Below are 144,179 nucleotides of genomic sequence, written 5' to 3' on the forward strand. Positions count from 1 at the left end.
TGACAGTTTTATGTCTTTAGAAATGTTTTGCCTTTCTAAAGCCTTGTGCTAAAGGCATTTAACGTTGGTGCCTGTCTACCTAAGGGGAGATTCTAGTCTCAACTTAAAAGTTGTCTGAACTACCCCCACCCCCCAGTTTTTTGGTTTTGGGTGACCCTTGAGTGTGTGTGTTAGTCTCAGAACTGTGGAGTAATGTGTCAGCAGTCCAGATTGGTAAGGACATTAATGGCCTCACTTGAATTTAAACCAGCTCTAGATAGGAAAAAAAATCTTAAGTTCTCATTTGCTTTTTCAATGGGGTAGCACATCCCATGTTTTAGAACAAGTAGGGGTGCCTTGCTTAAATAAAAATAGCATTTAATGTATCATTGTGTGTGAGGGGGTTTTTGGTTAAAGCTGTACTTCTGTCACGTTGTGGCAGTACCTTTCTGCTTTAATATTAAACAGCTTGTTATTTAAATATCGGACAAACTGGCTGGCTTCAAAATGTAGTCATTAATAAACTGACTTTATGTGAACCTGCATAGGAGAATCCAAGTCCTGTATACATTCTTTGCCTTGTTCCTGTCTCAAGGTGACGACCGCCACCAGGAGATGTGTTTCTTGTTCTTAAAATTAAGTGTGCCCAGATTGCTGAAAGGTGACCTCTGGAAGGCAGAAGACAGACTGTGTCTTCTCTGATGTGATGCGTAACCACCTTTAGCTACCAGCTGAGAGACAGAATCACTGTACTGTAAGTAGCCAATAAATGAAGATTACCCAAGAGTATTTATTATTGGAGTGTGCGAGTCAACTGAATATATTTTCTTTCTATCAGTCCTGCTATATTAATACAAGAAAAAGTGATTCCTTTTAAGTTGTTGTGTGTTTTTTTCAAATTGTCCTATAGGAACATGACATAGTCAACTAACTTGACATTTTCAGCCATAATACTCAGATGGAAACAGGTTTTGATAGCTGGTTGAGTGCACCAAGGTAGGAGAACTGGTGTCTGGTTGTACCCTGTGAAAGTGCCATTTTTTCCCCCTTTCTCTTCACAGTTGGTATCTAATTTGCTTTAGAAAACATCTGAAGGGGCTACTGGGATTAAGGTGGTTAAGGAATTAATTTGTTTGTAGTCATTTTAAGCTAATGAGTTGCATTTGCAAATCTGGGAAAAGAATGAGACAAAAAGCATTGGAATGCTGTGTGAAGGCTAAGCGGGAAGGTGGCCTTTCTTGGGAGCCCTCCTAGGAGCTGGAGTACTGCCTTTAGTTTTTCCTAACAGGCGAGGCAGTCAGTGACATGCAGATAAGGCAGATGTCCTCCCTGGGAGAAGGAAACACATAATGGAATAAAAGCAGCCTTTTGTTTCTTTGCAGTCAGCAGACACATTTCTGTCTCTTAAATTTTGGTTATCACTGAGTTGTGCATTACCATTTGCTATTGAAGGAAGTGGTGATGGTGAATTTCCTTTTTTTTTAAATTAAAAAAATTTTTTTTATTATTTATTTGAAAGGGAGAGTTACAGAAAGAGAGAGCCTCCATCCACTGGTTCACTTTCCAAATGGCTACAACATCCAGCACTGGGCCAGTCTGAAGCCAACGAACCTGGAATTCCATCCAGGTCTCCCACAAAGGTGGCAGGGGCCCAGGTACTTGGGCCATTTTCTGCTTGCCCAGGTGCATTAGCAGGGAGCTGGATTGGCAGTGGAGTAGCTAGGGCTTCACCTGGTGCTCATATGGGTTGCTGGCAGCACAGGTGGTGGCTTAGCCTTCTGTCACTACATAAGCCCTGAGTTTCCCTGCTAATTGGGTTCCCTATGCTGTCATAATCTTCATGATAAAGCAGTTGAAAAGCATTATGGAATTGGAGTATATGGCCATGGTGTTCATATCTTGTTCTTGTTTTGACCTAGCTGCTTCTCAAGGAATTGCAAAGGAGGCTATAGATACCAAGGAGAAATTGTTGAAGATTGTGATCTGATCTTGTAGCACTCAAAGTTACCAGCGAGTGAAGCAGACACAGAGTTTGTTTCTCTTTTTTTTTCCCCCAAAGATTTGTTTTATTTACTTGGAAGAGTTACAGAGAGGTAGAGAAAGAGAGGTCTTCCATTCGCTGGTTTACTCCCCAGATGGCCGCAACAGCCGGAGCTGCACTGATCCGAAGCCAGGAGCTTCCTCCAGGTCTCCCACGTGGTTGCAAGGGCCCAAGCACTTGGGCCATCTTCTACTGCCTTCCTAGGCCATAGCAGAGAACTGGATCAGAAGAGGAGCAGCCAGGACTAGAACCCGCGCCCATATGGCATGCCGGCGATTCAGGACAGGGTTTTAACCTGCTGTGCCCGAGTTTGTCCCTTTATTACTGGGTGACTGAAGCTTCTGTCCTGTAGGAGACTGAGGCTGCTCTGGGGTCTCAGTCCTCACCACTTCTGCACTGAAGAAGCTTTAGATTAAAGCCACTCTGTGTGTGCTGACCTGGCTGATCAGTGAGCATGCCTTATTAGCATCCTCTGCTCCAGCGTCCTCATTAGTCATCGGGAGATACAAAATTCTCTGGTTTCATCCTGTTCGTTTTATAATTGAAAGCACCCCATTGTTCTGAGAAGTCCCCTGACTCAGGTCAAGGAATTCACATTGAGTTGGTAGGTGCTATACTCTAAAGCAGAATGGTGCATCTCAGTGGTAATGTGGAGGCGGGACTTTGACACAATCAGTTCTAATATGGTAGAAATAGACCCTCTCTCTTCAACCCCAGTTTAGCAGTTGAGAAAATAATCTCTGAAGTTTGTACGAAGGGAATAAAGATGAAGCTTTTGGAACCTTTCTGTGCGAGTGCCTGTGTGCAGTTATCGATGTCTTTGCGTAAATCTCAAGGAACATGTCTGCTGGGTTCTATGGGAACAGCCGATGGATGTAGAATGTGGCTGTACCAGGTTACATTCTCAACCAGCAGTGAGTGAGATTGCTGGAGCTCATCCTCACCAGTATTTGGTAGTATCAGTTTTGTTTTTTTAGCCATTCTGTTTAGTGTATAGTGACAATGCTGTTTCATCTATTTTAAACTTTTTACTTACTTGAGAGAGCACTTCTATCCATTGGTTCATTCCCCAAACTGGAACTCAGCTAACTCCTAGAGTGTGCATTAGCAGGAAGCTGGGATTTACAGAGCCAGGCCTTGAGCCTAGGTAACTCCAATGAGAGGCAGGCATACAGCAAAGAAGCATCTTTGACTGCTAGGTGAACTACCAGCCCCAGATACCTCATTGTTTAATTTTCAATTCCATAATTGTTAAGCATCTTCCTGTCCTTACCACCTGTGTATCATCTTCAGTGAGGTGGCTGCTCAGATCTTTTGCCTCGTTTTGTTTAGGTGGTTTTCTTACTGAGTTTTAGAAAGGGTTTTGGAAGACTGAGTATGTCTTAATCCTTGATGATATGAAAATAAAGAATGGATTCAATTTAAAATTGTATGCATTTTGTTTCTGAAGCACACTTTGAGAGCTGGAAGGGGTGTATGGTGGACAGTGTCCCAGTGATCTTCACATCAGCCACTTGTCCTCTCTCAGGCAGCCCAGCCATCAGTTTCTGACATGAGTTTCTAATGGTTTTTAATATATATAAACACACACATAAAAGCAGATATTAATACATTTTTTTAGATATATAGTGTACTATGCATACAATTCTGTATTTTTTCCACTTAAAAATCCAAAAGATCATTTTATATCAGTATATATTTATTTATAAAATCTTTTCTCATTCTTTTTAATGATTGTATAATGTAGATCTATGCAATTTAGCCTGTCACTTTACTGATGAACATGTTGTTTCCAAACTTTTACTACTATGATGCAGAAATGATTGCCTTATATAAACTTGTCATTTTGTAGATCCATAAATTTTTCTGTAGGATAAATGGTTAAGATTATGTGCACTTATAATTGATAATATAAAATTAAATCTATATCTGAAGTTACTTTATAGCACCAGCAATGCAAGTGCAGAGCCTCACTGACACAGTAGCGTATTAGCCAATCTGTTTTTTCCAGGTGAAGAAAAATTTAAAAAAGTACTTTCTTAACTAGGTAGTTTCTTTGTTTTAGAGCATTTGAGTTCTTTTTCTGTGAGTTGTATTCATATCTTACCAGTTTTTTTTATATTTATTTTTTATTTATGTGAAAGGCAGAGTTAACAGAGATGGTGAGACAGATGTTCCATCTACTGGTACACTCCCAAAATGGCTGCAATGGCCAGGGCTGGGCCAGGCCGAAGCTGAGCCAGGAGCTTCTTTCAGGTCTCCCACTTGGGTGCAAGGGCTCAAACACTTGGGTCATCTGCTGCTGCCTTCCCAGGCACACTAGCAGGGAGTTGGGTTGGAAGTGGAGCAGCCGGGCCAGGAACCAGAGCCAAAATGGTATGCCAGTGTCACAGGTAGAGGCTTGACTTGCTATGCCATGACACTAGGTCCCTTTTTTCTTTTATAAAAGCCCTTATTTTGGGAAATTTCAAATGTAACAAAAATAGAAGAGTATAGTAAACTGTCACTCGTAATTATCAGTTATGGTCAGTCTTGTTTCATCTAAAGTCTCCATTTATTTAACTATCATTAATTTAAAACCAGGTCCTAAAGAGCATTAAGTTATCTAAATATTTCAGTATGTCTCTAAAAAGGGATTTTAAAAAATCATCCCTAAAATATTAATAATTTCTTGTTAAAATAATTGATTTCCTGAACTGTCACTTCAAAAAATTGCTCTGAATCAGGATCCAAACAGTCCCCAGACTACAGCTGGGTTCCATGCCTATTTTGCCTTGTAACATCCTAGTGATAGCAGGTCCCAAGCATACAAGCAGAATGCCTTTACTCAGTCAACATTTTGCATTCTTTCTCACATACCTTTGGGCAGTCTCTTTCTATATTCCTATCAAAGTGAATTGGAGACATCTGTACTTGATTCTTAAGCTTGTCAGCACACAAAGGGACTCAAACTGTGTGTGAGGAAAAGGGAATTAAAAGGGAAGTTTATTTTGATGGCAAAAATACAGAAATTGGTTCATATGTTTCCATAAACTTTTTGAAGACCCTTGTGTGTGTGTTTTCTAAAAGATAAGCATACAGTCACACGAACCAATGTTAAGTCTGACATTTGATAAATCTTGATGTTTATATCACCCAAATCCCTAGCAAGCTGGAGGATGTTTCTATCATACCAGATTTCTTCCCTTCCTTTGCAGGGATCTGCTGATAAGATTGTGTTCATCATAGTTTAGTTTCACCTGCTCTAGAATTTGATCTAAACAGATTCATATAGTGTGTAACCTTGTGTACGTTTCTTTGACAGCATATTTTAGATTCACCCATGTTGCAGCTCTTTGTTCCCTACTGAGTAGTATTCCATTGTATGAATATGCCACAGTTTAACCCATGACCTGTTAGGTGAACAACTGATGGACAATGGGCTGTTTCCAGGTTTTGCACTCATAAATAAAGCTTATGTGCTGTGAACATCTTGTGCAAGCCTTTTTGTGAACCTATGTTTATTTTCCTCTGGGTAGGTACTTGAGAGTGGAATATCCGGAGTTTTAAGATTGATATATTTTAAATTTTACTAGAAGTTGACGTACTTTTCCCAGAGTGGTCATCCTGTTTTATGCTCCCAGAGCCCAAGTCGTCCATATCCTTACCAGTGGTGCTCTGTCTGTAAGTTAGCCACAGTGTGTATAGTGGTACCTCATGTGTTTAATTTGCTTTTTCTGACAATTGATGTTCACAGGCCATTCAATTATCTTTAGTGAAATGAAGTTTCTGTTTCTTGTTTTTCTTCATTGGTAGATTTTCCCATCCATTTATTTTTCACTGACTTTAAGAAAGAAGCTATACATTCCCTCCCATGACCTGCATTTTGCTATATTGGGTTTTGTCTTGGAACTTAAGTCACCGAAGCCCTTTATGCTGCAATGAGCTCTAAATGCTTCCCCCTCACTTGTTCAGAGATTATTTTTTTTAAAGATTTATTTATTTGAAAGAGTTACACAGAGAGAGGAGAAAGAGGGCTTCCATCCGCTGGTTCACTCCCCAACTGGCCACAACAACTGGAGCTGAGCCCATCTGAAGTCAGGAGCTTCTTCTGGGTCTTCCTCGTGGGTGCAGGGGCCCAGGGACTTGGACCATTTTCTTCTGCTTTCCCAGGTCATGGCAGAGAGGTGGACTGGAAGTGGAACAGCTGGGACTGGAACTGGGTCCATATGGGATGCCGGCACTGTAGGCAGCTGCTTTACCTGCTATGCCTCTGCGCCGGCCCCCAGAAATTTTTAAGTGGTTCAGTTCTTAAATATCCCCTTTTATGGTTTCAGGGATTTGTGTCAGCTATAGGACATCTCGGGGAAATGATTCTTGGGAAGTTATGTGGTGATGAGGTATGAAGGTGTTATAAACAAGGCAGACTCTAGAATGTGGATGGGTTCAGGGAAGGTCACAGAAATTGCCAAAGTGCACTTAAAAAGCCCACAAACAACTTCACAAGAATATATATATAAAAAAAAACCTTGTGATCCCAAAACATACCTGCTTCCAACAAATAAAGCTCTCAACCTTCTGCCACTTCATAGAAAGTAGCCAGCATTTGGGAATAAGGACCCAGAACCAGGGAGACTAAGTCCCAGTTTCTGATAGGCTGGATGTAATTCCGCTGTCCCTGGCTCTGTAGGAAGACAAATTGGGGAGTACAAGTAGTGGTATTCTTTCTAACCTGCTCTAACATAAGAGGTTTTGAGACAGGCCTTGTAGTTGAGTCTGAGTGGTACCTGTGTGTCAGTAGCACTTCCTGGAGACTCGCACAGGTGGTTCCTTCTGCCTGCCCACTGGAGGTCTGAGGTGCTTATTAGCGCAGCAGTGCTTGCTGGTTCTACTTTTAAACAAATTTCACACTGTCTGAAGGACGTTTGTTCTCTTATCCTAGGTGTAGAAGCTGTGCTGATCAGATACTTGGTTTCTGACTTCTTATAATGAATGCCATGCGTACACAAATCTTTACCCAAAAGTAGTGTGTTCACATCAGCCTGGCCTCGGGAATGTTGAGAACAGGACTCTAGGATGTTTATGAAGAAACTGCATGGATTTCAAAATGTTCTGCACCAAAATAAACCACTTTAAAATTTTTCCATTTTATTTTATTTTATAAATGTGAGAAGAAAACAGAGAGGGCTCTCATCTACTGGTTCACTCCCCTACTATCCACAATGGCTGGGAGCTGGGAACTCAATCCAGGTCTCTCAGGTGGGCAGCAGGAGCCTACCTGAGCCATCATTGCTGTCTCCCAGGGTCTGCACTGGCAGGTAGCTGGGTCAGGAGCAGAGCTTGGTTTTGAAACCAAGTACTCCAGGATAAGATGCAGGCATTTTAACTGCTAGGCTAAATGCCCACTCCCATGAACTAAGTACATTCATAAAATAGGGGACCTCAACAGTTGACAACTCTAAGCCAGCAAATGTCTAAGAATCATTACAATTTGACCTGAGAAACTTAAATTAGGCTAAGTTATTTGAAGGAAAACTTACTATAAACCACATAAGTTCACTTGCTTTCTGAAGTATAATTTTTTAAAAAAAGAGGGCCTGTGGCCGGCGCCACGGCTCAATAGGCTACTCCTCTGCCTTGCGGTGCCGGCACACCGGGTTCTAGTCCCAGTCGGGGCGCCGGTTCTGTCCCGGTTGTCCCTCTTCCAGGCCAGCTCTCTGCTGTAGCCAGGGAGTGCAGTGGAGGATGGCCCAAATACTTGGGCCCTGCACCCCATGGGAGATCAGGATAAGTACCTGGCTCCTGCCATCGGATCAGCGTGGTGCGCCGGCCACAGCTCGCTGGCAGCGGCGGCCACTGGAGGGTGAACCAACGGCAAAAGGAAGATCTTTCTCTCTGTCTCTCTCTCCTGTCCACTCTGCCTGTCAAAAAAAAAAAAAAAAAAGAAAAGAAAAGAAAAGAGGGCCTGTGGTTGAAATGAGGCTGCAGTGGACGCTGGTCCTGAGAGCAGCTTCAGAATCAGGAGGCCAACCTAGAGTCCTTTCATGAAATAGTTAAACCCTTTTAAGAGCTCCACCATACTTTTTATGTAAGATTTACTTGGAAGAGTTAGAAGTAGAGAGAGAGGTCTTCCATTCCCTGGTTCACTCTTCAGATGGCCGCAACAAGCTGAGTCCATCTGAAGCCAGGAGCCAGGAGTTTCTTCAGGGTCCTGAAGATGGCACTTGGGAAAAAAAAAATCAGTGGCAAAGGAGTTGTGGCACAGGTTGGGGATGGCTTCATTCCATATAAGAGTGCGTGGGATCAAGTTCTGCTTTTGCTTCTGATCCAGCTTCCTGCTAATATGCACTATAGAAGCAGAAGATAATGGCTCTAGGAATTGGGTCCCTGATACCCACGTGGAAGACCCAGATGGAGTTCCTGGTTCCTGGCTTCAGCCTGGTCCAGTTCTGGCTATTGTGGGCATTTGTGGAGTAAGCCAGTAAAGAAGATTTCTTTCTGTCTCTGTCACTTTTTTTTTTTTTTATTTAATCTGTCTCTGTCACTTTGCCTTTCAAATAGAAATAATTAATAAACTAAAAAACAAAACAAAAAAAACTCAGCTAGAATCATTAGATTTTATTTTCCTTAGTATTCAAACTCCAGCTTGGCCAAGTAACAGGCAAGACTTCTAGAATAATAACCCTTTCCCAGGCTGTAACCCATGCTAGCAGACAGAATTTATCAAATAACACAGTGCCAGGATGTTTCCACCCAGAATTCTAAACCAGCCACGGAATCATTTCTTCTCAGGTACTAATTAGAATCAAACAATCTAGACACATGCAACATAATCAAAACAGTGTATACCATGTCTTTCCTTCCCTTGTTTATGCGCTTCCCTCTCTCTCCCCTCAAAGGGTTTAAGAGATGTTTGAGAATTGTCCTTTCTCAGAAGCCCATCTACCAGCTCTGGAATAGCATAAGGAATTCCTTATTTAAAAGAAACAATTTAATAAATATTGAGCTAAATGTTGTCAGCAACCAATTAAATTAGTTTGTTTTACTTTTCAATGACTTAGCTTTTATTTAATCAATACTTCGTATGTGCAAAAGGTAAACCCTACCTATAACACTCCTTAAAGTTTCCACCATGACTTGGAGAGAAGGGAGGGTTGGGGAACAGAGCCGGCTTGTTTTGTGGTAGAAAGAGTCTGAAAAGGACATGTTATTTTGAAGTCAGTAAGTGGAAAAATCAGCAGTGTTCATTCTTGCTGTGATGATGAGACACTTGAAGGCCAAGACCAGGAAATGCTGGCCCTCAAATTCTAATATATTAGATTGTTTCCATTACATTGAAAATTTATATTACGCTTTAATTTCTTTTCCCTGAGTCTGGGTTCACAGTCTGGAAGAGATACTTTAAAGAGGTAGTTAGGGGGGTGAAGAGGAAAGCAATGTTTATGTCTAGTAGCACCTGGGAAAGTAGGTAACATCTGTCATTTGGATCTCAATTAACATTAACCTTTCCCTCTGCAAGTATAATAGAGGGAGATGATAATTTTCCTTTTTATTGTAATCTGTTTGGACTTTCCTATTACACCCCCTCCCGATAATATTATCACTATTGAAAATAAATAGCCCTCCCCAAATGTGCTATCAAATAAACCCTTCAAAGTGGGTTTGTTTAGATTTAGAAGAGAAAGGCTCAACGGAGTCACTTTTATTTATACAGCTCTTACAGGAAATTTCTAGCACCTCCAGTGCTGCTGCCTTTTCTCCCTAGACCTGTTTACTTACATCATTCCTATCAACTCTAGTTGATCCTTAGGACTGAGCTGGAGGAGAGCCTGACACCTAACACAGGCAGAGAATGGCCCTGAGTGGACATTTTGGTCCAGGTTGTGGCCTCCAGTCTTACGATGGGCTGGCAGAATATTGCTGCATCAGCAGCTTGTGACAGGGATTGCAAACTCGCTCAGGCTTGATACTGGATGGCAGAGGCAGTTCCTTTGTTGAACAGGCATTGCAGAAGGTTCCTTTGCAGTTCTTGCACACATTCTGTAAGAGGAGGAGGAGGAGGAGGAGGTTAGGTGGGAAGTACAAGAGCAGCAAGGCAGGATGTGTGGGCTATAAAGGCCAACCCTGGTAGATGCTCAATGCCTACTTAAGCACTGACCGAATGTCTGCTGTGTACCTGACCACACAGACCCGGTCTACAGGCTCAGTCTAATTCTTAGGTTGAAATGAACAGAGGGAGCAGTGCCAACAAAATCGAAAGAACAGGTACTACACAAATTAGTCACCTTTGAAATACATTTCATACTTTTGCTTCTGTTCACTCTCAGATGGGTTAATTTTTTTTTAAAGATTTATTTTATTTATTTGAAAGGCAGAGTTACAGAAAGACAAGAGATGGAGATCTTCCATCTGCTGGTTCACTCCCCAGAGGGCCTCAATGGCTGGGGCTGGGCCAAGCCAGAGCCAGGAGGCTCTTCCAGGTCTCATACATGGGTGCAGGGGCCCAAGTACGTGGTGGGCCATCCTCTGCTGCTTTCCTCGTTGCATTAGTAGGGAGCTGGAATGGAGGTGGAGCAGTCAGGACTTGAACCAGAACCAGGCAGATGGTCTAATTCTAAAATGAGTTTGCAAGTATCTAATCATACTCCAAATGACACAATGACCTTGCAATGGATTGGGTGGACAGGCTGGGATGAAAAGATCTGCTATGAACTGAAACTATAAATTTTTTTTAAATTTTTTTTTTTTTTTACAGGCAGAGTGGACAGTGAGAGAGACAGAGAGAAAGGTCTTCCTTTTACCGTTGGTTCACCCTCCAATGGCCGCCGTGGCTGGCGCGCTGCGTCCGGCGCACTGCACTGATCCGAAGGCAGGAGCCAGGTGCTTCTCCTGGTCTCCCATGGGGTGCAGGGCCCAAGCACTTGGGCCATCCTCCACTGCACTCCCGGGCCACAGCAGAGAGCTGGCCTGGAAGAGGGGCAACCGGGACAGAATCCGGCGCCCCGACCGGGACTAGAACCCAGTGTGCCGGCGCCGCAAGGCGGAGGAGTAGCCTAGTGATCCGCGGCGCTGGCTTGAAACTGTAATTCTTAATATACTGTCCTTTCCTATGATGCTCTGTAAGCATATCTTTTGGGATATCAGTGAAGTTGGAACATGGCTTCTTGCATCCTTTTAAGGAAAGTGGGTGGGTCACTGGGTTGTGTGACTGGTAAAGTTCTTTGGTGCCTGCAGAGCCCCATGGTCTTAAATGCTTCCAATCTAGCTCCCTGCTAGGAAAGCAGCAGCAGATGGCCCAAATGCTTGGACCCTTGCCACCCAAGTGTGAGACCTGGATGGAGATCCGAGCTCCCGGTTTCAGCCTGGCCTAGCCCTGGCCATTGCACAGAAGTGTGCTCTCTCTCTCTCTGTGTCTCTACCTTTCACATATATTACATAAATCTTAAAAAAAAAAAAAAAATGCTGTGAGTAATTTCCCCTGTGAAATGCTACTGTCATTGCAAACAATGCCTCTTCCTGAGGGCACAGTGGATCACTTACCTGAGAGCCTGAGAAGAATTTCGATCCGACATGCTCAAGTTACTTTGTATGGCTTCGCAGCCAGAAGTCAGACTTTGGTTAGCAGTTTCTTCTATTTTGAACCATATTTCTACAACTGCAACTTCCAGTTCTATAAAGGTGGTTCCTCTGCCATCTGACTGTGTGACTCTAAGATGAAGTCATGTCCTAGTTTTGTTCATTAAAATGCAGCATGATCACAAATGGTAGTGTGCGGGTTGTAATCCTGCCCTGGGTGTGTCTCCTGTATCTCGTCAAGCACTTGCTTCCTAAATTCACTGTAAGAACACTTCTAGAGTGTCTACCACGAGTGCACGCTGCACCAGGTGCTGGGGGAGACACTGTGAGGAGCCACAGTTCCAGCAGGACACGGAAGGACACTCGTGCTCTCTCAATACTTCTTTCACTTGGCCCGCTCTAGGGAGACAAACTAGGGAGGTGCTGAGGCAGAGATCCTGGTGCACCCATGGAGGGGGGACAGTGAGGAGACAGTCGGGGCGGGGGGCGGGGAGAGCTCCTTTCCCCAGTTCCGAGCAGGATGAGTACTGGAGGCAGATTGCACTTCCGAGCCAAAGTCGGGCTGAAATCCAGACTTCACCACTTAACGACGTGAGTAGCTGGGAAATGCGCTTAACGTCTCTGAGCCCAAGGCTCTTCATCTTTAAAAGATGGCACACAGGACACAGGATATCCAAGACCAGGACACGGTCTATTTTTTCTTTTCTCCTCTTTCCCCAGCACATTCTACACAGTGGGCATCCACAGATATCTTATTTACTCATAAATTTCTATTTGCTTATTTGTTCTAAATTATGTATACAGTTTTTGAGACTAATTTTAATGGGAATTTACTGACATGACTTGCCAGGACTAAGAAAGAACAGGTACTCCACAACATCCCCTTTGCTTCCCCATCCTTGGCTCTGGGAGAGGGCACTCTGCACTGCACACGTCGCGGTCCCTGGTACACGGTCCCTAGTGGGCCTGGGAAGGGGCAGGCAGTACATGGCGTGCCCAGTGAGGAACCCGTTACCTTTGTGAGGCTGCCGCCTTCCTGGCACAGCTGACACACCCAGGGCTTCTCTGAGAGCAGCAGCAGATCCTAAACCAGAGAGTGAAGCAGTCAGTTTATTTCAGTGTCAAAAACATGAATGCTTTCAGAGTATGCAGTTTTTGGCCATAAAATTTATATAACCACACTACAGACTACCTGGAAATGACACTCCCATATGCTTAAACTTTCTGTGATAGGATCATCAGAGATGTGTCAAGGTGGGCGGTCTGTATCTGATTCTTATTTAGTGGTCCCATTCCTGTTATCTCACTCTACCATGAAGAATTGAGAGAAGGCATCATTTTATTTCCCAACAGGTCTGTGACTCAGACACAGTAGCATATATAGTCTTTCTCTGGGACTGTCACATGCTATTACATTCACAAAATATTTTACAGCCATTTTTGTTAGTTTATTTCTGTGATCAGGAAGTGTATTTGTCTCCATTTTATGTAAAAGACTAAAGGACAGGGAAGTAAACTGAGCTTTCCTGGCGTCCAGAGGTTATTTCAAGTCAGAAGTAAGAACTGCTGTGTACTTAGCAAATGGCTTAAAGCCGAGCTGCTGCCTGTGAGAGCTTCCGGCAGTCCCCTGTTAGGGCCATGCAGTTAAAAGGATGGGACGCAGAGGCCTGGCCTCATTACCTTCCTCCCATGCTACCTTGTTCACTGGCTAGACGTGGTACAATCAACTTCATAACTTCTACAAAGTATTTTAAAACATGAGGCTCAGTTACCTGTTCACTGGTAGGGTGGGACTGCAGCCTAGAACGGATGGAGAATACAAAGAGTTAAGGAACAGCAATTTACTGTATTTCCACTGATACCACCTCAAAAGCTCAGAAGACAGTCTGTCAAGCAACGCTGTAGTTCCTTTACACAGCTGTAGCTGGGAACCACATAAATATTAACTGTAACCTCTTAAGGTTTTAGAAATTTTGGTTACATCTATTACTAGTTTCTGACCTTTCACCTATATTATGGTTACATTTAAAAACTAGATTTGGAGTTATAGTTTATGCTTCTTTATTAAAAGCAACAGCATTCATGGCCAGTACATAAAACTTCAAAGCCCACTGCCATGTATTTTAGTAGTTTTGTTTTCCCATCAGATATTGTATTAGTTTCTTCACTCAAATGAGATGGTCACATGAACAGCCATTCAGACTATTTCTTTATGAGATTAAACTGAGCGAACTCCAGTTATCCCAACTTGGACTGGAAGCCACACAAGCAGAGAAGCCAAGTCTCTGGGTTCTGGGGGAAATGCACCCAAGACTACCCTGGTGCCTGTTCTCTCAGCTGAGTGGCAGTGTGACCCCCAGACACATGCCGGTGTTCCTTGGACCACAAGCCTAGCAAGCTTGGTGTGTCTGACGATGGTAGTTTTGGCTGCGCTGGGTCCTTAAAGTTGCTACCAAGGAGTGCAGAGACAAAGGACTTAAACCAGAGCACCTAAGCGGTGTGTCCTCTTGCCTTTCTCTGCCCATTTTCTCATCTGTAAAGTAGGAATTATACTCAAGTAAGAAGAATTAAATGTATTAAGGAGAAAATAAATGTAAAACCTACATTCCAACCTCAGAGCACATCATGGATACCAGGAACTCTTAAATTCCTAGGGTCTCAATCAGAACTTCACATTTAAGAGACATTCCTATTGCTCAGGTCAAGATTTGATTTTAGTGTGGAACGAGGCTGGCCCTGAAAGACACCTGGAATCCCAGTTAATTTTACAGTCCTATTTTGTTTATTTATTTCAAGGAAATTTTACAGTCTTTCTAGTTCCCTTTCCTGCGTCCACGCCGATCTCTGATGGACTCGTGCTGGATTAAACCACGCTCTCTGAGAGAAAATGAAAGACTCTGGCGTCATGCTGGCTGGCTGGGCAGCGAGGAAGGTATTTTAAGGCAGAGCCCCTACACGAGCTGCTACACGGCTATGCTGTGTCACTTCTCTTCTCCAGCAGCTCCTTTAGCTGCAGGTGACATACTACCTCACTTTTTTTTTTTTTTTTTTTAAGTTTTCACTCATTTGAGAGGCATACATGCACAGAGACAGACAGGCAGGCAGGCAGAGAAAACTCCAATCCACTGGTTCACTCTCCCAAACACAAATGCCCGCAATGCTGCAGCTGGGTCAAGGTGGAAGCACCAGGAGCTGGGAAAGCAGTGCAAGTCTCCCCGAGAGGTGGCAGGAACCCAATTACTTGACCCATCAACTGCTGCCTCCTATGGCCTGCATTAGCAAGAAGCTGGGAGTCAGGAGCGAGAGCTGGCCATTAAATCCTGCACTCTGATCTGGCACACAGCTTCTCAGCTGCTAGACCAAAGGACACCCCTACTTCATTCTCCAGGCATCAAAGCCTAGAGACAGTGACTCAACAAGGACAGGGTATGGTTCTCTCAAAACACCTCCATGGTATCTTTCCTTATCACTAAACTCTCCTTCCTTTGAAAATACATTTTAATAGCAGTTTTATGTTCACAGCAACACTGAGTAGAAAGTGCAGAGATCCCCCTCTCCTCCTGCCTCTGCAGGTTCTCCCATTATCAACACCCTGCACCACAGCGGGTGTGCTACAACTGATGAGAACACACTGATAGGGCGCATCACCTGGAGTCCATCGTTTACATCAGGAGTCACTCTTGCTGCTGGGTGGGTTTGGGCAAGTGTGTGGATGACTTGGCTCTGCCGCCATTACAGTTTGACATAGGACAGCTCCACTGTCCTAAAACCCTTTGAGGGGGCCGGCGCTGTGGCACAGCAGGTTAACGCCCTGGCCTGAAGCGCCAGCATTCCAAATGGGTGCCGGTTCAAGACCGGGCTGCTCTACTCTGGTCCTGGGAAAGCAGTAGAAGATGGCCCAACCCCTTGGGCCCCTGCACCCGCATGGGAGACCTGGAAGAAGCTCCTGGCTCCTGGCTTTGGATTGGCACAGCTCTGGCCATTGCAGCCAATTGGGGAGTGAACCAGCAGATGGAAGACTTCTTTCTCTCTCTGCCTCTCCTCTCTCTGTGTAACTCTGACTTTCAAATAAATAAATAAATCTTAAAAAAAAAAAAAACAAAAAACCCTTTGAGTTCTGCCTTCTTATCCCTCCCCCTAACCCCTATCAACCACTGATTTTTTTTTTTTTATTCTCTCCATGGGTTTTGCCTTTTCTAGAATATCATATAGCTGGATAGCCTTCATTTGTTTCTTTTCACATACTTGAAAAGTAAAGTGACACAGAGAGACAAAGAAAGACACCTTCCATCTGTTGGTTCACACCCTCATAACATGGGCTGGGACAAGCTGAAGCCAGGAACCTAGAACTCCACCTAGGTCTCCCCTGTGGGTGGCAAGGGCCCAAGCACCTGAGCCATCATCTGCTGCATCCCAGAATGCATTATCAGGAAACTGCATCGGCACTGGCACTCTGACAGAAGATGCGGGTGTCCTACTGTGTCACAATGGCCTCCACAGATATCCTTAATGTTTTAATGCAGTGGCATTATGGAGTACTTTTATTTCTAACCTTCAAAGATAGTGTTTCAAAGAAGTCAGCTTCCTTGAAACAATCATATGTTCTTCATAGTGAGCCAGTTAGACGAAGAATTATGAAAAAGTAATGAAGTTATTTAGTTTGAGCCCTTACAGGGGAGGGGAACTTCTGGCCATGAGCTGTACAAAACCTGAAATCATTTGGCGCGGTCCTGCCAAGCCAACCACAGGCAGACCCAAAAATCAACATAGCTACAGCAGGCTCATTTTTAAGTTAATCATTTTGTATGGCCTGTGAAAGACGTAAGTAAATATCTAGCTGGCCCCTGGCAGAAACAAGGTTCCCTACCCCTGACAGGGAAATGAGGATCCTGGGAACCTGGCACACGGGTGGAAACAGTCACAGTCACAGCCATTCACGGGCCTGAGAAAAGCCATGACTCATAAAGATGAGGAAGACTGCTCTAACTGGTAATTTGAGTTTGGGGATTAATCAGGCAAGAATTCAGAGAGCAGCTGGATTATTCTGCTTTCTTCTGAAGTGGCCTAATGGGTCTGATTTAATAGTATGTGATCACTGGTTATTTACTTCCTCTTCAAAATGTCTTTCTGGCATAGGACTATTACAAGTCAGTGCCTGGTCTTTGTCGATGCCAACGTATATCAAGAGCGTCCTCATTCCCACTTCCCCCAAATAACTTCATGTATCTCAGTTAATAGTAATACTCGATTAACAAACACCTGCAGTTTTCTTCCAGGGGCTTTTTTGGTTTAACATTTTCCTCTTGATTTTGGTGCTTCCCATCCTGCCAAAAAAAAAAAAGACACACACACACACACACACACACAAAAACAAAAATAAAAACTCAGTTTATTAAGTATTCAGATGCCAAATGATGATATTGCAATTTTGTTCTGCAACCCACAAATTCAGTAAAGCTAAGTAGCTTTTTAATTGGGAGAGGGATCTGACTTTCAAGCACATTTTCTCCTTCTCTTCTCCAAAAAGCTTCTTAATTTTTGGATAGTGTTTGCAACAAATGACATTATTTTTTAATTCCTGAGATTCAAATAAAATCCAGAATGTATTCTATTTACTTATAAGTAGGCTCAAGATTTCAGTTACTTCTTAGGAGAAATATAATTTTATTCTTCCTGACTTAGCTCTGAAAAAACCAAGTGGTCATCTCCAGCAGACGGTGTGATCCTCTGGACACTCAATCGAGCAGGAGCCTGGCTACCAAGACAACTTCCACAACTGCCACCACTCAAAGTGTCTACTCTCAAGTTCCAAACTGTATTTTGCCCAATGCTCTGAAGCCCTGCCTGGACAGTTTTTAGAAACAAATTTTTTTTTTTTTTTTTTTTTGACAGGCAGAGTGGACAGTGAGAGAGAGCGAGAGAGAGAGAGAGAGACAGAGAGAAAGGTCTTCCTTCCGTTGGTTCATGCCCCAAATGGCCGCCATGGCTGGTGCACTGTGCCAATCCGAAGCCAGGAGCCAGGTGCTTCCTCCTGGTCTCCCATGCAGGTGCAGGGCCCAAGCACTTGGGCCATCCTCCACTGCACTCCCGGGCCACAGCAGAGAGCTGGCGTGGAAGAGGGGCAACCGGGACAGAATCCAGCGCCCCGACCGGGACTAGAACCTGGTGTGCCGGCGCCGCAAGGTGGAGGATTAGCCTATTGAGCAGCAGCGCCGGCAAAACAAATTCTTTTTAAAAACAGATTTATTTACTGATTTATTTGAAAGGCAGAGTCACAGAGAGAGAGAAAGGAAGAGACACAGAGATAACTTCCATCAGCTGGTTCACTCCCCAAATGGCTGCAACATCCAGGGCTGAGCCACGCAGAAGCCAGGAACAAATCAACTCCATTCTGGTTTCCATGTGAATGGCAGGAGCCTACACACTTGGGCCACTGTCTGCTGCTTTCCCAGGTGCATCAGCAGGGAGTTAGATTGGAAACAGAGCAGCCAGGTCTTGGACCCAGGTTCATATGGGATGCCACTGTTGCAGATGGCAGTTTAACCCTTTGTACCACAATGCTGGCCCTGGGATAGATTTGTGCACACTCTCCTTGCCTGCCTTGAACCACCGCTATCTGCTTCCAAATGTAGAAACTCGAGTTTCTAGGAAGGGAGGTCACTGTAATTTACCCTCCTGGAAATCCCACTGCAAGGCAATTGAGAATTGAGAAACCTAATGTTCATTGGGAGAAGAGTAACAAAGGCTATGATTTTAAAGAAACCTTTGTATACCCTTTAGATTTTATACTCACTATGCACAAATAATAAAGAAAGCATGTGACACAGAGTGGTTCTTTGCACATTTTGTTAGTAACAGATACTGCATTTTCGCATTCTTTTCTACTTTCTAGCTCAAAAAGCAGCAGCAGCTCACTCTATAAATTCTAAATAGGAAGCATGTAAATTTGTCTTGCTTTGATACAGTATGTACATAAGGGAGGCAATTTTTTCTCTGCAGTTTGTCTTTGATGGCAAAAGTATATCACACTTTTCTGGTTTCATTATTTGAAGAGGTTGGCTCCTGGTGATGATCAGACCTGATTTGAGCTCTCTCATCGCCGCAGGTGCTTTGCCTTCCAAAGCCATTCTGCAGAAATTTCCACTTGTGCACTTCAAATCACTCTACATTAATTATTCTCCCTTTCCCAGGACTAAGTTCCCTCTCTTCCTATCCATTCCCAAGAGGAGATTCTGAGTATACTCAGACTGAAATCCTCATGATTTTGAAGACAGTATATACAGAAACAAACCCACATTTAAGACATTGTGTTAAAGTGGAATTCAGGGCTGGGGAGGGGTTATTATACCATATTATTGAAAATATTAGCAGATAACCAAGAAAACACATATTTTTGTTAAGAGAGCACAATAATCTTTGTTTTAAAACTTAAAAGGAAAAGAGAGTCACTGAAAGTGATGACTGTTAAAATCCACCTTTCCAAATGAAGTCAAGTTGGAGAATGTGCTAAAGGCAGACCCAGAATCAAGCTTTCCTCTGCTCACTCCATCCTTAAGTTTGCTGTGCACATCCTCCAGGCCACAGCTTGATTCAGGAAGTGAATCCCCAAAGAAACCCCACAGGCCCATCAAGGTAGCCTTCAACACTACCCTAAACGTCAGTAAACAAAGGAGTAACAGATATTACCATCTTGGGTTCTGGCTTTTGGGAAGCCCTTCCCGGGATGCTCCTGTTGTTCTGTAACCGTCTTTCTCTTTCCAGTTTTAGTTCCAACTCCAGCTGGTTCCTTGGACGGGTGGGAGAGGAAAGGAATGAAAAACTTGGATTTCTACATTCACATTGTCTAAAGAACGCTGAACTCCGGTCTTAAATTTAAAATTTTCAGTACATACAGTAGTGAAGTTTCAATACAGTTCCATTTCATATTACTTAGCTGGTCTCTTTATAGCTATCTATCCAATCCTCACTCACATCCTCATAACCACTAGTGTTCCTTCTAGTTCTCTTCTTTATATCCAACAAAGCACTACTTATGTTTGAAGTCAGTGGCTTCAGCATAGAAGTGAGTCTCATTTGAGAGAGAATACAGACTAGTTAAGGGCTTATATCAGAGAGACAGGTTTTAAAATGATCATGTTGCCATTTACTACCTGTGTGAATGGGATACACTTAACCCCTCCAAGGTTTAATTTCACCTGAAAGCAAAGCAATAATATTGCCTGCTAAGAGGGGTGGATGTGCAAGGAGAGATTGCATGTGAGGTGTCTGTAAAGTGTCTGGCACATAGAATTCAGTAAATACTAACTTTTATTATTAGGATTATGTTGGCCATTAATTACTATTAATCTAGGACCATGGACTCTAATCTCCTAAAGGATGTTGACAGGATTTGGGGAATACCAAAGCTTCCTGAATTCCAACTCCAGAGGAAGGACATTGAAAAGCCAGAGCTGAGATGTCTGAAGGCCATGAGCGCCCCTTCCTTCTCCTCCTGTCTGGCCCTGAATTACCCATGACCACCCTGCCAGTTCAAGCTGCCCTCTCTTCACCGCTGCCTGGTGAGCTCCTCCACTTCCAGCTGCAGACTGTTGATCTTGTCTCCAAAGTCCTGTTTGAAGAGCCGGTTGTCCAACTCAGCAGACTGGCGGCCTCGCTCAGCCTGGCGCAATCTGGATGTGAGCCACATGAACTTGTGATAAAAAACAAAACCATGGTGGGGAGGAAGACCAAGTTCACAACACAAAATAAAATAACCCAACGAAGACGGCATGGACAGAGAGGAAAAAAACTGCGAAGACACAGGGGAAGAAATTAAGGGGGCAGAAAAGATGGTAAAGGAACAAATTCTAAAGAAACACAAGATGATGGTGAACCAGGCAGAGGAAAAGCTGATTTTGCACTTTTTTTATTCTAATACTACAGTTTACAGCCATTAGATGATAAACATTAAAACAACACTTTTTAGAAAATTCATATCCAAAGCCAACCTCAAATACACAGCAATTTAGTTAAATCCACTTGCTTGTTTGTTCTTATTTCCTAATAGATCTGGTACTTTATATTTCTGTTTTACACACATAACTGGAACTTGCAAATGGGCAACTACCTTATATGTGGAACTGTAACATTAATTTTTCTGGTCCTTTCCCCAGACCATGTACATTATTAGCTCATGGGACATTCTACATCAACCCTTCTCCAGGCTCCGGGTTACTGTATAGTAAAAGCCTTTGTCAAGAATTTGGTTCCCTCTCCTATTTCATTCCTGCCTAGTGGTGTGTGACTAACGGCCTCGGCACTGGGCCTGAGTAAGACTCATGACCATGTTCTTGAGAAGATTCTGACGGACATTTTCTCCTAAGAATCTTTATAAATTTGCACCTATGAAGAATTATGTTTTACAAGGTAAAAAATTGGGGGCTTTATATAATAGTATTTAGAAGCATGCTATGTGCAGTCTTTAAGTAGCTTTATTTTGGAGTTTGATCATTCCTTCCAAATGCTTATTAAAAAGGCTATCACAAAAGGTTGCTGAAGATGAGAACAAAGTGGGAGCTGCATTTATAAAGGTGCAAAATTATAAGAACTAAAATAAGTTCAAGAGCACAGGATCTTCCAGGAAGCTGATCTAAACATATGTTCTTTGACTTGATTTTGATTCAAATCTGTGCAAGAACCTACAAATGCACCCAGGGAATCTACCGCACTCCTTTAATCATGGTTTTGCCAAGAAGAAGCTAAGGAATTTGAAAAGCTGGAAACAAAGGGGTTGTCTTTGTCTTCACCTAAGCAGCTGAAATGCCGCAAAGTGTATCAGAATAGGGAACAAAAGGGAAAAAAGAACCCAGAATACTATGCCAAGATCTTTTGAAGGAATGAAGGCTTATGTGAAGCCTGTACTCCAAATCAAAAGCCATTAGAAGAAAAAAAAAAATCAAAGTACTTATAGGGTTATTTACAACGTAAGAGCTAAAAGGGTTAGATCTGTGATCACTTAGAAAAAAAGCCCTGCTAATATTGCTTGTGGATATCTACTGGGAATATTTATTTGTTACTAACAAAGAATATAAGTTTATCATTTATCTATTTCCTTTTCTGAAATATTTTTAATAATTAAATTATTAGTTTCCCAGAACCTTTAACAAATCCCCATCTGCACAAAAACTCGTAAGTAAAACATTGCTGGGAAAGGAATGGCAGGAAGAAAATAATCACTTATGCCTACGTCTTTTCACTCTAGTAAGAAAAGCAGGACAGTTTTGAAAAATGTGTAGTGCTTACAATTTTTTTACAGGAGAGAACATTTTCATTAACATTTTTCTCTCTGAGTTATCTAAATAGAAAGTGGAATTGCAACAAAATGGCAGAGGTAGAAGATGGCAAATATTAGGAGGGTTTTCCCAAGCTTCCACGTTATGTTATCATAAGTTACCTAATTCCTAACTGTATCTCTATGTACTTTAAAGAAATCTAAGGATGCTTTTTTTTTCTTTTTTCTTTTTTTCACCCAAAGTCACTAAGGCAAAAAAACTGCAAGCAATCTTGGTTATTGAGAGTAGAACTGTAGGGAAATACTTTAGTTCTTATCCCTGGGCCTGGGGACGAAATCTATACAACAAAATTGAAAAGGGGCCATGGCGTAACAGACACAGAACTACTTTGGAAGAGTCCAGGTTCACACGCTAGTCACCTCTAGTTCATTACACGGCAATGGCAGAACAGGCTTGCGGACACACACACGAACAATGCACCAAGAATCTGACATTATCAAGGACTGGGCTGTAAAGGCATCCTTAATATATGCACAGCACTCCAATTCCCTAGGCTTCTGTTTTAATGGTGTTTTATTTATTGGTCAACTCGTAATTAATTTCTCAAAGTTTTATTTGGCATTTAATTAGGAACCTATACCAAATTTTCTAACTCTGGGCAGAAAATAAAAAAAAAATTCAACCTATATGTCCAATTATTTTTTTAAAGTCCAACAAATTCAAAGTCAACTTTTGGTGATATTTTCTATAGGGTCAGAATTTAAACATAATAACTTTCTGATTTCTTCCTTTTACAACTGTTGTGATAACAGACTTCTGAGGTGACCAACTGCAAAACGCCTAATGATGTTTTGGAATCAGTTTATTTGCTGCACTATTTAAGGTCTTTGCCTGTTTCACCAAATCCTTTTCACTAAATAAAATAAAAATGAAAAACGGAGTGAAAGGGGAATGAGAAAACGGATAAATAGGAAACACAAAAATAGCAAGAGAGTAAGTCAGCTTAATATTCAAAGAGATGTCATCATTTTAGTTCTATCTGTTTTAAATGACAAGTCTAAAAAACACTGAAAAGTAATTTATACATTTCAAAAGCACAACTAATGAACATGAAAATGAATTTATTAAATAATAAATGTGTAACTGCTTATGAGAAATTACTTAAATAACTTTCTTTCAGAAGTGAACCAATAGTGTTTATTTATCAGCCATACCAGAGGCTTGAAGCTCATTTATTAATTTGCAATTTACTTTTGAGTGAACGTTAACATGTAATGCTGTACAGGACTCTCCCTGGTTAAGAATCACCTAAATAAAAGAAGTCATCCATTCATTTATCTGCTGAATCAATGTCCTGTATATTCAAGGCGCTGTGACAGATCCAGTGGGAAGGAGCTTAACAGATCAGTTAACTAATCTAAAGGAACTTATACTCTCATTGGAGGGTAAGATACAGGTTGAAAAGGACTACAAGATAAAGCAGACAGTAGGAAGAGTTATAAGTGGTGTGGATCGTAAGGATATACGCCATGGAAATTCCAAGAGAACAAATGGCTTCTAGTTGGGAAGAGCCATCAGGGGAAGCTCTGGAGTGAGGCACTTCAGTCTAGTTGTAACAAATACACCTGAAGAACAAAGGAGGGAGTAGAGGACAGGCAGTTCTAACGGACAGAACTTTTAGGAATGGAATAGGCAAGGAAAACGGCATGTAAGTCCAAGGGCCAGGACTTTATTTTGATCACATACAGGAAGGATGATGAGTGAGGTTAAAAGCAGAAATAGCGAATGACCATGAGGAGTGCCATGCTACACTCAAGCAGCCATTTCTCTTAGTGCTGAGTCACCAGGAAGAAAACAATGGTCTTAGAAAAAAGAAACAAGAGAGTGGCACGGGGGAAAAGATGCGCCTCAGGCAGATGGACTGTAGGCACTGATAGGAGACAGCTGGTCAGCTGGTCACTTAGAAGTGGTCTCCAGATGGAGGTCAGAGTTGGAGATTCATGCTGGGTAAGACATTGTAGGCTACAGGACTGTGCAGGATAAAGTAGAAAGAAGAGGGAGATGTGAAAGAGGAGAAAAAGGTTCAAGTTAAAGAAGGGAAAGATCAGAATACATCCCTGGAGGACACCTATGTCTCAGTACCCCAACATCACCTAGCCTCAAAGTATTCAAAGACTTTAGTGATGAATAATAAAATTACAAACACATATTTAAAAGTGCTTTCATCTGAGGATCTTTTCTCTCACATCAACAATGAAATGCATTAAGAGTTCCAACAATCAGAACAATCAAGAAAGGTTAATGTTACTTTAAAATGCTGTCAGTGACATCTTAGAAAACAAAATCTGTCAAATTGGAAGAACTTCATATACTTCTCTTTGCCAAATGCAAAGCACTTCACTTCACTTCCAGCACTGACAGCCCAAAATGTTTCATGAAGGAAAAAGCACTTTTACCTTTGCTCAAGTTGTTTAATGGTAGCAGCCATCTGATTAGTCTTCTCTTCTAAGCGACTGTTTAGTTCACTTTTCTGTTTTACCCCTAAGTCTGAACTCTGTTACAGAAAAGAATAAGAAATAATTTATGTAACATTTTAAAAAGATTTATTTATGTATCAGAAATATAGAATTAGAGAGAGAGAGAGAGAGGGAGAGACATTCTATCTACTGGTTGACTCCCCAAATGACCGTACTGGCCAGGTCAAACTCAGAACTCCATCTAGGTCTCCCATGTGGGTGGCAAGGGCCCAAGTACTTGGGTCATCTTCCACTGCTTTCCCAGGCACATCAGCAGGGAGCTGGATTGGAAGTGGAGCAGCCAGGACTTGAACCAGTGCTCATGTGGAATGCTGACATTATATGTAGAGGCTTAACCTGCTGTACCACTATGCTATTCCCAACATATAATCTTTTTTATTGCTTTAATCTTTATATTTAAGGTAAACAAATATCCAGTATATACAGATTTAGGAACATAGTGATATTTCCCACCCTTCGTCCTCCTTCCTCTCTTATTCCCTCTCAATTTTTATAATTATCTACTTTGTTTACTTTATACTTATAAAATTAATCCTACACTAAAGAGTTCCACAAATAGTAAAAAGAAAAAAACACTGCTCCTCAGCAGTAGAAACAACAGCTGTAAACAATCATTCAATCTCAAAATGTCAATTTCTCTTACACATTACATTTTTGGTACTCTGTTAATTACCACAGATCAGGGAAAACATGGTATTTGTCTTTATGGGATTGGCTTATTTCACTAAGTATAATGGTTTCTAGTTGCATCCATTTTATTGCAAAAGACAGGATTTCATTCTTTTTTTACCACTGAGTAGTATTCCATACTATATATACCACAATTTCTTTATCCATTCATCAGTTGATGGCTATCTGGGTTGATTCCATATCTTAGCTAATATGAATTGAACTGCAATAAACATGGGGGTACAGGGAAGTCTTACAATGCTGATTTCTTTTTCTTTCTTTTTTTTTTTTTTAATTTTTTGACAGGCAGAATGGACAGTGAGAGAGAGAGAGAGAGAGAAAGGTCTTCCTTTGCCGTTGGTTCACCCTCTAATGGCCGCTGCGGGCACAGCACCGGCTGGTGCAACGCGCTGATCCAAAGGCAGGAGCCAGGTGCTTCTCCTGGTCTCCCATGGGGTGCAGGGCCCAAGCACTTGGGCCATCCTCCACTGTACTCCCTGGCCACAGCAGAGAGCAGGCCTGGAAGGTGAGCAACCAGGACAGAATCTGGCACCCCGCCCGGGACTAGAACCCGGTGTGCCGGCACCCCAGGCGGAGGATTAGCCTAGTGAGCTGCGGTGCCGGCTTCAATGTTGATTTCATTTCCTTTGGGTAAATTCCCAGGAGTGGGATTGCTGGGTCATATTGTTTATCCATTTTCATCTTTCTGAGGTATCTCCATACAGTCTTCCACAATAGCTGTACTAGTTCACATTCCCACCAAAAGTGGATTAGGGTACCTTTTCCCCCACATCTTCACCAGCATTTATTGTTTGTTAATTTATGTATGACAGCCATTTTAACTGGGGTGAGGTGAAACCTCATTCTAGTTTTGATTTGCATTTCCCTGACAGCTAGTGATCCTGAGCAGTTTTTCATGTGTCTATCGGCCATTTGAATTTCCTCTTTTGAAAAATGCCTGTTTAAGTCCTTTGCCCATTTCTTAACTGGATTGTTTGTTTTGTTGTTGTTGAGTTGCTTGAGCTCTTTATAGATTCTGGACATTAATCCTCTATCAGCTGCACAGTTTGCAAATATTTTCTCCCATTCTGTCAGTTGCCTCTTTTTTGCAATGCAGCACAAAGCTTCTCAACTGGATATAATCCCATTTGTCTATTTTGGCTTTGACTGCCTGTGCTTCTGGGATCTTTTCCAAGAAGTCTTGGCCTATGCCAATGTCTTGCAGAGTTGCCCTAGTGTTCTCCTCTAGTAATCTGATGGTATCAGGTCACAGATTTAGCTCCTTGATCCATTTAGAGTTTGATTTTTGTTTAAGGTGTAAGGTAGGGGTCTTGTTTCATACTCTGCACATAGAGATCCAATTTTTCCAGCACCATTTGTTGAAAAGACTGTCCTTTCTCCAGGGATTGATTTTAGCTCCTTTGTCAAAGATTAGTTGGCTGTAGATGTGTGGATTGGTTTCTGGAGTTTCTATAATTTTCCATTGGTCTACATGTCTATTTTTGTGCCAGTACCAGGATATTAGATTTTTTTTTTTTTTTTTTTTTTTTTTTTACAGGCAGAGTGGACAGTGAGAGAGAGACAGAGAGAAAGGTCTTCCTTTGCCATTGGTTCACCCTTCAAGGGCCGGTGCGGCCAGTGTGCTGAGGCCGGCGCACCTCGCTGATCCGAAGGCAGGAGCCAGGTGCTTCCTCCTGGTCTCCCATGGGGTGCAGGGCCCAAGCACTTGGGCCATCCTCCACTGCACTCCCGGGCCACAGCAGAGAGCTGGCCTGGAAGAGGGGCAACCGGGAAAGAATCCGGCGCCCCGACCGGGACTAGAACCCGGTGTGCCGGCACCACAAGGCGGGGGATTAGCCTACTGAGCCACGGCGCCGGCCGGGATATTGGATTTTAACTGCCCTGTAATATGTCTTAAAATCTGATATGGTGCTGTCTCAGGCTTTTTGTTATTTTAGATTGCTTTAGCTATTCGGGGTCTCTTGTGTTTCCATATGAATTTTAGCACCATTTTTTTTTAAATCTGAGAAGAATGTCATTGTATTTGGATTGGGATAGCATTGACTCTGTAAATTGGTTTAGGTAGTATGGACTTTTTTGATGATATTAATTCTTCCAATTCATGAGCATGAAAGCTTTTTCCATTTTTTGGTGTCTTCCATTTTTTTCTTCAAAAATTTTTTAAAATTTTTAAATTTATTAAATTTTTTAAATTAAAAATTTTTTTTCAACTCCTTGGTTAAATTTATCCCAGCTATTTACTTCTTTTTGTAGCTATTGTGAATGGGATTGATCTTATAAGTTCTTTCTCAGCCATGGCATTGTCTGTATATACAAAGGCTACTGAGTTTTTTGTATTAATTTTATATCCTGCAACTTTAACAAACTCTTTTATGAGTCCAATAGTCTCTCAGTAAGTCTTTTGCTTCTCCTAAAAATAGAATCATGTCATCTGCAAATGGATAATTTGACTTCCTCTTTTCCAATTTGTATCCCTTTGATTTCTTTTTATTGCCTAATGGCTCTGGCTAAAACTTACAGGACTATATTGAATAGCAATAGTGATTGTCTGGTTCCAGACCTTAGTGGGAAGACTTCCAGCTTTTCCCCATTCAATAAGATGCTGGCTGTGGGTTTGTCATGAATAGCCTTGATTGTGCTTAGTTTTCCTTCTATACGCAATTTGCTTAAGGTTTTTATCAGGAAAAGATGTTGTATTTTATCAAATGCTTTGTCTGCATCTATTGAGATAATCATATAGTTTTTATACTTAAATTTACTAATGTGATGTATCGTATTTATTGATTTGCCTAAGTTGAACCATCCCTCCATATCAAGGATAAATCCTACTTGGTCCGGGTGAATAATCTTGCTGATGTGCTGTTGGATTTGATTAGCTAATATTTCGTTGGGGACTTTTGCATCTATGTTCATCAGGATATTGGTCTATAGTTCCCTTTCTTTGTTGTATCTTTTTCTGGTTTAGGACTTAAATTGATGCTGGTCTCACAGAAGGAGTTGGGAGGATTCCATCCCTTTTAATTGTTTTTGAATAGCTTGAGAAGAATTGGAATTAGTTCTTCTTTTAAAGTCTGGTAGAATTCAGCAGTGAAGCCATATTGATCCTGGACTTTTCTTTGGGTCTTCATTACTGATTGTCTCCATTTTGGTTATTGATCTGTTTACATTTTCTATGTCTTCAGGACTCAGTGTTGGTAGACTGTATGTGTCCAGGAATCTATCCATTTCTTCTAGATTTTCCAATTTGTTGGTATATAGTGTTTGAATTACTTCTTAATGATTCTTTTTGTTTCTGTAGTATCCACTGTTATATCTCCTTTTAAATCTCTGAATTCATTAATTTAAGTCTTTTTTTTTTTTTTTGGTTAATTGAGCCAATGGTATTCTCAATTTTGTTTATTTTTATAAAAAACTGGCTCTTGTGGCTGGCTTAGTGGGCTAAGCTTCTGCCTGTGGTGCCAGAATCCCACAGGGTGCCAGTTCAAGTCCTGGCTGCTCCACTTCTGATCTAGCTCTCTAGTATGGCCTGGGAAGGCAGTGGAAGATGGCCCAAGTGCTTGGGCCCCTGCACTTACGTAGGAGACCCAGGAGATGCTCCTGGCTCCTGTCTTCAGATTGACTCAACTCCAGTTATTGCAGCCTTTTGTCAAGTGAACCAGAGGATGTAAGACCTTTCTCTCTGTCTCTCCCTCTCTCTGTAACTCAACCACTCAATTTATTTATTGACAGGCCGAGTGGACAGTGAGAGAGAGAGACAGAGAGAAAGGTCTTCCTTTTGCTGTTGGTTCACCCTCCAATGGCCGCCGCGCTGCGGCCGGCGCACCGCGCTGATCCAATGGCAGGAGCCAGGTACTTCTCCTGGTCTCCCATGCGGTACACTCTAGGGCCCAAGTACCCAGGCCATCCTCCACTGCACTCCCTGGCCACAGCAGAGAGCTGGCCTGGAAGAGGGGCAACCAGGAAAGAATCTGGCTCCCCGACCGGGACTAGAACCTGGTGTGCCGGCACCGCAAGGCGGAGGATTAGCCTAGTGAGCCGCAGTGCCGGCTATAAAATCTTAAAAAAAAAAAAAACAACAACTAGCTCTTCATTTCAATGATCTTTTGTAACTTTTTTCATTTCAATTTTGTTTATTTCTTCTCTAATTTTAATAATTTCTGTCCTCCTACTATTTGGGGTTTGGTTTGTTGTCTTTCTTGGTCCTTGAGATTCAATGATAGCTCATTTATTTGGTATCTTTCCAATTTCTTGATGCAGGCACCAACTTCTATAAACTTTTTTTTTTTTTTTTTTATTTATTCACTTGAGAGGCAGAGTTACAGAGAGATAGAGAAAGAGAGAGAGAGGGAGGGAGGGAGCGAGGGAGGGAAGGACTCTAACCCCCGGTTCACTCCCCAAATGGCCATTAACTGCTGGAGCTGGGCCTATCTGAAGCCAGGAGCCAGGAGCCTCTTCCAGGTCACCCAATGGGTGCAGGCATCCAAGTGCTTGGGCCATCTTCTACTGCTTTCCCAGGCCATCAGCAGGGAGCCGGATCAGAAGCGGAGTAGCTTGGACTTGAACTGGTGCCTATATGGGATGCCAGCACTGCAGGCGGATGCTTAACCTAGTACACCACAGGGTTGGCCCCTAAACTTCCCTCTTAACATTGTTTTTCCCATAAGTTAACATTGCTGTATCCCATAAGTTTTGATATGCTCTAATGTCATCTTCATTCATTTCCAGAAATTTTTTCATTTCTCTTTTGATTTCTTTCTTTTATGAACTATTATTCATTCAGGAGCACGCTGTTCAGTCTCCATGTGTTGGCATATTTTCTAGAGATTCAATTGTTAATTTCCAGCTTCATTCCATTGTGGTCAGAAAAGATGCATGGTATGATTTCATTTTTTTTTTTTTTTTTTGACAGGCAAAGTTAGACAGTAAGAAACAGACAGAGAGAAAGGTCTTCCTTTTTCCATTGGTTTACCCCCCAAATGGCCGCTATGGCCAGCACGTTGTGGCCAGTGTGCTGTGCCGATCCGAAGCCGGGGCCCAGGTCTTCCTCCTGGTCTCCCATGCGGATGCATGGCCTAAGGACCTGGGCCATCTTCCACTGCACTCCCGGGCCACAGCAGAGAACTGGACTGGAAGAGGAGCAACCGGGACAGAATCTGGCGCCCTGCTCGCGACTAGAACCTGGGGTGCCGGCGCTGCAGGCGGAGGATTAGCCTAGTGAGCCATGGCGCCGGCCTTTTTTTTTTTTTAATTTGGTAAGACTTGCTTTGTGGCCTAGCATATGGTCTATACTAGAGAAAGTTCCATGTACTGGTGAAAACAATGTGTATTCTGCAACTGTGGGATGAAAGGTTCTATAGATATCAGTTATGTCCATTTGTCCATAGTGTAGATTAGCTCTGTTTGTTGATTTTCCATTGATGAAATGGAAATATGCCCATTGACGAAAGCGGGGTGTTGAAGTCCCCCATTACTCTTGTATTGGATCCTATCTCTCCCTTTAGATCCATTAGTATTTGTTTTAAATAGCCAGGTGTCCTGGCATTGGGTGCATACGCATTTATTACAGTCACATCTTCCTGTTGAACTGATCCCTTAATCATTACTTAATGTTCTTCTTTGTCTCTTTTAACAGTTTTTCTGCTAAAGTCTATTTGTTTGATATTAGGATGGCTACACCTGTTCATTTTTACTTTCTGTTAGCATGGACTATCTTTTCCCATCCTTTCTTCTATCCTTTCATTTTCAGTCTATGTGTATTTTCCCAACATTTAATCTAGAAATATAACTATATCTGCCTTTTGACTCTAAAGGTAAATAAACAGAAATGGTCATATGTTTATCAATTAATTCCCAAATGGAAAACAAGAAGCAAAAGGTATTTATTTAAAATTAGTTTTGTTATATGCAGCTCTCAGACAGTATCAGAAGGTACACCAATTTATCTAATACGTTAGAGTGGTGTACAGAAGTTATCTCATAGGAAAGTAAAGACCCAGATCTCCACTGCCACGTGAACAGTGGCCCTGTTTTCCAGAACAGCAACAGCAGCTCCTTGCACAGTTTAATTCTTAAAGTGGTTTACTGGCAGCTAGCTTCAAATGTGATGTATTTGAAGTGAGATTCTAGAGGACAAGAAGGGCAAGGGCAGTGTCAAGAAGTCAGAGAGCCAGCAAGTCCATGCCTCTTCCTTCCCTTACCTGCAGCTTGAAGGCAAGTTCATGCTTGAGAGCCCTGAGGTCATCCAGCTGCTGCCGCAGAGACACCAGAGCATCCTGCTTCTCACAGACATCCTTCTCCAGCATCTTCATAGCTAATTCCATCTCCTGTCTCATGCTGATTTGCAGCTCCAGTTCCTTTTCAACATCCTGACCCCAAAGGTAAATACATTGCTTACTCATAATAGTTCACAGGAAAGGTGAGACCAAAACTGAATAGTTGGGCAAAATAGCTATAAGCTGCCATTCATTTACAGAGACTGTAACAACGAGGATCACAGTTAGGACAATTATAGTAACATTTGCTCAATATTGTATAAATCTGAAACACTTGCTAGGCCAAAGACAGTGTACTTAGTGTCTAAAATATTCATGTAATTGAGGTACTTTGTTACAAATTAAGACAATGGATGCCACATCCTCTTATAGAACTATGCATGAAATGCTACAGTACTCAGCACAAAATGAGGCAGCTGCAATTTTGCTGAATTTGAATATTACTGATATAGTCATGAGCCCATGGAAACCAGAAGGCACTCTAGGTCCCTAGGGTACATGGTCTACACAGCTAACTGAATTTTAGGTTCACTTAATAAGAAACCTCCTTTTGTATGGACCATGATTAACACAGTATTATGCAGAAGACAGATACAAAGTCCTGAAGTTCTTCTACACCCACACTGTACACAGGACCTTGCCTAATATTTTAGTTTCTTACCTTAACAAACATTTATTGTAATAAAAGGATATGGAAAACTTTCAGATTTTCATCAGGGGCTGTTTAACTGAGATTCCTGTCTTTACATGATTAGCAAAAATTAATCATTGTTTCTGAAAATGCAGAGATAGATTATCACTAGGAACAACCCAAAGGGAAGCACTTTTGAGATTTAATTCATAAACACATAAAAAGCAAATACTAATTATCTCAAGGATGTTAAAATAACATTGCTTTATTTTCAGAGAACCCAAAACACTGATGGACACTGTAAAGGTGTGGTAAGTTTGGAGTACAAATGAACCCACCCCTCATTTTCAAGCTTTCCTCAATTCCTTGAGAAACTAGAGGCATTCTTGTTTGTCACCCTACCTGAACTTCTGGAGGAGTTAACACAATGATACTCACACTTGGATAAAATTGATCAGAACAGTATCATTCCTTACGATGAGTTCTTTTTTTTTTTTTTTTTTTTTAATTTGACAGGCAGAGTTAGACAGTGTGAGAGACAGAGAGAAAGGTCTTCCCTCCATTGGTTCATTCCCCAAATGGCTGCCACAGTTGGCACAATCTGAAGCCAGGAGCCAGGTGCCTCCTCCTGGTTTCCCATGCAGGTGCAGGGGCCCAAGCATCTGTGCCATCCTCCACTGCCCTCTCGGGCCACAGAAGAGAGCTGGACTGGAAAAGGAGCGACCAGGACTAGAACCCGGTGCCCATATGGGATGCCGGTGCCGCAGGCAGAGGATTAACCAAGTGAGCCACGGCGCTGGCCCCACGATGAGTTCGTATGGGTATAATTTTTATTTAAAAAAAAATTCTCAATTCTAATGCCAAATCACAACTTTTACCATTTATCTCTAGGAGCAAGAATAATTTACAAATAACAGCAAAAAAGAAGAAGAGTAATTCTCTGTCAGGGATTCTTGATGAGGAACAGAGGAGTTACCCCTCCCAGAACACTTAACACTGCTGCTGGAGGACTGCATGAGATGAGAAAGCAGATTTTGTATACTTAATGTTCTTGGAACACAAAGTATAAGAGGAAAAACTATTAAGATTAGCTAAATCTCATTGCTGCTGAGAATACTCAGAAAATGGACTGAGAGGGTGCACTGTAGCAAAGTGGGCTAAGCCTCAGCCTGCAGCACTAGCGTGGGCACCAATTCATGTTCTGGCTGCTCCTCTTCCAATCCAGCTCTCTGCTGTGGCCTAGGAAAGTAGTGGAAGATGGCCCAAGTCCTTGCGTCCCTGCACCCAAGTGAGAGACTCAGAGAAGCTCCTGGCTCCTATCTTCAGATTGGTTCAGCTTTGGCCGTTGCGGCCATCTGGGGAGTGAACCAGTGGATGGAGGACCTCTCTCTCCATCTCTCCCTCCCTCTGTCTGTAACTCTGCCTCTCAAATATATAAATCTTAAAAAAAAATAGATTAAGATTTATAGGGAATGTGGTTTAAAATGAATGAGAAACAATTTTATAGGATCCATAAAACATCTTTTTCAACCTTAAGAGGTTTTTATTTACTAATTATCATAATCTTACATATTTATGGGGCACAGTGTGATAATTTCACTTATATATCTAATGGTGCTGATAAAATCATTCTAGTTAGCATTTCCACGTCCTTAGATAATTGAAACAGACTGGCTGCTTAACACCTGATAACTGTGTGTACCTACAAGTTATAATGTGTTCCACCACATGTATACAATGCACACACGCAAATTTTACAACACCATTTATACCTCTGATCTTGGTCTTCTCCTGTAAAACCTTTTAATGTGTTTTTGATCTAGTAGCATCTTCTTAAAACAAATTTTCTAAGTTTTTAAAATATTTAATTTATTTATTTTAAAGACAGAATTACATAGAGAAAGGGGGAGAGAGAGAGAGAGAGAGAATCTTACATCTGCTGGATCACTCCCCAAATGGCTGCAACAGCCAGGGCTGGGCCAGGTTGAAGACAGGAGCCTGGAAATTCATGTGGGTCTACCACATGCGTGCAGGAGCCCAAGCGCTTGCACCAGCCTCTGGTGCTTCCCAGGCACCTTAGCAGGGTCAGAAATGGAGCAGCTGGGACATGAACTGGCACCTTAATGGGTTGCTGGCATTGCAGGCAATGGCTTAACTTGCTGTGCCACAATACTGGACCCTGAACTATTAGAATCTAAGCAAAGCTTACCAGTCGTAATTGTGTCTCCTCCTTCAAATGTTTTCTGGCTTCACTTAGTGCTTGCCCTTCTGAAGTTCTGTCTTGCTTAGGACCCTTAAAGAGGTATATATTACATATTTGAGCATATAAATAATCCACACCATACCTAAGCAGGTCTAACAACACAGAAAGAGAATAAGGTAACTGAAAAGGTCTAGTAAATTTCAAAAGACCTGAACTATGAAGTTTCCCGTTACTTTATCTAAAATCGTAAGATAGGTTATCAAACTAGGTGGTAACATTTTAGCCTTAAAAAAAAATCCAGTATTCGCTGCAAATTATGAGTTGTGCCAAAAGTTTAAATGGGAAATATCAATTCTCCAGAAATCTTGTGTCTACTGTTTTCAACTATAGAAGGATTTTACAGCTAGAAATAAATAGGTATCAAAAATCTCTTCCGTGCATTCACACTGGTTTTCATTAAGTCCATTCAGTAAAATCAAACTCTATTCTTAGAAATAATTGCTAAAGAGCGTACTCAGAGCCTAACTGCTTTTTAGGAACAATTTTAGTAACTATAGACATGTGCATTCCTAGGTTACAACAGATTAGAAATCTAGGTGCTTGAAGCTCTATCAATCTTAGCAGTTTCCTATCACAGCATCTTTATAATTTAGTATAGAACTACCTAGATTGATAATTATGATCTTCCGTCAGCACACATGCCTAAATGCGTCGTTAAGTCCTGCAACTAAGGAGATTTAGAATTGTGCAATATAGAAAAAGTCTGCAAAAATTTGATGAAACACACAAAAAAGTTTGCTCTTGAAGAGATTAACTCTTTCCCAGTGATATCACATAAATGAGGTGTCAGTCACTTCTTATAAAGCACTTACATGTTATAAAGATAATGGTATATTCAATATAACAAGTATAATAGTTAAATACAATACAATACAAATCAGTACATAAAAGCAAGAAACTGAGTTCAACTTTCTGGCAGTTTCTAAACAGATGTAGGAGGCAGGGAAGCCAAGGAGCATCTGTGAGAAGGGGTGTAACCCAGCCATAACGTTTGCTGTGTACTCAATTAAGCACAAGACTGAAGTAAAAACAGTATGCTTGAGACGTGCAAGTACCCGCTGCTTAAAACAGCCCTCCTGCTGCTAACACATCGATGCGCTCCCTGTGAATACTTTATAAGTCCAGTTAGACTAACCTTCCGATTGGACTCCAATATGTAGGAGCTTTCCTCTTTGACTCGTTCCATTTCTTCTTGCAAGGTAATAATCCTGTTGTTTGCAACTGCGAGCTGTTGATGAAATTTAAAGAGAATCTTTTATCATTTGTTAATATAGTACAACTCATGATGTGCTAGGACATATTTTTTAGGTTTGGATATTCTTGGGAATGAACAAAGCCATCTATAACCCAATAAAAATGTGCTGGAGTAGGCATTTGGCGTAGTGGTTAATATGCCTGCTGGGACACTCACATTCCACATGGGAGTGCCTGGCTCATGTTCTATTTGCTCCTGATTCCAGATCCCTGTTAATATGGATCCTGGAAGCAGCAGGAGATGGCTGTATTACATGGGTCCCTGCCACTCATGTGGGAGCCCTGGCTCCCAGGTTCAGCCTCAGTCCAGGTCCAGCTGTTGTGTGATGCATTTTGGGGAGTAAAACAGATCAGAGCTCTCCTTCTGTCTGCCTGCCTTTCAAATAAATACATAAATAAAAATTTTTAAAAAAGTTATTGCTGGGACTAGTGCTGTGACGTAGCAGGTAAAGCTGCAGCCTGCAGTGCCGGTATCCCATATGGGTACCAGTTCAAGTTCCGGCTACTCCACTTCTGATCAAGCTCTCTGCTATGGTCTGGGAAAGCAGTAGAGGATGGCCCAAGTCCTTGGGTCCCTGCACCCAAGTGGGAGATCCGGGAAGAAGCTCCTGGCTCCTGGCTTCCGACCGGCACAGCTCTGGCCATTGCGGCCAACTGGGGGAGTGAACCAGCAGATGGAAGACCTCTCCCTCTGCCTCTCCTTCTCTCTCTGTGTAACTCTTTCAAGTAAATAAATACATTAAAAAAAAAAAAAGTAATTGAAGGAACTTAGAAGAAATACTTTTAGAGCAGGCTAAAAAAAATTAAGCAGCATCTCTTCATCACTGCTTTTTACAAGAATTTTTACCTCCAGGATGTCCTCCTGGGTATCTTGTACTTATAATAAGCAAGAATATCTATTTCTGAAAATTTTTAGTAAAAGAGGTTACCTCATACATGGAACCACATCTTGGAATACACATTATGAATGCTCCATAACTGTTTGTTTGTTTATTTATTTTTGACAGGCAGAGTGGACAGTGAGAGAGAGACAGAGAAAGGTCTTCCTTTCCCCTTGGCTCACCCTCTAATGGCTGCTGCGGCTGGCACGCTGCGGCCAGCGCACCGCACTGATCCGAAGGCAGGAGCCAGGTGCTTCTCCTGGTTTCCCATGGGGTGCAGGTCCCAAGGACTTGGGCCATCCTCCACTGCACTCCTGGGCCACAGCAGAGAGCTGGCCTGGAAAAGGAGCAACCGGGACAGAATCTGGCACCCCGACTGGGACTAGAACCTGGTGTGCTGGCGCTGCAGGCGGAGGATTAGCCTAGTGAGCCACGGAGCGGGCCTGTTAATTTGTTTTTTAACTGATCTTCTTAAAACCAAAAACAGAAAGGAGAAAAGGCAGACCTGATTAGCTTTTTCTGTTCTCTATAAAATATACACAGTGCTTACCTATCTCTTAAGGTTCAAAGTTTCAAGAAAATAAATGTTATTGGTAAAATAAATCAGAAAATAAATAAATAAATAAATAAATAAATAAATATTGTTGATATAATACATCTAGTCAGGAGGACAATTCTGGTGACTGAAGGAATAAAATTTCTTTTTTTTTTTTTGACAGGCATGGATAGTGAGAGAGCGAAAGGTCTTCCTTTTGCTGTCGGTTCACCCTCCAACGGCCGCCGCGGCCGGCGCACCGCGCTGATCCGAAGGCAGGAGCCAGGTGCTTCTCCTGGTCTCTCATGGGGTGTAGGGCCCAAGCACTTGGGCCATCCTCCACTGCCTTCCCGGGCCACAGCAGAGAGCTGGCTTGGAAGAGGGGCAACCGGGACAGAATCCGGTGCCCCCGACCGGGACTAGAACCCGGTGTGCCGATGCCGCAAGGCGGAGGATTAGCCTATTGAGCCGCGGCACTGGCCCGGAAGGAACAAAATTAACAACTGTATTAAGTGCTCATGATGTGTGAAGCACTGTCCCAAGACTTGACTGAGTAGTAAATCATGTAATTTGCAAAACAATGTCAGTAGTAGAAGTTTAAGAGATCAGCCCAGGATCAGAAAATTAGCAAGGGCCAGAGCTGGGATATGAACTCAAGTAGTCTAATTAGAGACCAGGCTTAAGAGCTCTGCTAGTTGGGCCAGCGCCGCGGCTCAATAGGCTAATCCTCCACCTAGCGGTGCCAGCACACGGGGTTCTAGTCCCGGTCGGGGCGCCGGATTCTGTCCCGGTTGCCCCTCTTCCAGGCCAGCTCTCTGCTGTGGCCTGGGAAGGCAGTGGAGGATGGCCCAAGTGCTTGGGCCCTACACCCCATGGGAGACCAGGAGAAGCACCTGGCTCCTGCCTTCAGATCAGCGCGGTGTGCTGGCCGCAGTGCGCCAGCCATGTTGGCCATTGGAGGGTGAACCAACTTCAAAAGGAAGACCTTTCTCTCTGTCTCTCTCTCTCTCTCACTGTCCACTCTGCCTGTAAAACACACACACACACACACACACACACACACAAAGAAAAAGAGCTCTGCTAGAATTTGCTTCAACACAGGACAGCAGAATCACAGTGGACAGTTCCTGTGTTCAAAATTCCAAAAGCCTTGTGAGATACAGTTCTAAGGGTCATACCCATGAATTAAACATATTTAAATATATATTACATACATATGTAAAATTTAAGTCTTCATCCAAAAATGAAGCCGACAAAGGGAGGAATTTCAAAATTACAATGAAAATTTTTATTCGGAAGAAAAACGTATTAAACATCAAACAACAGCTCCCTGACTAGTGCTTTAATTTGATCTTATATTCGCCAAATTTATCTCACTGTATGTAACAGGATCACTATAATTAGAAATAGAGAAGAGAAATTCTCTGTCACCTGGGTAATTTTAAGATCTTTCATAGAAATGTCTAATGAAAAAAATCTCTAGTTTAGCCTTTGGCAAGTTGTGAGTGTGTGAGGGGGAGATCTTTATTAATCAGAAGTAAAACATGAAAATTCTTTTTATTTGATTATTTTCCTGTTTTTATTTTGGGGACTTTTATCATATGTATTCTGATCTGTTCTGAGTAACTGTGAGGTTGAAAGGGGAAGTAAGCACACCCTCACTTGGCTGTGGAGGAACTGGGCCTCTTAGAGGTCAAGTGACTGACTTGGGAACACATGACATGTAAGCAGAATTACTGGTCTCTCACCAGAGCTCTTCACCACATTTATCCCCTCCCTCAAGGAAAAAAGGATGTGTGGAGTGAGCAGCTTGCCAATCTGAACACAAAAATCCACGCTTGGCGCATATAAACCTTTGTCTAGCTCTAGCAAATAAACAGTGCCCAATATGTTAACTGATTGATAAATGATGAATATTTTGCTATATGCTAGACATTTACTCTAGGTTAGCCCAGACAAAACACACAAAAGAAATCGAGACACTTCATAGGCCAAGTTACACTGCCTACACAAACCAACTGGGTAAAACAGACCTCTGTGAGAAGTTAATTAGCTGTTCTGGTCAGAATAAGGGTCTATACATACTATAGTAGATATTATCTAAAAAATCAAGTCCTTCATTTCTAAAGTTACACAAAGATTATTGGCTCCACAAATGCATACTATTAAATTCTACAGGTCAAACAAAACTTTCCAAAACACTTACCTCCTCTGTCAGTTTGGTGTTGGATTTTTCTAATGCATCTACTTTTGCCTGAAGGTTGTTTACAGTAGCACTATCAAGAGAAGAAAAAACATAATGGCATCTTTTGAAAAGCGGAACAATACCTTGTACTTTACTTTCCAAATACTCACCACACTTACCTTTCACTGTCTAATGTCTATAGTTCCTGGTTGACTCCCAGGCTGTACACAGCTTGCAAAGGGCAGTGTTTGCCTTCACTGCTATTTTGGCATTGTAGTTTGTATTCAGTATTTGCTCAGTGAAATAAAAAAGCTAATTTCCTATACACTAAATTTTAAGATGACTATATATGACAATAACAGGCTACAGTAATTGTTTATACACACCAAGAACTTTTCAAATAATTTTACTTGCATTTTTTCACTTACTCCTTTCAATAACCCTATCTGTTAGGTATGCGTAGTCACAGATTAAAAAACTAAGGCACAGAAAGAGTAAATAATCTGCTGTAACACTTCCATAACTCATTACAGTCTTTATTAGTTCCTGGTCCCCAAAGAAAATTCACTTAAATTAGTTTTGAATTTGCTAGCTGGAACCAAGACTACCCCAAATTTATACTGATGCTAGATAATCATATTAAGGTCTTACTTAAATGAAAAATGGCTATCTTTCATAAGAGAACTATAAATAAGGTAGGCAGGAGTTCAGTATAGACTTGGAGAGTATGGTGTGTTCACAAGTTTCACATGTCCCTTTCCCCTCCAACAAATCCCCAGTAAAGTTAAGATTATTCATCCATTACTTTAAATGTCTGTTGAGTTCTTCTACATAGTTCTTCTGGTCCAGAATTGCAGTAATCTGACCATCTCTAGAGGGGAAAAACAGAGGAAATCCAATAAAATAAATAACTTTAGAAATAACTAAATAAATCTAAATAACTTTAGATTCTGCTCCCCAACCCCTGTGTTTTTTCATAATACAGGAGAAAAATTGTGGCACAGATACAGTGAACCAGAAGACAGAAGTGATGAGCCCTCTCAACAATAAGAAACACTCAGAAGTTTAAACATAAAAAAAACCCTACATTAATAAAATCCTTGTTATAACTTACAAACCTAAAGACCTTAAGTAGTGTTACACTACTTTTAAAGGATAAAGGAGGCTTTTAAAGGATAAGCATTTTCTTGTGAGTAGTGGGTTTTTTTTTCAACTTCACTAGTATTACCTACCAATAATTTTCCTTTTGTCATAGGCACTGAACTAAGCTCATTGCAGTGTTACATGGTTGTTCTCAAAGGCTTTGTACAGTATTTGCCTTTAAGTGCTATTTACATTCAAACCGAACGGTTTAAGTTGAGTAATCCCTATCTGAAATGCTTGGCACCAGGAGTGTTCAAATTTTGCAATATTTACATGGACTTTACCAGCTGAGCATCCCTCTTCTGGAAATCTGGAATCCAAAATCTAAAAGTTTTTGAGCAACATTGTCAGCACTGAAACAGTCAGATTTTAAAGCATTTCAGACTTTAGATTTTTGGATTAGGGATGCTCAACCTTTATAAAAAACTTTCATGAAGATCAAGAATCTAATGTTACATGAAAAATAAACTAGGGAAAAGGTTCACTTCTACAACCAGCTAAACTGATAATAGGCCAAAACTGAACAGCCTGCCTTTTCAGCTGAAAGATATGAAAGGTCATGTATCTGGACAACTACCAGAAGAACAAGTGATATAATCTTAACTCAATAGCCAAGGTTAACAACACTAGACTAATTATGCTTTAAACTGCTAAATTTATAAAAGATATAAGGTATGCTTTTGACCTCTAATTACTAAGTAACATAATGAATATATTTTAAATTTTTGAAATAATTTTAGATTTACAAGAATTATAAAGACAGTATAGATTTCCATATACTTGTTCTTTTTTCTTCTTCTTCTTTTTCTTTTTTTTTTTTTTTTTACAGGCAGAGTTAGACAGTGAGAGAGAGAGAGACAGAGAAAGGTCTTCCCTCCTTGGTTCAACCCCCAAATGGCCGCTATGGCCAGTGGTGCACTGTGCTGATCTGAAGCCAGGAGCCAGGTGCTTCCTCTTGGTCTCCCATGCAGGTGCAGGGCCCAAGGACCTGGGCCATCCTCCACTGCCTTCCGGGGCCACAGCAAAGAGCTGGACTGGAAGAGGAGCAACTAGGACAGAATCCGGCACCCCAACCGGGACTAGAACCTGGGGTGCTGGCTACTAGGCTAATCCTCTGCCTTGCGGCACCGGCACACCGGGTTCTAGTCCTGATCGGGGCGCCGGATTCTGTCCCGGTTGTCCCTCTTCCAGGACAGCTCTTTGCTGTGGCTCGGGAGTGCAGCGGAGGATGGCCCGAGTACTTGGGCCCTGCACCCCATGGGAGACCAGGATAAGTACCTGGCACCTGCCACTGGATCAGTGCAGCGCGCCGGCCACGGCAGCCATTGGAGGGTGAACCAACGGCAAAGGAAGACCTTTCTCTCTGTCTCTCTCTCTCACTGTCCACTCTGCCTGTCAATAAAAAAACAAAAAACAAAAAACAAAAAACAAAAAAACACATAATGCCATGTACACCTTTCACATTTCAAATGTTAAGCAAAATGAAATTGCAGTTCCTCTGGTCAAGACCATCACATTTTCAAATACACCTTTAAGAGATGGAGAGCTGGATTCCTCTAGTAAGTTTCTATTTTGTTTGTCCTCAAAGCAGACAGCAGGAAAATCACTCAACAAAGAACCCTTTTGGTTTAGCAGTAGGCAGAATAGTTAGGTATTTTTACCTATCATCAGAACTTTTTATAGCAAGTCTGCTTAAAGTATTACTCTAAGTATTAAATATGAACAAAGCAAAATATTACTGTATCAGAGAAAAAAAGAAACCTATTTTTCTTTGTACATACCCTTCACTACCTTTACTGCTGTTCCCATCCTTGAGATACATTGAAAAATCTATAACTCCAACCTACAGACAGAATTTTCAGAATATAAAATTAGATACTTTTAGAAGAGCATAGATAAATTTCTCAAAGTACTCAAAACAGTAATATACTCATGACAATTATCAGAAATTTGTGATAGAAATTACTGCCTTAGTACAATAAAAAATTGATAAGGTTGGAAATAATAATCCAGATTAAGTCAATAGGACTGGAAGGCCATCTTGTAACAATCAATGGAATCCTTAATACAAACAAGGCCTAAAGTTTCTTTCCCTTTTGTTTACTTCAGGTATTTTGCTACTGAATCGACATTAGGAATAACTTTAAAAAAATTTTAATTACAAAAACAATGCACATTCCCCTGCAGAAGTTTTAGAGAATACAGTTAAAAAGAAAGTCTTATGACAGTCATAACCTCAACCACCCTAAACTGAACTCTGTTAACACTTTTATGTCTATTCTCTCAAACTTCATTGACACAGATGCTTAATCTTTCAGGTTTGCCATTCAACTATTCAGTTTATGTATTTTTTAAAATCCACATCAAAATATCATACTTCCTTTTCCATTTTTCCCAGTAAAATATAACAGAAACTTGTTCCTGTGGGAAACAGTCATAGTGAAAGTAGCATTATTTATTTTGCAATTAATTATGTGCTAGGTCCTGTTCTAAGTCCATTACACATATCAACTCCTATCGTTCCCCCTCACAATAGCTCAAGTAAATAACCTTTTTTGAATTAATTAATTTGAGAGGCAGAAAGAGAGAGAGAGAGAGAGAGAGCGCGCTCCCATGTGGGTGGCAGGAATCCAATTATTTGAGTTATTACTGTTGCCTCTCAGGGTCTGCATTAGCAGGAAGCTCAAGCCAGGAGCTGAGATTTGAGCTCAAGTACTCCAAAGTGAGATGCAGGTGTCATAATCACTAAGCTAAATGTGCGTCCCAGGGATTTTTTTTTTGTCTCTGTATTACATCAAGGAATCTGAATTATCAAGAAACTAACTACAAAATATATTCACCTAAAAAATGAGGAAGTCAGAATTTAAAACTAATTAGTTTAGCTTCAGAGCCTTTACTGGTAACTATCATGCTAAGCAGACTTTTCATAAATGGTGTGTAACTGTGTGTCTAGGTATAAATATATATATATAGTGTATATATATATATATAAGGATACTTCATAATGATTATAGAAATGGATGCTCATTTGTTGTAAAAAATTTTGAAAGCTTTACTTGATTTTTCCTAATGTATATTTTTATATGAATGGATTTCAAAATTGTTTTTGAACTTGCCATTTAATTCCACTTTTCAACAACATTTTGAAGTACCCTCATACATGTTTAATAGGGAACATGGCTAAGGCAAGAATTTGAAAAATTCATAATACATAAATGAGCCAACTTGGAAGGAAACAGGCTACTTTCATTATTCACATCAAAACTGAAGCAAATACTATTTGAGACTCACAGAATTTCTAATTTGGTCAGCATAAAAATCTAATCAATAAAAATTCTGAAGTAATGGGACTTGGACGGACACACCTGAGAGTCTAGATCTTCTCCTTTCATACAGAAGTTGGCATCGATGACATTCAGACCCACCAACAAACCAGCAATTATGGCTCCTTCTTCTTCCATCATGAGGGCATTGGGTTCATAGAATTCACTGTAAGAGAAATCCACAGAATTCTCCATTATAATAAAGCTGCAAAAATTAAATTCTTCATGGTTGAAACATGGTCATCTATGGTAACAATGAAAAAGTTAAAAAAAAAATTCATTAAATACTTTATGTAATAGGTGCATAAATAGATAATGGATGGTCTAGCTTACTTTATGACATTGAACCTACTAAGGAGAGAGAAAGTTGAAGATGGTAGTAATACCTGAGAAGTTCCTTCTTATTGATCAAAGCTTTCATATATTCTGAGAGTTTCTTTTGCATTAATGCCAAACGAAGCCAGGCTCTTCCTCTACCTACTGGTGTCCTACAAAAACACAAACCAAACAAAAACATAACAGAGACAGGGGTCATGGAGGAACAGACTCACTTGCTAAGGGTCTCCCAGTGTAACAAGCACACTGGGTACTCCCCACAACCTCTCCCACCTCATTGCTATCCAAGGAATTTTGTGTGGGCTACTGGGACCCAGGGGTGCATTTGAGATGATAGCTCTCTCAAAGAACTAATGAGTGAATGTGCCTGCAATCTGAAAATGTTCCATTAGATATGTATGAGTAAATCCTAGTAAATTCAGTGCAGATTGTATGTACAAGCAGCCAAACACTATTGTGGACACAGGCAATTTAGGTTTCTATCTGGTTAAAATTAAAGCAATCTCATTTGGGAAGTGATCACCACTCTCCTTCAAGTTCTAAGGCAGGCTGCAGGAGTGAGTTTCTGATGTTCACGTGACAGTTGTTTCAGTCTTTGCTCTCAAACTCCATCAAATACAGTCTTTTTCCTACATTGCCACCTCCCAAGATTGCTATTTCTTGAGACTCATCAACTGATTCTCACAAGTTCTATAAAAAGTAAGATAATGTTTGGTATTCCACCAAGGAAACAACTTCTCTTAGATGAATAATTAACCCTCAAGGGCACATTTTCCTTACTATGCTACATACCAGTTCTCTCATAACAGTGCCTATTCATAACAATGGTATATATTTTGGATTGTTATGAAATAAACTGTGGTGGACATCTTTATCTTCTTAAGGGAACAGTTGATAAAGATGCTCCTAACGAGCAGAATCCAACCCTAGACTTACTTAAGTCCTGGAAGATCTTTAACACTTGCTGTTATCTCTGCAGCTTCTGGAACAAGTTTTTCTACTAATTCCAGAGGTCCCCAGAAGGATTTATTTTGTCCAAGAAAAGTTTTTTTAGCTAAGGAAATAAAAACAAAGCAATATTTTAAATATTCTTTACAACATAAGCACATCCTCAAAACACATACACACATCTACTCAATGTTTTTTTCAGGTAGCCAATCCTAGATTATTAGTTTTAAAATTATGCAAGCTTTAATAATAGATAAGATTTTATGAAAATAAAATCTGCATCCCAACACTCAATGCTTCTTAAGGAAGGCTTTGTGGCCTTAGCCCTAAGAAACAGAATCAAGGTGAACCAGACCAAGTGCTGCTCTCAAAAGCTCATAGTTCAGTGGGAGGAGCAATGAGGAATACATCATGAGGCCTGAGATCTGGAACCCTCTCTGCTCCAACCCACTGTGCAAGTCCGTCTAGGCAAGCCTGTTTCTGCCTGTCAAATGGACTACACTCTTGCACTTGATTACTTATAATAACCCTTACAACAGGAACATAAAAGCATCTTTTCTTCAGCCCAACAAATCCCCAATTTAATAACAACCCTGCCCCCATTGAAACAGCATTCCAATGCATTATTATTATTATTATTAATTCACACCTCTTACTCTTTGGTTCCACAAACAATGCTCTTTTCTTGAGTGTATATTGCTGGGAACCAATATATATGCACCAGTGTGTGTGTATGTGTGCATATATATATATATATATAGAGAGAGAGAGAGAGAGAGACCAGTATATATGCACGCCCATTTGTATTGTGAGGCCACAGCCTACCTTTCAAACCATGTTTCAGACAGTGCTCCATCACCACAAAGAACTGCTGAAGGGGTGCATAGTCAGAATCCAGAGTCCTCCCCAGGTTCAGAGCTGACTCAATCAAGCCCTTGATGCTCAGCTTGGCCATGTTCATCAGGTTCATGCGTTCGTTAGCCATGAGATAATTAGGATCTGCAGCAAAAGGGGGAGGGGGGATGAAGCCTGGTTAATGGAAATGACAACTTTTAAAATTCAATATAATTTTACTGTGTTCCCAATTTCACAGATGTATAAAGGCAGTAGTGGGTAAGAGTGCTGGTGCCAAGTCAGGAAGCAAGGAAGTGGCACCACACTGTTCTATTAGTTGTATTCATCTTTGCCATGTATTGCTGTTTTTTAAAAAAAAAAAAAAGATGCCAGTTTCTCTTAAGATTCTTCTTGATGAAGCAGTAAAAAGTATTTTAATCAAATCAAAAGACCTACATAGTTTTTTTTTCTTTATTTTTTGACAGGCAGAGTTAGTGAGAGAGAGACAGAGAGAGAGAGACAGAGAGAAAGGTCTTCTTTCCGTTGGTTCACCCCCTAATGGCCAATATGGCCGGCGTTGCGCCAATCCGAAGCTAGGAGCCGGGTGCTTCCTCCTGGTCTCCCATGCGGCTGCAGGGCCCAAGCACTTGGGCCATCCTCCACTGCCTTCCCGGGCCACAGCAGAGAGCTGGACTGGAAGAGGAGCAACCGGGACTAGTACCCGGTGCCCCAACTAGGACTAGAACCCGGGGTGCCGGCGCTGCAGGCGGAGGATTAGCCAAGTGAGCCACGGCGCCAGCCCATACAGTCTTTTAATATCCTCCCCTCACCTCTGCCACCAGCCCCACCTGAGCACCCATCACTACAGCAGCACCTGCACTCTGGTCTGCACTGCCACTCTCTTCCATTCTCTACAGTTCCTAAAGTGCTCAAAGAAAAAAAGGAACGTGGCAAAAAAAGATAGAGTGCTTGAACAAACTTTGCTCCAAGTGTTTACTATTTGAATTATTAGTATTTATACTAATTTAGCACTATTATTATTTAAACTAAGCATTAGCTAAGTATAATGCAATACTAGAACTGAATCAACTCCCCGGGATTTAAGACTTGGGATCTGGTGTGTGGCTCTCATCAATCCCACTGATAAATGATTTGATGAAAAGGACTAAAAACCACATTTTATCTGATAGTACTCAGAAAAACCTAAGCACTCACCATCTCATTTATTGGGCTTATCCTGTGCTATACTCTGCGGGCTCCTTCTTACAATTATGAACCCAACTACTTCTTACAACATGTTTTGAAACAGTCACCAATGCCATGATTTTACAGAAAAAGAAAACGAGAGAGACTTAGAGAGTAAAGGGTCAACTGCTCTGCTAATTCACCATGTAACCCTGGGCAGATCACAGCCTAGTCTAGCTGTAGCTGGCCCACTGGCACAGCTGGTAATCAGTGCCAGAGCCACAGCCGAAACCCCACTTGTCTGATCCAAATCCTGGGCTCTTAACAATTATAACCTCTTTACAAATGAATGGATGACTCTGATTAATGTTGATTCCATCCTCCTCCTATTTAATTACTATGTTATTACAACCATTGAAGTATTCTCCCTTCTTTTCCTGTTCCAAAGCAGACCATAACAGTTTAGCAGCTCAAGGCCAAACAGTTCCTAAATAGTATAATTTGGACCTGGATCTGACACAAAAGCTCATGTAGTTTCCACTACACTGTGTATATCTTCCCAAGTATCAAATCTATATTAAAGGGGCTGGCACTGTGGCATAGCAGGTTAAGCTGCTGTCTGCAGAGCTGGCATCCCATATGGGCACTGGTTTGAGTCCCAGATACTCCATTTCCTTTTTTTTTTTTTTTTTTTTTTTTTGACAGGCAGTGTTAGTGAGAGACAGAGACAGAGAGAAAGGTCTTCCTTTTTCCTTTGGTTCACCCCCTAAATGGCTGCTACAGCCGGCGCGCTGCACTGATCTGAAGCCAGGAGCCAGGTGCTTCCTCCTGGTTTCCCATGTGGGTGCAGGGCCCAAGGACCTGGGCCATCCTCCACTGCCCTCCCGGGCCACAGCAGAGAGCTGGACTGGAAGAGGAGCAACCAGGACAGAATCTGGTGCCCCAACCGGGACTAGAACCCGGGGTGCCGGTGCCACAGGCAGAGGATCAGCCTAGTGAGCTGTGGCGCCAGCCACTCCACTTCCAATCCAGCTCCCTGCTAATGCACCTGGGAAAGCAGCAGAGGATAGGCAAATCCTTGGGCCTCTGTACCCATGTGGGAGACTGGGAAGAAGCTCCTGGCTCCTTGGCTTCAGATTGACCCAGCTCTGGCCACTGTGGCTATTTGGGGAGTGAACCAGCAGACGCAAGATCTGTCTCTCTCTCTCTGTAACTCTGCCTTTCAAATAAATAATAATAATAATAATAATAATAAAAATACCTATAAGATGTGTTTTGAAAAATCTTTGTTAAAAAGTAAAAGGCATACAACTCTATGAAATATTTTACTTTTTCTTAGAAAAACTAAAAGTACTAATAAAATTATTAATGAAACTATACTTCCATAATACAGATAAGCCACTTAATACAAAACAGAGATGATTGTATGCCAATTATCCCAAGTAGTTGTCTTCATAAGTGTTTTACTTATATCTATTACCACAGTTAAATGAGAAGAGTCAAATGGGCAAATTCTAAACTAATCTTCTCCATAAGTTTAAGGATTTACAGTTTACATAGATTTTAGTTCCAAATGTACAAATTTTGGTTTATTGTAGTGCTTTCTGAGGCAGTACTTTTAGAGAAGTACTGTATATAAAAGTGAGAGTTGGTACAAATTACCATAAATTCTTTCTTGCAAACAAATATTTCAGGGCCATGTTGCAAATGGGCTGTCTTTGTTCATGGCAGATCAACTTGTTAAGCACAGAGCAAGTTCACAAGAGACAGTGAAATACACGAGAAAACTATGCCCTAAAAGACAACCACAAAAAACAACATCACCAGGTATTAATTTCTACTCATCACTAGCATTTACTTGTAGTTTAGTGTCTCTGACCTCTTATCACCACTGGACAAAAGCAACAGGGCATGGGTGCGGGCATGAATGTTAATGGAGAGCACCTGGACTCCTCATTTAGCACCTCTGAACAGACGGCAACAGACTGTGGTTGCAGTTGGGTAGTTATCTTCCCTAAGAAAACATTCGTTCTGAATCTGTAGGCTGTTAATTTAGGAGCTAAGAATTAGACTAAACACTGCTAGTAGTCAAAGTTTAGAAGCAGATTCCAACCTCTATGTGCAGAGAACTGGATTTGGAGTAGATAGAAAAAATCATGCTTTGAGACATTTTCCTGGATGTGGTGATAGATTTCTATCAACCATCTACAAAGCATAATCTTGCTCTTTGTGTAATCAGTAGCAGCTACATTTAGAACATCTAGCTGGGGTCAGGGATGCAAGTAAGATTACCTGTGCTTATGGTAATTATATTCCTGAACCCCATCACTCCATCACTCCATCTGAACTCCATCACTATGTTCCTATAACCTATTTACATTCACCTATATCAAACACAAACACTCCATCCATTCTTGAGAAAATACCACTCTCAATCTTGGCACTACTGACATTTTGAGCTAGATAGTTCTTTTTATGGGGGGAGGGGGCTGTTCTATGAATGAAGTTTAGCATATGAGGGTTCCAGGTGACGCATTCTGGACCAGGGGCAGATGGTCATAGGGCTGCTTGGCTGCTTGGCTGCAAGGAGGAGGAACTGGAAACTGGAAGGAGGCTGTAGAGAAGACTGAAACGTGCTGCCATGCAAGGGTTGCGGTTCAAGGTTGGAACGCAGCCAGGGAGTGTGTCTGATACACTGCAGGGGTCGTGATTGCTCAGGGACTGAGGTAGGATCTGGCTGGACACAACCAGGAAGGCTTGTCTTCATCAGGCCTAATTTATAGCTGCAGGGTAGGCCTTACCAGAGGCTCCCTTCTGTGTCGCCGCCCCGGTTGCTACTCCTATTCTCTGGCCAGGAGACGGCCTTCGCAAGCCCCACACCGGAGCCAAAGATGAGGCACCATTTTTGACCTTCCCTGTGTCTTCTGTGCCTGCATGAAGCCTGGACCCAAGGTAAACGCTTAGAGAAGCTCATGGAATTGAACTGAATTGGATCACAAGACGGTGTAAATAGAGAATAAGAGCAGGGCAATGAGGAGGAGTGGGATTATCTGGATCCAGCTCAGGGAAGTCTGTATAAGGATGTCATGATGGAGAGTTATGGAAACCTGGTCTCACTGGATTTTTTTTTTTTAATTTTTATTTCACAGGTAGAGTTACAGACAATGAGAGAGACGGAGAGAAAGGTCTTCCTTCCGTTGGTTCACCCCCTAATGGTCAATACGGCCGGCGCTGCGCCAATCCGAAGCCAGGAGCCGGGTGCTTCCTCCTGGTCTCCCATATGGCTGCAGGGACCCAAGCACTTGGGCCATCCTCCGCTGCCCTCCCGGGCCACAGCAGAGAGCTGGACTGGAAGAGGGGCAACCAGGACAGAATCTGGTGCCCCAACCGGGACCAGAACCCGGGGTGCCGGCGCTGCAGGCGGAGGATTAGCCAAGTGAGCCACGACGCCGGCCCTCACTGGATGTTTTGAACAGAGATGATGAGGAGCCAACTGTTAAACAAGAAACTGAGGAAAAAGTGGAACCACAGGATGTAATAGTTACAAGAATCAAAAGTGAAATTGACCAGAACCCCACAGGAAGAGAAACTTTTGAACTGTTGGTAGGTTAGATAAACAGAGAGGGATCTTCTTATGGGAAATACCAAGGGAATCTTTGACCCAGGAACAGAGAATGTTTAGGGGAAACACTAACATTATCTGTAAGACACCAAACTCAGAAGAGAAATGCCACAAATGTGAAGAATGTGGAAAGGGTTTTGTCCGCAAGGCCTATTTCATTCAATATCAATGGCTCCATCCATACTGGTGATGAACCTTTTCAATGCAATGAATGTGGGAAAAGTTAAAAAAAAAAAAAAAAAAAAGTTTAGCATCATCCCAAGTCTGTACCCATTAGATGTCAGCGTCACCCTCCAGTTATGACATACAAAAGTATCTTCAGATATTGCCATTCTCTGTGAAACAAAATCAGGCCCCTTCCCCACTGAGAACGCCTACCTTAAACAAACGAGAGTCAAACAAAAATCAGAGTAACTTGACTACTGAACATAGAACCTAAAAGTAAGAATTTACTGTTGTTAACTAATACAACAGTTAAAGGAGTATTATTTAATGCTTATTATTACACCAAATTAATAAAGGACAAACACCACATGCTCATCTCAACAGAAGCAAATCAAACATTTGACAAAATTCAACACCCTTTAACGGTACAAACACTCAACAAATTAGAAGAGAGGGGAAACTTTATCAACCTAATAAAAGGTAGCTACAGCCAGTGCCGCGGCTCACTAGGCTAATCCTCCGCCTAGCGGCGCTGGCACACCGGGTTCTAGTCCCGGTCGGGGCGCCGGATTCTGTCCCGGTTGCCCCTCTTCCAGGCCAGCTCTCTGCTGTGGCCAGGGAGCGCAGTGGAGGACGGCCCAGGTGCTTGGGCCCTGCACCCCATGGGAGACCAGGAAAAGCACCTGGCTCCTGGCTCCTGCCATCGGATCAGCGCGGTGTGCCGGCCGCAGCGCGCCGGCCGCAGCGCGCCGGCCGCAGCGGCCATTGGAGGGTGAACCAACGGCAAAGGAAGACCTTTCTCTCTGTCTCTCTCTCTCACTGTCCACTCTGCCTGTCAAATAAAAAAAAAAAGGTAGCTACAAAAACTTAAAGCTAACATCTTACTTGATGCTAAAAGACAGAAGGTTTTCAGAAATCAGGAACAAGACAAGGATGTCTACTCTTTTTTAAAAAAAAATTATAGAAGTAAATTGCATTTGCAAATGACATGGCTTTACATATAAAAAGCCCTCAACACACAGATATGACAATGTTTGAGATGGAAATACTAATCACCCTAATTTGCTCATTACACATTGTATCCATGAACCAATTTATCATACTGTACCCCATAAATGTGTACAAATATTAGATGTCAATTAAAAATTTGTAACCCACAAAGATCATGTCTTTAAGTATGCAGTTAAACACTGGTTAGTGTATTCACTAAGCTGTGCATCCATCACCACTATTTAATCCTAGATTTTCATCACTGTAAAAAAGAAACCCTGTAGTCAATTAGCAGTCATCCCTGTTTCTCCTTCCTCCCAGCTTCTGGCAACCATTAATGTATTTTCTTTCTTTTTTTTTTTTTTTTAAACTTTTATTTAATGCATATAAATTTCCAAAGTACGACTTATGGATTACAATGGCTTTCCCCCCATACCGTCCCTCCCACCCACAACCCTCCCCTTTCCCACTCCCTCTCCCCTTCCATTCACATCAAGATTCATTTTCGATTATCTTAATATACAGAAGATCAGCTTAGTATACATTAAGTATGGATTTCAACAGTTTGCTCCCACACAGAAACATAAAGTGAAAAATAATAGATGATTTTTTAAATGATGATGAAATCAGAGCAGACCTACTGTCATGTTTAATCCCAGAGAGGGAAGAGATGTATAATTTGGGACATGCTCAGGCTGACTTGCCCCAAGTGGTGGAGTTGGAAGCATACCAGGGGATTCCAATTCAATCCCATCGAGGTGGCATGTACCAATGCCATCTCACTGTTCCAGGTGATCAGTTTCAGTTCACAGTTGGTCATGGTGAAGGGACTGGGAGTCAAAGGGAGCACATAGACAAGTCTAGTACCTGCTAACATTAATGTATTTTCTGTCTCTGTAGATTTGCCTAAGAATACCCAGGCACAGACCTACACACATATATTAGCTAGTAAATGAGTTCAACAAGGTTACAGGGCACAGGATCATTACACATTGGGGCCGGCGCTGTGGTGCAGTAGGTTAATTCTCTGCCTGCGGCACTGGCATCCCATATGGGCACTTGGTCTAGTCCTGGCTGCTCCTCTTCTGATCAGGCTCTCTGCTATGACCAGGGAAAGCAGTAGAAGAAGACCCAAGTGCTTGGGCCCCTGTACCGCATGGGAGACCCGGAAGAAGTTCCTGTCTCCTGGCTTTGGATAGGTACAGCTTTGACAGCTGTGGCCATTTGGGGAGTGAACCAGTGGATGAATGACCTTCCTCTCTGTAACTCTCTCAAATAAATAAATCTTTTTTTTTTTTTTTTTTAATTTGACAGGTAGAGTTGTAGACAGAGAGAGAGAGGAAGAGAGAAAAGTCTTCCTTCTGTTGGTTCACTCCCTAAATGGCCACCACAGCTGGCACTGCGCCAATCCGAAGCCAGGAGTTTCTTCCTGGTCTCCCGTGCAAGTGCAGGGCCCAAGCACTTGGGCCATCCTCCACTGCCCTCCTGGGCCACAACAGAGAGCTGTACTGGAAGAGGCGCAACCAGGACTAGAACCCAGCGCCCATATAGGATGCCGGTGCCGCAGGCAGAGTTTTAACCAAGTGAGCCACAGCGCCAGCCCCAAATAAATAAAATCTTAAAAAAAGATCACTACATAAATTATACTATGTATTCGTAATAAATAATTCAAAAATGAAATGAAAAAAAAACATCATTTATAGTAGCATCAAAAGAGAATAAAATAAAAATAAATTTAACAAGAGAAATGCAAGACTTGTACACTGAAAACTACAAAACATCTTGACAAAAGAAATAGGCATCCAAAGTTCACAGATTAGGAGACTTAATTTTGCTAAAGTGGCGATATTCCTCAAGTTGATATACAGATTCCGAATAGTTCTTAATAATTTTCCCGCTTTTTGTAGAAATTGACAAATTCATCTTAAAATATATATGGAAATGTGAGACACACAAAACAGCCAAAACAATCCTAAAAAAAAAAAACCACTAAGGTGGGAGGATGCATATTTCTTGATTTCAAAACTTACTACAAGAGGCAGGTGCTGTGGTGCAGTAGGTTAAGCCTCCGTCCACAGCGTTGGAGTCATGGCTGCTCCACTTCCATTGCAGCTTTCTGCTAACAGTCTGGGAAAGCAGTGGAAGATGGCCTAAGTGCTAGGGCCCCTGCACCATCCGGGGAACCTGGAAGCTCCTGGCACCTGGCTCAGCTCTAGCGTTGAGGCCATTTGGAGATTGAACCAGTGGATGGAAGACCTTACTCTCTGTCTCTCCCTCTCTCTTTGTTACTCTGCCTTTCAAATAAATCTTAAAAAACAACAACAACTTACTATAAGCCAACAGTAGTCGAGACTGTGTGGTACTTTCACTAGGAGAGAATATAGATTAACAGAATAAAGTTGAGAGTCCAGAAATAATCTCATACACCTATGGTCAAAAGATTTTTGATGGGGCCGGCACTGTGGCGCACTGGGTTAAAAGCCCTGGCCTGAGGCGCCGGCATCCCATCTGGGCGCCGGTTCCAGTCCTGGCTGCTCCTCTTCCAATTCAGCTCTCTGCTATGGCCTGGGATAGCAGTGGAGGATGGCCCAAGTCCTTGGGCCTCTGCGCCCATGTGGGAGACCCAGAGGAACCTCCTGGCTCTTGGCTTTGGATCGGCACAGCTTCGGCCGTTGTGGCCATCTGGGGAGTGAACCAGCAGATGGAAGACCACTCTCTCTGTCACTCTGTCTTTCAAATAAATAAAATAAATCTTTAAAAAAATTTTTTTTGATAAAAGCATCAAGACTACTTGGAAGAAAGAGTTTTTGTTTAAAAAAAAATGGTGCTAGGACAATTAGTTATCCACATGGAAAAAAAAAAAGCCATGAAAACAGCACAAAATGAAACAGAGGCAAAAGTATAAAAGGTAACACTCAGGGATATAAAAGGTGCAGCAGCTTTATAAAAACAATCTTTCATTTCTCCAAAAAGTTAAACATGAGAGTTACCATCTGACCTTGCAAATCTGCTCTTAGGTATATCAGTAATGTGAAAACATATATCCACACTAAAACATCTACGTTACAGTTCATAGTAGCATTATTCAAAAATGAGCCCCAAAGGGGAAATAAGCAAATATCTAACAACTGATCATTGGACAGAAAAAATGTGGTATGTCCACACAACAGACTACTACTCAGCCATTAAAAGGAATGATATTCTAATACATGCTACAAGATGGATGGATTTTTCAAAGCATTATGTTAAGCCAAAGAACACACAAAGGTCACATATTTTATGATTTCATTTATATGAAATATTGAAAATAGGCAAATACACAGTGATGGAAAATACACTAGTGACTGCCAGGTGCTGGGGAGAATAGGGAGCAACTGCTAACTGGGTGTAGGGTTTCTTTTTGGTGATGAAAATCTAGAATTAGACAGTGGTGATGGATGTATAGCAGAAAAAAAAGACACCAGTGTTAACTTTGTTAGATGTAATCGGATGTTTACAGATGATCAGACCTAGGATATGAAGTTTGCCTTAAAATGCTCCATAAATAAAACTGTGGGGGTAATAGGTAAGATTGACAAATATTGCTAATTACTGAAGCTGAACAATGAAGATGTTAAGAGTTAAGTATGCTGTTCTTTCTATTCTAGGTGCTTAAAAGTAGAGAAGTTCTGCTTTATTTGCTTTAGGTCACATGCTATCTCCTAGCCTCCAGGAAGAATAAAAGTGCTCTTTCTTTCTACCTCTGAACATGACAGACACAAAAAGCCTTTTTGATTATCTTTAGCACTGAAATGAGTGAGCTTATTTGGAGATTTAACTTTCCCAAAGCATTCTTTATACCTTCTTATTCATTCTTGGTTAGGTATGCATTTCTCTAACCATTAATAGGTCATCTTTTATAATTCAAGCTTGCACCAGAGTTCCCTAACAAACCACTCATTTTTGGGGGGGCAGGGAGCTCTCATATCACAACATAATCAATTTTCATTTTGGAAATTTCCAAAGCTTCTCCAGGTATTCTTATCTAAACAATTCCAAGCCACAGAAGAACACCTAGGTTTCTGGAAATGTTCAGAAACTGGAACAATGGTCAGTCATCTTTGTTTTGATACAACATAGAAAATTTAGGTAATGCATACAATTTGAGAGTTTCTTGTTTATTCAATTTACTCCATGGATGTTAAAGGGCAACATGATGACTAGATTTGTGATCTAGAAGGGTTAGCTCTGTCTCACAATCTCTGAAGGATGATGGGGGAATTCCTCATCCTTTTACATGGGGGGAATAATACTTCTTGGACCTGCAGTGCTCCTGTGTGACTGAGTTGTATGAAGAATGAAAGCTCTTGCCCATTCAAACCTGGGTCATTTCTCTGGTTGTTTATATTATAGCTGATAATCATGAAGATAGGGCTTTCCTACTGGGTCCTATCAAAGCAATGGATTCCAGCCGGCGCCGTGGCTCAATAGGCTAATCCTCCACCTTGCGGCGCCGGCACACCGGGTTCTAGTCCCGGTTGGGGCGCCGGATTCTGTCCCGGTTGCCCCTCTTCCAGGCCAGCTCTCTGCTATGGCCAGGGAGTGCAGTGGAGGATGGCCCAGGTGCTTGGGCCCTGCACCCCATGGGAGACCAGGAAAAGCACCTGGCTCCTGGCTCCTGCCAGGATCAGCGCGGTGCGCCGGCTGCAGCGGCGGCCATTGGAGGGTGAACCAGCGGCAAAAGGAAGACCTTTCTCTCTCTGTCTCTCTCACTGTCCACTCTGCCTGTCAAAAAAAAAAAAAAAAAAAAAAGCAATGGATTCCCCAAACTCCATGATCCTCACATGCACAACAGGTGGCTAAGCCCGTGTCACCCTTTGGGACACAAGAGAAACTGGTACAAATCTGTTGATACTCAGGCTGCTTACAGTGTTACAAGTAATGAGGTCCTTTCTCTCCGACCTGGGAATCTTGTGTCTGTGCCAACACCCAAAAAACAGTAACAGGATAACTTATTAGCTTGTAAGGAGAGTGTCCCTTAGACCTGATAGAAAAACAAAAACAGCAACGCTTCTATCTTTAATTTAATTCTCTGGAATACTGTGCTCCAGCATGTTTGTGCTCCAAAATGAGAGAACACAAAAAGTAACACAGACAAAAGCATGATAAATCCCCATATCCTACAGGAATTGAGGCAGATCCATATGTTGAAAAATTAAGAAAACACACAGGGAAGTATTCCAAATGGTGGGAATTCTTGTGGTGAAGTGAGGTGGAGAAAATAAGAATTGAATGGGAGTATTTACTAGGGAGAGCTGAAAAACCTAGTAGGGTATTCTCAGACTTGACATATGCATCCTAATGAAGGGGCAATGGGAAAGGCTAGGTTCTGAGCAAAGGATCAGTATGATGACAATTCAGTTTGTTTAAAAAATGAATCTGGGAAAAGAATATAAAAACTGTTAACCATGAAGAATTGTAGTACTTCAAGTTTAGGCAGTCACTGAGGACAGAAGAGTTGAATTGAAAAGCAACTGTTAAGGAAATTGAGGTGTTACGAATGAGCAAAGTCGGGGCCGGCGCCGAGGCTCACTAGGCTAATAATCCTCTGCCTGCGGCGCTGGCATCCCATATGGGCACGGGGTTCTAGTCCTGGTTGCTCCTCTTCCAGTCCAGCTCTCTGCTGTGGCCCGGGAGGGCAGGGATGGCCCAAGTGCTTGGGCCCCTGCACCCGCATGGGAGACTGGAAGGAAGCACCTGGCTCCTGGCTTCGGATCGGCGCAGCGCCAGCCGTAGTGGCCATTAAGGGAGTGAACCAACAGAAGGAAGACCTTTCTCTCTGTCTGTCTCTCACTGTTTACGGCTCTACCTGTCAAAAAAAAAAAAAAAGATTTATTTTATTTTATTTAAGATTTATTTATTTATTTGAAAGGCAGAGTTACAGAGAGGTAGAGAGAGAGAGAGAGAGAGTGAGAGAGAGAAAGACTTTCATCTGCTGATTCACTCCCCAGATGGCTGCAATGGCTGGAGCTGGGCTGATCGGAAGCCAGGAGCCAGGAGTTTCTTCCGAGTCTCCCATGTGGTTGCAGAGGCCCAAGCACTTGGGCCATCCTCCACTGCTTTCCTAGTGCAAAGCCGAGAGCTGGATTGGAAGTGCAGCAGCCGGGACTCAACCTGGCACCAATTTGGGACATGGCCCTGCAAAGGGCAGTTTTACCCACTATGCTACAGCACCAGCCCCAAGATTTATTTATTTTATTTGAGAGGCAAAGTTACAGAGAGGCAGAGGCAGAGTCAGAGGCAGAGAGAGAAAGAGAGAGAGAAGTTTTCCATCTGCTGGTTCACTCCCCAACTGGCCGGAATGGCCAGAACTGGGCATATCGGAAGCCAGGAGCCAGGAGTTTCTTTCACCATGGAGGTGCAGGGGCCCAAGGACTTCTTCCACTGCTTTCCCAGGCCATAGCAGAGAGCTGGATCAGAAATGGAGCAGCTGGAACTTGAACTGGCACCCATACGGGATGATGGCACCATAGGCGGTAGCTTCACTCTATGCCATGGCGCGGCCCCCTCATTTTTATTTTCAATTAACTTTATACACATAGGATCAATTCTATACTAACAAGTTCAATAAATAGTCTATCAACATTTTTTATCATATAGTTGTAAATAGGAAAAAAGTTTGGAGTTGAACAGTCAACAGCATATTGGTAATAAAAGCTATGGTGAGGGCCCGGTGCTGTGGTGTAGTGGGTAAAGCTGCCACCTGTAGTGCCAGAATCTCATATAGGTGCCAGTTTGAGTCGCTGGTCCTCTTCTGATCCAGCTCTCTGCTGTGGCCTGGGAAACCAGCAGAAGATGGCCCAAATCCTTGGGCCCTTGCACCTAAGTGGGAGACCCAGAAAAGGCTCCTGGCTTCAGATGGACCCAGCTCCAGCCATTGCGGCCATTTGAGGAGTGAACCAGAGGATGGAAGACCTCTCTCTGCCACTGCCTCTCTGTAATTCTGCCTTATTAATAAATAAATTTTTTAAAAAGCAATGGTGAAGAAGGATGCTACATAAGTAATGTTCAATATCTTTTCATGATTACTGCTTATAGCCCTTGCCTATTTTCCTCTTGGGCTACCGTATTTTTACTCTATTTGTTGAACTCTTTATTCAGTAGAGCCATTAAGCCTTTGATTATATTGTAAATTAAAACGTTACCTCAAAAACTAAAGGATTAAGTTAAAAATGATGCCTTAACCAGATATGATTTAATGAAAACCAGAAGGATGCAATGTGACTGGCCCATGTGTGTCAACCATTATAGGCTGGAAACAGAGAGCCAAGACCGTGACTGCAGGAAAAGATTTTTTTTTTAAATACTTAGAGAATGGCTAGGGCTCAAGTGTATATAAGCTAGAGAGGCAGCACAGGATAATGCAGTCTTTTATGTGTTTTAATAAATCACCTAATTAATTTATTTGGGGGGAAGAGAAAGAACATGTTCTGTTTGCTGGTTCATTCCCCAAATACCCATGAAGACTTGGCTGGATCAGGCCAAAGTGGGGACCTAGGAACTCAATCCTGGCCTTGCAAGAAGTGGACTCAATCACTTGAGCCATCCCTGTTGCCTTCCATGAACAGGAAGCAGGAGTTAAGAGCCAGAGCCAGGAATCAAACCCATGTACTCTGATGTGGGACATGGGTGTCAGAACTGGCATTTTAACCACTAGGCTAAATGCCTGCCTCTGCAGTGTCTTCAACTGAATGTTAGGACCCCTTAAGTGGGTCATACAGTTGATTTGATGTGTTGTTCTACATGGTAAGGTTATGTATTGTTTCATACATAAAACATGTATTTTAGATATGAACAAATAAATGATGTGTGTTCTGAATTCTGATGAAAATACATTTTTACAGTGGTTCTTTGGTTACCTGGAATACTTTCCTCTGTTTTCTGAATTTTGCAACATATGGGGTTTGCCTCAAGTCCTGTAGGATGTGGGGATTTATCATGTTTTTGTCTGTATTTACTTTTGGTGTTCTCTCATTTGGAGCACAAACATGCTGGGGCACAATATTCCAGAGAGTTAAATTAAAGATAGAAGTGTTGCTGTTTTTTTTTTTTTTTTTTTTTTTAAATCAGGTCTGAGGTTTACCCTACTTACAAGCTAATAAGTTAGCCTGTCAAAGTTGGGTGAAAGTTTGAAGAATTTTGGTGTAACAGCTAAGAACAAGCTCTAAAGCTAGTCTGTGGGGGTCTGAACTCTACTCAAATTCTTCCATAGTCAGGTAGCCTTGGGAAAATTTATCTTATTTCACTTGTTGTATATGTATCTTGAGATAACTGAGAAATAATACAGATATATACCACATACATTTAACCTAGCTCCTCCATAGGAAGTACCTTTCACACTATATGTAGTATATGATCACAAACATTATATACAGATAACTGAATGACAGTCAAAAAGCAGAGCACTTGCATCACAAGGATCCCTCTTATTGACCCCTCCCCCTCTTTAAAGGATTTCTTAAAAAGATTTTATAGATTCATTCAAAAGGCAGAGTTGCAAAGAGAGGGGGAGACGAGAGACAGATCTTTCATCACTGGTTTGCTCCCCAAATGGCCACAATGGCCAGGGCTGGGCCTGAATGAACCCAGGAGCCAGGAGCTCCATCCAGGTCTCCCTAGTGTGTAGCAGGGATCTAGACTGGAAGTGACGCAGCTAGAACCTGAACCAGCACCCATAACCTGCTCTTTGTTTCTACAGCTCTGCCACTTCAAGGATGTTATAGGAATGAGACCTATAGTATGTAACATTTTAAGTACATTTTTTCCACTCAACCTAATTCTCTGGAAATTCACCCAGACTGCTGCACGTATCAACAGTTTGTTCCTTTTTATTGTGAGTAGTACTTGTATACCACTGGGAAAGTTCTTTACCTCTGTTAGCTTTACCATCCCATCCATAAAATGATGAGGATTTTAAAGGTTAAACAAGTTCATATATGTTATGTATCGAGACTTGCTTAGGACATACTAAGAACAAAAAATTGTTAGCTGTAATTATTATGATCTTCCAAAAATATTTTAATAAACCTTCAGTGAATGACTAAGTGGAGTGGCACAGTGTTAGAAGCTAAGAAAGTCTCTTAGATAGTTTCTTCTGTTTTTCAACATGGTAGAATAAAGTTTTAAATAAAAGCAATGCCAAAAACACAGTAACCATTCTCAGCCAGGAAATATCTCACACAAATTCCAGTAGTGTCCTGACCATTTCAATTCCCAGGAGGTGGGAAGTTATATGGACAACTGCACATTCACAAAATCTGCTGAACAGGCTAGTAATGAGTCAGGTGGAAATTCAGTATTTATTGAGAAACCAAAGGTAGCAAATCATGTGCTATTACTTAATTTAATCTTTGTAATTTTCCTGGTGAGTTTCAAAACTTTTATAGACACACATTACTAGCACATACTGGGCTAATGCAAGATAATCAGGGCAGGCACGTAGATGTCACTTGGGATGCTATAGCCTGTATCAGAGTGCCAGGGTTAATCCAGCCTCCTGCTAATGTGCACTCTGGAAGGCATCAGGTGATGGCTCAAGTAGTTGGGTCCTTGAAACTCACTTGGGAGACTTAGACTGAGTTCTTGGCTCCAGGCTTTGGCCTGGCCCAGCCTTGGATGCTGTCAATACTTGGGGAATGAAGTAGCAGATGAGAAATATCTGTCTCTCTGCCTTTCAAACAAATAAAATATGAATAAATAAAAATTCAAAAAGATATCAATGATGTAAGTAAAATACAATTTGACCCTAAGGAGATATTTCATAGTCTACTGGACATAAGTCATAGACATACTAAGTGTGACACCAATCATCACTGTAATTAAGTCTCAATCTTGCAAAAATTAAACAATAAATAAAAGAAACTACCTGTACAAAACTGCAATCTACTAGAGTTTGTTGCTCTTAAAAGTAAATTTTCTTAGAGGTCAGAAGTCAATGTTAACACATTTATTAAAAAGCCAACTGAAATGTCACATCCATCATCACAGCTCAGAAACAGAACTGGAACAGCTCAGCAAGGAAGGTATTCTGAAAAAAAATCTGAGCCTACCTACATCACTAGCTTTTTACATCATCAGATGTGAAACCATGATTCTCCCCGGGCCCCAAACTGCTCTATGTGTTACGTGTGGGTAACATTCCACAACTCACATTTCTTCTTGCTCCTGGTACCCAGTTTCAAAGCCTCCAAGTTATGTAATACACTTCAGTTATGATATTTCACATACTTGTGGTTAAGCCACAAGGTAAGAGAAGTAGAAAATGATATTTAAAAAAATGAAATGACACAAAAAAGCTAACAAGTAAAGACACCCCCTTCTTTCCATACTGCTTTTTAAAAAGCCAGTCTCCCAAAAGATTCTTCAGCAAATAGGACCGTGACTAGATTTACCATACAGCATTTATCTGGTAATTTATTAAGATCATTGAAGTACTGCCACAATTCACATCTTCTGGGTATTTTATGTATTATACTTTTAAAGTTAATCTTGTTTTCTTTCAGATTTCACCTATAATCACCCATTAAAGACTCCAGAAAAAAAACAAAATAAAAAAAAGGAGGCACATCCTCTCATAGTACACTTAATTCTTGTAGTAGTTTTGATTACAGAAATTGAATTTTCCCTGAGTTTCAGGGAACAAGTCCTTAAGAAGGTCAAAGATTTTATGTAGGTTTTTTCTTTGTTATATAGTCTATGAAAGTAATAAAAACCTAAAACCTGATTGTGACTGGTAAATAATCATAATCATAATCACAATAGTTAACATAACTGTAAACATTATTCACTGAAAAAATAGACCTCCTTTTTTCTTGTCTGTGAACAAGAACTTGCTAGACAATACACATTTATTTTTTCATTAAATTATATGTAATCAGTCATATTAGAAACAAAGATGGCATTGAAAAATAGTCTGACCACAGGAAGAGAGATGAGACTCAGGATCCTAAATTATTCATTCAAAGGGAAGCACTGAAGAAGATACTGTCACAGGCATTACTGGAGAGAGAAATGTGCCTTGGTTTTGTTTGGTGGGACCAGATCTACTGAGGAGAGCACTGTCCCAGGTCTGATAAAGACACTAAGAAGTTTAAGACAATCTCTGCTCTCAAGGAACTTAAACTATAACTAGGGTGGATAAACACATGACAATTAAAGAACAAGTAAAAAGCCTTAAGCTCCAAGTTGTGCAGGAGTTATGTGAATGGCGAAATGAGTATGGGCCAAATGTCAGAGGTATTTTGTGAAGCCCCTGTCTAGACCAACGGGCTGGACAGGTGGCACAGGCAGAGGGAGGGGGTGGTAAACACTCCACATGTGATGTCATAGTAACAAAAGCAGGAGAGCATATGGCAGCACAGGCAGAGAGGCCAGCGCAAAGGCGCTAAGCAGACCAGTGGATGTGTGTGAGCTAGAGGAGCACACTCAGAGATACCTCTAGATGCCAGGACAAGGTGGAAGAATGCAAAGTGGAGTCAAACCTCTAACATCTATTTTTACTATAAGTATGTAAATCACCCCAGTTAGGTGCTAAAATTACAGAAGGGAAAATGACTGGTTTGGGTAACCCTCATACATTGGAACACACGCGTGAGGTACTTTTCAAAGCAATTCCACCAGAAAGGAATATTAATACATGACAAAGCTGAAGGTGTTTAACATGAAATGAAAACCTACAATTTAGAGCAACACTACAGACCAAAGGCTAAACGATGGCTGGGATCTGTTTCTGACTGCTATGAAAATCACAGAAATAAAACACGTGTATTTTGACATGAGTGATAACATTTACACTTTCCCAACAAACGAATGAAAAAACGGCCACAGAAAAACGACGAAATCTTTAAATAATGTCCCTTTTAAACACATTATTTAACAAATATCTTAAAAGAGCAGTGAAAACATGTATTAATGCTATTTTACTTAGGACCACAAGAATAAAGATTTCCACTTTTGCCATGGGAAATAAAACCTAAAGCTGACACTCCCTCTTATGGAAAACAATTAAAGGTGGTCAGAAAATTAAAAAGAAAGGAAAAAAAAAGCTGAAAGATGCTGGTGTGGCACGCACCTTCTGTATCATCGCGCATTTGCTCCACCAAATCTGTCAAATCCTCCCAAGAGTCTTTGCAAACAGCAAAAAGAAAGGAAAAGAAAGATAAAATGTCATGCAAGCCGAGAAAAAAAAACGCTATTAAAAACAAGATTTCCAAAGGGATAACTGAAAGGTAAGTTCCTAGGACTCTTTCTGCTTGGCACAGAGGTTAACACTGAAAATGGCTGGGGATGCATCCAACTGAGCAGCTTTCTTGAATACCTTTCAAAGCTAAGATCGGGAATTTCAAAGTTTCTAGTAAAAGAAAACAAAGATGCATACTCCATAAAAAAATAACACAGAGATACTTTTCTATTGAAAATCAAATTAGGTTCTTCCTATCTTAAGTGTACACAACATTAACCACATTCAAAATTTATTTTGGTCACTTCAGTGAATCTGAAAAGTATGTGGATTTTCTTTTTTTTAGACTCAGGACAAATGTCAGAAGGCAAACAAATAATTTTCCTTAAAATAACAATAAAAATCTAAACACTTCTTCTAATCTCTACAATTTTTCTTCTCAAAATATAAATAAGGGATATTATTTTGAAAATCCACAAAATAAATCAGTATTCCACAAAGCCAGATGTTTTGTCAATTGAATATTCAGATTAAATAGAATAAAGACTATAAACAGCCTCAAATTAATTCATGGCATGTTTAATCACTAAGTGAGTTCAGGAAAATTTATGAAAAGTGCTTTTAGTTTCTAGAGCTGTTTTGGGAATTTGGAATAGTTTATTTGTCTATGTAAAGCACTTAGAAACTGTATTACACAGGAAGAAAAAGGGAAAAAAACTGTTTGCTAAGATTTTACAGTAAATTAATGCTAAAATAAATTATACAGACATATGCTATTTTCAGACATAATACATAAACAACATATGTGTTACAGATGTATTATGTAGAGTCCCAAGAATGTACTCTTTTAACCATATACATGAGTGCCTTTATAGACTTGCTTATGTGACCTTAAAAGTCATAGACCAAATATTCTCATTTTATTCATTTAACAAGGAGCTACACTTGTCACCTAATAAAAGCCTACCTTATTTTAGGCAAAATATAAAAATCCTCCAGGATTTATACAAGAAAAAGCTCTAGAAAGTGAACTCCTAGGTAAGGATGTGTGGTTGGTACCAAGAGCTCTCTGGCTTTCCCCTTTGCATGTGCCAGCAAGAGGTACTTTTCTTTTTCAACCACTCATATTTTCATTTTCTCTTTAAAGCTGAGTTTAAAGTTTTAAGCACCAGAATGACAGAATTAAAAAAATCCTCTTTTCACAAAAGGGTAAAAGATGTTGTATTTCCTGTTACAAGTTCTCCACTTTACCTTAGGGTCCTGAGGATTTTCTTGTATTAACAAAAATCCCAAGCCATTCTTTTTAATGGCAAAAGAAGGATGTATAAAAGATTTTTAAAAATTGTGCTTTTAGAATATGCTCAAATTATTAAAACAACAGCTGCCATCTACCACTTACCAAAGAGGTGGGTGGCAGCATGGACAACTCCTGTCTCTTTCCCAGCATGTTTCATTCCTTGAGAGCTCATACAGGTTTTGCCTGGTCTAAAAAGCTGTATTATCGTAATTTGTATCAGAAAAACTCCCTTTCACAAATTACAGGGAGAAGCAGTTCTAAAAACCTGCTAGTTCATAACAGTTAACAGGTCTGGATTAAAATTCTGCTACATTAGGGGACTTCAAATAGTTCATGGGAAAATGGAATTAAAAGATAATAACAGCCGGCGCTGCGGCTCAATAGGCTAACCCTACACCTAGCGGCGCCGGCACACCGGGTTCTAGCCTCGGTCGGGGCGCCGGATTCTGTCCCAGTTGCCCCCCTTCCAGGCCAGCTCTCTGCTGTGGCCCGGGAAGGCAGTGGAGGATGGCCCAAGTGCTTGGGCCCTGCACCCACATGGGAGACCAGAAGAAGCACCTGGCTCCTGCCATTGGATCAGCGTGGTGCACCAGCTGCAGCACGCCAGCCGCGGCGGCCATTGGAGGGTGAACCAATGGCAAAAGGAAGACCTTTCTCTCTGTCTCTCTCTCTCTCTCACTATCCACTCTGTCTGTCAAAAAATTAAAAAAAAAAGATAATAACAAGAAATGTAAACATTAATCCTGAACATAGGCTCCATCAGGTTCAATACACTTTTGGAAGTGATGATACTTAGCTATCCCTAAGGAACTGAGGGCCTTGGGAAGTTAATGCCAATGCAGTCTTTTTTACATTATTAACTGAAGAAAAATATATGGATGCCCGTTAAAGATTTTTTTAAGATTAGGAATTGAGTCAGAAAGGGCCAAATCAGGACTCTAAAGCAGATGTCTAATGATTTCCCATGGAAAATTACAAAACTGCCCTGGTTTGATGAGAAGGATGAGTGAAGCTTTCTGTGGCATTTTTCTGCTAAAGCTTTGGCTCACTTTCTGCAAACACCCTCACAGAATGCAAATGCTATTACTATCTGGCCCTCCAGAAAGTCAACAAGCAAGGAGCACCCCAAGTCATGACCTTAATCCTCAAGTGGTCTGCCTTTGGCTTAACTGGACCACTTCTACCTCTTGGGCAGACATTACTTAGTACTTTGTCTTCAGAATCACATACCTAAGGCCATATTTCATCTCCACTTAACAGTTCTTCTGAGAAATGTTTTAGGATCCTTATGCCACTCATTTACAATCTCCACTGAAATCTCAGGTGTTTTTTTTTTTTTTTTTTGCAGCTGATCTGGGTGTAACCATATGGGTACCCACTGAGCGGAAAGTTTGCTCCACATTAATTCTTCCATCAGAATTGTGTAAGCTGAACCAGTGGAGTTGTCTATGGTGTTGAATATTGATTTTGCTGTTAATCAATGGTCTTCTTCAATTAAGGCATGAACAAGATTAATTTTTTCCTTGTAAGTTGATGTCAATGGTATACCACTGCAGGCTTTGTCTTCAATATTGTCTCATCCCTTCTTAAAATGAGCTATCCATCCGTAAACTGCTGATATCTTTGGAGGCATTGTTCCTATAAAATTCCCATAAAGCATCAGTGTTTTCATATCTTTCCACCTAAATTTCCTCATAAATTTTGATGTTCTTGCTCCAGTTTTAGCAGAATTAATGTTGCTCTGAAAGGTGCTGTTTTCAAACTAATGTTTTAGGCTTCTTCATGCCTCAAAGGAGATCCTATCCAGATATGTTACAACAAGTTAGTATGAGTTTATTTTGGTACAAATTTTTGGAAATCAATGGATAGTTTTTTTTCATAATACATGTTTTACATGAACCTTTTTGAAGACTCCTTGGAGATAATGCACAATTCAGAGCAGCACCAATCAGAACTGTGCTAGATGGATACCATAAATATTAAAGTAAGTAGTAAAGAGGAGTTTCCAAAGTTATTCTGGCTAAGCAGTTAGCCTTGGCAACTGACTCAGTAAGTATCGGAGTGCCCAGCTCAGAAATGCGGAGCTGACAGTGACATGTGTGGGGCTGTGAGAGAAGTAACAAAACACTGTGACGGTCACTCTGCTCCAAACACCTGGGTTAAATGGTTAAGAATGCTGCACCTAGAAGAAGTTAGTGACCTTTGAGATGCACATACAACAAAGACTTTTTTGGTCTTAAGAGACAAAGCAGAACTGTATAAGAACTCTCAATTAGAATACATATTTATTTAAGGTTTACTTAACTATTTTTTGATTATCATTCTGTTTCAGGTCTAAGAATGAATAAATCATTATGTGTCTCTAGAAATACTAAGGTGGTACTTCAATAGATTTGCTTTGAAAGTACGTGGTGACTGTATGAGGGCAGCAGTCTGATCTGGTCCGAATTTGATGCTGACACAGAGCTAGGATGGTGCCTACAAGGCTCCTTCTCTACAGAAAAGTATTCAAGTTCAAAATTTGCCTCTCTGTTGTTGATGTTATGCATTGTTGCAAAATCTCTCTTTTTGATACAATCTTTCTCCAGCAGTATTAACCACAGACAACCAAGTTACAGTCAAATTCTACAAGACCTGGAGTAATTTTGTCTGCTTGACCCAGTGAGTCTTTGGATGAGAGTGTTAATTTTTAGAAGTTTATTACAGTTTCTTGGACTGCCCTCCTGATAGGTCAATCACAAATAACTCCTTATGGGACTGCTGTGAAAATAAAAGCTAATGAATTTCAAATACTTGGCACATCATAACTATTCAATTTCAACTTCAAATTTATAAGAAAGCAAAGTGACCTCTGTATTATGGTTAGGCTAAAAACTGGATTCGTCTAAGTGTATCTGTTACGACTATTTAAAAGGAGAGTGGGGAGAGAAGTAAAGAGACAGAGGGAGGGAGAGAGAGAAGATGAAAGGCATTTTAAAAAATCAACTAGACTCAATATTAAACATAGGGAAAAAATTAGTCAGCTTATAGACCAAATGACAACTTTTGACAGCTGAAGTGCTGTTAAGTGAACAATAATATAATTAGGTTGGAAACATAATGATCAACATTAGTAAACAAACTGCCAAGCTAATTTTCATTAATGCTAAAGAAGTTTGCTACTAATAAGGCAGCAATTTATGCCAAGGTAGATCTTCCCACAGTATATACTAAAAACAAAATATCAGTAAAGAATTACAAATGGTCCTAGAAAAAAGTAATACACTATGTTATTAACACCTGAGCATCTATGGTGAGCAGAGCACTTTATTAAGGCAATAGAAGTTACAAAGATGAAAGATTCATAGACACTGACCTTGAGGAGACCTAAATAACTACAACACAAAGAAAGGAAATTAGTATCAGCAGAACAATTGAAGGGAAAACAGATCATAGGGCAGGTGAGCAGTGAAGTGAAAATGGAAGGCTAGGCCTGAAGGGGCAGGGAGGGACAGGGAAAAGGGGCCCCCATACGTGCACTTTTTTCTATCTGGATGGTTGCACCGGCTGAGGTAACTTCCGTGGTAGAATGGAGTGGGAGAGTTGCTAAACACAGATCCAGATGTTATGGATTCAAAAGTAAAATGTAGTACAGCTCACATACACTTTCAGTTTTAGATTTTTATAGTTTCTTATTGCATAAATTACAGTTGAAACATTACTGCTAGTTTTGCTGTTATTTTAAAGAACCAGATAAAATATTGTCATTGAGGGAGTGTGCCTTTAGCCTAGCAGTTAAAACGCCCATGTCCCGCATTAGAGTGCCTGGACTGGATTTCTGGCTCTGGTTCTTGACTCTAGCTTCCTGCCAGTGCAGCCCCTGAAAGGCAGCAGCTCCTCGGGGGATGCTCGGCAGCAGGTGCTTTCTTCCCAGCCAGGAGTCTGTATCCATGGTTGGGAACCTAACAACGTGAATTCTATTCTGAGTTCTACCACCAGCAGTAGTTAGCTAATCTGCCACAGCATTTAGTTTTGGAAAATGATACATTATCTCTCCCATTAGTTTAGGACAATGGACTTTTAGGTGTTAGAAGCTGACAACTCAACAGAGATTAATGTGAACTAAGAAAGGCACAAGTTAAAGATTTAAGTAGGAGCTCTGTTCTAAGATCCAGAAAAGGCTCATCAAGAAAGACTGCAAGGTACTGTGATTAAGGATGGTACAGGAACACCAAAGGAGTGGGGAAGAAAGGAGTGGATCTGAAACAGGCGGGCCAGCGCCGGCTTTCTTCAGGGCAGCCAACACCATCAGCTCAGAGGCACCCCAAAGCTTCTCTGGGGTTTAGACAGGGACTGGGGACAAGTACAGTCTACTGCTATTTTCCGCCCAGATTGAGGGTTTTACAAAATCCTGCTGGCTACCTGGGAAAAGCTTACCTTGAGGGTGACAAGCCAGGTTATTCCCAGTGCAGTGCAATGAGGAATGAACCTTGTCCAAGGAACTTTGCCCCAGAGGTTTCCGAGGCTGTATTAAAGCTGCAACCATCTCCACTCTGAGAGGCTCACAAAGACTGCCTTGTGTACACGAACCTGACAGTCTGAGGTTAACTGCCCCGGGGGCAACAAATGTTCTCATAATCTCACCAAGGGCTGCTGACAAAGTGGGGAGGAGGGCAGCCAAAGCAAAGGACAACAAGATTCCAGGAGACAGGATCTGAGCAACTCATTTTGTTTTCTGAACAAGTAGGAAGGGAAAACATCAAATGTATTGAATGTTTTTATGCCTGGGCCCTATGGATCACCCTGTGTACTGTATGCTGCATTTAAGATGGCTACAAAAACAAAACATGCCAGTAACTAAACACAGGTCTGTAACTTGGAACTACTCAGTATGTCTAACAGAAACACCAAAAAATTACCATGGAAATTGAATCCCGAATATAGCTCTGCCTTTAGGTGATTTTCCCTGCTCACCGAATGTGAAACACCACTACAGAAGGCACCGGTATATGATATGTCACATGGATGAGGGATTGTATAACTATCATTTTCATGAAGCTTTTTGCTTTGGGGAAGAATAATCATTTTTTCACACCGACTGGAATAATACTTTCACATGTAGACTATTTGGAAGATATAAATGAATAAAGAATATCATAAAAATCATTGTAATTTAATAGACATTTTGAGAGTCAATGACTGTTTACAGCCCTTGTCTCTTCTGTTGAGGAACAGTTTTTGTTTTTGTTTTTTGCTTTCATACTATTTGTTGAACTCTTTTACTTAGTATGGGGTTAACTATACTATCATTAAGTAAACTGAAAATAGATCTTTGTAAAAATCAAAAGTGGGAATGTGAGAATTGGGAGGACAAAGGTTTGGAGAGTGGGTGGGAGGGAGAGTAAGGGGGGAAGTGTCACTATGTTCCTAAATCTGTACATATGAAATACATGAGCCGGCGCCACGGCTCACTAGGCTAATCCTCTGCCTGCAGCGCCGGCACCCCGGGTTCTAGTCCCAGTTGGGGCGCCGATTCTGTCCCGATTGCTCCTCTTCCAGTCCAGCTCTCTGCTGTGGCCTGGGAGCGCAGTGGAGGATGGCCCAAGTCCTTGGGCCCTGCACCCACCTGGGAGACCAGGAGGAAGCACTTGGCTCCTGGCTTCAGATCGGCGCAGCGTGCCGGCCGTAGCGGCCGTTTAGGGGGTGAACCAACAGAAGGAAGACCTTTCTCTCTGTCTCTCTCTCTGTCTAACTCTACCTGTCAAAACAAAACAAAACAAAACAAAAAAAACAAAAAAAATACATGAAACTTGCATAACAAATAAAATTTTTAAAAAAGAAAAAAAAAAACACTGTAATTCCACTACGCAGAAATAATCACTTTTTACATTTTTGGTACATCTCCTTTTTCTTGTGTTTATCTGTATTCAGCATGAAAAAAAAATTTGTGACCACAGTGTATATGTGGTTTGGGATACAACTTTGAAAAATCATTATGTTCCAAACATTATCTTATGCCATTCAATAATCTAGAGTAATTTTTAGTGTGTGCTATACAGATGTTCGTGGAATAATTTCAAGGTTTTGCCTCTATACTTTAAAAGACTGCAATAAACATGCATATAGAACTCTTGGTCTATCTATCTGATTATTTTCTTAGGATAGATGTCTGGTATTGTGGTCAGGAATTAATTTTTAAGTCCCCTGGCTCACACTGATAAAGTTATCTAATGCTGCCTTTCAAATAAATACATATATCTTAAAAAAAAAAAACACAGGAACTGTAAATTAAATTGTGTGTAATGCAGGAAAGTCATTCCAACAATCTTTTATAATGAATTGCTTTTGGGGCTACAAGGAAATTATTGAGTTCAATGAAAGTTCGTTGGTCATCTACCATAAATAGTACACAATACTATAAGATCTGAAGATGCAGAAAAAAGTTTTGCCCCAAAGAACTTTCTACATAATTTAAGAAACAAGGAACCAAATAAACAGACTTTGATGCCAAGCATATTCAAACAATGGACACAGTCAGTACCCGGGGATTCAGTAGATGAAGGGTACTGGGTTTATCAGAGACTTGCAGATGAAGTGAGTTGGGGTGAAGGGAATAACAGTTAGGGTTTTGGTGAAGTACAGAATCAACAGCCTGGCTGAAACAGGTAAGTATTTTAAAAAGGAGTTTGAAAAAACACTGGATAAGTGAATTCATCCAGGGAAGGACATGGGCAAGCTTGTCTTAAGTGTGAGGATTTGGGTACAGTGGTTGTCGCCACTTGAGATCCCCGCTTCAATCTTGGCTACTCTTAGTCTGCTTCTGGTGAAGATTCCTGCTAATGTGCATCCTGGCAGGCAGCAGGTGATGACAAGCAGTTGGGTCCCTACCACCTAAGTGGTAGACTCGGAGTTCTGGGATCTGGGATTCTGCCTAGCCCACTACAGCTAATGAGGGCGTTGGGACGTGAACCCGCAGATGGAAGTTCTGTCTATTCAAATACAATGAAAAATTACAAAAAAAATAAGAAGTCAGTGTAGTTATCTTAAGTAATACATAATTACAAACATTACTGCTATCACAAACAGCTTTTCATATCCCTTGTGTGCATCATTTTGAGGACCATTTTAAACACAGAAAACAAAGGGGCCATCAGCCACTCAGTTTTAGCAGTGCACAATATTGCTGTTTGGCAAGGTCTGCTCAAATACGAAAATACTTTCATGTACTATTTTATAAAAATGAATGGAAAAAGGAAAAATGAGGGGCTGATGCTCTGGTGTAGTGGTTAAAGCCACCACCTACAATGCCAGCATCCCATATTGGCACCCATTCAAGACCTGGCTGCTCCACTTCTGATCCAGCTCCCTGCTATGACCTGGGAAAGCAGTGGAATAGTCCAAGGGGTCCCTTCATCTGCATGGGAGACCCAGATGCAGTTCCAGGCTCCTAGCTTTGGCCTGGCCCAGCTCTGACAGTTGTGGCCATTTGGGGAATGAACCAGCAGATGGAAGATCTCTCTCTCTCTCTCTCTCTCTGCCTCTCCTTCTGACTTTCAAATAAACAAATAAATAAATCTTTATAGAAAAAAAAAGGAAAAGTCTGTGGGCAAAAATTTCAGGTCTCCAGTTTAATTGATAGCAACCACCAAGCATGTCCCAAATGCCATGTTTTGGCCTTATTTGGCTATTTGTTGAACTTGAGCTGTGTGGCCTATGCCATTTTCAACTAAAGTATGTCATCAGAGACTGGGAGGAAGGGCTCTCATTACATGCAGGTATTTGGTTGGACTTACTGGGTTCTGGAATAGGTGGGCTGTTTATAGGCTGAGCCACTGGCTGCCTGAGTTTGAATAATGACTCTAATACTCAGTCAATTTTCCATTTTTAAGGTAGGAATGATAATAGTTACCATAAAGATTAAAAGAGTTAATACATATATTAACAGAAAACAGTTTTGGCACAAAGTAATTGCTCAGTAAATGAGAGTATTTCCTCCTGCTAAACCACCACTGCATGTTTTCCAGGAATATTCTACATTCAATGCAGCTGGGCACCTGAAATAAGAGCTCCAGTACAGGAAGGAAAAATGTACTTTCACGATTTTACAAAGAATGGATTGGCATGGGAATAGACATAGGTTGGGGGAAAAGTTGGAAAGTAGGTGTAGGAATCTGGATGTGACAAGATTAGATCCTGGCAGTTGTAGAAATGAAAACAAAAGACAAAATCAAGACCACTGTAGATTAGAGCATATACACACCCCTTTTAGGTCCTAAACATGCATGGCACTGTTTTCCTATTTAACCCTAACAGATATAATCAGATGTTTTAAACATATCATTTTTCACACACACACACACACACACACACACCCCACATGTTATATTAAATATGGAAGGATCATTCAGATCATTAAACCTTTTTTAATTAACAAGTTTTATGAAAATAATTGAAGTCTTGACTTTTCATCAGCTTCAGCTAAATGTTTTCATTTCAGAAATTTTGAATATTCCATGGCTGTAATTTTTCTTGGTAGAAGAAACTTAAGTTTAGCATCAAAAGGATAAAGGAAGGGTCACACATAAATAAGTGAAAATAGGAAGTCTAAGCACAAATTACATGCTTATCATATTCAACAGTAAGAGTAAAAGTTGTCTTATTTTTCTATTAATTGGAGGAAAATGGGTCCTATTAAGTCTTGTTTAAGAGTCATTAAATTCATATGCTAAATATTTACTATATCCTTATTAAAGAATAGAAGTCAATGCATGTATTCAGTGAACTCATCCACTGTTCAAACATTTCAGACTTTTAATGTTGAAAATTAATATTGTGCACAACCCAGAAGAGAAAAGCAAGCTACACCATCTCTACCCCTAACATTGTGTCCCTGCTAGAGCAAGCATGTGGCTTTATTATTACTTCTGATCAAAAAGGTAAAGATTCACTGGAAAGGAAATTTTGGAATGCGGCTGAAAATACTGAATATCTTACAATTGTGGTATCCCCCCATCCAACAACAGTTACCTTCAGTTTATGGTCAGCTAGCTTCAGCACATCTTTTAGGTTTTGACTCAAACACTATTTCAACTGGAAATCGTTATTGGATACCCCACCCCGTCCCATTCAGGAAAAATTGGTTGCTCATCATACAAGGTATTCTGCATTTCCGTATCACAGAAACCATCATAGGATAATGATTGCCACTTTAACTGTCTGAAGCATCTCAATCTCGCCCTACAGTTGTAGTAAACTCAGAAAATACACAGGACTACGTTGCATCACTGTGCTGTGTGTCCCTATGAACTAGTTATATAGTGTTAGGTCTAAAGTGCAGTCATAATGTTTGCTGGATGAAGCATTGAAAGTCTGATCTTTTGATATAAATCACATGGTTTTTAAGTACCTTTTTTTGAAAACTTTCTTTTGTGGTTCAAATGGACACTAAGGTTTTTTCCCTGGGGTGGGGTGAGGGGAATGTACAGAAACAAAATTTGATATATAGTTTTTGGGATGACAGATCTAAGGTTAGAAGCCCTGTACTAGACTATGTTGAATTTAGGCTGTGAAGTCTCTCAATAAACAGCCATTTGGCTTCCACTACCAAAATGGCCACTGGAACAAGCCCTTTTTTTCATATAACCTATACTGTTCCCCAGCAGAATGGGGTCATTAATGTGGTGATTTTTAATGAGTAAAAGTGAAATAGTAAAAGTCAATGAAGTGATCTCAGTACCAGACACTTCCTACAGTCAATAAATGATGAATACTTTCCATTTCATCTTGAGAGATCATCTTATGATTAGTGTATTCTGTATTGAATGGAAAAGCCTGAACTCTAAGCTGTACGCACACACTATACTTTGGGAAACACGGTCATTCTAAGTGCTATCACGATTTGAATTCCATGTTCCAGTTCCTAAAAGGGGTGGCCAGTAGTTCACACCTGTTTTTCATCAGCCTTTGACATCTGACTCCATTTCTTTACCTTGACAATGAATTCATGGAAGAAGGCAAGAGCTATCTATTTTTTAGTCTCAGACTGAACAGTCATCAAAGGGTGCCTGATGAATATTTATAGCCAACTAGCAGACCAAAACACTCTTGTTGCATAAATGTCAGACATTCTAAATGATCACCAAAGCAAATGCAACCACCAGGGAAAACTTTGATTAGGCCAAAACTGCACATGGGAATTCTGCCACCATCTGCAATTGTCCACAGTAATCTTAAAGACTTGAGCAAAGGTTCTTTTCTTAACACGTCCATCCCATATAGAATAACCTCAGAGTCTGGTTCTCATGATCTGTACTTGAGAATGAGTCGAAAGAGTAAATTCAAAGCTCACAAAGTTGCCTGTGTAAAACCTAGTGGTGTATTTAATTGTATTAAATTGATCGCCTGTGCATCAAGTCCTCAAAGTCAGATTCCCAAACTAAAAGAAAGTTCATAGAAAAGCACATATTTCTTGGTAACTGAGTTTTATTTTTAACCAATTACTTCCGTATTTATACTTGCTATGGTATGGATATTACTTTGAGTGTACCCCAAAGACCCATGTGTTAAAAGGCTTAGTCTCTAAAACCTTAGTTAATGGCACTGAGAGGGCAGAAATTTAATCCAGTCAGTCATGCATGTAGTTTCGAGGTGTTTGGAAACTGGAGGCGTGCCCTCAGAGGATACTGGTCAGGAGGCGGCCAAATGTAAAAGCCAAACTGAGAGGCCAGCATTGTGGCATAGAAAGTAAAACTGCTGCCTGAAATGCCAGCATCCCATATGGGCGTGGGTTTGCGTTCCAGCTGCTCTGCTTTCCATCCAGTTCCCTGCTGTTAATGCACCTGAGAAAGCAGTGGAAGATGATTCAAGTACTTGGGTCTCTGTCACCCACATGGGAGACCCAGACAAAGCTCCTGCTTTGGCCTGGCCCAGCCCTGGCCATTGGGGTCATTTGGAGAATGAATCAGTAGATGGAAGGTATTTCTCTCTGTAACTTTGCCTTTCAAATAAATAAATCTTTAAAAAAAAAAAAAAGAAAAGAAAAGAAAAGAAGGGGCTTAAACAGTGCAGCTACAACCACTGTTTCATTAATTATTTCATTTAATACACCAATCAAGTAGTTACCATTAAAATTTCTGACTAAGAAGAAAGGAGGGGCCGGTGCTGTGGCACAGCGGGTTAACGCCCAGGACCTGAAGCACCGGCATCCCATATGGGCATCGGTTCGAGACCTGGCTGCTCCACTTCCAACCCAGCTCTCTGCTATGGCCTGGGAAAGCAGAGGAAGATGGCCCGAGTCCTTGGCCCCTGAACCCACGTGGGAGACCAGGAGGAAGCACTTGGCTCCTGGCTTCAGATCGACACAGCTCTGGCCACTGTGGCCAATTAGGGAGTGAACCATCAGATGGAAGACCTCTCTCTCTCTCTCTCTCTCTCTCTCTGCCTCTCCTCTCGCTATGTAAATCTTTCAAATAAGTAAATAAATCTTAAAAAAAAAAAAGGCAGAAGAAGAAGAAGAAGAAAGGAAAACTCAGGAATAGAGTGATTTAGTAACCTGCACAAGGTCACATGACTACTGAGTATGAGGAGAGTAAGGAACTGGATCCAAGATTCAAGACAAAATCTGGGGCTGGTGTTATGGTGCATAACCCCATAGCAAAGCACTGGTTCAAGTCCTGGCTGCTCTACTTTCAATCCAGCTCCCTGCCAATGTGACTGGGAAGGCAGCAGAAAATGGTCCCAACTATTTGCACCCCTGCCCACCCATGTGGGAGATCTGGATGGAGTTCCTGGCTTCTGGCTTCAGCTTGGCCCAGTCCTAGCATTGTGGACATCTAGGGAGTGAACCAGTGGATGGGAAATCTCTCTTTCTCTCTCTGTAACTGCCTTTCAAAAAAATAAATCAATCAATCTTAAAAGAAGATATAAAATCTTTGATTTTAATCAATGTCCTGTATTAACTCTCAATTAATGACTAACGTAGTGGCTGAAAGCATTAAATGCCAAGTCAACCCACTATTATAATAACCCCTTGACTGTTATCAGATATAGCACTATACTGAGAGCAGCAAGGTTTTCCAGAGTCTAACCGCTATCCATCCAATTCTAAATAAGCTCATTAGGGACCCAGATTTCTTCATGATCATTTTGGATTTTGTGCCAAAATTCCTTTTAGAAACTTCTAAATCTGGGGCCAGTGCTGTAGCATAGTGAGCTAACCCTCAGCCTGTGGCATCAGCATCCTATATGGGCTCCGGTTCTAGTCCTGGCTGTTCCATTTCCAATCAAGCTCCCTGCTAATGCACCTGGGGAAAGGAGAGAAAGATGGCACAACTACTTGTGCCCCTGCACCCATGTGGGAGACCAAGAAGCTCTTGGTTCCTGGCTTCAGCCAGGCCCAGCTCTGGCCATTTGGGGAGTGAACCAGTGGATGGAAGATCTCTCTCTTTCTCTACTCTCTGTATCTCTTTCAAATAAAATAAATCTTTCTTTTTTTTAATATGTATTTTATTTGAAAGACAGTTACAGAGAAGCAGAGAGAAAGAGAGAGAGAGAGAGAGAGGTCCTCCATCTGCTGGTACACTCCCCAGATGGCCGCAACGGCCAGAGCTGCACTGACCCAAAGCCAGGAGCCAGGAGCCACGAGCTTACCCTGGGTCTCCCACGTGGATGCAGGGCCCCAAGGACCTGGGCCATCTTATCCTGCTTTCTCAGGCCATAGCAGAGAGCTGGATAGGAGCAGGAGCAGCTGGGACTAGAACTGGTACCTATATGGGATGCCAGGGCTTCAGGCCAGGGCTTTAACCTGTGGCGCCACAGTGCCAGCCCCCCGAATAAATAAATCTTTAAAAAAGTAAAAAATTAAAAATTTCCAAATATCCACAATATTTTTCATATTCACATAAAAGTTCTATTTTAAAAATTCAACTTTGATTCAATTTAATAAATACAAAGGAGAACAGGAAAGTGAAAGAAAAATGCATCTGAAACTGGACTGTTCAAAAGCAAGTAAGGAATTTAACTTTGACTATAAATCCTGTTCGGATACCTGTTTATAGGACACTTTACAGAATAAAGGCAATATAGGCAGAATATTATTTTCTCTTTTTTTTCTTTTGACAGGCAGAGTGGACAGTGAGAGAGACAGAGAGAAAGGTCTTCCTTTTCCACTGGTTCACTCCCCAATGCGCTGATCCAAAGGCAGGAGCCAGGTGCTTCTCCTGGTCTCCCATGTGGGTGCAGGGCCCAAGGACTTGGGCCATCCTCCATTGCACTCCCAGGCCACAGCGGAGAGCTGGACTGGAAGAAGAGGAATCGGGACAGAATCTGGTACCCCAACTGGGACTAGAACCCGGGGTGCCAGTGCCGCAGGCAGAAGATTAGTCTAGTGAGCTGAGGCACCAGCCTGTTTTCTCTTTTGAAATACAGTACCAGGCTGGCGCCGCGGCTCACTAGGCTAATCCTCCATCTTGCGGCGCCGGCACACAGGGTTCTAGTCCCGGTCGGGGCACCGGATTCTGTCCCGGTTGCCCCTCTTCCAGGCCAGCTCTCTGCTGTGGCCCGGGAGTGCAATGGAGGATGGCCCAGGTGCTTGGGCCCTGCACGCCATGGGAGACCAGGAGAAACACCTGGCTCCTGGCTTCGGATCAGTGCGGGGCGCCAGCCGCGGCAGCCATTGGAGGGTGAACCAACGGCAAAGGAAGACCTTTCTCTCAGTCTCTCTCTCTGTCCACTCTGCCTGTCAAAAAACAAACAAACAAACAAACAAAAAAAAAACAAAAAACTGCACCACCGCTATCTTTTCAGCCACATAAGAAACAAAATATGAAAAGCTCAGGATTTGCTTCTTTAAAGAGTCTTGTTAAAGTGCCAAAGATTTTTTTCAACATACAAACTGCTAATTAAGTAAGCTTATTATAAACTGAGTAACATCTATAGTTGAATTTGTTGTTTAAACACCTGATGATACTTAAGGTACCTCTAAAGCCTGTTCTTCACGTACTTGTGTATAAACACAAGGTATACTGAGGAATTTCTGGGGGGAAAAACGAAATCAAACTTCTTACTGTTTTCCTTATCTTGGAATTATAAATAATTGTTTTGGGATTGCTGCTCTAGGAAATTCACATGCAAATGCCCGCAAGGGCCAGAGCTGGGCCAGGAGCCATGAGCTTCTTCCTGGTCTCCCAAATGGGTGCAGGGGTGGTACAGCAGGTTAAAGCCCGGGCCTGAGGCGCCGGCATCCATATGGCATTGGTTCTAGTCCCGGCTGCTCCTCTTCCGATCCAGCTCTCTGCTATGGCCTGGGAAGGCAGTGGAAGATGGGCCAAGTCATTGGGCCTCTGCTGCCACATGGAAGACCTGGAAGAAGCTCCTGGCTTTGAATCAACACAGCCCTGGCTGTTGCAGCCATTTGGGGAGTGAACCACTGGATGGAAGACCTCTCTCTCTGTCTCTATGTCTCTCTGTAACTCTGTCTTTCAAATAAATAAAATAAATCTAAAAAAAGAATTAAACTGAAGTAAAAGAGATTAACATGAGAAAAGCATGCAAATTTGCCAAATGGGTGCAGGGGCCCAAGTACTGGGGCCATCCTCACTGCTTTCCCAAGTGCATTAGCAGAGAGCTGGGTGGGAAATGGAACAGCTGGGACTTGAACCAGTGCCCATATGGGATGCAGGTGTCACAGGCAGAAGCTTAACCTGCTACGCCACAACACTGGCCCTGGTGTCATTTCTGAAATCACTACAGGAATGTCTCAAGGAATCCCTGAGGAGTTGAGCTTCCCTTCTTGGGAAGACAAGGGCACATATAAAGTCCGTGGTGCTTTACTGTGAAATTCTACTTTCCTTCAAAAACCAACAAAAAATTCAAACAACGTCTCTAAAAGGTCCTTTCAATGATGGCACATATTTTCTTAAGCCAGGAAAATGCAAAGTGAATTTTATATAATCAAGGCTTCTGCTGTTGATTTGTAACAGTGTCAAATCACTAAATGTCCATTCAAGTTTCATTTTCCTTCCCTCTACCTTGCCCCTCAAGTGCAAGGATTCTAACTACTAAAGGAAGCTGAGGTAGAGGATAAAACCAGAGCACATAATCTGGAAAAGTGTAACTTGATTCACACTTCTGTGGTGGTGGTCGGAGGGCTAAACTGACAGTGATTACCATTAGGGACTCAAATGTCCTCTTCCTCTACCTTCCCTAAGGGTACGGGAGACCCAGGACCTGAAGCCAGAAACTTCAGGGTCCTAAGCATCGCCTCACCTTCATCCTCCAGGCCACAGCTACTCACCATCACTACACTCTACTTTGCTATCCCTTCATGTTCGCTCTCACCCCCTCAGTTTGGAATTGCCTTCTCTGACCCGGACTATTTTAATAGTAATGGTTAGGGGGTCCCTGGAGAGCTTACATCCACTATATTGCTGCCAGAGTGATCCTTTCGCAATAGAAACCTTACTTCATGGTACTCTAAGACATAATGCACTAGCAGTGGTTTTTCATTATAGAATCAAGTCCAGAGTCCTCAGGATTAGGAGGAAACTTTTCCAATCTAGCCTATTTAGCTTTCCAGCCTTGCACCTCATTGTGACAACCACATGCAGTTTATTCTCCTAACTGCTTGCTATTCTCTATCTTCGCCAACTCACTACATTATCTGCAATGCTCTTGTCCGTGTCTGCTTGCTGATCACCTAGAAATCTCTCCAGCCCAAGGTCCCCTCCAGGAAGCCTCTCCTGATCACTTTGCCCTCTGTGGAATCAATTCTAGGTAATTATCTTTACAGAAACACTATTTGTAAGAAAAGTTGTAGATAACATTCCTGGTTTTGAGAGAGAGAGAGAGAGAGAGAGAGCGCGCGAGAGCGCAATCACCTCACTGACCACCAATAAGCACTGAGGGAATGAAGTGCGTGTTCTTACCCTCATGTATTTAAGGATTATGGAGGCAGAACCTTGGGGTGCAGGCTTACACTGTGGGCTGCACAGTGAAGGATGGGAATTTTTCTGAAAGCTAAATTTGGAAACTCCAAAGCTTCTGCTGCAGAAGTAAAACACAAGCAGTCTGTACTACGATGAAAGTACATTATAGGGCTGGTGCTGTGGTGCAGTGGGTTAAGCTGCCACTTGTGACACTGTCTAGAATGCCAGCATCCCATTTGAATGTCCATTCACAGCCCAAATGCTCCACTTCCAACCCACCTCCATGCTAATGTGCCTAGGAAAGCAGTGGAAGGTGGCCCAAGTACCCGGGTCCCTGCTACCCACTTGGGAGATTCCGGATGGAGTTCCAGGCTCCTAACTTCAGCTGGCCCAGCTCTGGCCCTGCCAGCCATTTGGGGAGTGAACCAGAGGATGGAAGAGCTCTCTCTCTTCCCTCTCTTTCTCTGTAGCTCTGCCTTTCAAATAAATAAATCTTACTTTTGTTTTTTAAAGAAGGGACATTATGATTTTTTTGTCCATTTTCTTCAGTGAGAGTCAGGAGTCTACTGCAAGATTTATGTGGTCAGATGTCTTCTACTGTGAATCAGCCAGAAGTAGACTGGATTCTAAGTGTCTAGCACCAGCAATTCCGAGTTCAGAGTCACATAATCATTGTCTTGGTGAATACTACTTAAATGCATGTAGCTAAATTAAATCTAACAATAGTCACTGGTGTTAACATTAAAGCAGGCATTTCTTAGGTCCAAAGGACTATGTAGAGATCAGGGGAATTAGCCAGTAGACAAGGAAATAAAAGCCCCATGAAGTACCACCTGGTTTCTCAGATCATTACACCTGCCCATAAATGCTTCCAAAGACCTATGCTTTCTCTCATTATTTTCATTTCTAACCTTGCCCAATTTAAGGGGAAATTCCCAAACTCACTGTCAGCATTTCTCTACTTTCTTCCACATCATCTAGGGTTGATTAAAGGTTTACAAAACTTCCTATGTGTTGGATTCCTTAATCACTTAGCACTTAGGTTGTAGCTCTCAAAAACTGTGGCAATATTTCTGCATGAAGGATTCAAACAGCACTGCTCCAAGTGCTTACATGAACTAATAAATCTACTTTTATTTACTCATAGGAATCATGCTAAAAACGAACATACATTCAAAGTACAAAAATTGTTAAAGATTATTTTTCAGACACTGAGAAACTGGATTTTACAAGTGAATATTTCATATTTAATATTTCAAACTTGGTGAATGTTTCCAAATGAATGGCAAAAATCTTAAAACGCTCACTGAGGCATCTGCTAAAAGACTTTTTGATAGCCTCCTCAAACTGTATTTTTCTTCTCCAAGATGTTTAAAACTTTAGAGGCTGTTTTAAACAGTGCTGGCATTCGACAGAATTTTAGCTGATGTCTTCTAATCTTTGTGCATATTCTGAAACTTACAGCCTGAGGAGGACTTCTAACTGAGGCAGAGTTTTAAAAACCACTTAAACATCTTAAAGACACACCCAACATCACTGCTTTGTTCTCTTATCTCATCCTTCCCCAAAATTTAGAGTCTGACTGGAAAGATAAAATCCTTATCAAACAAAATGGGTGAAATCTGAGTCATGATAAGATTGCAACACAAGGTCAAGGACAAGAAATCACTTTCCCCAACCCCATCTGCTACGATTCTCCTTAGGTCCCTCCCTGCCCTGCAGTTCTGCCTCACTATCAGGCAGCTGTTTCTGAAGAACATCTCCTCATGGGCATTTCCGTCTTCATTATTTTAAAGGTAAAGAAAAAACACTAAGAAGTCACTGTATAAAAACAAACAATCCACAGCTATGGCTCCAACTCTTTTGCTATGGTATTAAGAGAATTAAGGGGTAGAAGCTAAAATAAATGAGGAAAGAGTCTAGGATAAAGGCACAATCAAAAGACTTCAAAGGTCTCCAAGGCACTAACAGTAGAAATTTCAAGTGGCTCAGAATAGTCACATAAACAACTTATAAAAGCAATGGCCCATAGATTCTAGGGTAGGGATTACTATATTAATCATGCATAACCTTTCCAAGGCATTACACTTTTTTCAAAGGTCCCTATTTATTAAATAAATGCTGAATGTAAATCTGCTTTCTCATCTAACCTAATAGTCCATATTATTAAAAATAATACTTTATCAAGTATTTTCTAGATGTCAGTAAGTTTAACTTATGTCCCTCTAAGCGTTTCTACTATATTATCATGTACAATGTACAATCCTATATTTATAGCCATGTTGTGTTAAATTACTGTTTAAGAATTACTATACTTTCTATAATATATGAATAAAATTAACAGCTTTTTCATTATTGATTAGGATAAGATGTGATATGTGACCTCTAATGTTCTCATGAGAGGCTTAAAGACAAAGAACACTAAATAGGCACCAGCATCTTTTGAAAGGGAGTAGGGAAAAATATAATTTTTCCCTGGTAAGTGAGACAGGGAGCAGAGTGGTAGGTAAGGATGAAAGGGTTTCAGGGCCATTCACAGTTTATAGAGTGTAGGTTCTTCCTACCTCCCCAGGGCCCTCCCAGCCCCCTGTAACAACGAGGATGCTGGTGAGACACCCGTACCTTCATGGGTAGGCTCTGGGTCAGGTGTAAGTGAGATGTCATCCAGCTCTCGCAGACAGAGCCATTCTCCATCCATAGACACTCGGAATTTGCAAAGGTAGATGGTCTCCATGGCAGCCTGTGTGATCTTGTCAGTGGTGGGGGTTGGCATATCGGTCGGAGGTGTCAGAGCAGACATGATGACTCAGCTGGGACCACAACACACACACACACACACACACACACACACACACCCCCCACAAAAATAAATAAGAGCTCCTCACCAAAAAACCCCGACCCAAAGCTCTTAAACAAAGCTTTCCAGAAAAGGGGTGGGGGAGGCTATAAAAAACAAAAAGCAAAAAACAAGGAAAAATACCTTTTGGTTTAAGAACCAAATGCTCAAGAAAATTCTGTACTATCTCTTCTTATGGTCAGTTCCTACCACATAGCGAAATACGATGATGCCTGTCTTCTCTCAGCTGCTTGTCCTTTGATCGTCCCCTCCCTACCCTTTTCTCCGCAGCTCAGCAACAGCCTTGAAATCCTGCCCAGCCGATGCTGCTTTAGCTGGCTTTAAAAAACTGGCCTTGGCATGAAGAAGTGGAAAAAAAAAATCCTCCTTCTCTGTGCAGGGGAAAAAAAAAACACAAAAGAAAACCTGAACAAAAAATTAAACCTGTGTTTTCAATTTAGCTTTAAAAAATCCTGAACTGCAGAAATCACTTCTAGGATCTGCTCAGATGAGCCGGGATGCTGAGTTCCAATAGGATTGGTTGTGCGCAGTAAGCAGGGTGTTGACCAAAATGGCTGACTAATGAACTGAACTGAAAATTCAGGCTCATGTGACCAGCTGCTCTGAACGTCGGGCGAGCAATTCCCAGGATGCTTTATAGATGCTGCTGATGCGGGGAGAGCAATTAGGCTGCTCTCTCTCATTCTGTACAGCCCACTTCCAGACCGTGCTAGTCAAACTGTGATCAGACATAACACAATGCACATATCCTCATCAATTGCCCTCACTGTGGAACACAGGGCTGAATAACAAGAGGACAATGAACACTGGGTAATGCTCCACAGCAAAGATGGTGAAAGAGGCAGTTAGATAAATTTAACAAGAACATATCTCACCTCTTTTATCCTTAGGTACACAGCTCTTAAAATTCTATTCTATGTTCAAGGTGGTATTTTAAGAAAAGCTACAGCAGATTTTCAATTAAACTATTTTGTTCTCACTAATGATTTTGATCTCCAAAGTACAAAGACCTGACTTTTTAGACTAGGCAGAAATGCAGGACAGAAACTTAAAGCTGAAAAAAATAAAATCCTTCCTGATTAATGGTAATTTCCCTCCTTTTTTGATATTACCTATTGTTTGTAAGCAGAAGATAAAACCATGTTCTATTTTAAAAATCCTCCCATCCTGGTACATACTGAAGACTCACTGTCACATTCACTTGAACCAACCAACCAATATATACAAACTTATGATATTAGCTGCTGAGGTCTGAAATTAATTAAATGTTGTTTTAAATTACTCATTTAAGAATCACTATTCTTAAACCAAAAGGTACCAAAAGGACAGGTACATGCTTCCTGAGCTACAGAAATAACAAGGAGAGGAATGAAATGGATCTTCTTTGAAACTGCTTTAGACAACTGAATATAAGGGTTTTTTTCTGTTTTTATAGTTGTGGTTTTAAGAAAGACCATACAACTTCAAAAAATAAAACCTAAGACTACTTATTCCATTGTAGGGATTCTTATCAGATGGACATTTTGATTTATCTGATCTCTGAAAACTAGAAGAATATTATTTGGATAATATTCATGGAATATTCATAAATGTTCCACCTTAATTTGAGACTGAGTTCAAAGAAAGAATGCTAAGAGCTGAATTCTGCAAACAGGCATTGTTAGAAGGACAAACTGGTAGAACGTGAGAATGTATGTACAGATGTTCCTGGACTTAGAATGGGATTACATCCCCATAAACCCACTATAAGATGCATTTAATACAGCTAACCTGGGTGCTAGTTCTAGTCCCGGCTGCTCTTCTTCTGATCCAGCTCTCTGCTATGGCCTGGGAAGGTAGTAGAGGATGGCCCAAGTCCTTGGGCCCCTGCATCTGCATGGGAGATCCGGAGGAAGCTCCTGGCTCCTGACTTCAGATCACCACAGCTCTGGCCGTTGCGGCAATTTGGGGAGTGAACCAGTGATGGAAGACCTCTCTCTCTGTCTCTACCTCTCTCTGTAACTCTTTCAAATAAATAAAATTAAATCCGTTTTTTTTTTTTTAAAGTACACCTAACCTGAAGAGCATCATAGCTTGACAATACAGTGCAACCAGTCCTCGACTTTCAATGGTTCAGTTTATGACTTTACAATGGTGCAAAAGTGGTATGTAGTTTGTCAAAAGCAGAGTTTGCCTCCTGAGCTTTTCCAGGGCTAACCATATGATGCAGGATACTCTACTGGAATGCAGCCTGGCAGCACAACAGTCATGAGGGGAACAACTGATATCCCCAGAGTACTATATTGCTGAGCTATGACATTCGGTAGGTTAAGGGTAGTGAATGCATTTTTCAAGGTCTTTCACCTATGATGACTTTATCAGGACATAACTCCGTCCTGAGTCAAGAAGCATTGTAGAATCTCAGGTGTTTCCCTTCGTGATTGCAGGAGCCGTAGGAGCCGTAGCTGCTGCCCCTGCTCAGCATCTGGAGGGAGGATCGTACTTAAGATGGCTAGCCTGGGAAAGTAGCCAAAGTCAAAATCTAAAGGACAGTTTCTACTTCAAAACACTGTAATTCAAGGACTCTCCATATACATGTGTCTTTATAATAGGGGTGGGTAATCAGTAAATTACTAAGGAAAATAAAACATTCCCAATTTATTTCTCTCTCATTATCTCTCAACATCTGGACCCAGAGTAATTCATTTACTTCTTCAGTCAGCAAGTATTCACTGAGATGTGCTCCCCACGCCAGGTGGCAAAGTAGGTAATGTACATGCAGCAAAGACAGACTCTTTTATCAAGGCAATAGTTACATACCCAAATGTAGAACACAGGCTATCATCTACCACATTCACATGTATTCGCAGTTCAATTCCTTTTTAGCCAAACATATTTCCATCACATATATTAACAGAGAGTTTATAGTTTCACTTTCTGCCTACTTCAAAACATATTAAGTCATCATTAAAACCTATATATTACACTGAACAGTTCCAGGAACCACAACTCCAGTCTTTGTTATCTGTATTAGCTATGTCAAGCCTCTAGGTCCCTGAGACATCCTTAAAATACAGAACAACAAGCTGGCACTGTGGTTCACTTGGTTAATCCGCCGCCTGTTGCAGCGGCATCCCATATGGGCGCCGGGTTCTAGTCCCACTTGCTCCTCTTCCAGTCCAGCTCTCTGCTGTGGCCTGGGAAGGCAGTGGAGGATGGCCCAGGTGCTTGGGCCCCTGCACCCTCATGGGAGAACAGGAGGAAACACCTGGCTCCTGGCTTCGGATCGATGCAGCTCTGGCCGTAGTGGCCATTTGGGGGGTGAACCAACGGAAGGAAGATCTTTGTCTCTCTCACTATCTATAACTCTACCTGTCAAAAAAAAAAAAAAATAGAACAATGAATACATAAAGAATCTAAATGTTTGGTTACTGCCTGGGGTCCAATACAGTAGCCTTCTCTTTTCCAAAGGGGATACATTTCAAGATGGCCATTGGATGCAGGAAACTGAGGGTAGCACTGAATGCTACACTCATGATGACCTTTCCTATCCTATTCATGCATACCTATGGTATAGCTTAGCTTATAAAGTAGGCACAGTGTGAGGTTGAAAACAATGACTAATAATAAATAGGACAATAATAACAATACTTGTTTATTGTAATAAAAAGGTGATTGTGGTCTGTCTCAAGTATCTTACTGTATAGTTCTCACTTTTCTTGTGAAGATATGCAAAACAATGCCTACAAGGTAAGTGGGAAGTAGCTGAATGATGTGGGCATTATGACCCAGCATTAGGCTACCATGTGAGGGTTACTTGAACAAAACAATTTATCTGATAATGGAAGGGTGGTGTATGTAACAAGGATACACTGGACCAATGATTGAGTCACGTCTAGAACAAGAAGGTATAAGATTTTATCATACTACTCAGAAAACAGAGTGAAATTTAAAATGTATTAATCGCTTACTTCTGGAATTGTCCATGTAATGAATCACAGTGGACTGTAAGTAACAAACTGTGGAAAGCAAAACTGGGTAAGACAGGACTACTGTCCCTAAACTTAGCCTTGTCACAAACCCTGATAAACAATCTTTCTCCAACCAATAAGCATTTATTAACCTTGAACAGGAGATTTGGATTGATTACAACACATCAGCACAACAGGATTAACTAGGTTAGGAAGTAAAAAACTTAGTTAACATTCCTTTCCAAGATCCTTCCCAACCCCCTTTCTCTCCAGATAGATTATACAGGGACAGAAGCCCAAAACAACTGAAATTTTGGCAAGGACAAAAAAGCCTGGTCACCCTCTAGCTTCACATGTCTATATACTTGAGGAGGCATTAACAGTCATTTCAGAAATAAGAACTGAGGGTGAGCAGGAAAACCTGTGCTTCCACTATTGGAATCACACCTGTTCTTCAGGTAAATGTCACTGAGTCTTCAGAATGAGCAGTTGCTTACTGTTCATAAACGATGAACTCATTATAAAAATATTATTATTTATACAAGACTAATAATAAAAAATAATTTTAAAGATTGCTTAGTATTGCTTTTCCCATTGGGTCTTTACTAAGTAAATGCACTGGCCTTAAATATAAAGACAATATTAAGCCATCAATAAGATACATACACTTTGATTTTTTTTTTCTCATAGACACACTAATTACAAGCTTTACTCAAGTATTTTCTCATCTATCCTCATTCATGAATAATGGTTCACATTTCTAAGATGGTTGTGTGGAGAGTGTGATGCAATCTGTGGCTCTAAAACAGGTTACACTTGTGTGAAGTTCAAATCCAAAAAAATTCTATGTTCTTGTTGCCTAAACACTAATTTTCCACATGACTGATTCAGAGCAAAAGGGATTCACATTTCAGTGTTCGAAGTTACATTCTTCTTGAAGTACTTTTGTACTCAGCTGCTACTATTTTAAGACACAGATTGATTTGTCAGGTTTAATGTCCCCAGTATGGAAAAATTTCTTAAGGTAGCTATCATTTATTGAATTTCCATGGTGTTAGGTGCTTTACAAATACATCAAACCCTCACAAGAACACTGCAACGTATGTAATGATACTTCATCTTTATAAATAAGGACATCGAAGTTCAGCCAAGTGACTGGCCCAGGAGCCCACAGTCAGCAAGTAGCCGATCTGTCTCAATGCTCCCGAAGTCCATGTTTCTTCTCTGCAACTTCATCACAGTACCCAGATTCTTTCTCCAAGTTAAATTTTACTCAGAGAAAATAAAACAAAACAAAGGCAACACAGGCAAGGGCCTTCTGAAATTTCCTCAATACAAGTGCCAACAAATTAAGATTTGAAGATGAAAAAAGCTTGTATCAGTTTTCCCTCTTTACATCTTAACATTTCACAGTGTCTTAACACTCTGCCTCCTGATTTCTTATACATTTAATTCAGGTTTATACACGGCATGGATTTTTGCTGTTATGTGCTTGTGAGGGGCAAGCCATACTGTTCCCAAACACCAGGAAGGACCATGTCACCTGGCTCATTCCATCACTCTGGAGAGACAGCTGAAAAAAAATCACCTCACAGTCATCTCAGACCCGGGAAGTGGAGCTCAGCATTACCCTGAAGAATGACGTGGAGCTGAACACCACGGATAGGACACGAGTGGACCAAGGAAAGAGTGGCAAGGTCCACTCTCACAAGGGCCTGGCTATCAAGACACAAGGCAAATGGGTGATGGCCAGGCAGGAGCTGGCATAACCCAACATCCTAGTAATGCATCCCCAATTAACAGAATTGTACAAATCTGTGGCAATTCCAGGCCAAGAGGAAGTGGTGCTGCATTTAAGGGTGGACCTTCCTGACCATTCTGAAAATGAGCTATCTGCCATGGTTTCAAGAGAATTTTTTTTTACTATTAGACAGGCAGAGTTAGACAGTGAGAGTGAGAGAGAGAGAGAGACAGAGAGAAAGGTCTTCCTTCTGTTGGTTCACTCCCCAAATGGCTGGAGCAGCCGGTATGCTGCGCCGATCTGAAGCCAGGAGCCAGGTGCTTCTCCTGGTCTCCCACGCGGGTGCAGGGCCCAGGCACTTGGGCCATCCTCCACTGCCTTCCTGGGCCACAGCAGAGAGCTGGACTGGAAGAGGAGCAACTGGGACTAGAACCCGGAGCCCAAATGGGATGCTGGCGCTGCAGGCGGAGGATTAACCAAGTGACCCACGGCACTGGCCCCTCAAGAGAATTTATTGAAATCTTCTATAAACTTTACTTGACTACTTAAGAAGAGCACCTCTGACTTACTTGAGAGCTTTTTTTTTTTTTTTTTAAGTTTAACATGATTGCTTTTCTTGATTTTAGAGAGGATGTTTAAATAGTTCTGTTGCAACTTTCAACAGTTTTGTGTACCACTCAACTTTTTTTCCTTGCAGCATGGAGACACATTTGAAAAGACTGGAATTGAAGTCATTTTGTTGAACAATGGGTGAATACGAAGAGTAGCTTGCAGTGTTTGGTAGTGGTTTAATTTGCACACTAACTGTGGTGTCAGGCTCTAGGGTTACTTTTTGTCACCAAGCATTTTCAGCATCCATTTGGAAGGTTGTCTAAGCTTAAAGAAAAATAATCTGCCATCTAATATTTGGAGAGTAAGACTATTCCTTGCATTTTTGTGTCTTATGTAAACCTATTTATGCTGAAAGTACTGTTAGATTAAGTGCAGCTGTGTATCCTGGATAAAAAAGGTAATCTTTTTTTAAAATAAACCTTCATGTTCTATATAGCTGAAAAAAAAATCCTCTCGCCAAGTTCCCTCCACAATTACCTACTCATTAAGAACCCTTGATACATTAGGAAATAGAAAAATATAAATGAGGGGCCGGCGCTGTGGCACAGCAAGTTAAAGCCCCTGCCTGCATTGCCGGCATCCCACATGGGCACCGGTTTGAGTCCCGGCTGCTCTACTTCCCATCCAGCTCTCTGCTATGGCCTGGGAAAGCAGTAGAAGATGCCCCAAGTCCTTGGGCCCCTGCACCCACATGGGAGACCTGGAAGAAGCTCCTGGCTCCTGGCTTCGGATTGGTGCAGCTCCAGTCATTGCAGCCATCTGGGGAGTGAACCAGCAGCTGGAAGACCTCTCTCTCTCTCTCTCTCTCTGTCTCTACCTCTCTCTGTAACTCTTTCAAATAAATAAAATAAATCTTTAAAAAAAAAATATAAATGAAAGGAGGAACCGTTCTTTAAGATGACTCCATATACACCTCCTTTAAATAACAAAAGCTTAATGTACAATTTTAATTCTTTAAATAACCAATGTCCATGAAACCACTGCTCAACTGGGGAAATAGACCAACAACTTACATGTATTTACACTTTCCTTCTCTCCTCAGAACTCCTGCCTCCCCTTTTCAGGCAGCCACTAAATAGAAATTTCAATTTCCTGTAAATCATTCCTTACTCATTTATTTATTTTTATTTGACAGATAGAGTTAGTGAGAGAGAGAGAGAGAAAGAGAAAGGTCTTCACCCCCCATATGGCTGCTACTGCCGGAGCTACACTGATCCGAAGCCAGGAGCCAGGAGCTTCCTCCCGGTCTCTCATGCGGGTGCAGGGGCCCAAGTACCTGGGCCATCTTCCACTGCCCTCCCGGACCACAGCAGAGCGCTGGACTGGAAGAGGAGCAACTGGGACTAGAACCCGGCACCCAAATGGGATGCTGGTGCCACAGGTGGAGGATTAACCAAGTGAGCCATGGTGCTGGCCCTGATCATTCCTATTTTTAAAATATTATTATTGGGGCCGGCGCCGTGGCTCAGTGGGTTAAAGCCCTGGCCTGAAGCACTGGCATCCCATATGGGCACTGGTTCTAGTCCCAGCTGCTCCTCTTCCTATCCAGCTCTCTGCTATGGTCTGGATAAGTAGTGGAAGATGGCCCAAGTCCTTGGGCCCCTGCACCCATGTGAGAGACCTAGAAGCTCCTGGCTCCTGGCTTCGGATCAGCACAGCTCCGGCTGTTGCGGCCATCTGGGGAGTGAACCATCAGATGGAAGACCTCTCTCTGTCTCTACCTCTCTCTGTAACTCTTTCAAATAAATAAAATAAATCTTTAAAAATATTATTATTAATGTATGGATATTAAAAACGATGTAGTTAGCTCTTTTTTTTTTTAGCTTTATAGAAAGGGTTTCATGCTGCATATAACCTAAGCCTTTCACTCAACATCTCATCTTCTAACATGCACCCACCCTGTAATGTGCAGTTGTGGTTCATTTATCCTTTCAGCTGATAGATAAGGAAACATTCCATTGTATGTATAAGAAATTTTCTGATTCATTTTCACACTGGTGGACATTTGGAATATTTCTAATTTTGTTTGTTTTTAATTATAGGCATATTATTTAGATTTTTTTTTCAGAAATCGATTTTTTTGGCAGGTATGCCAATTCTTCCTAACAGGTTTGAGGGAAAGAGGCCATGTCATTTATTTGATAGTTAGTCACCTCTTTCTAGTTAGCTGCTCCTATTCTAGACATAATATTGCTTCTTAAAATGTCAGTTGTGTACTACATCAATTTGTAAAGCCCACAAAATCTGTTTTCTGAGGCTTCTGGGTCATGGTTTCACAATATGAGAAGAAAAATCTCATTAACCTCCCCTTTTACTACTTGCTGTTAGCATGACAGGAGATCTGTGATGAATTATCATTATGATGACACTGGTGGAAAGCCCAGATGTTTCTGCTAAGTTGCAAGAGTACTCATCTGAATGTCCATGATCATCTCACATGCTCCCAGTCCACAACCACCTCCCCTCCTCTCCCAGAACCAAAATCTATTCCATCTACCTCTGCCTCTGAGATTTCTTCAATTTTAGTTTTATACACTTGGTTGTAGACATTAACTAAGGGTGACAATAAGTAACAATATAATAATTATACCTGGGAAGCTGAGTTCTTATTTTTTTAGAAATAAATGCCACCAGGAGTATTATAATGCATCATCTTTTTCATGTGTTAAAATCAGCCAGCATAACACTAGAGTAACTTCTACCTTGAAAAGTAAAATTGATTTCATGGCTCATTGGCAGTAGGCAATTATTAACAGCAGAACAGCTTACAACAACCTAGTGGGTGACCTTGGGAAATCGATCCTCCTTTGCCTCAATTTACTCAGCTTTACTGTAAAAGGAAACTAAAAGCTAGTTTCACTGGGCAGACATTTGGTGCAGTGGTTAAAGCTCCACATTGCATACCTGCATCCCGTATCAGAAGGTCTGAGTTCAAGTCCCTGCTCTGCCTCTGATCCAGTGTCCTGCTAACATTAACTCTGGGAGGCAGCAGGTGATGGCAAGTAATTGGGTCAAGTAATTGTGGGAGACTCAGATTAAGTTCTGGGCTCCTGGCTTTGGCCTGGCCTAGTCCTGGTTGTTGCAGGCATTTGGGGAATGAGTCAGCAGAAGGGCAGTCTCTTTTTCTGCTTTTCAAAGGGTACATGAGAAGAAATTTGCCTGTTTTGTATACCATTTATACGCCTGCTCAAAACAGTACCTACCAAATGCCAGGTTATCAAAAGATTCTTGCTGGTATAGTACACTAAACCAATTTGTTGGTATATGTATCCTCTTTTTAAGTTTTTTTTTTTTTTAATAAAAATTTATTTACTTATTTGAAAGGTGGAGTTACAGAGGGAGAGAGAGAGAAGATCTTTCATCCACTGGCATGCTCTCCAAATGGCCACAACAATTGTGGTTGGGCCAGGCTGAAAACAGGAGCCCAAGACTCCCTGTGGGTCTCCCACTTGGATGGCAGGGACCAAGCACTTAGGCCATCTTCTATTGCTTTCCCAGGCACATTATCTGGGAACTGGACCAGAAGTGGAACAGCCAGGACTCCCAACCCAGCGCTCATGTGGGATTCTGGCATCATAGGCAGCAGCTTATCCTGGGTACTACAACTTTGGTGCATGGTATATGTAATTCTAAAACACTTCATAGTATTACAATTGTATTCTTCCACCTTCTTATTTTACTTCAACCTTGAAAACCACTATCATAACATAGGCATTTTTCATGTAACAGAACAGATTAATTCATTTAACATGTACAGGGCACCTGCTAAGTATCGGTGGCTTAGCATACAGAAGGAAAAACAAGGCAATAGGCAACAGACAGATATTTTAAAAATTCCTATGTCCCTGTTACACATGGACTGTTCAGGGCTGTTCACATACATATTTTCCTCTATCAAACTGGGTATCTTAGCATTTCATTTGTTCACTCATTCATTCATTGTTAGTGAGTAGAAAGAACCAGAGGGTTGTTGCCTGAAAAGCAGCATGATGGAACTCGTGGACCCTGGAGTCCAAAGGCCCACATTGAACCTCAGGACTGCCATATTGCTCCACTCTGTGCCCATTTCTTCATGAACAAATTAGGGAAAATTAACTACCTCAGAGTTCAATGAAGTAATGTCAGTAAAATGCTTAGCATGGCATTTGGCACAAAGCAAGCAGCAAGGAAACAAAGTCAGCCATTATGCTTAGTATAAGTGCTTCTGAGAGATCTGGAAAACACTGACCACCCCACGAGGATGAAAGCCAGTGAGGACGAAAGTTCTGGGGATGGGGGCAGAGGAGAGGAACGAGGAGACTGGAGCAAAGGGTACACCGTGGTGCCTCCGGTCTTGAGAAGGGGGAGAGAGATGGGTCAGGATTTTACCAAGCATTCACATCTGGTGACTGGATTTCCAGAGTTCATTAAAAAGACAGCAGAAGCAGACAAATGTCTGTGGAGAGTCAGAGGAACCACACTCTAAGAGGGAACATGCTGAAACAACTTCTGCTTTTTCCATGCCCCTGGCTAGTCTCTCCCTCACCCCAACATCACGAGGTTCCCACCCCTTTCTGTCAAGCTTCCTGGCCTCTGTCCAACCACCACCTCTGACACACGCAGAGTGTTGAGTCCATTTGGTAGGGAGCAAATCTACCGCAAGGCAGTTATGCAAAAGGCTCTGGAATCCCACGTGGGCCAGCATCCTTGGGGCGCTCAGGAAGCCGACAGTGCAGTCACAGTCATGTTGACGCCCTCTCAAGCTCTACCACTGTGGACTCTAAAAGCCTGTCCTTTCACCTAATTTCAAATCAACTCTTTAATGCGTATGGTACGCCACTGACTTCCCAAGACAGATTTGCAAAGCTCATGCTTGAGCCACGTGGCACTGCAGAGAGAAGCAATATTCATAGTACTTAGGAAGAAATGCAACAGCTACGATGTCCTGCCAAGCTCACTAAAATAAGATTCTACCTTTATTTATCGTGGCCACAGGCTGCCTATATGCAATGGAGGGCCAGCCCATCTTTTAGTCAATTCTTTCATTAATTAAGGAATTTTTTAAAAATACTAAGTCAACAAAGAAAAACCATTATCTCATCCAGCTAATTCTGTTATACTTTTCATCAGCATATCTAGACTTTTTACACGCTTGTATATTTTTAAAAGCTTTATTTATTGTGCCAACATCCCATATAGGTTCCAGCTCAAGTCCCAGCTGCTCCACTTCTAATCCAGCTCTCTGCTAATGCGCCTGGGAAAGCAGCAGATGGTCCAGGACCCTAGGCCCCTGTACCCACATGGGAAACTTGGAAGACCTCCTGGCTCCTGGCTTCAGATTCGCTCAGCTCTAGCCGTTGTGGTCATTTGGGGAGTGACCAGTGATGGAAGACCTTTCTGTCTCTCCCTCTCTCTGTAATTTTGCCTCTAAAACAAATAAATAAATCTTAAAAAAAAAAAAAAAAACTACCAAAAAAAAAAAAAAAAAAGAAACAAGACTATCGAAAAATATTTCTTTATTTGAAAGAGTTAGAGAGAGAGAAGAGAGATACAGAAATCCCTCCACTGGTTCATAGCAGCCCTGGCTGCTATGGCAGGGGCTGAACCTGGCCGAAGCCAGGAGGTTCATCCGGTCTCCCATGTGGGTAGAAGGGGTTCAAACACTTGGGTCATCTTCTACTGTTTTTCCAGGCCATCAACAGAGAGCTGGATCAGAAGTGGAGCAGTTGGGACACAACTGGCACCCTTATGGGATGTCAGCATTGCAAGTGGTGGCTTTCCCAGCTATGCCACAATGCTGGCCCCCATGCCTATATTCTATGCTAGAAAAACATGTTCTTTTTGTTTATTAATGAAATTTTACCATTTTACTCTACAGATTTCTATGACAAAGCAAACAAAAAGGGAAAAGAGGCAAGGCAGAACATAATCAGGTGAATATGTATGAGGTCAATACTTGTTTTCAGTTGCAAGAGTTAGTTTCTGTACCACCTTTTTTCTGTTCACCCTCCAACCAGCAACCCTTTCTGCCCTCTGCCCAGACCTTGGTGAGAACACAAAGTGATAAACAACATGGACTTTGGGCTTAGATCACTTAGGAATATTCATTCTCTAATCCTCAGTAAAAAAAAATCATTAAGTACTAGTTTTCTATATGACCCATAAAAATGTTCTACAAGGGACACGTGTTTAACATAATGGCTTTGATGGTGGTTGGGATGGTAACATCCCATATCAGAAAGCCTGTGTTGGAGTCATAGCTCCACCTTCCAGATAATGTATACCTTGGAAGACAGCAGGTGATGGCTCAAGTACTTGGGTCCCTGACACACACAGAGGAGAGCCAAATGGAGCTCTCAGCTCCAGGCGTTGGCCTAGCCCAGACCCAGCTGTTGCAAGTGACTGGGGAATAAATTAGCAGATAAGAGGTCTCTGTCTCTCAAAAAGAAAAAAATCCCACAACTGGGAATCACTATTTCTATTATTATCTTACTAGTAACATTCTTTTTTTTTGTTTGTTTACTAGTAACATTTTTTTTTTGACATGCAGAGTTAGACAGTGAGAGAGACAGACAGAGAGAAAGGTCTTCCTTTGCCGTTGGTTCACCCTGCTAATCCGGTGCCCTGACCAGGACTAGAACACGGGGCGCTGGCATTGCAGGTGGAGGATTAGCCTATTGTCCCGCGTCACCGGCCTAGTAACATTCTTTATTGGAAATTTTTTGGGTGAGAAAGCTACAGTAAGCCTGTGTTATATAAATGAAGAGCCTTTTTTTTTTTTTAATTATTTTTTATTTTTGACAGGCAGAGTGGACAGTGAGAGAGAGAGACAGAGAGAGAAAGGTCTTCCTTTGCCGTTGGTTCACCCTCCAATGGTCGCCGCTGCAGCCGGCGCACCGCGCTGATCCGATGGCAGGAGCCAGGATCCAGGTGCTTTTCCTGGTCTCCCATGGGGTGCAGGGCCCAAGCACCTGGGCCATCCTCCACTGCACTCCCTGGCCATAGCAGAGAGCTGGCCTGGAAGAGGGGCAACCGGGACAGAATCCGGCGCCCCAACCGGGACTAGAACCCGGTGTGCCGGCGCCGCAAGGTGGAGGATTAGCCTAGTGAGCCACGGCGCCGGCCTAAATGAAGAGCCTTTTAGGACCCATCCTCTAGTAACCAGAATGAAACTAAGATGAGAAGAAAAAGAAAACTCTTCATAAATGATCTATGATTATCAAAAGGGGAGCAGCCAAAGCAAATACAAACATTCAAAGGGTCAGTTCCATATTCTGCAATGGTTGCTTTGCCAATCAGAAGTGCAATTTGACTTTTTGATTATACTAGGTCAGAAGAACAAGTGAAAACACAAGGGCAAAGGCAGAAGAGGAGGAGAGAAGACGGCATGGAGAACCACCTGTGATGGCTCAGGCAGCAGTGGTGGCAGAAGCAGAGCCAGGAAGGTGAGCAGCAGAGGAAGGAGACGGGAAGGTGACCGAGCTGCCTGCCCCTCAGTAGCTCAGGATGGTCCAGGTCATTTCAGCTGCACACAGAGAACAGCTAGCTGCACTTAAATGCTCTTTTCTTTCTTTTTTAATTAATTAATTAATTTGAAATTTGAAAGGCAGAGAGAGAGAGAGAGAAAATCTTCCTTCTGCTGGTTCACTCCCCAAATGGCTGCAATGGTCCAGGACAAAGCCAGGAGCCAGGAGCTTCTTCTGAGTCTCCCAAGTGGGTGCAGGGGCACAAGTATTTGGGTCATCCTCCACTGCTCTCCAGGCATCAGCAGGGGGCTGGACTGGAAGCGTAGCAGCTGGGACTTGAACCAGAGCCCATATGGGATGCGGGCACTGTAGGCAGAGGCTTAACCACAATGCTGGCCCCACTTAAGATACTATTAATGGCTCAACTCCAGTTCTCTAGAGGTCACTTACCTACAATTATATATAATCTGATGATGCTACGTTTCTCACAGGTTTTTCTTTCTTTTTTTGATAATGGGTGCTTTTATCTGTCTCTTCACAAAATAACATTTCATGGATCAGAAAATGTCTTTGCTCTCTTAATAAGGCGGGAGAAGATCTGAAAGCTAACAGACTTGTGAATCACAGTATGGTAAATGGGTGCTGATCTATACTGAACGTACCAAGGAGTGTCTTTCTAAAAAAAAAAATCACAATGGAAGGGGAGAGGGAGTGGGAAAGGGGAGGGTTGCGGGTGGGAGGGAAGTGATGGGGGGGGAAGCCATTGTAATCCATAAGCTGTACTTTGGAAATTTATATTCATTAAATAAAAGTTAAAAAAAATCACAAATTAACTTGTTGTTTCAAAATCTACTTGTAGGAAGGTGAATGCTCAAGACTTTGAGGTTCTGAGGGTTTGATCCTTCCTTCTATATCTCAACAGCTTGGGTAGCTACCTCTTTATTTACAAAACAGAATCAAGTACTTTTCAGACTTTAAAAGGCATACAGCAGGGGCCAGTGCTGTGGCGTAGTGGGCAAAGCCACCACCTGCAGTGCTGGCATCCCATATGGGTGCCGGTTCGAGACCCGGCTGCTCTACTTCTGATTCAGTTCTCTGTTATGGCCTGGGAAAGCAGTGGAGGATGGCCCAAGTTCATGGGCCCATGCACCAACATGAGAGACCTAGAAGAAGCTCCTGGCTCCTGGCTTCGGGTTGGCACAGCTCCGGCCGTTGCGGCCATCTGGGGAGTGAACCATCGGATGGAAGACCCCTCCACCTCCACCCTGCCTTTCCTTCTGTCTCTGTGTGTATCTGTGACTTTCAAGTAAAATAAATAAATTTTTTTAAAGGTATACAGTAGATGAACTGATGAATGTGTATTCAACTCCTGTATGTTTCCTAGAGTATTATTAAGTTTAAAAAATAAGAAAGAGAGCCAATAACAGAAATTGGGATGGTCCATGAAATATAAACTACAATAAACACACACAATATACAGCCACATCCACGTATCTTTATACACACATGCTATATATACACATCTACATATCTATATATACAAACTTTTTTATATAGATATACACACATCTATATATCTGTGTATGTATATCCACACACAAGGGTACTTCAGAAAGTTTGCAGAAGATGGAATTAAAAGGTAAGTTTATTCTGGTGCAAAGAGCACTGAAATCCTTGTATAGTTTTTTTCATAATATGCAATTCACATGAACTTGCTTAAGACTCTTCATAGAAGAGAATGTAGGCCGGCACCGCGGCTCACTAGGCTAATCCTCCGCCTTGCAGCACCAGCACACTGGGTTCTAGTCCCGGTCGGGGTGCCGGATTCTGTCCCGGTTGCCCCTCTTCCAGGCCAGCTCTCTGCTGTGGCCAGGGAGTGCAGTGGAGGATGGCCCAAGTGCTTGAGCCCTGCACCCATGGGAGACCAGGAGAAGTACGTGGCTTCTGCCATCGGATCAGCGCAGTGCCGGCCGCAGCGCACCGGCCGCGGCGGCCATTGGAGGGTGAACCAACGGCAAAGGAAGACCTTTCTCTCTGTCTCTCTCACTGTCCACTCTTCCTGTCAAAAAATAAAAATAAAAAAATTTAAAAAAAGAAGAGAATGTAAACATAAAAATTGATTTTCTCCCCTAAAACACTCATTGCTGGGTTTATATGTAAGTTGTATATTCTTTCCCCCACATCACAGATTCTTCAAGTGCTTCTGAGAAACAATCACATGCTTCTAGATGTCTCATTCTCTGCACTACTCAGGGCTTACCCTCAGACCCTTGGCACTCACTGTTACGTGTACCCAACTTTTAAGTGGGTAGTCGTAGTAACATGGCCAGGCCTTTCCAAGAGTCTGATTTTCACTTCTGTTCCTCTTCCAGCCTATCTTCCATCTCAAAAGAGCATACACAAATACATAAAGCAAGCTTTTTCCTGGGTGGGACACTGTTTATATACTGCTGTTAACTGGGAGAGAAAAGATAAAGGCAGAGATATGGGCTGTTTGCATGGCATTGCCTTAAACATAAATGTCTGCTATAGTTTTGAGGGTTGGAAAGAGAAAAGAATAACTGTACACAGAAGCCAGTAATCATGCAAACAGTGGGAGTATCTCTTCCATCCTGCACCAGGGAGAAGCCTTTTCCTATTCATCTTGCCCATGCACCAGACAGTTTCTAACATTAGGATGGAAAAGGAAGCTATTAAAATGTTGTACCATGGCATTCCATAGCTTTATCCAATATAGTTGACAAGAAACTGTCATGGAAGGTCATACACCAAGGGAGAAAAGATACTACGAAATAGGAACGAACACATGCATGTCTATGAACACATGAAAAAGTCCTGGAAAACTCATCAATCTCAAAAGTAGTATCCTCTGATAAGGAAAAAATATGCAGCGGAGTAGCAGAGGGCATCCTGGGGTTCACACCAGGAAAAGCAAATTAGTATGATGTGTTTTTGTATTGTAAGACATCTAGACAACAACAATCGATTAACATGCCACTTGCAAAGATACAGAATTTCACGAGATATAAAAGTTACTAGAATAAAAATGGAGACTGCCAGCACTCAGACTCAGAAAGGAAAACAATCCAAGAAGGCGCGAGAGAAGCTGCCTTTCATGTTTCATTTAAGCATGCAGATTTTATGAAATTACATCCTGTGAGATTTTATACCAGAATACTTCACATCACCAACCCTGAGAGCTTAGGCCACCACTTCTGTTTGCTAAGAATATGTTTCTGTTTTGTTTTGCTTGCTATTCTTTTAAGAAGAGTTTCTGAACTCAAATGGGAAAGTTAATATTTAAAATCTGAGTACAGTCCTGATTTCTAAAATAAAGATAATATCTTTTTTTGATAATATCTTTTCTTAAGTCAGAGTCACACAGAGAGGAGAGGCAGAGAGAGAGAGAGAGAGGGAGAGAGAGAGAGGTCTTCCTCCGATGATTTACTCTCCTACTGGCCGCAACGGCCAGAGCTGTGCTGATCTGAAGCCAGGAGCTTCCTCCGGGTCTCCCCTTTTGGTGGACTACCCTGCCAGGCCACAGCAGAGAGCTGCATCAAAAGTGGAGCAGCCGAGTCTCGAACTTGCACCTATATGGGATGCTGGCCTTTCAGGCCAGGGCATGAACCTGCTGCGCCACAGCACTGCCCCCCCCCCCCTTTTTAAAGATTTATTTATTTACTTGATAGTCAGAGTTACACACACAGAGAGAAGGAGAGGCAGAAAGAGAGGTCTTCCATCTGCTGGTTCACTCCCCAGATTGCTGCAATGGCCAGAGCTATGCTGATCTGAAGCCAGGAGCCAGAAGCTTCCTTCGGGTCTCCTACATGGGGTCAGGGGCCCAAGGAACTGGGCTATCTTCTACTGCTTTCCCAGTCCATAGCAGAGTTCTGGATGGGAAGTGGAGCAGCTGGGATTCGAACCATTGCCCATATAGGATGCCGGTACCGCAGGTGGCAGCTTTACCCACTATGCCACAGTAATGGCCTTGATACATTTATCTTATCTTATCTTTTCTTTTCTTTTCTTTTTTCTTTTTTTTGACAGGTAGAGTGGACAGTGAGGGAGAGAGACAGAGAGAAAGGTCTTCCTTTGCCACTGGTTCACCCTCCAATGGCCGCTGCGGCCAGTGCGCTGCGGCCGGTGCACTGTACTAATCCGATGGCAGGAGCCAGGTACTTCTCCTGGTCTCCCATGGGGTGCAGGGCCCAAGCATTTAGGCCATCCTCCACTGCACTCCCTGGCCACAGCAGAGAACTGGCCTGGAAGAGGGGCAACTGGGACAGAATCCGGCGCCCCGACCGGGACTAGAACTAGTGTGCCGGTGCCGCAAGGCGGCGGATTAGCCTAGTGAGCTGTGGCGCCGGCCAATACTTTTATCTTAATCAATACTCTTTCAAAGCTATCATATATTAGACACTTTTTTTTTTTTTTGGACAGGCAGAGTTAGACAGAGAGAAAGAGACAGAGAGAAAGGTCTTCCTTCTGTTGGTTCACCCCCCAAATGGCCGCTACGGCCGGTGTGCTGTGCCGATCCGAAGCCAGGAGCCAGGTACTTCCTCCTGGTCTCCCATACGGCTGCAAGGCCCAAGCACTTGGGCTATCCTCCACTGCACTCCTGGGCCACAGCAGAGAACTGGACTGGGAGAGGAGCAACCAGGACAGAATCTGGCACCCCAACTGGAACTAGAACCCAGGGTGCTGGCACCGCAGGCGGAGGATTAGCCAAGTGAGCCACGGCGCTGGCCTATTATATACTTTCAGCAAAAACATTAGTAAGAATTAAAAACTGGGTGCTGAGTAGGCAGATGTCATTACCATGTATTCACTGGGCATTGAGACTAAGTCCAAGTACTGTAATCAAAGCAAGTCTTAAAAACTCTCGTCTATGGCCGGCGCCGCAGCTCACTTGGCTAATCCTCCACCTGCGGTGCCGGCACCCAGGGTTCTAGTCCCGGTTGGGGCGCCAGATTCTGTCCCGGTTGCTCCTCTTCCAGTCCAGCCCAGCTCTCTGCTGTGGCCCGGGAGTGCAATGGAGGATGGCCCAAGCCCTTGGGCCCTGCACCCGCATGGGAGGCCAGGAGAAGCACCTGGCTCCTGCCTTCGGATCGGTGTAGTGCGCCGGCCGTAGCAGCCATTTGGGGGGTGAACCAACGGAAAGGAAGACCTTTCTCTTTCTCTCTCTCTGTCTAACTCTGCCTGTCCAGAAAAAACACTCTGGTCTTGGGGCTGGTGTTGTGGCACAGAAGGTTAAGTCCCACCTGCAATGCCAACATCCCATGAGTGCTGGTTTGAATCCCAGCTGATCCGCTTTCGATGCAGATTCCCGCTAATGTGCCTGGGAAAGCAGCAGAAGATGGCCCAAGTGCTTGGGTCCCTGCCACCTATGGAGAGACATGGATGGAGTTCAAGCTCCTGGTTTTGGCCAGGCCCAGCCCTAGCTTTGGAGCCATTTGGGCAGTGAACCAGCAGATAGAAGCTCTCTGACTCTGCCTTTCAAATAAACCTTAAAACACACACACACAAACACACAACCGCTGGTCTGAGGTTTCTTACTGACAATCAGTTCTGATATTCAGTATCACTACAGAAAGTAATATTGCACTGATTCTGACATTTGTATTCATATCTAGAGTATTCCTTTTTCTAAGTATACATGTGTTCTAAAGCACATATGAAGATACTCCACAATGTTCATCACAAATGGAACTTAATTTATTTTGGCGCAAAATTTCTTTCTTTCTTTCTTTTTTTTTTTTTTTTTTTTTGGACAGGTAGAGTGGACAGTGAGAGAGAGAGAGAGAAAGGTCTTCCTTTGCTGTTGGTTCACCCTCTAATGGCCACCGCGGCCGGTGCACTGCGCTGATCTGAAACCAGGAGCCAGGTGCTTCTCCTGGTCTCCCATGGGGTGCAGGGCCCAAGTACTTGGGCCATCCTCCACTGCACTCCCTGGCCACAGCAGAGAGCTGGCCTGGAAGAGGGGCAACCGGGACAGAATCCGGCGCCCCAACCGGGACTAGAATTCGGTGTGCCGGCGCCGCTAGGCGGAGGATTAGCCTAGTGAGCCGAAGTGCCGGCTAACATTTCTTTTTTTTTTAAATTAGTGCATGGGGGCCAGCACTGTGGTGTAGTGGGCTGACCTGCACCTGTGGCGCCAGCATCCCATATGGTCACCTGTTCGTGTTCTGGCTGCTTCTCTTCTAATTGAACTCTATTATGGCTTTGGAAAGCAGTAGAAGATGGCCCAAGTGCTTCGGCCCCTGCACCCATGTGAGAGACCCTGAGGAACCTCCTGGCTCTTGGCTTTACATTGGTCCAGTTCTAGCCGTTGCATCCATTTAGGGAGTGAACCAGCAGATGAAAGACCTTCCTCTGTTTCTCCCTCTCTCTTTCTGTAGCTCTACCTCTCAAATAAATAAATAAAATCCTTTTCTAAAAACAAGAACAACAACAAAAGAAATCCATGCAAGAAGGACCTTTAATATGTATTGTTAAATAAAACAACCAAAACTATGCATGGATCTGAAAATATTTTTCTAAAATTTTTACTCATTTTATTTATTTGAGAGGCAGAGAGAAAAAGAGAGCTCCTATCTGCCTGTTCTCTTCCCAAATGCCCACAACAAAGCTGGAGCTGGAGCTGGGAACACAACCCAGGCTTCCTAGGTGGGTGGCAGGTCTCAACCATTTGAGTTATCACTTGCTGCCTCATAAGGTGAATACTGGCAGAAAGCTGAAGTTTCGAGCAGGGCTAGGACTCAAACCCAGGCACTCCAATAAGGCATGCAGGTATCTTTAACCTCTAGGTTAAATACCCATCCTTGATTAAAAAAACTTTTTGTGGGGTTGGTGTTGCAGCAGAGTTGGTAAAGTCATTGCCTATGACACCCGCAGCCCATAGGGGTACCAGTTCATGTCCCAATTACTTTACTTCAGATCCAGCTCCCTACTAATGTGCCTGGCAAAGCAGCAGAAGATGGCCTAAGTCTTTTGGCCCCTGTACCCATGTGGGAGAACCAGATAAAGCTCCTGCCTCCTGGCTTCAGTCTGCCTAAGCTCAGGCTATAGTGGTCATCTGGGGAGTAAAGATTTATTTATTTGAAGGCAGCGTTAGAGAGAGAAAGAGGGAGAGAAACTTCTATCCATGGGCATCACAGGCATCAGCTTAATACTCTACATCACAAGCTGAACCCAATAAGTTTATTATTAATTGCTTTTCCCCATGAACCTTTTGAAGTATCCCTGTATAAAAATAGTAGGTAAATAGCCGGCGCCATGGCTCACTAGGCTAATCCTCCGCCTAGCGGCGCCGGCACACCAGGTTCTAGTCCGGGTCGGGGCACCGGATTCTGTCCTGGTTGACCCTCTTCCAGGCCAGCTCTCTGCTGTGGCCCGGGAGTGCAGTGGAGGATGGCCCAAGTGCTTGGGCCCTGCACCCACATGGGAGACCAGGAGAAGCACCTGGCTCCTGATTTCAGATCAGCGCGGTGCGCCTGGCGCAGCGCGCCAGCCGCAGCGGCCACTGGAGGGTGAACCAACTGTAAAAGGAAGACCTTTCTCTCTGTCTCTCTCTCTCTCATTGTCCACTCTGCCTGAAAAAAAAAAAAGTTAATAAAAAAAATAGTAGGTAAAAATCCAAATGTCCAAGACAAGAACAACTTTATGAAGTAATGCTCTGATATGGCAATCAATGTAGACAAAGATAAATTGAAAGGGAATATAAAATTCAATTTACAGGGACTGATATTGTGGTAAGGCTGATTAAGCTTCCTCCTATGCCGTCAGCATCCCATATGTGCACCGGTTGGAGTCTTGGCTGCTCCAGTTCCAATCTAGCTTCCTGCCAACGGCCTAGGAAAGCAGAAGATGGTCTCAAGTGGTTGGGTCTCTGCCACCCATGTGGGAAACCTGGATGACACTCCAGGTTCCTGGCCCAGGCTTGGCTATTGCAACCATTTGGGAAGTGAACCAGTAGATGGAAGATCTCTCTCCCTTTCTCTAACTCTACCTTTCAAATAAATAAATCTTTTTTAAAAAATGGAATTTATTGAAAAAACCCCAAGTCCCAAACAAGAACTACTTTGTAAACTTTATATTTAAAAATATGTAGTTCTGAAATTTTTTTGCTATTACGAAATATTTTCGGTGACTGGTCTTTAAAAGAAGAGGAAATAGGCCGGCGCCGCGGCTCACTAGGCTAATCCTCCGCCTAGCGGCGCCGGCACACCGGGTTCTAGTCCCGGTTGGGGCGCCGGATTCTGTCCCGGTTGCCCCTCTTCCAGGCCAGCTCTCTGCTGTGGCCAGGGAGTGCAGTGGAGGATGGCCCAAGTGCTTGGGCCCTGCACCCCATGGGAGACCAGGAAAAGCACCTGGCTCCTGCCATCGGATCAGCGCGGTGCGCTGGCCGCGGCGGCCATTGGAGGGTGAACCAACAGCAAAGGAAGACCTTTCTCTCTGTCTCTCTCACTGTCCACTCTGCCTGTCAAAAAAAAAAAAAAAAAAAAAAAGAAGAGGAAGTGTGACCTACGTGTTTTCCCTGCGATTTTTTGGCACTTACACATCTATGAACTATTTCAGAAATAAAGATTATGAGGCAATATTAAAACTTTTTTTAAAAAAAGGGGTTATTAATTTATTTGAAAATCAGTGTTAGAGACAGAAGGAGAGGCATCTTCCAACCACTGGTTTATTCCCCAAATATTGCAATGGCCAGGGCTGGGACAGGCCGAATCCAGGAGACACTAGCTTCACTTGGGTCTCTTGTGTTGGTGGCAGTGGCCCATATACTTGAGCCATTTTCTGTTTTTTGTAGACCATTAGCAAGGAGCTGGATGGGAAGTGTAACAGATGGGACACTAACTGGTGCCCCTATAGGATGCTTACTCACAGGCAGCAGCTTCATCTGCTGCGGTACAACACCAGTGCCCAATACTAAAACTTTTATTTGCTAACAAATCATGTCACTCATCTGGTGTATTGTAAGTTCACACTCAAAGATCACATGAAACTTCAAGTCATCATTCCTGATACTGATCTTTGTTTCCAACAATACTTTAAAAAAAGAAAGTCAATCTTTACTAGGAGGAAAGAACCAAATACATTACCTGAAATTCAGATAATCCCAGCAACTGATAGAGGCCAAAGTTGTAAAAGTTTACATCAAACATTGTACCCTAACTAGTACACAGGGAACTGCCAGGGGTGGCTTCTTCATTCGATGAAGTGATGTGGTTACAAGCAGGCTATACAGAAATAGAAAATTTTGAGGAAAAAAAGAGGCTGTGCCTACAGTACAAAGCAGGAAGCAGATTCTTAGAGAATGAAAAGCAGCTGAGAAGACTGTTACATCTTCTGCTATATAAAAATATTTCTAGATTTTTTTGAGCATACTACACAAACTATGCTCATACTGTCCTACTCTCTAGGTAAGTGATACAGAGAAGGTAACACAGGGCTGAATCCAACTGACTTTCCCCTACTGTTAACCTGCGATAAACCATCTCCCACTTCTGGACTTCTGCTGTCCAACAAGAGCATGAACTTGGTACAGAAAGAATCCAGGTCAACTTCATTCCTTCTCTTAAGCTGTTACTTAGGACAACTCATGTAATTATACTCATCTTCAGCTTCTTCATCTAAAAAAGTATCATATTTGGCTCAAGAAACATATTAACCACGACCATGACAGCATTCTCTCATAGAAACTACTCAACAAACCTAACCTTTTCCTACCAGATGGGCCAGAAAGCAGAACAAGTGAGTTGAGTTAAAGATTCATGCTGATGCTTTAAAAACCGAAAGAATGAGGGGTCCTCGACTTCAGCCCAACAGTTAAGACAACCGTGTTCCACACTGGGGCGCCTCCAGCTTTTGGCAGGTGCAAATCCTGGGCTACTGGGTTCAGGTAATTGAGTCTCTGTCACCCACGTGGGAGACGCGAACTGAGTTCCTGGCTCCAGGCTTTGGGGAGTTTTGGGCATCTGGGAGACTGAACCAGTAGATGGGCATTCTCCATTTGCTGCTCAAATAATAACAGCAATAATAAATTGAGAGGCGCCTTCCCGCATCACCTCAGGCAAGTTTCTCTCCCTTTTCAGAACTCCTACAGCAAAGTATTTGGCTTGTTTTGCAAGTCAGCCACATTTTCACACTGTAAGATCTTGGCTTTGTAAACCCGATTTAACTCTGCTCCCAGAGTCTTCACAGCGCCCACCCTGAGGCCGCTCAGGGTCAGCACCGAGCGGGGTTCACAGCGGGCGACAGCGGCTTAAAAAAAAAAAAAAAAAAAAAAAAGGCGAAGGCCTCTTCCTGACAAAAGCTAGAATCCTGGGAGGTGCCCTTCCAGAGCCACGCCGCTCCGGGCTGCTGTTCCCACTCCCGCAGACAGATCCATCCTATTTATGGAGACGGAGTGAGCGCACTTGAGAATGTGCTAGTACACTGAGGCCGGCCGGGCGGCGGCCACACCTACTCGGCGGCCCCGGCGCCCGCCTGCAGCCCGCAATCGGAGGCTCGGCGGGGCTGCGGGGGTCTCCGGGTGCCGCCTCCACCTCCACCGCTCCGGGACGGGTCCCAACATGGGCCCCAGCGCCGAGGGCTGGGGCTGAAGGAGGCTCGACGCCCCCGCGCGAGCACGTGGGAGGCCCGCTCGAGCTGGGAGGGAGGCCAGGCCCGGCGGGGGCCCGCGGCCTGGGGAAACTTGAGGTACAAAACCCGGCGCCCGGACCGCGGCCGCCCAGCCCAGGTGCCTCCTCGCCGCGCCCCGACACCGCGCCGCGCCGCGCCGGGGGCTGTCCCCAGCGCCCCCGCCTCCCGGCCGGCCCGGCTCCACACACACTAGCGGGAGGCGGAGCTCCTCGGGGGCCGGGCCGGCGCTTCCCGGCCGAGTGCCCCCTTCCCCGCCGCCACTCACGGTGCTTGCCGCCGCCGCCGCCGCCGCTCGGGTAGCTCAGCAGCAGGAAGGGCAGCGGGGAGCCCGGGGACGGCGGGGTCCTCCAGGAGCGCTGTTGCTGCGGCGGTGGGCGCGCTGCGAAGCCCGAGGCTCCATCGCCCGGGTAGAGCAGGAAGAAGGGGGCGGCCACCGGCGAGTCCGGCTCCGATGGCCCAGCGGGGGAGGCCGGCGGCGGCGGCCCCGCCTCGCCCTCGCGGTCCGCGCCTCCGGCAGGGGCGCTCCGCGGCTCCTCCGGCCGCCGCTCTCCGCCCCTCGCCGGCTCCTCGCTGCAACTTTCGGCACCAGCGGCGGGCGGCGGCGGCGGCGGAGGGGTCTCAGCCATGCTCGTGCCCTCCTTGGCCGCCGCCTCCGACTCGGCGCGGGAACCCGGGCGGAGCAGCTGAGGGTTACGGCCGGGAGCTGCCGCCCCGTCCCGTCCGCGCCGCCGCCACCTTTCTCCTTGGCCACGGGCAGTGCCTCGACTCCGCCGCGCGGCCCACAGCCCGCCCCGCCGGGCCCGAGCCAGCCGGAGGGACGGCCCCGCCCGACGGCGCGGCCTGCCTACCGGCCGCCTCCTCCCGCCGCCCCTCCCTCCCTCCCTCGCTGCCCGGGCCCAGCCTGCGACTCGGCTCCCCTAGGGGGCAGCGTCCGCCTTCTCCCGCCTCCCCGCCTCCCGCTTCCCGGCGGCCGGGCCGAGCTCGCCCCCGACCCGGGGAGCGCCGGGCGCCCCGCGGCGCGTCCTGACCGGCCCGGGCCCCCGGGGGCGAGCCGGGCGTGTTTGCCCCCTGGTGCCTTGAAAGGTGGGGAAACCTGGCCTAGTACCGTGCAGCGTTTCTGTCTAACTGCCAACTGATCGGCAGCGCGAAGGCACAAAGCCCTGGGTGGAAGGAGAGGCGAAAGCTCGTTTTAAAAAGGCGCCTGCCTGCCTCCCCCCCTCCCCGGGTAGAAAACGGTACCATTTGCCTTTCGCACCCTGGAACTTCAACCGTGGATACACGGTTTTGATTCATGAGCGTTTTAGGTGATAAACCAGAGGTGGGTGTCCTCCTTCGACCTCGTCTTTTGTTCCCTGTCATGTGCGTGGTATAGAAATATTGTATTTGCTTTGACTGAAACTGCCTGGTTTGCCAGTGCTCCCGGTGCGCATGAGTGCATTTTAAGCCAACCAGCTCGAGATTTATATGACAAGTGTCTGTGACAGGTGGACAGTTTTCCCTCTGATAGAGCCTGGGTCTCGCCAGAAACTGCCTAGCATTGGTTTAGGTTACATATTTGCATCCGTGGTTGTTGATTCACTTGACCCCGCAAGAAAACGCGTTTCTCCACGAGAGAGTTTCCAGCTACTCTCGTTATTCTCCTCCCTGGATTCCCAGCTGATGAGCTTTGTGTTCGGGTTGCAGAATGCTGGCATGGAGTCCATGTTGACTCGTAATTAAAAATCACTGTTGTGTAACATATTGCCCACCTGCTTTCTCCGCCGCCTCTGTTGAGTCTTTCCCTCCGAAGAGGAAGTTGTATACTCTCCTGAAAGAAAAAGTGATCCTTTAAAAAATACTGTTGTCTATAAATCACTCTTGAAAATACCACCAGAAATTACTTCTAATACTGTCAATTTCCCGTCTTTGAAGCCAGAAGCATTGAAACAGAGGAATGTTGCCAAGAAGCTAACTTCAGGTAGTCTTAGAAAATTTCATAGCATCCTAGTTTTGGGTGTTTTCCTGACCTGTTGAATCCAGCCCTACTAACTACTTGAGTAAGTTATTTGTGCTCTTCTATAGAAAGATTTTATTACTTACTTGATAGAGCTATTGTGAGTGGTTAAGCAATAGAACGCGATATAACATAGGATTAAATCATTATTATTAGAGGTATTTGATCATTTTGGCAAATAGCTTGTTACTTATAATAATGAAAAGCTGAATCGGGGAACAAAGCATTTTCATCGTGTCTTTAGAATGTTGGAGGTTTGTTGGACCTTTTTGTTTCACTCCTGATGATGGTGAGCATCCTGATAAAAAGATGTACTTGCCTTGTAGGATTGTGAACCGTATACTGACTTGAGAAAAAGATTCTAGATTTATGGCTTTAAAATCCATCCTTAATTGGATATCTTTTCTTGCTCTTGCATGTAGAAATTCCAAAGGATCGTATGTTCTTGTCAGACTCCTTCATAGAAATGGTTTGCAATGTTTCAGTAAAGAATCTGACAAGAATTTGCACTTACCCCATTTTAAGGAGAGGAAAAGAGCAGCAGAAACTGTTCTTGAGGAAGGCCAGTGATTAGCCCAGGCAGTCACCAACTCAACAAAAGAATGAAATGCTATCCTGTCTTGCCAGCTTTCCCCCTGTTGTTAGCCAAAATGTCTGTAGGTATGGAAACATTGCCATGAGCTGGAATCTTGCACTGTGTTGTTTGTGTGCCTCTCTAGTTTTATAATAGGATCCCATTTATGCTTTATGTCTAATTAAGTGGCGGTATAATGAGTACAGAAAATTAGTTGAAATATGAGTCCTTTAAAATTTACAGGCAAGGCTATTTATGAACTTTTTCTGTAAAGGTGGCTGGGACTCCAAGTTCCTAGTTTCTTATGCTTTTAGCTTTTGGATCAATAATAAAATCACAGCTCTGCATTAGCTGTAGTGACGTAAAGGGCTGATTCAGCTGCTACGCACATTTAAAGAAGCCAAGATTATAAAAACAAGCCTAAACAATGTTCCTTCCTGAAAATGTACCATCGTCCCATATTGTTTTAAAGCAACAAAACCCGAACGCTATAATTAAAAGTCAAGCTTTGTTAATTGCCTGTATTTTATATTTAATTGTTCATGTTTGCTTTGTTTTTAAACACTTTGGTGATCCTAAGTATGGATATTTATAATATAGTATGTTTGGCCGGAGCTGCGTCCTGGTCTCCCATGCAGGTGCAGGGGTCCAAGCACTTGGGCCATCTTCTACTGCCTTCCCAGGCCACAGCAGAAAGCTGGATTGGAAGAGCAGCCAGGACTCGAACTGGCACCCCTGTGGGATAGAGGATTAACTTACTGAGCCATGGCGCCAGCCCCTGGTGCTTAGCTTTTGATTTAGCTCCCTACTCATGTGCCTGAGAAAGCAGAAGTGCCCCAAGTCCCCGGGTTCCTGCAATCCCCCAGGAACTTGCAGCCATTTGGGGAGTGACCAGTGGATGAAATATCTCTTCCTCCCTCCCTGCCTTTTAAATAAATAAATCTTTTAAAAAGATGCTACCTGAGAAGGAGTGCTATTTTCCATTCTTTTTAATATAGTATATATATTATTATTCTAAAATAATGGTTTTCTTGAGTTGTTTTGTTTTTACATCATACTTGGGAAAAGCCTTACCTTATTTGAAAACAAGGCGCTCGATTTAAGGTTTCCTGTTAAACTCATTTTAAGAAATGCAGAAATTTATTTATTTATATTAATTAGTTAATATAATCCCTCACTATGAAAGTTCTTGAGTTTACTGTTCTACTAAATCTCTAGGTTTTGATGGCTGTTATTAGCTTATTATTTTTTCCAGAACATAAATTATAAAAACAGCTAGCTAATTGTATTTCCTGTTTGTTGTAGAAAACTCTTAAGAAATATAAGCAATATATTTAGTCTAAATCAAACAATGGCAATTTTCTTAGGATTCTTAAGGAATATGGATATATAGATACATACTATATTTGCAGGTAGTCTATAATGGATGTGTTAATTTTATAATGGATAGTAAAACATGTCGAGGGGATATTTTGATTAGTGGTTACATAATGATATCACTTTTATGAAGATCTAATAGCAAAGTTGTGTTTCTTATGTATACTGTAGAGAATTCACTAGGCCTCCTCTAGAGGAGCTTATTCTGTTTTGTGTCTCCAGCATTTAATATCTTGATGTCATTGCTGAGGCTATATTGTTTGCTTTTGCTTACCCTCTATGACTTTATTCACTTCATCCCAATTCCCATGCTTTCCATATTCTCTAATAAATTTCTCTCAAATCTGTCCCGTCTTCTCTCTTTTAATTAATTTTTTAAAATATTTATTTATTTATTTGAAAGTCAGAGTTACACACAGAGAAGGAGAGACAGTGAAAGAGAGAGGTCTTCCATCCACTGTTCACTCCCCAGTTGGCTGCAACGGCCAGAGCTGCTCAGATCCAAAGCCAGGAGCCAAGAGCTTCTTCTGGGTCTCCCATGTGGGTGCAAAGATCCAAGGACTTGGGCCAGCTTCTGCTTTTCCAGAGAGCTGGATCCGAAGTGGAGCAGCCAGGTCTCAAACTGGCGCCCAAATGGGATGGCAGCGTTGCAGGTGGCGGTTTTACCGGCTACGCCACAGTGCTGGCCCCCTCTCCTTTAATTTAAATCCTCATCTTTTTTCCTGTTGTTATTATGAGAGTTTTTTTTTTCCCCCACAGGCAGAATTAGAGAGAGAGAGAGGTCTTCCTTCCGTTGGTTCAGCCCCCAAATGGCCGCTATGGCCGGCGCGCTGCGCCGATCTGAAGCCAGGAGCCAGGTGCTTCTCCTGGTCTCCCATGTGGGTGCAGGGCTCAAGCACTTGGGCCATCCTCCACTGCCTTCCCGGGCCATAGCAGAGAGCTGGACTAGAAGAGGAACAACCGGGACAGAACCCGGCGCCCCAACCAGGACTAGAACCCCGGGGCGCCGGCCTATGAGGGATTCTTAGGTGGTTTCCCTGCTCCTAGTTTTAATCCATTCCAGTCCTTTACTCTCTGGCAACTAAAATAAATAGTTGACTTTTCTGAAGATTGATCTAATTATGTCATACTGTTTCCTAAGACCTTGGTTTGGCCTCTCCATTTCTGAAATAGTCTTTTCTAAATAACCCAAGTTCTTTCCTGATCTAATCCTCCCCACCTTTCTTATGCACTGTTATCTTCCTACCTTGCCACACCTCTGTTGCCTACTGACATGTTTGGCATTCCTCATATTGCCATGCCCTCTTGTCCCTGGCCCCTGCCAAATGTTCAGGAAAAACAGATCTGTCACAATTTCTCTGCTCTCACTGTGGGAGGGATATTTTTCTTTTCTTTTTAAGATTTATTTTATTTATTTGAAAGAGTTACAGAGAGAGGTAGAGACTCCCCAGAGGGCCGCAAAGGCCAGAGCTGTGCCGATCCGAAGCTAGAAGCCAGGAAAGCTCCGGGTCTCCCATGTAGGTGCAGGAGCCCAAGGATTTGGGCCATCTTCTACTGCTTTCCCAGGCCATAGCAGAGAGCTGCATCAGAAGTGGAGCAGCTGGGATCCAGCACCCATATGGGATGCTGGTGCTTAAGGCCAGGGCATTAACCCGCTGTGCCACAGTGTGGGCCGTGGGATGTTTTTCTTTTCTGAGGTCCCCTAGCACCCTATTTAATCAGGTGATTTAATTGTAATGGGTCTCCTCTAACATGTCTTTTTGTACCTTTAGAGTTTCTTATTTCTGTAGTGCACAAAAGTCTATTCCTCAAAGTAGTTCTCAGCCTGTTTTTTTAAAAACCCCAGATCTCTTCCCACGATCCTGTCTACATTTTTTTGATTCTGTCTGTGGCTATCAAGGGCCCTGAATAGAATGGATTCAGAAAAGTTGGGTTATGAGGCTTAAGGAGTAACTTATTTGGCTTATATTTCCCTTTTTATGGTATAAATATGCAAATATGGTATAAATAAAAATGTATGTCTAAAAGAGGCACTTTAATAAATATAAAAAAAAACCCTGGGTGCTGGGGCTGGCATTGTGTGGCAGCAAATTAAGCTGCTGCCTTCGATTCTGGTGTTACATATGGGCACATGTTTGAAACGCAGCTGCTCCACTTCTGATCCAGCTCCCTGTTAATGGCCTGGGAATGCAGCAGAAGATGGTCCTAGAGCTTGGGGCCCTGCTACCCATGTGGGAGACCCAGATGGAGTTCCTGGCTCTTGGCTTTGGCCTGGCCCAGCCCTGGCCATTGCGGCCACTTAGGTAGTAAACCAGCAGATGGAAAGTCTCTCTAACTTTGCCTTTCAAATAAATAAATCTTTAAAAAAAAAAATCTAAGTGCTAATAAAATTCTGTTCTCAGCTACTTAATTTAAATGATCCCCTCCCCTAGTTAGGGTAAATGAATCTCTTACTATACATATTTATACAGGCTTACAAAACCAACACTTGAGAGTAAAGATTCTAACAGGTTTCATGAGCTCCTGCTTTTAGGGAGCCCAGGAACCCACCGGTTAGGTGTGTAAAATGTTGTGATTAATCCTGTGCTATAGTTCTGCGGGAAGGTTCATTGCTTTCAAAAGATTATTGGGAGCTACCCTCAATGTTTTATATTGTTCCATGAAAATTCTACATAATATTTCACTCTTTTAATTAACTTCATTCATATGCTTGTCACTCTTGAGTATTTTCTGTAGACCATCCGGTTCATAATCTTGTGGAATGCCTGTTAAAAAGACTCCTGGGCCCTACTCCAGGTCATCTGAATCAGGGCACAGGAATCTGCATTTTAAAATGTACCTGCTGGGGCCGGTGCTGTGGTATAGCAGGTAAAGGCGCTATGGTATAGCAGGTAAAGCCATTGCCCTGCAGTGCCAGCATCCCATATGGGCACAGGTTCGTCCTGGCTGTTCCACTTCCAATCCAGCTCTCTGCTGTGGCCTGGGAAAGCAGTAGATGGCCCAAGCCCTTGGGCCCCTGCACCTACGTAGGAGACCTGGAAGAAGTTCCTGGCTCCTGGATTTGGATCGGCTTAGCTCTAGCCACTGCAGCCATTTAGGGAGTGAACCAGCAGATGGACGACCTCTCTCCTTGCCTCTCCTTCTCTCTCTACAACTTTCAAATAAATAAATAAATCTTTAAAAGAATAAATAAAATGTACTTGCTGATCCTTTGGCATTCTAGTTTAAGAAGCATTATGGTAGAAACATGGAAAAAACCTCATTCAAATGGGGTAAATTAGCTTTTTTTTTTTTTTAATAAAAAATGGCATAATAGTAATTAAGAATTCACATCTAGCAGGTAGTGTTGTTAATACTTGAAAGCATTTTTAAAAGTCCATGGAAATGGAATTTTTATTTTGGTGCAGAACTTTTTGAAATTCATGGATAGCCTTTTCAGAACATGCATTTTTTTTTTAAAGATTTATTTGTTTGAAAGGCAGATTATGTATGTGTGGAGAGAGCAAGGTTTACTCCCCTAAATGGTCCCAACGGCTGGGGTTAGTCCAGGCTGAAACCAGGAGTCAGGAACTCCACCTTGGTCTGCCACGTGGGTGGCAAGGACCCAAGTACTTGGGCCATCCTTTTGCTTTCCCAGGCACTTTAGCAGGGAGCTGGATCAAAGTGGAGCAGCCAGGACTAGATCCAGCACTCAAGTATGGGATGCCTGTGTTGCAAGTTAGCTCATTGTGGCATAGTGCTAGCCCCGGAACATGAATTTTTTTTTTTTGTGAACTTTTTGAAGACTCCACATATGCATGAATCTGAAAACCTCTTGTACCAAAATAAATTTACCTTTTAATTCCATTTTCCACAAACTTTTTACTAATACAGATTATTTCAGTGGTTATAAGTCATAAATTATTCAATGTGAAGAAAATGGTATAGAGGTTAAGTACACCAAAGACACGAGATAAGCAATGAAACCAGGATTTGAACTTGATCCCTCCCAAGACCAAACTCCTAATTGCTATCTTATATTGTCCTTCCTGAGGCAGAACACTAGTCCCTTCCTACTTTTTGTTTTTTAATACATGTTTCTTCTTTAAAAATTTTCTTTTTCCTATTTGTGAGAGAGACAGAGTCCTCTGGTTCACTCCCCAAATGCCCACATTCCAACCAGCATTTTAACTACTAGATTACATGCCTACTCCCGAATGCCCACAACTGCTAGGCCTGGGCCAGGGCCAAAACAGGGAGCTAAGGAACTTCATCCAGATCTCCTGTATGGGTGGCAGGAACCCATCACTGCTGCCTCCCTGGATGAACTTTCTGCTGTAGCAGGAAGCTGGAATTAGGAGCAAGAGCTGAATACTAAACCCAAGACATGCGCATTCTAACCAGCATCTCAACTACTAGGTTGCATGCCTATTCCCAAATGCGGATTCTTTATAGTTCCTGTCATTCAGAACTTTATTTTGAAGTAAATATAGTAATATAAGGTATAGTGGGTAAGCCACCGCCTGCGATGCCAGAGTCCCCTGCTCCACTGCCAATCCAGCTGCCTGCTAATGTGCCTGAGAAAGCAATGAAAGATGGCCCAAGTTGCTGGGCCCCTGCATCCAAGTGGGAGATCCAGATGAAGCTCTTGGCTCCTGGCCCAGCCCTGGCCATTACAGCCACCTGGGGAGTGTACCAATGGATGAAAGATCTCTTTTTCTGTCTCTCTCTCTCTTTCAAATAAATGAATAAATCTTTCAAAAAAAAAAAAAAAAAAAGCAAAGCAAATATAAAACCATTGTCTTAAGAATGAGTAATGAAAACACATCATCTGTGATACACAGCTAAAGTAACTATATCAAATTAAAAACTTTGATATGAGAAAATTCACCTTAAGCAAAATTAAAAACATATTAACATTTGTTGATTTTGAGTAGGCTTAAATTTTATATGCTTTTAAACTTCTAAAGGAAAACATGTTTTTAAAAAAGAATAAATGAATTAAAAAATATAACATTATTGAAACAATGTTTTTCCAGCTTGAATGGTATAGTTCTAATTTAATCCTACATTTTTTGGGATTATCTACTATTCAGTGTTCTTTCATTGTGATTCCATTCACACAGGGTGCCAAGTTTCACCTTTCTTGAGTTTTGTGAGTAATATTAAGTGGTATAATTGACTAACTTAAAATTATTTAATTTCATACAAACACAGGAAAAATAAGCAATCTCATAATTCCTCAAGAATATCAAGTATTTATTTGAAATATGAAAATATAACTGCTAAAGTTTTCCAAGCTAGTTATTGCTTTGGTTAAAGAGATTTTCAAGGAGCTGGTTTTTGTGGCTCAGTGAGTTAAACTGCTGCCCTGCAGTGCCAGCATCCCATATGGGGGCTGGTTTGAGTCTCTGCTTCTCTTTCAATCTAGCTCCTGTTAATGTGCCTGAGAAAGCAGCAGAAGATGGCCCAAGTCCTTGGGCCTCTGCCTCACCATTAGGAGACTTGGATGGAGGGAGTCTCAGCATCCTGGCTTTGGTCTGCTCCAGCCCTAGACCATGCAGATATTTGGGGGAGTGAACTAGCAGATGGGAGGTCTCTCTCTTTCAAATAAATAAGCAAACCTTAAAAAAATTTTTCAGTTTGCCAAATGCAAACTAGTAGCTAGTTTAGGTCTGATAAGCAAATAAAATTCATTTCTAAAGGGGAGTATTTATTTAAAGATTTATTTATTTGAAAGGCAGAATTGCAGAGAGGGAGAGATCTTCCATCTGCTGGTTAATCCTCAAATAGCTGTAACAGCTGGAATTGGGCCAGTCAGAAGCCAGGAGTCTCCTCTGGGTCTCCCACAAAGGTGCAGGGACCCAAGCACTTGGGCCATCTTTCACTGCCTTCCCAGGCCACAGCAGAGAGCTGGATTGGAAGCTGAGCAGCCAGGTTTTGAACCAGCACTCATATGGGATGCTGGCACTGCAGACGGTGTCTTTACCTGTTATGCCACAGTGCTGGCCTTAGGGGGATTGTTTTATTTAATGCTTTCATAGATAAGAACACAGTAAGAAACTGTGGCCTTGGGAAATTGACCAGTTCAAAGCCAGCTGGCTTGTCAGTCATGGATTCATTAATTCAATGTTCTATTTTAGTATTCTCTATTTTCCACTGCCGCCCACAGTTTAATATGCTGCCATGCAACTAACAGGTTGTGCTTTGAACTGATGCCTGATATCAGTAATCTTCTGTATTAGAACGCCTTTCTATGAAGCGCTCTGGAGTTCACAAAGTGAGCCTGGAAAATGATCATCACATTGGTTAACAATTTGTTATGCATGCATCAGGATACACCCCAGTGCTCCTTTTGTTAGATAAACAAAAATGTTGGAACATGTAAATATTAACTCTAACAACTTCTTTTGCTGTTATCTCACATCAAACAAAGCCATGTTTTACAATATAGGATGGCACTATCTATTTTCTAGCTCTTCCAAAATGATGAATATTTATATGATGTGTTATAAAATTTCCAAAGGAATATATCTGGAGGAATATATATCAAGCTTCGTTTTTTTCCACTTTCCTAAATGGAAAACTCTTCTTCCTTTATAACATTTTGTTCTCACCACAACTATATATAAATAGCAAGGATTTGACATAAAACAGCAAATACTTTCAACCTCTAACTTCATAACTCATTTTTACCCTGTCCTAGATTTGCTATATCCCTTCATGTGCTCACCCAATGCCTCTCCTTTATCCCAAACTTGCATTAATTTCTCACAAGCCAACACTTATTAGGCAATTAGCAAAAATAGAATACACATAAAAAGAAATCAAACACAGATTAATTAATCACCCTCTTAAGTAACTCCAAAACCTGTACTTTTTCTATACCGGAAAAGGAAGTGCAAGTAATAGGATAAGGCTCTGAAACCAGAAAGGCTGGGTTGAAATCTTGGCTCTGCCACATAATAGCTATGTGACCTTGAGAAAATTACTTCTCTTTGCCACAGCTTCCTCATCTTCAAAAATGTGGCTAGTAGGATTTACCGCATAAGACTGTAAGGAATAAGGAAATATCTAAATAAAGTTCTCAGAAAAAGTACCTTAGAAAGCATTCAGTGTTTTTTTGTTTTTGTTTTCCAACCCACCTTTATCTATAGGAAAAAAAAGATAAAATAATTTGGCGTGTGTGTTACTCCAGGAAAAACAATTGTGAGCCAGAGGTTAAGAGAGTGAAGCTCAATTAAGTTGGTTTGTGTACAAATCCCAAGCAGATGTCCTTTAGAAAGTTACCTCCTACAATATTCTTTTTTTGGACAGGCAGAGTGGACAGTGAGAGAGAGAGACAGAGAGAAAGGTCTTCCTTTTTGCCATTGGTTCACCCTCCAATGGCTGCCGTGGCCGGCATGCTGCGGCCAGCGCACCGCGCTGATCCGATGGCAGGAGCCAGGTGCTTCTCCTGGTCTCCCATGGGTGCAGGGCCCAAGTACTTGGGCCATCCTCTACTGCACTCCCTGGCCACAGCAGAGAGCTGGCCTGGAAGAGGGGTAACCAGGACAGAATCTGGCACCCCGACCAGGACTAGAACCCGGTGTGCCGGCGCTGCAAGGCGGAGGATTAGCCTAGTGAGCCGCGGCGCCGGCCTTACCTCCTACAATTTCAACATCCTCATCTGTGATACTGGGACTACATCACCACCTCACAAAGTTATTTTAAGGATTTAATGAGATGGTGCACAACTAGTACCTAGCAATTGTTTAGTATTAACCACTGACATATTTGCATCTCTAGCTGTTAGCACATGTTTAATGAACCAACCACAGCGCAGTTAAGACTACTTTTGTGCCTTCTTTCACTAATACTATTACTTTTCTCCCTGGCATCATCTTTAAATTCACCATTTCAATATCTTCTCCCTAGTGTAAAAGACCAAAGTAAATGTAAAGAAAAATATAATCCCTGCTGTTACTATTTCAAGTTGTCACTTCCCTAGTAGTAATAATACCAAATTTTTAGCACATGGAAGGATATGAGTATAAACAGCAGCCACTAAAGATCACCAGGAGAAATCAATTTTTTACCCTATTTAACACAAGGGCCACTGGCCAATATTCATAATTGATGTGATCAATTATAAAGCATATCCTTCAACTTTTAACCAACGTTTCCTTTCATTCCCACACATTTACCCATAGAATGTATATAATCCATCTTACCATTAAACCATTTAACAAGTATTCTGCCCGAGAAAGATAGCTAGGCAAATGAAATATTAGGCTATTTGAAAAAACCTGATTGCCAAAGGTATGTTCTCCTTTTGTGAAAAGTTATAAAAGTTCTAAGTTCCATTAACACTCCACAAGTAGCTATGAAATTTTCTAATACTTGTCAATATTAGGGAACTTTTTCAACACAATCATTTCTGAAGCACTTTTATATTATTCCCATGGTTCTTAGTATGACCTTAATATAAATTAAAGGAAAAAATTAGACAATAACTCAAACAAATTTCCCCATTGACAAGAGTTTTTAAAACTTAAGTATGCTAATACTAATACAATCAGCCACTTTAGTCAGAAATGAAATTTATTGCTCTAAAATTACTACCGAAAACCTTAATTGAGCTAAGCAAAGAAACTTTATTTAAGCTTAATGCTCTTTTTAACTCCAGCACGAATGCCAGATAATTCACCACTATAACGTTGCTCTTCTTTACGAACTTCCCTAACTTGGCCTCTTCTTCGAATTTTGGCTCTTCTGAACTTCTCCCTATGTTTCACTCTAGGATTGCGGTCAATCTTCTTTCTTCTAGGTGTAAGTCCTCTATTTTTAGCAATCTGGTAGGTAATAGCTCTCTTGGCATTTTGATCTTCAAGAACCTGTTCCTCAGTGCCATTTTCTTCATTCTTTCTCTTCAGTGTTTGCCTGTTTTCCATTTCTTTATAGTTTTTCAGTGAGGCTTCATCAAAATCAGAATCATCAGAAAGTTCTCCCACACTGGAGGCAGGAGCAGAAGTCTCTGAAACAGACTTTGGCTTGGCCTTGGTCAATTTTGCTTTTGCAATCAGTTCTTTCTTTGCTGTACCATCCTTAAGTGTGAGTAGATGACGAATTTCAGAGGACAGCTTCTGATCCACGACTGACAGCTTGTTGATCAAATTTCGGTAGGTGACAAGCCTTTCTATGACAGGATGTCCATGGGCAGGGACTCTCCTAGCTTTCAGGACTAAATAAAAGCTGATGTTGGAGCAATAGTTTAAGTAGAGGTTGTACTTGGTCCTCAAATACTGGCTTCCTTTTCCACGTGGGATGATCCCTTGTTCCACCATCTGTAGCAACGGCTCCAGTTCATCCTTCACCTCTGTCAACTTGACTTTGAGGTCTTCTATCAGCTCCAAGAGCTCTGGGGATTCTTTTCGCAGCATCTTTAACTTCTCTTTCACGGACACTTTAGCCAGATCCTTCGTGACCCGTGTCTCTGCCTCTTCTGTCTGAGGCACTGGTTTCGCAAAGGCCTCCACCCAAGCGACCCCAAAATCGTCCTCTTGCAGGACTTGGGTTAGGCGCCGCTGAATGACTTGTGCCTCCTCCTCCTCCTCTTTTTCTTCCTCCTCCACTTCCTGCTGGCTCTGTCGGCCTCGGGACTTGGAACCATAGTCCGTGTCATAGTAAAGTTTCTTCCTCTGACCCCAAGACAAGCTGGGATCCACAGAGGCCTCCCCCTCGCTCTGCACGGAGCTCCCGCCATCATCATCCTCATCATCATCATCACCGCCCTCCTCATCACTCGAACTCTCTCCTTCTCCATCGTCTTCATCAATATCTAAGGCTAGTACCTCCTCCTCCTCATCGCCATCATCCTCATCCCCACTCGGCACTTCGCTCCAGCCCTTAGCCAAGGCTGCCCGGGATCGCGCCTCATGGAAATCATCTACCTGGTCTTGGTAGTAGCTGGAGTCCCCTGGCGAGGGTGGCGGCCCTAAATCGTCCTCAGCTTCGTCCGCGGCGCTGTGACCTGCCTTGGCCTGCACAGCTGCCCACTTGGCTGCTCCGCGCCGCCGGGATCTCCCCACCATGGCTCACCGGCAGTCTCAGGTTCTAAAGCGCCGCGGGGATCCTGGCCGTCTCCGACTTCTGCGCACAGACCTGGTTCTTCAGCAACGAGCAGGATTTAAACAGCAGCACGCACCCCGACCACGCGAGTTTGCGAGCACTCCGGACGCAGGAGCTTCCACCTCCTTCTGGGTCCTAACAAGCTCTCCGCGTGTCGAATAATCAGGACTTCCGCTCGGTCTATAGACAGTTGCTCGCTGTGCCCTTTAACACCTGTCGGTTCCGGTGAATTAAAATCTGCCCGTGCGGAAACAATAGAACAATGAAATTCCGTTCCGCACAAGTCTTTCCGGAGATTTTGGTTCTTAACTCTCGCGAGCTTGGGAGTGGCTGAGGGGCGAGATCGCGATGTAACCGCGAGGTGAGTTCGCGGACGCCGGTAGAGGGCGCAGTATGTCTACATCCCGAGGGCGGGCCTGTGAGCCGGGAGCCAAGCCCCTGGAACAGTAGCGGGTGTAGTTTTTTCCTGCTCACTGGGGTGGTTTTTCTCTTGTCCGCGTGTCAGTTTTGTAGTTAATCAGATGGCTTTTGTCGGGTGTTTTCGCTGCAACTTCCAATCACCACACTGTCGGGCGCCACAGCCTGAGGCAGCGCCGAGCCCCTAGACCCCAGCCTCCCGCGGAGCTGAGCTCGCGTCCTGTCTCCCTGCCCGCAGCGCTCGGCGGCAGAGTCCACGCGGGTGTGTAGGGCCGAGGGGGGACGGCGGAAGGCAGAGCCCCGCTATGGGATTGGGAGGCTCCCGGGAAGTCCGGTCAGCCACGGGGGTCCCTCCTTGAGAAGGGGCCGCGCCCCGCCATTTCTCTTCACCAAGTGGAACAGATTCGTTCTTGACACAGCTGAACTTTCCGGGCGAACCCCTCGTTGATTCCCCAGCATCCGCCTGCCCCGTGCCGGGCGAGGGAGCACCCAGGTGGGCTGTGGGGCGCGGATCGCGCCCCAGGCGCGCGTGGCGGTCGCGTGGTGGCTGCGGTCTGGCCCGGTTCCGGCGTGCCCTGGTGCGTGCGGCACAGCTGTCTTTGCACCTGCCAGCCCCGTTACTTGAAAAGGCGTTTGTATTCTCGCCCAGACGGGGAATTCCTGCTGCGTGCAACAGGCAGCTGAAGCTTTGTCCTTTCGGTCTCTTCTTTCACTCCCTTAGTTGTGTTTCCCTCCGTCCTAACGTCGGCTTGGTGGATTTCTTCAAAGACCTTTATTTCAAGAACCCAGTCCAGTGCTTCGCTTAGGGTGACGCTCAGTCAGTATTTGTTGATGAATAGGTATTGAAATTAGAGTGTTTTGTTACCTTACGGTGCAATATAGAGCTGAGTGGATGAATGATGCCTGAGGCTGAAAACCTGAGCTAGAATGGACTTCAGGAATCCTTCATTGTAACGACTTTCATTTTACACAGTTGGAACCAGGCTTGGAAAATGTCACTAGCAAATCTAGCACAGAAACCAGGGACTGTGCTGGCACACCGAGCTTCCATGTTTAGCTGTTATCAGTCATTTATCTCTCCAATGTGGGTGAATTTCTGACATTTTCCAGAGGATGGGTGTTACTGAGTGGATGAAAGAAAAAAAAGAATAGGGGCACAGCTCAAGCTATTTGAGGAAGAGGGTAATAGTAATAAGGAAAGAATTAAGTTGGTTTTTAGAAAAATTGTTAAGGCTAGATGTATGAAAGCTCTGCTCTACCCGCAGACTAATTCAGGTTTAAGTTTTCAGACTTTGTGTAAGACAGATTCAGTTAGTTTTGTGATACTTTAAAAATGTAAGTATTTGGAAGCTGAAATTTCGTTGTTAAAATTAAGTGATAGGGCCGGTGCTGTGGCGCAGTGGTTTAAAGCCCTGGCCTACAGTGCTGCTATTTCATGTGGGTCGCCGGTTCCAGGCCCGGCTGCTCCACTTCCAATCCAGCTCTCTGCTGTGGCCTGGGAAAGCAGTAGAAGATGGCCCAACTCCTTGGGCTCCTGCACCAGAGTGGGAGACCTGGAGGAATCTCCTGGCTCCTGGCTTCAGATCGACGCAGCTCTGGCTGTTGGGGCCATTTGGGGAGTGAACTGGTGGATGGAAGACCTTTTTCTCTTTCTGGCTCTACCTCTCTGTGTAACTTTGTCTTTCAAATAAATACAATAAATCTTTAAAAAAAAAAGACTGCCTTAAAAAAATTAAGTGATCTACAACTTCTTTGGATACATTATATTATCATTACATCAAATTTTTTAGAGATAGAAATATCTTAATTAACTTATTTGAAAAGCAGACTTCAAAGAGAAGGAGAGAGAGAGAGAGAGAGAGAGAATGAAAACCATCTATCTCAGGTTCACTCCCCAAATGGCTGCAATGATTGGGCTGGGCCAGGCTAGAGCCAGGTGTCAGGTGCTTCTTCTGGGTCTCCCAAGTGGGTGACAGTGGCCCAAGGACTTCAGCCATCTTCCCCTGCTTTCCCAGATGCATTATCAGAGAGCTGGATCTGAAGTGGAACAGCTGGGACTTGAACTGGCACCCATTTAGGATGCAAGGGTGGCTTAATCCGCTGTGCCCCAGGCTGCACCATCTGGGCCATTTTCCATGAAAAATAACATTTTTAACTAAACAATAATTTCAAAGCACTTAAAGGTTTTTAAAGCATTTTGGAACCATCACAAGATTTTGAAAATAAATTTAAATTTAATGGATAAAAAAGATGTGAGTAAATGTCTATTTTCTTTTTTTTTTTTTTTCAATCAAGAGGAAACTCCCTACTTTGCTTGATTTTTTTTTTTTTTTTTTTTGGACAGGCAGAGTGGACAGTGAGAGAGAGAGACAGAGAGAAAGGTCTTCCTTTGCCGTTGGTTCACCCTCCAATGGCCGCCGCGACCGGCACACCGCGCTGATCCGATGGCAGGAGCCAGCTACTTATCCTGGTTTCCCATGGGGTGCAGGGCCCAAGGACTTGGGCCATCCTCCACTGCACTCCCTGGCCACAGCAGAGAGCTGGACTGGAAGAGGGGCAACCTGGACAGAATCCGGCGCCGCGACCGGGACTAGAACCCTGTGTGCCGGTGCCGCAAGGCGGAGGATTAGCCTAGTGAGCCGCGGCGCCGGCCAAATGTCTATTTTCTGATGGTAAATGTGAAGTTAATCTTTGAATGTAAATGTTAATGGATTTTGTCATTCAGCTTGCTATCTAGTAGAATGTTACATGCAGTAGTAGATCCAAAAATGAACGCCTTGAGGAGCTTAAAATCAAACAGAGAAGAAGACATACAGATTACTGAAAAACAAGGCAGAGGGTGGGTGTTTTGCCTGGCAGTTAGTCTACTGCTTAAAACACCCACGTCCCACATTGGAGTGTGTAGGCTTGGGTCCCAGCCCTGGTTCCTGATTTCAGCTTCCTGCTAATACAGATCTTGGGAGGCCATGATGATTGGGTTCCTGCCATTCTCATGGACAACCTGGATTGCATTTCCTTCTTCAGTTTTGACCACTGCCCAGCCCAGGTCATTGTTGCATCTAAGCTAGGACTGTAATTATATCCTTACTTTAAATGTACAATTGTGGGGCCATCGCTGTTGCGCAGCAGGTTAATGCCCTGGCCTGCAGCGCTGGCATCCCATATGGGCGCTGGTTCAAGTTCTGGCTGCTCCACTTCCAATCCAGCTCTCTGCTGTGGCCTGGGAAAGCAGTAAAAGATGGCCCAAGTCCTTGAGCCCTGGCACCCACGTAGGAGGCCCAGAAGAAGCTCCTGGCTTCGGATCGGCACAACTCTAGCTGTTGTGGCCAATTGGGGAGTGAACCATTGGTTGGAAGAACTCTCTCTCTCTCTCTCTCTCTGCCTCTTCTCTCTCTGTGTAACTCTGACTTTCAAATAATAAATAAAACAAATCTTTAAAAAATGTACAATTGTTTCATTATGTCTAAGCATTAAGTTTTACTTAGGTACACAAGTTGCAATATACAATTCATAGATGATGTTGTATTCTAACATTCTAAGATCCTTTTGATAAAGACCAGTTTAGAAGTCAGGTCTTCAATTACATTAGTGCCTATAGACCCTTCCGCAGCCTAATTTTAGAATTTGCCACTTAGGTAAGAAAATTATTTGCTGAAATTTGTATTCCTGCAAAGACAGATTAACAGCTTTTTAACATCATAAGCCTATGCCTATTAAAAAGAAAAGCACAGAATTCCTAGAGAAAATAAACAAGTACTGAATAACATTTGATATGTAACAATTGCATCTGTGGTAATTACAACACATCATTAACTTGAATCTTTTTTCCTTTTTTTTTTTTTTTACATGATGTTGGTGTCCTGCTCAGGAGTTAGCAAGCTACACACAATGAAAGCCAACAGGTTCGTTTTTGAATTTGTTTTACAGACTACTCTTTTGCCTTGGTCTAAAGGGGATTTTCTTACTGTGGGAAAGTAGGGGTCTGTAAATGACGTCAGGTGATACCAGGATACTACTTCACTTTGAACTGATCTCTTTTTTCCTGGACTGTTGAATAGCATCAACACTGGGAACAATTATTAGGTGCCACTTACTGTTGTAAACTCCTGACATTTAATTCTGTGGAAAGACGTACTATAATGATATCTAATTTAGATCCAAGGAAACATGAAGGCATAAAGCTAGTAACTAGAACTGGATTGCTCCAGAACCCATACTGCACTGTAACTACTAGTGAACTCCACTGGCTTTCAGATATTCCAGCAGTAGGTCTCTTCAATTTTAGGTCTGCTCACCAGGTATATATTCTTAAAATACCAACGGAAAACTTTGAATGACAGTTACTGTCAAGATTAAATTCATAGCATACAGACTAGGTTGGGGAGACTAAAGTTGTTGAAAGAAGTAGCTTTTTTGTAAAGCAAACATGATAATTTTATATGAGAGTAACATTAGGAAAATGTGTCCTCGGTGTTAATAGCTATCAGCTTACTTAGTTTAATACAACCACAGAAACTTGCTGAACTATTTTTTGTCACAAAACAGAAAGAAGGATTATTTTTAGAAATAAGGAAAATGGAAAAGATAAGGTGGAGTTGCCATCTGCTTTCATTTCTATCAGAAACTACTTACTCTGAGACCAATATGTTACAGATTCTTTTTGCAAATAAGGCCTGGATCTATTTTAAGTCACAAAGATCCTAAAAGTGATTTGGAAGTAAAATATAGAACTTCTACTGAGATAGGCAGTAAGTATTTGAAACTTTATAAGCTTTTAAGTAAAAAAATGACTTGGTTTAGTAGTCTTAATTACAGAATGGAGAATTTAATGGAATCGTGACACTGCTTTCTTTTCCAAACTCTAAGAACTATGTGATCGTTTTCTAAATTTTGTTTAATCCCTTTTTAAATTTTTCTTATAAGGAAACTTGTAAGTATATCTACTTATATATTAACTGTTTATTCAATAATAATTATAGCTTTGAGGGTGAGGCTCTTCTGAAACACAACTCGCTTTTTTTTTTGCCTTCAGTCATCCCTCATTCTCCATGGAATAAAATCCTTAGGTCTTAGCAAGATGTTCGGGGCCTGTTCTTATCTGGCCCAAACTTCTTTTCTAGCTGCTTTCCTGAATTCTATATTCTATCCAAACCAAAATACTTCTTATTCTTTTTGTCTTTTTGAGATTTATTTCTCTTGGGCTTTGTTTAGGCTATGCCCCATCCCAGTTCTTAACTGGCCTTCAAGGTCAGCTAAAATCTTATGTTCTCCAGGCTATTTTCTTCGATTTGTTTCTCTTCATTACCATCTAATAGCCAGTCAACTCTTCCTAAGTTAGGGATTGCTAGACATTGCTCCAGGTGTTAAGATGAGTTGTGTAGTTGTCTGATATATCACCACTCATCTCTGTAAATCTTAGCATATTTTTTAAAGTTTTTTTAAATTTATTTTGTTAATCTTTTTAATGTCCATCTTTTGACTTTATTAATTTTCTCTATTTGTTTTCTATTATTTTTTTACTCAGTTTATTTTTTTTCTTTCTACCTTTTTTTAAATAATTTTTTTTTATTTGACAGGTAGAGTCATAGACAGTGAGAGAAAGAGACAGAGAGAGAGGTCTTCCTTCCATTGGTTCATTCCCCAAATGGCTGCTATGGCCGGCGTGCTGCACCGATCCGAAGCCGGGAGCCAGGTGCTTCCTCCTGGCCTCCCATGCGGGTACAGGGGCCCAGCGCCTGAGCCATCCTCCACTGTCCTCCTGGGCCACAGCAGAGAGCTGGACTGGAAGAGGATCAACCAGGACTAGAACCAGTGCCCATATGAGATGCTGGCGCATAGTATGTCTAATGCAGTTACTCATGCATAGCAAATGCTGATAATCAGCTGGTCAAATAATAAGTTAAATTGAGTTCCTTTGAATTTTAGTAAGGTATTAGAAGTTATTAGAAATAACACAAGGATTTAATAATAAGCTTTTTGCATGTATGACCTTGATCTTTATCTATTTTAGGTATTAAGAGATAAGATAGACCTTCTGCTAAGAGCAAAGAGGAATCATTGGAGAGTTTTAAATGGAAGGATTGGAGAGTTAACTGGAGATAAAAATCACAGGTGGAAAGTTGCTGTTACAGTCATCTAGATGATGAATTTTAGTGTCTAAACTAGGGTGCTGGGAATCAGGATGTGAAAAGTAGACAGAGTAAGAGCTGCTTAGGAGGTGGCATTGTGGAATTTAGTGTATGATCAAGTATGAAGGGTAAGCTGTTAAAATGCTTTTCAGATTCTCCTGTACAACCAAGTGAATGCTGTACCTTACAGTAAGACAGAAAAGTTAGGTAGAAAGAGTTTAGCTGGGGACAGCACACAGGGGAAGTTAAGTTTTTAGATGTTGCTTTTCAGGTATTTGTGAAGATGTTGTAGTGTCCAGATGTCTTCCAGACAGTCAGATACATGAATCTCAAGGTTGAGGGAAAGATCTGAACTATATAGAGATGTTAGGGTTTTTCAGATTCATTTGGAACATGGGATCCTACTTGATATTTAACTGAAAACACAAGAAATAAGATTTTACATTTTTTTTTAATCTAAGTAGCTAGCACACAAGAACTGGTAGACCAGTTCTACTGGAGATGTACTACCTGCCTGCCACTCTGGATACAGCACCATCTGTCTTCAAGTGTCAAAAACGCTTGGATTATTAATGAGTTATATGCATATATATTCAATTAGGTATGTAATTTATTCAAGTTTAAGATTTCTGAACTTACACTGTGCAACTAAATTGTGAAAATTCCTGACAAAAATACATCTGAAAAAAACTTCCATATGTATTTGATTCACATCCTTAGTGTATCCAAAGTTTTAATGGCTCTCTGGGCTTGCTCCACTTGTTTTCCTTCACTATTTTGGTAGGTACTAGTTATGTGTCAGGGACTGGGCCAGGTACTTTAAGTTCATGATCTTACTTATTTTTCATAACAGAGCTATGAGAAGGATGCCTTTATCATCCTGTTTTCACTGACAAGGCTCATAAGTGTGGAATAATTTGCTCCCAGATTGTATAGCAGGAGGTTGAAGCCAAATATGTCTCCCTACAACGCTGGTTTTCAGAACCAGTATACTATCATGTTTTCCAGTCTACATTTTATCACCAGTGAAAAACTTACAGGATTCAGCGACATCTACATCTATGCTTCATGAACTTGGATCCTCAGATGTATGAATTAATATTTCTCAGAGACTTGGTATCACTTTTAACCAAAATGATTACAAAAAATAAGTGCATTCAGAGGCATCAGTCATATTACATCTCTGCGGTTTTTGTTTTGGGGTCTGGGCAATCATGACTGTAGTAGGTATATTCAGAGTACAGGCAAACCGTAAAGTATAATTGGGGAGTATTATTCAGAGATTGATTGGTTCTTTCTTTGATGAATTTGGGGAAACTTTAGGCTGATTTTTTTGTTCTTGTGATTTGGTAAAATTGCTTGTTCATTGTAAATTGCTTTTTTAAAAGATTTTATTTATTTATTTATTTGAAAGTCAGAGTTACACAGAGAGAGAGAGGCAGAGAGAGAGAGAAGTCTTCCATCCGATGGTTCACTCCACAATTGGTTGCAATGCCTGGAGCTGCACCAATCCAAAGCCAGGAGCCAGGAACTTCTTCCAGGTCTCCCATGAGGGTACAGAGACCCCAGCACTTGGGCCATCTTCTACTGCTTTCCAAGGCAATAGCTGAAAGCTGGATTAGATGTGGAGCAGCTGGGACTCCAACTGATGCCCATGTGGGATGCCAGCACTGTAGGCGGTAGCTTTACCCACTACGCCACAGCGCTAGCCCCTGTATTTCCTTTCAGTTACACTAATCAGAGCATTACTTCAGACTGTTATTAATACTACAATTAATATTCTTTTGAACAGTACTTAAGAGGGAATAAATACAACACTTATATATTATAAATGTATTCTTTTTTTTTTTTAAAGAAAACTTTCAACCCTGACAGGGATTTTTTTTTAAAGATTTATTTATTTAATTGAAAGTCAGAGTTACACAGAGAGAGAAGGAGAGGCAGAGAGAAAGAGAGAGGGAGGCGGGGGGAGAGAGAGAGAGAGAGAGAACGAAAGAGAGAGAGAGATCTTCCATATGCTTGTTCACTCCTCAGTTGGCTGCAACAGCCGGAGCTGTGGTAATCCAAAGCCAGGAGCCAGGAGCTTCTTCCAGGTTTCCCATGTGGGTGCGGGGGCCCAAGACCTTGGACCATCTTCTACTGCTTTCCCAGGACACATTAGAGAGCTGTATTGGAAGTTGAGCAGCTGGGACGCAAACCGGCATCTTATGGGATGCCAGCACTGCAGGAAGTGACTTTACCCGTTATGCCACAGTGCTGGCCCCAAGTGTATTCTTTCAGATGATAATATTCTCATATTTGAAAACTTGTGGTGCAGTTGGTTAAGCAACATATGGGTGCTGTTTCAATTCCTGGCTGCTCCATTTCCAGTCCAGCTCCCTGCTAATACACCTGGGAAAGCAGCAGAAGATGGTCCAAATACTTAAGCCCCTGCCACCTAAGTGGGGAGACCTGGCTGAAGTGCCAGGCTCCCGGCTTCAGCCTGGCCCGCCCTGGACAGTCGTGGCCATTTGGGGAGTGAACCAGCAGATGGAAGATCTCTCTATATATAACTCTGCTTTTCAAATAAATATCTTTTTTTTTTTTTAAAAAGAATCATATCATGTTGTTATGGAACTGAACTGGATGAAGATATTAAATAATCAAGTATAAATTATAGTTACCCATGCAAAGAGTTCTCTACAACCATATACAATAATAATGCCAAATTTATATCCATATAAAAATTTTTTTTTGACAGGCAGAGTGGACAGTGAGAGAGAGAGAGACAGAGAGAAAGGTCTTCCTTTGCCGTTGGTTCACCCTCCAATGGATGCCGCGGCCGGCACGCTGTGGCCGGCGTATCGCGCTGATCTGAAGGCAGGAGCCAGGTACTTATCCTGGTCTCCCATGTGGGTGCAGGGCCCAAGCACTTGGGCCATCCTCCACTGCACTCCCGGGCCACAGCAGAGAGCTGGACTGGAAGAGGGGCAAGCGGGACAGAATCCGGCGCCCCGACTGGGACTAGAACCTGGTGTGCCGGCGCCACAAGGCGGAGGATTAGCCTAGTGAGCTGCGGCGCCAGCCCCTATATAAGATATTTTAATTTTGACAGCACACAGCAGTGTAGGTAGTACTTAAGGGTAGGTGTGATGGAACAAAGTGTCTGATCTCTGGACTCATATTAACATACTAAAGTTTCATTTCCTCGAATGGTCATGTTTTCTCTCAACTGCAAATTGCCAATGATGTTTTAGTCTCTCATACATCACATCCTTCCCTGCTTTGCCTAACTTTATTCATCTTTCAGTCTCAGGCTACACATCACCTCCTCTGAGAAGCTTTCCTTGATCCTGCTACTTCTCGCCCTGAACTTCTGTGCTCCTATGGCACACTATACTTCATCACCATGAGGATACACATGGTTATTACCAACTAGACTGTAAATCCATGTGATCAAAAGTCAGACCTATTTTGTTCACTTACATCCCTGCTATGTAAAATAAATGCTGATATATTTGTTGAAGGAATAAATAAATGAATAAACATTTTAATGAAGACCAGAAAAGCGGTCTTCACCTTACAGACCACATTACCTATTTGTCATAATGGAAACTTTATTCTGTTCATCATTTTTGAAAGGCAGAATTACAGAGAGAAAGAGAGAGAGAGGGAGAGAGAGAGAGAGAATGAACTTCTATCCTCTAGTTGACTCTCCAAATGGCTGCAATGGCCAGGGCTGGGCCAGGCTGAATCCAAGAGTCAGGAATTCCATCCTGGTCTCCCACGTGGGTGGCCCATGCACTGAGACCATCTTCTTCCTCCACAGGTTCATAAGCAGGGAGCTGGATTGGAAGTGTTGCAGGGGCCAGCGATGTGGCATAGCGGGTAAAGCCATCGCCTGCAGTGCCGACATCCCATATGGGTGTCGGTTTGAGACCCCGCTGCTTTGTTTCCAATCCAGCTCTCTGCTATGCCCTGGGAAAGAAGTACAAGATGGCCCAAGTCCTTGGGCTCCTGTACCCACTCGGGAGATCCAGAAGAAGCTCCTGGCTCCTGGCTTCAGATTGGCAGCTCCGGCCGTTGCGGCCAACTGGGGAGTGAACCAGTGGATGGAAGACCTTTCTATCTCTCTCTGCCTCTCCTTCTCTCTCTATGTAACCCTGACTTTCAAGTAAATAAATAAATCTTGAAGAAAAAAAAAAAGACTCCATATAAAAAAATAAGAAAGTGTTGCAGCTAGAACTTGAACTGGTGCTCATGTGAGATGCCAGCATTGTAGACAGTGGCTTAACCCACCACGCAACACTGATCCCATTCCTGTTTATCTTAAAGAGAAATTATTTTAAATAACCATTTATGGGTTTCCCCAATTATACAAGGAAATTGTAAGTAAAAAATATGGCTATATTAATTTTGTTGTGGTTCTTTAATAAATTACTGCAATCTTAGTGGCTTAAAATAATGCATATGAATATTGTCTGTAGTTTGGAAGTTTGATATGGTCTCTTTGGGTTAAAAGTCAAAGAATCAGCAGGGCTATGTTCTTTATGCAGTTTCTAGGCAGAATCTGTCTCCATGCCTTTTCTTGCTTCTAGAGGTGTGCTGTATTCCCTGGCTGATAGGCTTTTCCTTCCAAGCCAGGAGTGCAGGATATTTACATTTCTCCCACTGACTCTCCTGTCTTCTTTCAATTATCAGGGCCCTTATGTTTCATAGGGCCCACTCAACTAGTCTAGAATAATCTCTCGATTTTAAAAGATTTATTTATTTACTTGAAAGGCAGAGATAGAGGCAGAAGCGGGGGGGTGGGGAGAAAAGGGAAGGAAGAAGGGGGCGAGAGAGAGAAAAAGAGAGAGAAAGAGAGAGAGGTCTTCCATCTTCTGATTCACTCCCCAAATGACTGCAATGGCTGGAGCTGGGCTGATCCAAAACCAGAAGCCAGGAGCCAGGAGCTTCTTCTAGGTCTCCCACGTGGGTGCAGGGGCCCAAGGACTTGGGCCATCCTCTACTGCTTTCCCAGGGCATAGCAGAGAGCTGGATCAGAAGTGGAACAGCTGGGACTAGAACCAGTGCCCATAGTATGCATTAACATGTGATATAAACATTCTAAATTGAAGAGTAAGTGCAAGAAAAATTGTTTTTTCATTCATTTTCCCAACTCATTCTTTCTTTTCTTTTTTTTTTTTTTAAAGATTTATTTATTTACTTGAAAGCCAGAGTTACACAGAGAGAGAGAGAGAGAGAGAGAGAGAAGCAGACAGAGAGAGGTCTTCCATCTGCTGGTTCACTCCCCAGATGGCCACAATGGCTGGAGCTGGGCCTTTCCAAAGCCAGGAGCCAGGAGCTTCTACTGTATGTCTCAAGCAGATTCAGGGGCCCAAGGACCTGGCCATCTTCTACTGCTTTCCCAGGCCATAGTAGAGAGCTGGATTGGAAGTAGAGCAGCCGGGACTCCAACCTGTGCCCATATGGGGTGCCCGCACTGCAGGTGGCAGCCTCACCCAGTATACCACAGCATGGCCCCCCAACTCATTCTTTAGAGTTCCCTTCTGGGGTCTCTTCATATCCTTTTGTGGGGGTGCCATTTTTATACCCCTTTTTATACCCCTTCCTCTTTTTATACCCCTTCCTGCATTTAGAAAGCGTTAATGTCATAAGGAGGTAAGTCATATGCATATGAAGAAAATGGATAAAATGATAAAGTAATATGCCAATCCATCCAAAGTGGTATAGGTACATAATATGGCTTTATTAGCAATGAGGAACAGGAGAGGAAAGGAGCGAATGGAATGGGATGACATTAAGCAGGGAAAATGCAGCAAAATTAGTTTTGAAGAATTTAGAATTTTTGACAAGGATTAGCAGGAAGGAAAGTGAAGGAAAGGTCTGGTAAGGAGAATGACAGAATAAAAAAAATTCTGAAACAGGAATTAGTAGCTCACTTATAGGAAAAAGAAAGCAGACATATTTGACTAGAGCAGAAGCTTCCTCCCAAAATAGATTAGAAGTTTCCTTAAAGCAGAGAGGGGTCAGGCTGCTTAAATTCACCGATTTAGAGGGCCATGCTCTTGATGTATGAGGGGGTTCCTGGGAGCCTTGTAATTGTGTCCTTGGAGAAATGATCATGACAACAGAATAGGCTTTTTTTTTTTTTTCAAATGAGTTTTTGGATGTAGGCCATTTGTAAATTAGGACTGCCCACAAAGTAGTGTGGGGGAAGGGAACAAACTGTGTGATGGTCAAACAAATGACACCTAATATCCCAAATAGCAGTTCTCTGAAAAGCCACTGCAGGTGCAAGTTTATTTAAAAACAGACCACAGCACAGGTGCAATTCTCCTTATCAACATTTAACCACAAAACACTGCCCTACAAGTCTTTGTGGAAAGCGTTGGAAAGAAAGAATTCTTTTTTTTTCTTATTTTTTAATTATAAAATTTTGGGATAAAGTTTCTTTCTCATATTTTAAATTCTTTTTAACTTTAGTTTTTTGCCTCCTGATAGTCAAATACATATTTTACATATACTGTGATGGATGGAGATCAGTATTTGGATAAGTTTTACATGCAAGAACCAAAATATTTAGGGTTAAGAAATGCTGATTGGAAGCAATTTCTCCATACATGTGTGAAGGAATAATATTAATGCCTTTTAGTTTTGTGGGAGGTAAAATGGACTGGAAGTTGGGAGGCCAACGCTGCATCTTTAGCTTTAGAATGAATAAGATTGATTCTAAAATTCGAAACAGATTCTAAACTTGTGTAGTTCAAATGGGAAAACAAGTTTACTCTTGTAAAAAAGTGCATGGTGCCACCTTCTGTGATTCTTCCCTTGTTCTGTTGCTATCTTGGCTTTCCACCCTGCAGCTTGTCCTTCCCAGGCAAGGTCTTTTCTATCTTGTTCCTTTTCCTTGCTCTTGCCTTTCTTGGAACAGTGTTTATCTGGCTCTGGTAGGCAGAATAATACCTTCCCCCATTCCCAAATGTCCATTCCCTTATCCCCAGAACCTGGTAATATGCTACGCATTATGCAGCAGAAGGGACTTTGCAAATATGACTAAAGCTATAGGTCTTAAAAATAGATAATCGTCCAGTTAATTGGAAGGGTCCACTGTAATTACAGGGAAATCTCTCTGACTGGAGTACAGGAGAGAAGAGGCAAAAGCAGGGGGAGGGAGGAGGGTGGTGGAGGAATCTGCAGCAGGAGAAGAACTTGATCCAGTGTTGCTGGCTTTGGTGATGAAGGGAGCCACTAGTCAGGGAATGCTGTTGGCCTGTCCAAGATGAGATTAACTTCCAGCTGACAGTTAACAGCAAAGCAGGGACCTAGACCCTGCATGACAAGAGATTGGATTCTACCAGCAGCTTGAATGAACTTAGAAGTGGATTCAGTCTCAGAAGAACATCAAGATAAAGAGCCCAGGCTAGCTGACACCCAGGATCCCACGTTGTGAGGAATTAACCTAGCCTGCTGGGACTTCTGATTTCACATAACTTTGAAGATAGTGGAGTATCCACATTGTGTGTAATTTGTCATGCCAGCACAGCCACCTTCTCATATGTCCTGCCTCAGCCTAGTTGCCTCTCCCAAGTTGTCTCCTAAGGTAGATTACCCCAGTCCTACTCTAGACACTCTCTATTACATTACTATATTTCCTGCTTAGAATTTATTATAAACTGTGATGATTTTTCTTAATTTACCTTGCTTTTTCTTTTCTGTCTTCCCCACTGGAGTGTCAGCTCTGGAAAGTCAGGATCCTGTTAACCATAGTTATCACTATATCTTAGTACAAGGGCATGACATATTAGCACATGTGAGGTCTGCCACTAACATTTGTTAAAAAATAATTTTTGATGTAACAGTGAATGGGATAATCCCCAATTGAGTAGTATTTATGATATATCAACAAAGTGTACCATGTCAGTACTATTTTAAAAGTGATGATCAAGTATTTCAAAGGTTAAATGTGTTCAATATCAGTTTTTGGAAATTAAAATCTAAAATATATACAAGACCAAAAAGTAACCAAATAGTGTGCATAAAAATACAATTGTATAAAATGCATTTATATATACATTCAAAGATGAGAATTTTGGAAATAATGCTTAATGTTCTTAATTCTGAATTTAATACTAAACAGTTGCTTAATTCATTATAATATGAAAAACATGGGGATATTATTTAATTCTTTTTAAAAACATTTATTTTTCTTGAATGGTAGAGAGAGACAGATGGAGATTTTTCATCTGCTGGTTCATTCCCCAAATGCCCACAACAATTAGAACTTGGCCAGGTGGAAGCTGGAAGCCTGAAACTCAATCTGAGTCTTCCAGTGGGTGGCAGGGACTCAAGTACTTGAGCTATCAGCTGCTGCCTCCCACGGTGCTAACTAGCAGGAAGCTGGATTGGAAGCAGACCTGCCAGTCAAACCCAGGCACTCCAATATGGCATGCAAATGTCTCAAGTGGCATTCCAATTGCTGTGCCAAACTCCTGCTCCATGTTTAATTCTTTTTTTAAAGACAGCTTTTATTTGATAAATATAAATTTCATAGGTATAGCTTTTGGAATATAGCGATTCTTCCCCCCCTGACTCCCATCCCACCTCCTGTTCCCTCTCCCATACCATTCTTCATTAAGACTCATTTTTAATTATCTTTATATACAGAAGATCAACTCTATACTAAGTAAAGATTTCAACAGTTTGCACCCACACAGATACACAAAGTATAAAGTACTGTTTGAAGACAAGTTTATCATTAATTCTCATAGTACAACTCATTAAGGAGAGAGGTTCTACATGGGGAGCAAGTGCACAGTGACTCCTGTTGTTGATTTAACAACTGACACTCTTATTTATGACATCAGTGATCACCCGAGGCTCTTGTCATGAGCTTCCAAGGCTTTGGAAGCCTTTTGAGTCCACAAACTCCATCATTATTTAGACAAATCCATAGTCAAAGTGGCAGTTCTCTCCTCCCTTCAGAGAAAGGTAACTCCTTCTTTGATGGCCCTTTCTTTTCACTGCAATCTCACTCACAGAGATCTTTCATGTAGGCCATTTTTTTGCCACTGTGTCTTGGCTTTCCATGCCTGAAATACTCTCATGGTCTTTTTAGACAGATCCGAATGCCTTGAGGGTTGATTCTGAGGCCAGAGTGCTGTTTAGGGTGTTTTTCATTCTGTGAATCTGCTGTGTGGTCTGCTTCCCATGTTGGAACATTCTCTCTTTTTTAATTCTATCTATTGCTATTAGCAGACACTGATCTTATTTATGTGATCCCTTTGACACTTATTCCTATCTTTATGATCAGTTACGCACTTAAAATGATCATTTTAACTAGTAAGATGGCATTAGTACCTGCCAAATTAATGGGATTTGGAGTCCTGTGGCAAGTTTTAGTTTTACCCTTAGGTGTAAGTCTGTGGGAACATGTGCCGAACTGTACATCTCCTGTCTCTCTTAATCCTACTCTTATTTTTTTTTTACAGGGATCAATTTGCAATTGGACTTAAACACCTAAGAATAGTTCTGTGTTAAGTAAAGAATTCAACCAATGGTGTTAAGTAGAAAAAGAAAATAGTAAAAAGAATAAAATAATAAGCTGTTCCTCAACAGTCAGGACAAGGGCTGATCAAGTCATTACTTCTCATAGTGTCAGTTTCACTTCTACAGGTTTCTTTTTAGGTGCTCAGTTATTTGTCACAGATCAGGGAAAACATATGATATTTGTCCCTTTGGGACTAGCTTATTTCACTTAGTATGATGTTTCCCAGATTCCTCCATTTTGTTGCAAATGACTGGATTTCGTTTTTTTTAACCATTGTGTAATATTCCACAGAGCACATATCCCATACTTTCTTTTTGTTTTTTAAAAGATTTATTTTATTTGTTTGAAAGACAGAGTTACAGAGAGAGGTAGAGACAGAGAGAAAAGTCTTCCATCTGCTGGTTCACTCCCCAGATGGCTACAATGGCCGAAGCTGCGCCGATCCGAAGCCAAGAGCCAGGAACTTCTGGGTCTCCCACGTGGGTGCAGGGGCCCAAGGCCTTGGACCATTCTCTACTGCTATCCCAGGCCATAGCAGAGAGCTGGATCGAAAGAGGAACAGCTGGGACTAGAACCAGCACCCATATGGGATGCCAGCGCTTCAGGCCAGGGCTTTAACCTGCTGCGCCACCATGCCACCTCCCCCCCATATTTTCTTTATCCAGTCTGCTGTTGACAGGCATTTAGGTTGATTCCATGTCTTAGCAATTGTGAATTGAGCTGCAACAAACATGAAAAATTATTTATTTATTTGAAAGACAGAGTTACAGAGAGAGAGAGAGAGGAGAGAGATATCTTCCATCTGCTTGTTCACTACCCCAATGGTTGTAACAGCCAGGGCTGGGTCAGGCCGAAGGCAGGAGCCAGGAGCTTCAGCCACGTCTCCAATGTAGGTGGCAGGGGCCCAAGTACTTGGACCATCCTCTGCTGCTTTCCCAGGTACATTAGCAGGGAGCTGAATGTGGTGCAGCCAGGACTCAGACCAGCTCTCATATGGAATGTTGGTATCACTGCTGGTTTAGCATATTATGCCATGCTGGTCCCTGCAAATTTAATTGTTTTATTTATTTATTTGAAAGAGTCACACACAGAGAGAAGGAGAGGCAGAGAAAGAGAGAGGTCGGTCGGTCGGTCTTTCATCTGCTGGTTAACTCCCCAATTGGCTGCAATGGCTGGAGCTGCACTGATCTGAAGCCAGAAGCCAGGAGCTTCCTCTGGGTCTCCCATGGGAGTGCAGGGGCCCAAGGACTTGGGCCATCTTCTTCTGCCTTCCCAGGGACAGCAGAGAGTTCGATCGCAAGTGGAGCAGCCGGGACTAGAACTGGTACCCATGTGGGATGTTGGCACTGCAGGCGACAGCTTTATCTGCTATGTTACAGTGCTGGCCCCAGTTTAATTTGTTATCTACAAAATACATCCTGGGTTAAGGTTTTGGAAAGGAAGAGATAGGCATGCATTGTTTGGGATGATAATTATTATGAATATACAAGTTGTAAAGGATAATATATCAAATATCTGTATATGAGGCATCCTCAAAAAAGTTCATGGAAAATGTGTGTTATGAAAGAACTATATAAGAGGTCAGTGTTGTAGTGTAGTGGGTTAATCCACCACCAGTGATGCCAGCATCTCATATGGGTACCGGTTCAAGTTCCAGTTGTTTCAGTTCCTATCCAGCTCCCTGTTATGCATCTGGGAGAGCATCAAAGGACAGCCTAAGTGCTTGGGCCCCTGCACCCATGTGGGAGACCAGGAAAAAAGTCCTGGCTCTTGGCTTCAGCCTGACCCAGCCCTGGCCTTTGTGGCAATCTGGGGAGTGAACCAATGGATAGAAGATTTCTCTCTGTGCCACTCATTCTCTCTCTGTAATTATGCCTTTCACATAAATAAAATAAATCTCGGGGCTGGTGCTGTGGTGTAGTGGGTGAAGCTGCCGCCTGCATTGCCAGCATCCTATATGGGCGCTGGTTCGAGTCCTGGCTGCTCCACTTCTGATCCAGCTCTCTGTTGTGGCCTGGGAAAGCAGTGGAAGATGACCCAAGTCCTTGGGCCCCTGCACCCAAAAGGGAGACCTGGAAGAAGCTCCTGGCTCCTAGCTTTAGATCAGCCCAGCTCCACTGTTGCAGCCATTTGGGGTCTGGACTAGTAGATGGAAGGCCTCCTTCTCTGTGCCTCTGCCTCTCTGTAACTCTGCCTTTCAAATAAATAAATAAATCTTTAAAAAAATGAATAAATCTAAAAAAAAGAAGAAAAAACTATTACTGAATTTCAAAAAAGCTTTTGTACCAAAATAAGCTTATATTTTAATTCCATTTTTCCATGGATTTAAAAAAAAGTTTCCTTAGACTGGTACTCAGTTTTAGAAATAAAACAGAAGTGAGTGTTTTGGCTGAGTGGGCTGAGCCTACTCTTGGGATTCCTGCATCCCATATTTAAGTCCTGATTTAGATCCATTCTCCTCCATCCCAGTTTCTTGCTAATGTCTCTGCCAGCACAAGATGGCCCAAGTTGTTGGGTTCCTGTCACTGGTGTGGGGAGACCAGAATGAAGTTCCTAGTTCCTGGTTTCTGCCTGGCCAAGCTCTGGCTGTGGCAGGCATTGGGGAATGCACCAGTAGGTGGAAGGCCTCTCTCTTTCTTAGTCTCTTCCTCTCTCTCACTCTGTCACTGTGACTTTGAAATAAATAAATCTTTCTTTAAAAGTTAATAAAACAGGCCGGCGCTGCGGCTCAATAGGCTAATCCTCCACCTAGCTGCGCCAGCACACCGGGTTCTAGTCCCAGTCAGGGCACCGGATTCTTTCCCGGTTGCCCCTCTTCCAGGCCAGCTCTCTGCTGTGGCCCAGGAAGGCAGTGGAGAATGGCCCAAGTGCTTGGGCCCTGCACTCGCATGGGAGACCAGGAGAAGCACCTGGCTCCTGGCTTCGGATCAGCGTGGTGCGCCAGCCGCAGCGCGCCAGCCGTGGCGGCCATTGGAGGGTGAACCAACAGCAAAAAGGAAGACCTTTCTCTCTGTCTATCTCTCTCTCACTGTCTAGCTCTGCCTGTCCAAAAAAAAAAAAAAAAAATTAATAAAACAGGGGATGTCATTGTATCACAGAAGGCTAAGTGCCATTTACCATACCAGCTTCCCATCTGGTTAGAGTCCCGTCTGCTCTGCTTCTGATCCATCTTCCTGCTAATGTGTCTGGAAGGCAGTGATGATGAGCTAAGTAATTGTGTCCCTGCTATGCATGTGGTAGACTAGGATGGAGTTCCTGGCTCCTGGCTTCAGCCTGGTCCAGAAATGACAGTTGCTGCCATTGGGGAATGAACCAGTAGATAGAAGATCTCTCTCTGTCTCTCTCTTCTTTGTCACTCTGCCTTTCAAACAAACAAATAAATAAGAGCATTACAAATACACTTGCAGTTGCTTTGTCCTCAACATCATTTTTTTAAAAAAAGATTTTAATTATTTATTTGAGAAGCAGAGTTACAGAGAGGGAGAGACAGACAGAAAAGTCTTCCAACTGCTGGTTCACTCCCCAAATAGCTGCAGAGGCTGGAACTGGGTCAGTCCGAAGCCAGGAGCCAGCAGCTTCTTCCAGGTCTCCTACGTAAGTACAAGGGGCCCAAACACTTGGGCCATCTTCCACTGATTTCCCAGGCCATAGCAAAGAGCTAGATTGGAAGTGGAGCAGCCAGGACTCGAACTGGCGCCCATATGGGATGCCGGTGCCACAGGTGGAGGCTTAGCCTAGCTGTGCCAGCCCCAACCTCCTTAACATTATTAAGCATATCTTTAAACTTTTTTTTTATATTCTTGGCTCTTTGACCCAGCAGACTTTTATTTATTTATTTTTTAAGGTTTTATTTATTTTATTTGAGAGGTAGAGTTACAGAGAGAGAGAAAGAGAGGGAAAAGGTCTCCTACCCACTGGTTCACTTCCCAAATGGCTGCAGCGGTCAGAGCTAAACAGATCCGAAGCCTTGCCGGTGCAGGGGGCCAAGCACTTGGGCCATCCTCTGCTGCTTTCCCAATCCTTAGGCAGAGAGCTAGATTGGAAGAGGAGCAGCTGGGACGTGAACTGGCACCTATATGGGATGCCAGTGTCACAGGTTGGGGCTTAGCCTATTATGCCACAGTGCCGGCCCCTATCTTGAAACTTTTAATGACTATGATTCCAGCTAAGTTACATGTACTGGGTTTGGAGAGGTTGGGAGGGGGCATGTTCTATGGGAGGTTAGGGAAGTTCTGAGCAACCCAACAAGGGTGTTGGGGGCTGAGGAGCATAGAGTCAGGCACATCAAGAGCTTTGGCTCTGTTTTATCATTTAAAAATCTGTCTTTTTATCCTTTCTTAGTAATTTTATGCATGTTTCACCTGTGGAACCCTGGGTATTTTGAGACTTAGTTTAATATTTCATTGATAACAACTACATATTCACTATAAGTATATATAACCGGGATTTTCCACTTCTGAAAGCTTTGTCTTGCATCACCACTCTTGGATATTGTTTTTGCTGTTGCATTCCTTGGTAAGAGATCTTTCCTCCAGTGCTCATGAAATCTTCCCTCAGTTTCTTTTTGTAGAGTGATTCAGAAGTTTCTATTGTATTGTCTAGGGTCTCGGCATAGAATGTATAAATGTGATACATATATCAAGGCTGGTTTCTGAGAACTCTTCAACATATTTTCTTTTATTTGAAAGTCAGAGTTACACACAGAAAGAAGGAGAGGCAGAGAGAGAGAGAGAGAGAGAGAGAGGTTTTCTTTTTTCTTTTTTCTTTTTTTTTTTTTGACAGGAAGAGTGGACAGTGAGAGACAGAGAGAGAAAGATCTTCCTTTGCCATTGGTTCACCCCCCAATGGCCGCTGCGGCCGGCGCACCACGCTGATCCGAAGTCAGGAGCCAGGTGCTTCTCCTGGTCTCTCATGTGGGTGCAGGCCCAAGCACTTGGGCCATCCTCCACTGCACTCCCGGGCCACAGCAGAGAGCTGGACTGGAAGAGGGGCAACCGGGACAGAATCCGGTGCCCCAACCCGGACTAGAACCCGGTGTGCCGGCGCCGCAAGGCAGAGGATTAGCCTAATGTGCTGCGGCGCCACCCAAGCGAGAGGTTTTCCATCCGTTGGTTCACTCCCCAGCTGGCAGCAACAGCTGGAGCTGCGTCCATCTGAAGCCAGAAGCCAGGAGCTTCCTCCAGGTCTCCCACGCAGATGCAAGGGCCCAAGGACTTGGGTCATCTTCCACTGCTTTCCCAGGCCACAACAGAGAGCTGGATTGGAAGTGGAGCAGCTAGAACTTGAACCATTGCCCATATAGGATGCTGGCACTGCGGGCAGCAGCTTTACCTGCCACACCACAGCGCCAGCCCCTCTTCAACATATTATTTTTTTTTTTTTTTACAGGCAGAGTGGACAGTGAGAGAGAGAGAGACAGAGAGAAAGATCTTCCTTTTTTTGCCGTTGGTTCACCCTCCAATGGCCACCGCGGCTGGCACGCTGCGGCCAGCGTATCGCGGTGATCCGAAGCCAGGAGCCAGGTGCTTCTCCTGGTCTCCCATGCGAGTGCAGGGCCCAAGCACTTGGGCCATCCTCCACTGCACTCCTGGGCCACAGCAGAGAGCTGGACTGGAAGGGGAGCAACCAGGACAGAATCCAGTGCCCCAACTGGACTAGAACCCTGTGTGCCGGCGCCGCAGGCGGAGGATTAGCTTATTGAGCCGCAGCGCCAGCCATAAATTAATCTTAAAAAATTTATTTGTTTATTTGAAAGGCAGAG

General features: G+C 42.6%; 3 protein-coding genes and 1 long non-coding RNA gene across 20 annotated transcripts in view; 1 reads left to right on the top strand and 3 right to left on the bottom strand.

Annotated features, from left to right (window-relative positions):
* Window positions 1-856, top strand: part of GRSF1 (G-rich RNA sequence binding factor 1) — an 18,623-nt gene extending 17,767 nt beyond the window's left edge. Inside the window, exon 10 of the mRNA XM_051819728.3 lies at window positions 1-856. This exon is cut by the window's left edge and continues 590 nt beyond it. The gene's annotated coding sequence lies outside the window, so the exon portion shown is untranslated.
* Window positions 857-2,010: 1,154 nt separating this feature from the next.
* Window positions 2,011-6,677, bottom strand: LOC149125141 (uncharacterized). Its single transcript, XR_016212131.1, has 3 exons — window positions 6,548-6,677; window positions 4,880-4,971; window positions 2,011-2,216 (listed from the first exon to the last, which is right to left on the bottom strand). It is a non-coding gene; the product is annotated as an uncharacterized LOC149125141 (long non-coding RNA).
* A 1,925-nt stretch (window positions 6,678-8,602) lies between these two features.
* On the bottom strand, window positions 8,603-109,113 carry RUFY3 (RUN and FYVE domain containing 3). Of its 17 annotated transcripts, XM_051819718.3 has the most exons (20): window positions 84,037-84,517; window positions 83,679-83,866; window positions 63,750-63,803; window positions 45,670-45,843; window positions 44,833-44,950; window positions 43,947-44,048; window positions 43,603-43,726; window positions 42,019-42,080; window positions 39,900-39,965; window positions 39,116-39,185; window positions 35,375-35,467; window positions 34,186-34,269; window positions 31,271-31,438; window positions 24,303-24,400; window positions 20,125-20,244; window positions 19,262-19,361; window positions 16,835-16,899; window positions 13,348-13,375; window positions 12,591-12,659; window positions 8,603-10,039 (listed from the first exon to the last, which is right to left on the bottom strand). In XM_051819718.3, exons 2-20 carry the CDS (start codon window positions 83,854-83,856, stop codon window positions 9,896-9,898), a joined length of 1,917 nt encoding a protein of 638 aa, XP_051675678.2. In that variant the 5' UTR covers window positions 83,857-83,866; window positions 84,037-84,517; the 3' UTR covers window positions 8,603-9,895. The 17 variants fall into 17 exon arrangements, 13 of the variants coding, with proteins under 13 accessions (XP_051675678.2, XP_069904148.2, XP_069904149.2 ...); XM_070048047.2 differs by having other exon boundaries at window positions 83,679-84,597; XM_070048048.2 differs by lacking the exon at window positions 63,750-63,803 and having other exon boundaries at window positions 84,037-84,487.
* Window positions 109,114-120,796: 11,683 nt separating this feature from the next.
* On the bottom strand, window positions 120,797-123,300 carry UTP3 (UTP3 small subunit processome component). Its single transcript, XM_002717119.6, has one exon. The coding sequence runs from the start codon at window positions 122,302-122,304 to the stop codon at window positions 120,868-120,870; it is 1,437 nt and encodes a 478-aa protein (XP_002717165.3). The 5' UTR covers window positions 122,305-123,300; the 3' UTR covers window positions 120,797-120,867.
* Between the last annotated feature and the right edge of the window lie 20,879 nt (window positions 123,301-144,179).

This window comes from Oryctolagus cuniculus, chromosome 8 (assembly GCF_051225735.1).
Source record: "Oryctolagus cuniculus isolate XC-2025 breed Fujian yellow rabbit chromosome 8, ASM5122573v1, whole genome shotgun sequence".
In the NCBI taxonomy this organism is placed as follows: domain Eukaryota; kingdom Metazoa; phylum Chordata; class Mammalia; order Lagomorpha; family Leporidae; genus Oryctolagus; species Oryctolagus cuniculus.

Excerpts from the sequence above, each read along its gene's own strand:
- RUFY3 (XM_051819714.3), bottom strand. The coding sequence starts at position 108,934 with ATGGCTGAGACCCCTCCGCCGCCGCCGCCGCCCGCCGCTGGTGCCGAA. Across the intron at positions 45,844-108,573 it reads CGGCGGCGGCGGCAAGCACC|ATCCTAATTATCTCATGGCT; the intron begins GTGAGTGGCGGC and ends CTTTTGCTGCAG. Across the intron at positions 42,081-43,602 it reads GAGAAGATCTAGACTCTCAG|GTTGGAGTTATAGATTTTTC; the intron begins GTGTGTCCGTCC and ends TTCTGTCTGTAG.
- UTP3 (XM_002717119.6), bottom strand. The coding sequence starts at position 122,304 with ATGGTGGGGAGATCCCGGCGGCGCGGAGCAGCCAAGTGGGCAGCTGTG.